This window comes from Zingiber officinale, chromosome 2B, assembly GCF_018446385.1.
Source record: "Zingiber officinale cultivar Zhangliang chromosome 2B, Zo_v1.1, whole genome shotgun sequence".
Lineage (NCBI taxonomy): Eukaryota > Viridiplantae > Streptophyta > Magnoliopsida > Zingiberales > Zingiberaceae > Zingiber > Zingiber officinale.
In genome coordinates, this window is record NC_055989.1 from 147,058,509 (window position 1) to 147,202,687 (window position 144,179).

General features: G+C 40.2%; 7 protein-coding genes and 1 pseudogene across 9 annotated transcripts; 3 read left to right on the forward strand and 5 right to left on the reverse strand.

Moving 5' to 3' along the window:
* The first annotated feature begins 13,303 nt into the window (after positions 1 to 13,303).
* Positions 13,304 to 38,096, forward strand: LOC122047696 (annotated as a pseudogene).
* Positions 38,097 to 38,877: 781 nt separating this feature from the next.
* Positions 38,878 to 44,227, forward strand: LOC122047698 (uncharacterized protein At1g32220, chloroplastic-like). Its single transcript, XM_042609132.1, has 10 exons — positions 38,878 to 39,221; positions 39,642 to 39,759; positions 39,855 to 39,943; positions 40,451 to 40,506; positions 40,582 to 40,637; positions 41,191 to 41,284; positions 42,160 to 42,239; positions 43,411 to 43,453; positions 43,576 to 43,667; positions 43,749 to 44,227. Exons 1-10 carry the CDS (start codon positions 39,166 to 39,168, stop codon positions 43,920 to 43,922), a joined length of 858 nt encoding a protein of 285 aa, XP_042465066.1. The 5' UTR covers positions 38,878 to 39,165; the 3' UTR covers positions 43,923 to 44,227.
* A 6,611-nt stretch (positions 44,228 to 50,838) lies between these two features.
* On the reverse strand, positions 50,839 to 55,615 carry LOC122047699 (cleavage and polyadenylation specificity factor subunit 6-like). The gene is made up of 2 exons (XM_042609133.1): positions 53,521 to 55,615; positions 50,839 to 51,485 (listed from the first exon to the last, which is right to left on the reverse strand). The coding sequence occupies exon 1, from the start codon at positions 55,535 to 55,537 to the stop codon at positions 53,642 to 53,644; it is 1,896 nt and encodes a 631-aa protein (XP_042465067.1). The 5' UTR covers positions 55,538 to 55,615; the 3' UTR covers positions 50,839 to 51,485; positions 53,521 to 53,641.
* Positions 55,616 to 56,407: 792 nt separating this feature from the next.
* LOC122047700 (nudix hydrolase 2-like) lies at positions 56,408 to 63,574 on the reverse strand. The gene is made up of 9 exons (XM_042609134.1): positions 63,386 to 63,574; positions 61,089 to 61,306; positions 59,743 to 59,808; positions 59,251 to 59,388; positions 58,987 to 59,064; positions 58,839 to 58,889; positions 58,678 to 58,712; positions 56,970 to 57,078; positions 56,408 to 56,876 (listed from the first exon to the last, which is right to left on the reverse strand). The coding sequence occupies exons 2-9, from the start codon at positions 61,275 to 61,277 to the stop codon at positions 56,682 to 56,684; spliced, it is 861 nt and encodes a 286-aa protein (XP_042465068.1). The 5' UTR covers positions 61,278 to 61,306; positions 63,386 to 63,574; the 3' UTR covers positions 56,408 to 56,681.
* A 13,413-nt stretch (positions 63,575 to 76,987) lies between these two features.
* LOC122047701 (uncharacterized protein At4g37920-like) lies at positions 76,988 to 80,732 on the reverse strand. Its single transcript, XM_042609136.1, has 6 exons — positions 80,421 to 80,732; positions 79,220 to 79,497; positions 78,834 to 78,999; positions 77,978 to 78,222; positions 77,593 to 77,780; positions 76,988 to 77,463 (listed from the first exon to the last, which is right to left on the reverse strand). Exons 1-6 carry the CDS (start codon positions 80,665 to 80,667, stop codon positions 77,268 to 77,270), a joined length of 1,320 nt encoding a protein of 439 aa, XP_042465070.1. The 5' UTR covers positions 80,668 to 80,732; the 3' UTR covers positions 76,988 to 77,267.
* Positions 80,733 to 96,503: 15,771 nt separating this feature from the next.
* Positions 96,504 to 104,204, reverse strand: LOC122047702 (phosphatidylinositol/phosphatidylcholine transfer protein SFH2-like). 2 transcript variants are annotated; one of them, XM_042609137.1, is made up of 11 exons: positions 104,004 to 104,204; positions 103,893 to 103,921; positions 102,742 to 102,825; positions 102,584 to 102,637; positions 102,322 to 102,399; positions 101,236 to 101,289; positions 98,527 to 98,586; positions 98,354 to 98,449; positions 97,319 to 97,420; positions 97,116 to 97,196; positions 96,504 to 97,029 (listed from the first exon to the last, which is right to left on the reverse strand). In XM_042609137.1, exons 1-11 carry the CDS (start codon positions 104,056 to 104,058, stop codon positions 96,709 to 96,711), a joined length of 1,014 nt encoding a protein of 337 aa, XP_042465071.1. In that variant the 5' UTR covers positions 104,059 to 104,204; the 3' UTR covers positions 96,504 to 96,708. The 2 variants fall into 2 exon arrangements, with proteins under 2 accessions (XP_042465071.1, XP_042465072.1); XM_042609138.1 differs by lacking the exon at positions 104,004 to 104,204 and having other exon boundaries at positions 103,889 to 103,912.
* A 21,222-nt stretch (positions 104,205 to 125,426) lies between these two features.
* LOC122047703 (protein YELLOW LEAF 1, choloroplastic-like) lies at positions 125,427 to 128,098 on the forward strand. Of its 2 annotated transcripts, none has more exons than XM_042609139.1 (5): positions 125,427 to 125,532; positions 125,965 to 126,048; positions 126,965 to 127,101; positions 127,631 to 127,706; positions 127,798 to 128,098. In XM_042609139.1, the coding sequence occupies exons 2-5, from the start codon at positions 125,991 to 125,993 to the stop codon at positions 127,995 to 127,997; spliced, it is 471 nt and encodes a 156-aa protein (XP_042465073.1). In that variant the 5' UTR covers positions 125,427 to 125,532; positions 125,965 to 125,990; the 3' UTR covers positions 127,998 to 128,098. The 2 variants fall into 2 exon arrangements, with proteins under 2 accessions (XP_042465073.1, XP_042465074.1); XM_042609140.1 differs by having other exon boundaries at positions 125,437 to 125,532; positions 125,975 to 126,048.
* A 902-nt stretch (positions 128,099 to 129,000) lies between these two features.
* On the reverse strand, positions 129,001 to 131,617 carry LOC122049641 (glucose-1-phosphate adenylyltransferase small subunit, chloroplastic/amyloplastic-like). Its single transcript, XM_042611000.1, has 9 exons — positions 131,339 to 131,617; positions 130,723 to 131,019; positions 130,348 to 130,617; positions 130,084 to 130,263; positions 129,870 to 129,973; positions 129,679 to 129,790; positions 129,493 to 129,591; positions 129,222 to 129,341; positions 129,001 to 129,117 (listed from the first exon to the last, which is right to left on the reverse strand). Exons 1-9 carry the CDS (start codon positions 131,609 to 131,611, stop codon positions 129,001 to 129,003), a joined length of 1,572 nt encoding a protein of 523 aa, XP_042466934.1. The 5' UTR covers positions 131,612 to 131,617.
* Positions 131,618 to 144,179: the final 12,562 nt, after the last annotated feature.

A 144,179-nucleotide genomic window follows, 5' to 3' on the forward strand; every position in this document is an offset into this window, starting at 1 on the left:
TGAAATAAAAGAATCACATTGATCAATATCTACATTTATTTGTTAAATGTAATTGTTCAATTAATTTATATAAGTAGTTAACATGGTGTGTGGTGTCACACTCAGAAGATCATGTTGTCGGTTCTTTATAAATTATAAACAGTTGCTCATGACTAAGATGGAAAGGAACAAACCATCGGAATAGTCGTAGTGTAATTAAGTATTAGTTTATCTTGATTAATAAATTACACTAGTACACTCCAAGTGTATTAAGTAGGACCATTTAGGTAAGTTCTTTTTATACTGACTTAATAAAAGAACTAGACCTTAGTTATTATGGAAGTGTGTGCTCTTAATCATAATATAATAACAAGCACATATATTTAATATTTATTTCTTTGACTTATCAAAGGGTGAGGTTTAGCTCGATAAATCAATATGTCCGATAAGTTAGAAAATGATATTACTTATAGTGTGTGTTGTTGAATCTGTGTCCTAGTTATCTAGGTTGAGAATGTCCCCAAGAGGAGCTCATAAGGATTGTCATGTTAAACCCTGCAGGTGGACTTAGTCCGGCATGACAATGAAGTTGAGTGGTACTACTCTCGGAGATAGATATTAATTTAGTGAGTTGTCAGTAACTTACTTAATTAAAAGATATTTGTTATCTTAAACACAGGGAGGCTAACACACTTATGATAAGAAGAAGCTCATAATGTAATTTGGGATTGGTGTGGTAGTGCGGTAATAACTCTCTAGTGGAATGAGTTATTATCGATGAACTTGAGTTGTGTGTTCGGGGCGAACACGGGATACTCAAGCTCATCGGAAGGCCAAAACCAATTAAGGTCCCTGTCGTAGCCTCATTATAGCCTCAAGTCCATCCAAATGTAAGGCTCTTCTTGGTGTCCAAGAAGGGGGCCGGTCCAATGCTTGGTAACCAAGCAAGGGCCGGTCACATCCTCTTCCAAGGGGCCGACCCTTTGCTTGGTGACCAAGCATGAAGGGGTCGGCCACAATAATTCAAAAAGGGAGGGTTGTTTTGAATTTTTAAAATCTTCTCTTTGTATAAAACTATAAGTTTTAAAAGAGAGATTTTAATTTTTAAAAACTTTCCTTATTTGAATTAGGCCACATGTTTAAATAGAGAGTTTTAAAAGTTTTAAAACTTTCCTTTTTTAACCATCCTCATGGTTTAGGAAAAAAGGAAGATAAGTTTTAAAATTAAAATTTTCTATCATCATGTTAAAAAAGAAAATTTTATAAGAGAAGTTTTAAATTTTAGAACATGGTTTTAATTTTTAGAAACTTTCTTTTTTTAACTCACACTTTAAGAAATTAGGAGAGAGCTTGTAAAATTTTATAATGGCTTATAAAATTTTATTTTTCCTTTTTTCTCTTGATGAGGTTGTCGGCTACCTTGCTTGGTGCCCAAGCAAGGGGCCATAATTAAAATAAAATCATCATCAATTAATTTTGGTGATTTGATTCAATCAAGAGGAAGGAAAAGGAAAAATTAAAAGAGAAAAGGAAAAACTCTTGGAAGATTTTAATTTTTGTAAAAAAGTTTTTCTTATTTGCCTTGGGCAAGTAATATAAAAGAAAGAGTGAGGAGGCCTCATGAGACACAATTCTTATTCTCTTGCTTGGAGAACCTCAAGTGGTCGACCCTCCCTCTCCCTTCTCTTTTCCCTTTTGCTCTCTTCTCCTTGGTGGTGGTGGTGGCCGGATTTTAGAAGAAGAGGAAGAAGCTTTTGGGTGATGTTCATCTTGGAGGATATTCGCCCACACGACTTCCAAGGCGAGGCGAGGAATACGGCAGAAGATCTTGAGGTCATTAGCTTACAAAGAGAAGGTATAACTAGTAATTTTCTTCCGCATCATACTAGTTATTTTCTTTGTAAGAATTCTAAATACAAGAGGCAATTAGATCTAGTTTTTCGAATTAGTTTTTTGAGTTTGTGTTTTCTTCTTTTTCAAATTTGTGATTCGATTGTTTTTTTTTGTCAACCTAGAGTTATTTAAGGAAATTAAATATTAGCTTTCCTTAAAAGGCTTTGTCTAGTCGGTGGTGGTTGCTCCCATATCCAAGAAGGCCATGTGCCTCGCCATGCAGTCCTGGAAGTCAATTTTGAAAATTAATATTTAATGGAATTAATAACATAGGTGGATTTGAATCAATAGTGTTAAGTTCCGCTTGCGATTCAAATCTAAACTATTAAGAATAGATAAGTTAAATTTGGAATCAATGATGTTAAGTTCCGTCTGCGATTCCTAATTTAACTTCTAAAAAACACAATAGGTTATTTAAGGAAAGGTTCGACTCTTGTACAAAATTTTTTTGTACAGTGGAACCGGTACATTTTCCTAGGACTAACCAACAAATAGTTTCAAAAGGAAAAAAATATATTAAATTGATCATTATATCCTTCAGTAAAACCCTTACAAAATTCATATATGCACTTACATGAATAACAGAAAAGTAACAATTTTAATAAGGATAACTGATCAGGTGGTAAGGTAGGGCCTGGCCGGCAGGAGGTCAAAGTGGTCAACGTTAGGCGGGCGTGCAATCAGGTGAATCCGTGGTCAGCAGGAAGGGTAGACAGTCCGACACTTCGACAGCTCGGTTAGACACTGAGCTTCCGACGCTCACGAAGCTCAACCAGGGAGGCACGAAGGTCGAGCGGCCATCCCGTTCGGCCAAATAGTGGATGCTGCCTCGACCTAATAGACAGGGCTCCCTTGCCCGATGGGGGGAGTCAACCAGCAGAGCACTGGCCGAGCGGACGCTCGGCCCGGCTGTTGCATCACTCGGACGACAGACTGGCCGAGCAGCTCTCCTGCTCGGTCCAATAACAGACAAAGGAGCAGCTTGCAATATCTTTCTAGAGATCAGTGCCATTGGCAGGCGACATGGCCGACGACGTGGTCAGATAGAGGATCGTACGGTGGAAGCTTCCACTGTCGCGTTAGGGATATGCTCAGGCTGTTAAGGTATGACATCAGACACACTTTTTTGACATGACATTTCCAGGCATGCTTTGGGAAGCATACACGATTCGGGAAGCGTGCACGCGCCTCTTGGGAGCTCTATATAAGAAGCCTCAAAGCTTCATCGGAGGTATGGTTTTTCATCACTGTAGCTACAGTTGCGCTGCTCCTTTCTTCTCTACTTCATTTGCTTGCCGTCGGTAGCTGATTTGAGCGTCAGAGGGCCATCGCCGGGGAACCCCTCCTCGGCTCGGTACTAACAACTTTGTGGCTGTAGGCTTAGCTCATTGGAGATCCGTATCCCCTTCAGTCAACGTTAACGCCATCTTCCCAACGTCCTTTTACTTACACTCGGACAGGATCAAATTTGGCGCCGTCTGTGGGAACGCACTTGAATCCAAGCCGAGGAGATGGAAGAAGCTGGACGTCTCCAAACCGTGGCGCTCACTCCGGAGGAGCTCGATGCACTCATTCAAGTGCGAGTGGCAAAGATAGTCGAACAGCAGCAACAGAAGGCACTAGCTGATCGGTTGGCGTAGCAAGCGACGTCGACCTCGGGCGGTCGGGCGGCACACGAGGACCGGCCAGAGCAACTCTCCATATGGGGACAGAATAAAATGTCGACCGAGACTCCATGAGAGGTTCCACCAGCGCCGATTCCATTTCACTGGGCGTTATTCCAAACACCCTCAGAGATTACTCAGGCCAACCAAGACAGGGACTCTTCTTCAGACGAGGCTCCTGTGCAGGATGCAAGAAAAGACAAAGCGCCCCGAGCTGATTCGTCGCCCGAGTGGATCAACCGGTAGTTTTTCGAGGCCATTTTGCAAGATCCGCTGCCGAGGCACTACGCTCCCTTGGCGATTGGGGAGTATAACAGGTCGACTGACCCGGACGACCGCCTCGGTAAGTTTGATAACGCCGCCACTCTTCATCAGTATACAGATGGAGTCACGTGTCGAGTGTTCCTTACTACTTTCTCTGGCTAGGCCCAATGGTGGTTTCGGAGGTTGTCGGACGGGTCAATCAGAAGCTTCAAGGACTTCCGAACGACTTTCCTCCACCACTTCGCGAGTAGCAAACGCTATCAGAAAACAAGCGTCAGCCTATTCTCCATGAAGCAGGGCCAGAGGGAGATCCTCCGAGCCTACATCCAGCGCTTCAACTAGGTGGCAATGGATATCCCCTCGGTCTCGTCCAAGACCATGATGAACACGTTCACACAAGGACTCGTGGACGGAGACTTCTTCCGATCGCTCGTCCGAAAGCCACCCCACGACTACGACCACATGTTGAAGAAGTCCAATGAGTACATAAACGTGGAGGAAGCCCAGGCGGCTAGAAGGAAGGAGGCTCCATCCGAACCATCGGCGCCAACCGAGTGACGGTCGCCGTCCAGCCATCAGCCGCCAAGAGGACCACTGGCCGAAGGAGTGCGGTCACACCAGGAAGCAAGGCCACACGCCGTCTAGCATGTTGCCACAGAGCGGCTGAGACCTAAGGCGAAGGTATGGACCCATTTGTTCTGCTTGTTCCATCAGTCTGCAACTCATAACACTTGCGACTGCCACGGGTTCAATCCGATCGCCTAAACGAAACCTAGGAGTTATCATCATCGATCCCCCTCTCCCGACCGGCGACACGAGTATCATCATTCCGAGTGGCGAGAAGAAGCAAGGCGATCCCCGAGGTTGCCTCATCGGAGGAGCGCAGGGTCGGCGAGAGCCGGGTAGGAGCGAAACAGGTCGTTCGCTCGAGAAGAGGAGAACAGGAGCAATGCTGCCTGAGGGGAGATCAACATCATAGTTGGCGGGCCGACCGGCGGAGATTCCAACTGAGCTAGGAAGTCACACGCTCGACGGTTAGAAATCCATGCGGTGGGATGCAGTCGGGAGCAAGCCAGCGGACCCGAGATCAGCTTCGGTCTCCGTGATCTCGAGGGAGTTGAAGTGCCGCACGACGACACGCTCATTATTCGAGTGGTAATCGCCAATTACACTATTCACCATATATTCGTTGACACAGGAAGCTCAACATCATTTTCAAGAAAGCGTTCAACCAGCTTCAAATTGACAGAGGCGAACTGTTGCAAATGACGACCCCTCTATACGGGTTCACCGGCAATGAAGTCTTACCGATCAGTCAGATCAAGATGGCCATCTCGCTCGGGTAGGAACCACTCCGGAGGACAAGGGCCACCAACTTCATCGTAGTAGATGACTCCTCAGCCTACAATGTCATTTTGGGTCGTCCAACCCTCAATGAATTCCGAGCAGTCGTTTCAACCTTCTGCCAGAAGATTAAGTTCCCGGTAGAAGATCGAGTTGGAGAAGTAAAGGGCGATCAGCTGGCTGCTCGGAGATGCTATGTCGAGATGGTCAAGACCGAGGCTAAGACCGCTCGAAAGACACCCCGGATGGAGGTAAACCCCATAACCGAGAAGCCCCCTACTTTAATTTATGAAGAAAAGGAGGAAGTACAGATACATCCGAGTCTAGCAGAGGCGACGACTTTCGTAGCATCCGACTTGGAGGCCGAACAGAAGGTCGAATAGATTAGATGCCTTCAGTAAAATCATGATGTATTTGCGTGGTCAACGCATGAGCTGCCCGGCATTTCCCCGAGCATCGCGCAGCATGAGCTCCACGTCCGACCAGACGCTCGGCCGGTGAAGCAAAGAAAGAGAGACTTCAGCGCTGAACAGAATCTGATCATCTGGGCGGAGATTGAGAAACTGTTGAAGGCCGGCCACATACGCGAGGTTCAGTTTACGAGCTGGATCACCAATGTGGTGTTGGTCTCCAAGTCAGACAATAAATGGAGGGTCTTGCATCGACTTCTGGGATCTTAACAAGGCATGCCCAAAGGACTTCTATCCCTTTCCCAGGATCGATCAGATGGTAGACTCCACGACGGGGTGCAAGCTGATATGCATGCTGGACGCATATCAAGGGTATCATCAAGTGCCGCTCACCCGTGAAGACCAAGAGAAAGTCAGCTTCATCATCGCCGACGGTACGTGCTGCTACAACGTAATGTCGTTCAGCTTGAAGAATACAGGAGCCACCTACCAGCGGCTAATGAACAAAGTCTTCCGGCGGCAGATCAACTACAACATTGAGGTGTTTGTCGACGACATATTAATTAAATCCCTCCGAGCCGTCGATCTCTGTGCAGACATCAAGGAGACTTGCTAGATCCTTCGAACGTATGAAATAAAGTTAAATCCTCAGAAGTGGTTGTTCGGCGCTAAAAGCGAGCGCTTCCTAGGGTATATCGTCACTGAGCGGGGCATTGAGGCAACCCTAGCAAGATAAAAGACTCCAATATATGCCACCACCAAGAAACTTGAAGGAAGCGCAATGCCTTAGCGGGCGGATAACAGCATTGTCACGATTTATCTCCAAGTCATCCGATCGAAGTCTTTCCTTCTTCAAAATTCTGCGCCGAGCCACCAAGTTTCAGTGGGACAAGGAGTGTGATCGTGCCTTCGAGGAACTCAAGGTATATCTGAACTCACTACCTATACTAGCTAAGCCTACTGTCGGTGAACCACTTCGGATCTATCTGTCTTCGACCGAGCACACTATCGGCTCGGTGCTGGTTCGGCAAAACGGCAAAGAACAGCCAGTGTACTTCTTGAGTCATATATTAAAAGATGTTGAATCTCGCTACATCGGTCTTGAGAAGCTTGCATTTGCTTTGGTACTCACTGCTCGGAGGCTTCACCCTTATTTCCTCGCGCACACTATCATGGTGATGACCAACAGTCCTCTGGGAAGAGTCCTGCTTAACCCAGAGGCATTCAGTCGGTTGATCAAATGGATAACAGAACTCAGCGAGTTTGATATCCAATATCATCCCCGAACGACCATCAAAGCGTAGGCCTTAGCCGACTTTGTCACGGAGGTGTAAAACCTTGAGCCCGACTCAATATGGAAAATATATGTGGATGAGTCGTCCACCCGGCAGGGTAGTGGGATCGACATACTGCTTATCTCCCCACAAGAAGAGCGGGTGCAGTTGTCTGTTCGGCTAGAGTACCAGGCAACTAACAATGAAGCCGAGTATGAGGCTCTTATAACCGGCTTACAAGCCGCTCAGCGCGTCAAGATCAGTAGCCGAAGATTCTTATCCACTCTGATTCTCAATTAGCCGCTCAACAGCTAGTTGAAGCATTCGAGATCAGTAACACGCGACTCAAGTTGTACGCCGAAGATTTCGAAAAGTTAAAGGCAAACTTTCAGGAGATAATCATCCAGAAGTTCTCCCGAGCGGAGAACCATGCAGCGGACGAGCTGGCCAAATTTGCGAGCTCACTCTCGCCGATCATCATTACTCAACCGATCGAGCAAGTATCCTTGGTGGCACACGTCGATCGGATGGAGGGGCTCACTTTCCCCAGCGATTGGAGAACGACCATAATAGAGTTTCTACGATCGGGAGTTACACCTTCCAATCGGGAGGAAGCTCGTTTATTGAGAAGAAGGGCCGGTCGCTTCACCTTAGTCGGGGACCAGCTTTACAAAAGGCCTTCTCCAGGCCATTGCCTAAGTGCGTCGGATCGGAAGACGCCGACTATATACTGCAGGAAGTACACCAAGGCTCCTGTGGAGGGCATCCGGGTGGCCAGTCGCTAGCCAGGAAGATTCTGTTGGCCGGGTACTTCTGGCCGATTCTGCAGGAGGATGCCGCTTGGACAGTAGCTAACTGCCTGTCTTGCCAAAAGTACCACCAGGTCTCCCACCGGCCGACCGAAGATATGAAAGTTTCCATTGTGTCGTGCCCCGTTCGACCAGTGAAGCATGGATATTGTGGGACCCTTTCCCATGGCGACCGGACAATGAAAGTTTTTGTTCGTTGCAGTAGACTACTTCTCCAAGTGGGTTGAAGCCGAGCCGTTGGCAAAAATAATCGAGCGGATGGTCCAAAAGTTCATTTGATAGCATATCATCTGTCGGTTCGGCATTCCACGTCGGCTCGTCTCTGACAATAGTAGACAGTTCGCCAGATGGAGACTCAAAGAGTGGTGCAAGGAGTATGACATCCAGCAGGTCTTCACCTCCATAGCATACCCTCAGAGCAACGGACAGGCTGAAGTCGCCAATCGGGAGATCCTGAGGATTTTGCAAGTTCGCCTCGACCACATTGGGGGGAGTTGGGTTGACGAGCTCCCCGCCGTATTATGGGCTATCTGCACGACCCCCAAGGAAGGCACGGGGGGTGACCCCGTTCCATTTGGTGTACGGCGACGAAGTGGTCGTCCAGGTCGAGGTCGGAGTCGAATCCAATAGAATACAACACTACAGCGAAGACAACGCCGAACGTAGGCTTCTGGAACTGGACTTCGTGGATAAGACGCGTGACAAAGCAGTCGTTCGGCTGATGGCTTATAGGCAGAGAATGCGGCAGAATTACAATCGATGAGTGATCTTGAGGTCATTCTAGGTCGGCGACCTTGTGTGGAAGAAAGTGAAGCCAGTCGGCGACGTCACTAAATTAGAAGCTCCGTGGGCCGGACCATTTAAAGTTATGGAGAAGCTCCGCTCCAGCGCCCTACTATCTAAAGGATGAAGACGTGCGACAACTAGAACGTCCTTGGAGCGCGAATCATCTCCAGCCCTACCGAGCTGGATGAAAGGTGCACCAATGCAATTAAAGTGTATTCTCCATTTTGCCTGTTTCCTTTGAGTGCAGGGTTGGAATGAAAAAAGAAAGGTTACCAAAATTCTCGTCGAGCGGCAACGTTAAACCCATGTCTCCACCAACGGTCGAGCGGCGACTTTAAACCCCGATTTTCACTAAATTGTCGAGCGACGACGTTAAACCCATGTCTCTACCAATGGTTGAGCGGCGACCTTAAACCCCGGTCTTCACCAAATTATCGAGCGGCGACGCTAAACCCATGTCTCCACTGACAGTCGAGCGGCGACGTTAAACCCATGTCTCCACCAACGGTCGAGCGGCGACCTTAAACCACGGTCTTCACCAAATCGTTGAGCGACGACGTTAAACCCATGTCTCCACCGACGGTCGAGCGGCGACCTTAAACCCCGGTCTTCACCAAATCGTCGAGCGATGACGATTAACCCATGTCGCCACCGACGGTTGAGCGGCGACCTTAAACCCCGGTCTTCACCAAATCGTCGAGCGGCGATGTTAAACCCATGTCTCCACCGACGGTCAAGAGGCGACCTTAAACCCCAATCTTCACCAAATCGTCGAGCGACGACGTTAAACCCATGTCTCCACCAACGGTCGATCGGCGACCTTAAACCCTAGTCTTCACCAAATAGTCGAGCGCCGACGTTAAACTCATGTCTTCACCGACGGTAGAGCGGCGACTATAAACCCCGAAGGTGACTATCAGCCAGCGCGCCAGGGGGGCTTCACCGTTGATCATGCCCCTGCTTCCTCCCAAACAATGGCGAGCCGACCACGAATGTAGACTTGATGCTGAGGAGAGCTGGGCTGGTCGCCCGGCGCTAGAAGGTCCTCCGTCGGAAGGCGGAGCATGGTAGTAATAGATCAATCGTCTCCCGCTCGACGCCGATTGAGCGGAGGCCGACGGGCCGGAGGCTTGAGCAGGAAGGACCAGCAGGATAACGGACCGTGTCACCTTCCGCCTAGTTGGCGGGAAAGATGTGATCAGTTGAACGACGAGGGACTCCGATAGCTCAGCCAGGGTTGGAGTCCGCTCGGAGGAAGTGACCTCCACCGTTACAGGAGCGGCTGGAGACTAGATGCCTCCCCCTGGAGAAGCTTGGATGACCGAGGTGGCGGAACGGGAAGGCGCGTCTATTCGGCGTCTCTTGCAAGAGAGCGGTACTTCATCGCCCGAGGACCCCGAACCCTCAGCAGGGATGACGGGTGGCACTTCTCGGACCGATCCTGGGTGGGTCACCCCTCCTGCGTTGGGCGCTCGCTCGGTGGTCCTGTCGCCTGCAGTTGTTATTTCCCCAACGGTGCCCTCCTGTGAGCCGACAGGGGTCAGGCCGAGCCGTTCCATCTCCTTGGCCACGGCTGCTTCAATCTCGGCCTACTTGACCTTCATTATCCCGGCTACCCGAGTGCGCATCATGATGTCGACTGCAAAAGAAGAAAGGAATCAGTTAGACTTAAGGGAAGAGGATTGAGAAATTTCATACCTAGGCTGCTCGGGAGCTTCGTTCGGATCAGACTTAGCCCGAACCCGTACATCACACCCTCTGGCAATAGCTTGTGAATGTCAAACTTCAGGCCGACCAACATATTAGTAGCGTGGAGGTAATTCGGCCGGGTCTTGTATTTCTTCAGATCAGGTTGAGTAGGGAGCTTGACCTGCCACTTGGTCCAGAAGCAGGGTCGCTCGGGAAGCCTCAAATAGAAGAAGTAATCCTTCCAATGTTTGTTGGAGGAGGGCATCTTGTCGAAATAAATCAGACCGATGCGAGATTGGAACAGGTAAGTGCCCAGCTCGGACTATTTGGGGTAGTAAAAGTAGTGGAAGACTTGAAGGGTCAGTGAAATGTTGTGCACTCGGAATAACACTACCACACCGCACAACAGACAGAAAGAGTTAGGGACGAGCTAGGCGAGCGGGACACAAAAATAGTTGCAAACCTCGGTTATGAAAGGGTGGATGGGAAACCGAAGACCGACCATAAATTGATCTCGGAAGAAACAGACTATGCCGACCGGCGGGTCATTGGGCCGATTGGACGGAGAGGCTAGGACTATTTCATGATCGGAAGGAAGGTCAAAGGTGTTTATCAAACTCGCGGCGTCGTCCACGTCGAACTGGATCTCCATGGTAGTATACCAGAGGCCGGGAGCGGGGTCGGGTAGCTGCGAAGAGCTTGCCATGACCGAGAAACGAAAAGGCAGAAGACTTGAGGGGAAAGATGGCCGGAGAACACAGAAAGCTGGAAAATACGGTGATAGAAAAAAAGCAACGGGAAAGCGACAATGGAGAGGGAAAACTTACAAGAGGGAGAAGACCACCGCAGGGAACAAGGAATCACCACAGCAAAGAGCCGAGGATTGCCGGAGCACTGGACACATAAGAACCGCTGGATCAAAAATCATCGGAGAGCACGAAGAAAACACAGGGGAAGAAATGGCGACGTAGAGGCTTTATAAAGATAGGCGCGGCCGACCGGAGCTGTCCGATCTAGCGCACGGGACTCGGAGGGCACATCCGACCGTTGAATTTGAACCGCCAAATGTCACATCAGCAACTGTCACTTCGGACGTGCAGCGACTGCGCCGGCGACACGTGGCATCCTTCCACAGGGCAGCATTTAATGGGTGTGGCGCATGCTCGCCCTTAATGAGAGTGATTTGTGCGTAATCCGAGGAGATTTGGGCGACGTCAGCATTGACCGCCCAGCTCGCGCCCCTCCGGGGGCGGTGAGAAAAAAATCCAAGTACAAAGGCTCAAAGTGTCGATCGGCCGAGAAAAATTAGTCCTGCACGGGTTGATCGGGATCCAACCAACTCATTGGGTGATCGACCAATCGGTTACCATACCACTTGTCCAGTCAGTCGGACTTGCAGCCTCCTTCGACTAGACTTGAGGGGGAGGCACGTGATCCGTGGTAAGGTAGGGCTTGGCCGGCAGGAGGTCAAAGTGGTCAACGTTAGGCGGGCGTCCGATCAGGCAAATTAGCTCCGTGGTCAACAGGAAGGGTAGACAGTCCGACACTTCGACAGCTCGATCAAACACCGAGCTTCTGACGCTCATGAAGCTCAACCAGGGAGGCACGAAGGCCGAGCGGCCATCCCGTTCGGCTAAACAGTGGATGTTGCCTTGACCTAGTAGACAGGGCTCCCTTGCCTGATGGGGGGAGTCAACCAGCAAAGCACTGGTCGAGCGGACGCTCGGCCCGGCTGTTGCATCACCCGGACGGCAGACTAGCTGAGCGGCTCTCCCGCTCGGCTCAATAACAGACAAAGGAGCAGCTGGCAATATCTTCCTAGAGATCAGTGCCATCATCAGGCGACATGGTCGGTGACGTGGTCAGACAGAGGATCGTACGGTGGAAGCTTTTACTGTCGCGTTAGGGATATGCTCGGGATGTTAAGGTATCGCGTCAAACACGCTTTTCTGACACGACATTTCCAGGCATGCTTCGGGAAGCGTGCGCGCGCCTCTTGGGAGCTCTATATAAGAAGCCCCAAAGTTTTATCGGAGGTATGGTTTTTCATCACTGTAGCTACAGTTGTGCTGTTCCTTTTTTCTCTACTTCATTTGCTTGTCATCGGTAGCTGATTTGAGCGCCCATATCTCTCCCCGGCTCGACACTAAAGACTTTGTGGTTGCAGACTTAACTCGTTGGAGATCCACATCTCCTTCAGTCAACATCCAGTCAACATTAGCGCCATCTTCCCTGCGTCCGTCTAGTCACACTCGAACAAGATCAAACTAAAAATTCATTCCACCACTCTCACCAAATTAAAAAAAAGACATAATTCTAAATTGATAAACCAAAATCATTCCTACTTCATTGTATGCTACAATAATGAGGAGGAGGTTTTTAATGATGAACTTTGTTCCATTTTTATTTGATTTTTTTTCATCAATTTAGAATTTGGATTATTTTTTTATTTGGTGAGGATAATGAAATAAATTTTTAATTTATTATCCTCTCATAATTTTATTTTTATATTGTTTGTACTGATATATGTATGAATTTTATGAGTATTTTTTATTGAATAATATAATAGTTAATTTAATATTTTTTTATTATTAAAAAATAATTAAAAAATATAAAGATATAATTATCTTTTTAAAGATTTTTTATATCTGTTTTTTTTTTTTTGGTAAAGGAGGGATTAAATGTTTTTTTTAAATAGAGCTGGTAAAATACTGAAAACACAGAGGGATTAGATATATTTTGCCTTTAAAAAAATAATAAAATGCGCTTTTGACGATGGGATCAGATAAGACACGCAGCATAAATCGATTTAATCTCAACCGCTAAATCTTCTAGATGTGCCTTCGATTTCGACACGTATACATTTTAATTCGAATTATAAAATATCCAGTAACACCTAATCTCCCGCTCGTACCTGACCGGGCCGTTGCTTCGGTCACATGTAACCCGCATGCCGCGGTGAAAACGCTTGCCCATCCCCTGCCTCCTGCAAGACACCGACCATCAAATATTCCTCGCTTTGACTTCTTCCACGCGTCACATCTTTCCTTCCGTATCGTATCGTACCTGGGCGCTCTGATGACGTGGCTCTCATTCCTAAACCTGATTGGATGGGTATGCGATCGTAACAACTTTCGTGACTCAAGTGCTTTACCCGCTTTCCCCATCCGCCGCACCTGACAGCGACTGTCTTGTCTCGCCCGCTCGCCCGCTCGCTCTCGGTTAGAAACCCTAAGCAGGAATGGAGCTAATGGCTTCGATTCGTTGAAGGATCGCAGGGAATCTTCGCCTCTGATGGATCCCTCCGCAGCCCTCGGGAATGTTCCCGAGCCGCGCCCCGCTCCACTCTTCATCGACCTCAACGAGGCCCCGCCGCCGCCGTGCGACACCCCGACGGCGGACCCCCATGCATCTTTCTTTGCCCTCGACGCCCGAGCTGTCGCCTGCCGTTTTCATGGCGTCCTCACGCCCGCCCCTGGATCCGCCGCGGATTTCCCCGGCGAGGCGGGAGTCGGGCCTGTCGTACTGCCTTGCGGTGTCTGCGGCCTCCTGGAGACCCGCGGTGGGACGGTGGTCTGCGACGGCTGCGAAAGAGGTTTCCACGTGAGCTGCGTGAGGAATCGGCTGCGGCAACCGATGGCTGCTGTGGACGACTGGCTCTGCTATGAATGCAGCGCGAACGGGAGGCCCATCAAGAGATGGAGTCTTGGCGCAGCCAGGTTGCTTGACATCAATGCCTTGCCTCCTAGTGATGGAGATTTAGAAGAGCTGCATAATAACGGAATTGGTGGATGCAGGTAATTTTTCCTTTCTGTCTCCCTCTCTGCTCTTACAGTTTTCCTCTCCAATTCTTTTTTTCTTGTTTTTTTGCTTGTCGCTATGTATTTGGTCAGATTGCAGTTAATTACCTTGTTTTATAAATGCTTCAAATGTCATTTTTCATTTTTTCTAGATGAAAATTGGCCCTTTTATTCTATGTAGTTTTTTTTATTCGGTTATAGAAAAGGGAAGTTGTGCTGCCATGATATTTCATCCTCAAAATATGGTTAGAAATAGGTTCCATTAGTTCCATGTAGTCGCATATAACATTTGACATCATAATTAAATTTGCTAACATGCAGATTACCAATAGGTCAGCTTTTATCCAGGCCTACCTAGGGCAAAGAGAAAACACAACTTAACTTTATCATTGCAGGAAAAGAAAGGCACCTCATTTGTAGTCAAATTTATTCGCATTTGTTATAAAAGAATGAATTATGACTGATTGTCTTATTTGTTACTAGTTTATTTCTAAAATATAACATTTGAATCCATCTTTGCTTATCTCCATCACATGTATTGTTAATCCCCTGAAATGCCTTCATGTTGATAGTCAACATCACATTGTCATCTCTTTTGGTTCTCTACTATCGAACAATTCTTCATAGGACTCTTAGCTTCCTTATAGATCACCCAAATCACATACCAATGCAAGACAACAACCAGCAAATTTGATCAAAGTTGGATTTTGAGATACTAGCTAGACTTATTTAATTTTCTCTCACGTGATCTGATTTTGATTGAATTCAATTGGATTTAGATCTCTGTGTTGTTGTGATAATTTGCTGAAGGATTTATTGTGGGAATCTGATTTCTAGACCAAAATCAGTTTGTCAGATTAGACTTTGTCATTCTTGGTCAACTTCCATCCGATCTGGTCTAGTTTGGTTCATTTATTTTTGAAAATCTTGGTTATCTTGTATCTTTTGAATTGGGAAAAGGTTGGTGGTAGAGGAAGAACTCAGAAAATAAATATTATACCAGAATGTGAAAGAACCATATAGTAGTCTTTTAAGTGTGTTAATAATGCAACCATATATATATTTGATGCTTCCCCAATGGTTTAGTTATTTATATTGGATAATATTCAAGTGGTCTGAATCAAATTTAACATCGAAACTGGGATTGGCCCTAAGACGAGGGCTTTTAAGAAGTCAACCATCGAAACTGGGGCCTCTCAGAAGTCGGTGACTGAGACAGAAATCGTGAAGAAAAAGAAATTGGTCAGACTCTTGGGAGAGGCTGTTCTAGCGCCCTTGCCTGTGAGAAGTTGCTTGCTGAAGCAAGTATGAAGGAGAAAGCTAAGGCGTTGGGGGCAAAGGCAAGGCTTTAGCAGCTCCTCCTGCCACTGGTGAGGTTGCTATCCTCGTTTTTGGTCTAGTGCAATTGACTTATAGCGCCACAAGACCCATCTCTAGTTCGACTCGACCATTCCAAGGACCTAGGACCGAAGATAGGCCAAAGGGGGACAACCCCTCCCAATCTAAGCAATTCCGCGCTTACGAGGACATCATGCCGTGGATGAAATTCCTGGAATTGGGTGAGAGTTTGGTCCGGTCTATTCGGAGGGTATGTTTTTCTTTTCTATTTAATGCTTATGGAATATCTGTAGATTACCATTTTGATTGCGCAGTCTGAAGTGGAAGCAAAAAGAATATAGTATACTACTAAAAAAAATACCGCCAAATGAAAGACCATTTCAGTGTTGTTCTCTTGTGTGATGACTGCAACTCTGCCATGGCTTCTCTCTCCTACATAGTCATGGTTGTTAGCAGTCTAGTTCCCACACGACGCTAATTTGTTCCGGCCAAATACTGTTGATGATCAAACCACCCGTCAACGAACTTGCTGGAGATCATCAGTGAAAGAGATAAAGAGACCTAGATGCACTCAAAGAGATGGTTAGACTAGCCGGGGGACGGATCCTAGGGCACTCCGACGCTCAAGTTAGGGTTTGAGGTGGTATGTAGAACGGAGATGGAGAAGAAGAGTAAAAATCCTCATGAGTGTCTATATAGTTGTCCGGAGAGCATCTCCACGTGGATCAGAATATCATCATTATGGGAGGGGACCAGATCTGACAATCGATGGTTACCTCTCTATTTGTCCAATGCCACGTGTTAGTAGGGGGCATCTAGGAGACCGGATCCTTGTACTACTCCTCCATTCTCAAGAAATCATGGATCCTGGAATACTCGTAGTCACCCGTATAGGGCGTAGACCCTGTCTTAAGGATGAAAAGTGTGACATCAATATGGGGTGACCTTGGGAATATACAAAGTTAGGATCTAAGACCGAGACTGAGGTGATGTCGGGATCTGCCTTTGAGGGAGAGTGTTGACAACTGAGGCTGAGACAGAGATGATGTTATTGATTGTAGTAGAGGCTAATAGGGAATGTATTATCGAGACTAAGAGGGAGTCTGTTGCTGAAGGTGTCATCGAGACTGAGAGGGAGTTTGTTGCCGAGAGTGTCACCAAGACTATCACCGAGATTGAGAGGGAGTCTGTCGCCTAGACCGAGAGGGAGTCTATAGCATAGATGGGAAAGGAGTCTGGTGTCGAGACTGAGAGGAAGTACGTTGCCGAGGTTGTCATCGAGATTGAGGAGTTTGTCGTCAAAATTGGGAGCAAGTTCGTCGTTTAGACAGGAAGGGAATTTGCCGTTAAGACTAATAGGGAGTTTGCTACCTAGACTGATATGTGTCGGGGTCGGGAACTGAGATGGAAATATGATTGGTGGTTTGTCCTTTAATCAGACTTGAATGGCGGGGATGAGTGCACTAAGTTAGTTCGATTAGGTCTGAGTCTCGTCTGAGTGGAGTTAACCTTCCCTTGGGTCAGGTTTAACCTGTCAGCACAACTCTTGACCTACGGAACATGTAGGGGATGAAGGAAACCGCCGCATGAGTACCCATAGCATGAGGTAAACAATGCCAGTGTTTGAAAATTCCCAATTCAGTGCTAAAGGAATAATTAAGCATGCTAAACGTGTGTATGTGACAGTTGAACAGAAATAAAAAAAATATTTAACTCAATCAAAAGTGATTTAAGGGAAATGAATGTTACTAGTGATATACCTTTTCATGCACAGTTCAAGGACAGGATAAGATCCATGAATACAACTTGAAATAGTTGGAACTAATGTTTTTTGTTTATGTGATACTGACAGCCTGATACATGAAGCTCCCTTCAATGTGGGGACTTGGGAAAAGGTCGGAGCGTATTAGGTCTATTATACACAACCTTACCCTGCATTGCAAGAGGTTGTTTCTGCAACTTGAACCCGTGACCTCCATGTCACATGGCAACAACTTTATTGTTGAGCCAAGGCTGATTATGTGATACAGTAAAGAATAAAAGTCTCCTATTAATTTGAGTTACTCAACATGTTGGGCTTGACCATTGCACTCCACTTGTCCACACTTAGGGATGAGTCTCAAGTGTGTTGACCTATACATTGAGCCATTTCCTAACAGCTTAAGCTATTGAGTTAAAGAGGTCAAATTTAACTGAGTTTTATCCTATGTTTTGCAATCTTCTCAGTTTGTCATTGAAACTTGCTCTCATCTTTCTATTTTCCTCTTCTTGATATGCATCAATATATATTATTGCCACTAGTTAAGCTGAGTCAGTCCTTGCGCTCTGCTTGGGCTAGAACCATTCAGTTAACTTGCTAAGACATAAGGAACTCTTAGAATATAAATGCATATATCTGTGTCTTTCTCACATCCTTGTGTTAGGACTTAAAATTCTTGTCAATCCTCTATTACTTTAGTAGTTTGGATCACTTAGATAATTATTGTTACTACATTGGCTAGAGCCATACATGTGTAAAAGAAAGTTCATCTTATTTAGTTGTGAAAATTATAAGTTGATGTTATATTTATTCAAGACCTATTTTCAGAATATATTTAGCTATTTACTGCCTTTTTTGTAGTTCAAGGACCATGCTATATACGTTATCTTATTCTTTGTTTGTACGACATTGCTACATCATTTTATTCCTTGAACTTTCCTTAGAAAATAGCAATCATATACACTATTTTTTTTTGCATATTCATGTGAAGTACTAATGCAGTATTTATGAGCAGATTGAACAACTCGGATAGAGCTGATATCAATGGCACCTACCAATTGTTTCAACATCATAATGTGGGACACATAATAAATGACTTTGATTATGTGAATGGCATTGGAAGCATTAATGATTCTACAAGAACCATTACTGAAGGTACACAAGATTCTGAAACAAGTGATGCCATGGTTTTACTGCTATTCTAGTTTTTTTGTTTATCCTGTTGGTGTTTCCTGCAAAAATTATTGCATTCTAATTGAAAAGTTTTCTATTTGTTTAGATTAACCAGCTATCTGAAATATTTTTGTCTTTCATACATCAGATGGAAAGAGGTTGAGTCAGGTGCATGATTTATCTCAGTATTTTGGCATGAAATCAAACTTCACTTGCTCTGAGGTTGCTGAAAAAAGTGATGTTTCTGGGTTAGTACATAGATCTTTGCTTCGTCGAAGAAAAAGAGATCTTGCAAGAACCTGGACTCTTACGAGTTCATCTGAGAACCAAGATAGCATGAGAGCTAGCTGTGGCGGGGAGCCCTCTTCTGATACTGAAGTCATGGACTCTCAATTCATTGATTTTAGGAGATCCTTAAGAGCTTCAAATGCTTACGCAGAGGAAAATAATGGCCATGGCTCCAGAAATTTAATCGTATGTATTTACTTCCTCTTCAGATGTTACCTGTGTTGCTACTATGGAACATTTTTCCCTACTTAAGTTTGGCAGTTTATTCAGTGGCTATTAATACTTTGCACATGGATGAGATATTTATGCCTATATTTGATGTATGAATTACTTCTCCATATGCTATGCAAGGGCTTACGGATTGTGTTATGACTGTTTTAATTTATGTTGGATTATATCAGTAGTTCGACGGATGTCATTCTGCCAATAATCGTGTGAGATGGACAAAGAGCTCTCTTTCTGATTGGGAAATAGGTTATTTACTTTTCATTATGGACTGATAGTTAGTGGCTAGTTTTTGATGTAACTGAAATGGGTATGCAAATTAACTCTGGAATGTGCTCCTAGTTCTTGAAATATTGTCATTATCAAATAGAGATGGAGCTTTACACAAACATTATAGTCCTTGATGTCAATACATTCTTCTAGCATTAATATTATTTTTTCACGATTAATTTGTGTTATTGATAAATAGGTGCATAACTATTGGGATTCAATCAAAGTTTCACATTGGAAAGATTTGGAAAAGATCATGGATTTAAAAGGATGTAAGATATCTTCATTGACATAAGACCTTTTGGGTAGAACCTAAGAGCAAAACCACGAGGGTCTAAGCCCAAAGTGGACAATATCATGCCATTGTGGAGATATGTAAATATCCTTCATTCGCAACAAATGGTATCGGAATCATGTTCTAAACAAATGTCATGTGGGGTGATGTTGAACGAAGTTGCGAGGAGGCCCGAAGCATGTCAGGTTGACCAGATGCTTGCGGGGAGGCATCGGATCAGGATGACCGAATACTCGTGGGGAGGTCCGAGTAGGTTAAGGTGACCGAGTGTTCACGAAGAGGCTCGAAGCAGGTTAAGAGTGACCGGATGTAGATGCTTGCGGGGAGGCCTGAAGGAGGTAAGAGTGATCGGATGCAGGTCAAGAGTGACCGGATGCAGGTCAAAAGTGACTAGATGCTTGCGAGGGGCCCAGAAGAGTAATAGTGATCCTCCGTTTGAGGGGAGGATTGTTGGGATTCAATCAAAGTCCCACATTGGAAATATTTGGGAAAAATTATGGATTTAAAAGGATGTAAGATATTTTCATTGACATGAAGTTTTTTGGGTAGAGCTCAAGAGCAAAATCATGAGGGTCTAGGCTCAAAGTGGACAATATCATGTCATTGTGGAGATATGTGAACATCCTTCGGTCGCAAGAATAACTATATCAAGTAGTCATGGTTTGTTGACAAAGTTTTGTTCGATATCTGCATCTCAGCTTTGAGTAGTGTTGCATTCACGGACCATGCTCCTGATATATATTTCTGCATAAACATCACTAAATGCATGGCTTGTGTCTGTTATGTTGCTATTTGATTCATGTTTTTAGTGAGTTCCTAAATATTCTTTTTTATTTTTTTTGCTATACTGTTCCAGTGTTGGCTCCCAGTTCAGTATGAGGACTTCTATGTCATTTCTTTTGGAAGAATTGATTTGAGAACGACATACCATGATAGCAGTCAGATCTGGCCTGTAGGATATAGGTCGGTTTGGCATGATGAGATTACTGGATCACTTTTTGAATGTGAAGTATCAGATGGTGGAAATGCTGGACCTGTTTTCAAGGTACGAAGGCATCCATGTTCAGCATCACCACTTCCAGTTGGCGAAACTGTTCTTTATAACAATTCTAGAAAATCTGATGCACCAGAAACAACGGAAAGTAGCATGAATTTTGAGTCTACCCTGGAGCAAGATGATGATATTTTAATGCTTCTATCAGATCCAACATATGCTGATCAGGAAATGATATCGTGCTTCAGTAGTAACTTTCATGGAATTTCACATGAATCCTCCATGCACATTGATGCACACGAACAACATGCTATACATCATGCGGACAATTGATCGGAAGAGTTTGAAGATTCTTCAAAAAGAACTGCTCCAAGGGATGACATTGGAGATTTCTATGTGGAAGGAAGATCACCATTGTCAGTATGGAGGATGGTGTCTCAAACTCTTGTTGATTCATGCCAGGAAACCTATAGGCAGTCAGGTTCTTTGAAGTTCTTCTGCAGACACAGTTGTCAAATACCAAAATATTTTGCAGATGGAAAACAAAAATCTCTAGATTATTCTTCTTCCTTAGCTAAGTTTTGCAGTTCTGCCGGTCCCATGAATATACCGGAAGTTATTCAGAGTGCCATAGAGCTTGATTCTTCATGCAAATCACTTGCAGAATGGTTAAATCAAGACAGATTTGGATTAGATATGGGATTTGTACAGGAAGTGATTGAAACTTTTCCTGAATCACATGCATGTGCTGGTTACCAGTTTCTGATTAACAAGATCGATGTTTTAACGTCAATGACTGTTGCTAGTGGGGCACTCCTAGCTGTACAAAGGAATGGTGGTAGAGGTAAAGATAAAGTTCCTCCATATGGTTTATATAGAAGGCCAACATTATCTCAGCTGCAGGATTTCACTGCTGAACACCAACTAAGTGAGCGCCAACCACCACCAGGAAAACCTTGTAGCAGAAGGCTTCCTCCAGAGCTGGTTGGAGATGTTTATCAGGTATCCTTACTCTACTTGCAAATAAAAATGCCTGCCATCTGAGAAATAATTTTATTGTTCTTATTTTTTCTGATATGCACTAATGTCTTCCTCCTCTATGAACAGATATGGGATTTTTTTTGGCGCTTTTATGAAATTTTGGGTCTAAATGAACCTCCATTGCTTGAGGAACTTATGGAAGAACTTATTGATCCCTGGCCCATTGATTCAAAGTACATGGAAAGGGAGAAGCTGGAAAGAGAAATTAAAGATCACAGAGAGTTGGTTGCAAAGCCATGTAATACTTTAAATAGTCAAAATTCACTACCAACATCTGGGGCTGACACATCAGCACAAGATGTAAGTCCATTTATGTTTGTCCCAAATGAAACGGCATCAGCAAGGGAAGCTGTCCAAGCTAAATTGGCATCACGTACTTATGGTAGATGTACTGGTGTAAAATTGACTGAGGTTCACACTTCACTGCTGAAAATTTTGATTGGAGAGATCCTTGGGAAAGTTGCTTTTTATGTGGATCCAAATTCTGATGCTAGAGAATCAAGATCTAGACGTGGAAGAAAGAAGGATCTAGAGAGCATGGTTACTGCAAAAGACTCCAAGACTGATGTATTACTTGCCAATCAATTAACATGGCCTGATCTGGCTAGGAGATATATCTTAGCTGTTTTATCCATGAACTTTGTTATAGATTCTCCTGATATCTTTGCTCGTGAAGGACAGAAGTTGATCCGCTGCTTACAGGGTGATGGTGGTGTTCTTTGTGGTTCCCTATCTGGTGTTGCTGGTATGGAAGCTGATGCAGTGGTAAGAAATCTAAACTTTTTTGTTTTTTTCCTTTTTTCTATAGATGTTCATGGAAGAACTGTTTGAACTTGCTCCATAAAAAAGGTTATAAGACATTTATGTTGATTTCAGAATCTGATCAAGGATTCCTGTGTGAAAAATTGTTACTTGATGTTTGGACTTGCAGGCAATCCAAATTTGAGTCCCTATGCAATTTAAGCCCCCAAAATGTATAATTGTTTGTATATCATTTTTTTAAGGTTTTGAAAGGTGGCTTTAGATGGCTGGCTTGTTACATAGTGTTTAAGCAGTGGGAGGGGGCTAGGTAATCAATATTAAATTAATATTAAAATTTAAAATTTCTAACATATATATACTGATCCTGTCCGAATGCTGAACCAACGGACGCTGGGCACGTGGCGCTCCCCTGCTGCTGATGTGGGTCTCCGACTAACTGCACGATGCTCCGGCGATCCTGCAACAAAACCGAGCCGGGGGGGGGTGTCCCGGCAACGGGGCATCCATAAGACCATACTGCTACTGTATCAACCTTTCCGTGACGTGATGGTGGGGCCTTTAATAGTGCCATCTTGCGTACAGTCTAATCATCATGCCTTTGCTGACATATCATATCCCGAGCCGAGCGAATAGGCCGCTCGGCTAACCACTGTTCCCTCGCCACGATTCCGGCCGAGCGGACACCTCCGCTCGGCCATTCTGTCCTCGTCCGAGCGGACACCTCTGCTCGGCCACTCGGCTCCGGTTCTTCTGCTTTGGCGTCTGAAACCCAAACCTTTGGCTGGGTAATCTCTGGTTCCGCTCGGACGGGACCCCATCTGTGGGTCCCCCATTCTTACCGCCGGATCATATACATATAAAGTATGCAAAATAAATTTACAATAAAAAACAATTAAGATAATTGATAAGTAAAAACACTGGAATTATATATTTATTACTGCTTTGTATTTGTTTGGTTCTTGGGATTCCTTATACTAGCATGTCTAGGCAATGTTCTGTATCATTGCTACTGAGTTTACATTTGAATTTTACACTGTACAGCTCCATGTTTCATCAATTACTTACCAACCTATTGTGAATTGAGAATCAAGTGGCAATGAAATCGGAATTCATAAATCTTGTTAAAACTGCCTTTGTTTGATTTTGAGATAATGAGGGATTCTGAAGAAGGGTCGAACCACATTATATGCAGTCTTATCCTGCATTTTAAGAGGTTGTTTTTGTGATTCGAACATGTGACCTCCAACAATTTTACCGTTGCCTAAGTCTCCCTTCTGATATTTAGATATAGCATATGAATTTTCAGATATTCACTATATTGCCAAGACATTGTTGTAGTTAAATAGTTAGCAAATAATAAATTACTTATTTGACTAAATTAGTCCATTCTCAGCTGCTTGCAGAGGCTGAAATGCAGATAACTGATTCTAGAAAGCAAGAACATAAAATCTTGACAGTTGAGCACAAGGATTCTGTTGCAGATGGCACCTCTGAGCCTGTTGTACATGGGAAGAATCTTCCTGAATGGGCATTACCTCTAGAACCAGTGAAAAAGTTGCCAACTAATGTTGGTACAAGGATTAGAAAGTGCATTTATGATGCTCTAGAACGAAATCCTCCTGAATGGGCAAAGAAAGTTTTGGAGCATTCTATAAGTAAAGAGGTTTATAAGGGGAATGCGTCAGGGCCAACTAAGGTAATGCTTCTTCTTTAGTGTGTTTGATTCTATTACATGACTAATCAATGTGAATCATCTTTTCTTAACAAGTATATATATTCTGTAGTGTCAAATCTTGCCATATGACAATTCTTGTTTGCTTGGTACAGAAAGCTGTTCTATCTGTCCTAGCTGAGGCCTCTGGTGGAAAGTATTTGCACAGACCAGAGAAGATAAGCAAAGAGAAAAATCCTATATCATTGTCTGACGCTGTTATGAAAAGATGTCGTATGGTACTCCGTCATGCCCTTTCTGCAGATGAAGGGAAGGTTTTCTGCAATTTGCTTGGATCCCCAATGGCAAATGTTAATGATAATGAAGATGAAGGTATTCTTGGATTTCCTGCTATGGTTTCTCGTCCTTTAGATTTCCGCACCATTGACTTAAGGTTAGCTTTTGGGGCTTATGGTACTTCACATGAAGCTTTTCTGGAGGATGTTCGAGAGGTATGACCACTCTACTTGCTTTATTTTAGTTCAATAGTAAAAATTATGCCCAGTACAATTATTTTTTACTGTAGGTTGACTGAATGACGTTCAGTTAGGTATCTTTTACCAGGAGTTTGCCATGTGAATGGAATTCTTTTGCATTATGTTGTAATTGGTGCCTTTAACTTGAAACCATAGTCCATTCACCATTGAACCATAATTTGAAATCTCGTTCTGAGCTGGATTCCGGTCCCTGTCCAAAATAAGATCGTGTTGGCTTGCCAGTGGTGGTCAGTGTGTCAAGCACCAACCTAGGCAGGACGTAGGCAGTTGTCGCATACACACAAATGCGGCAAACCTTGCAGGAAGCCTGTGTGAAGTTGTCCAACTTAGTGTTTCTGCAATTGATGAAAAATCACAACACCTTGACTCGAGTTCCATGTAAAGCCAATTGCCCTCTCAAGCAAATAAATCGTGAGCAGAGAAGTCACGAGGAACTTCTGCCTCTGGTTCCACATGAATCTGATTATCTTGTAGGTGAAGTTTCGTTTAGAGAAGACACTAGCAGAGAAGTTGTGAGGAAGTTTTGTAGAGTTCCGCGTGCCGATCAGCATGCTGACCAAGATGTTTCACGATTGTCTACTAGCACGGAACAAAATTATAAACCTTGCATTGAACTTTTTTTTCTTTAAATTCATAAATATATTGCATTAGAAAATGTTGTATGTTATTAATAATAAGTACTGATGCTAAGGAACTGATTCCAGGTATAATATAGATTATTATGGGACGTAAAATTTCAGAGGGATTAACGAGAAAACAAGAAAGAAATTACAATATAAGAAGCAACCCAAGCTAAGATTAAAAACCTTCTTGAGAAAATAAGAGCAGGAATAGAAGAAAAAAGAAATGTAGCTGTAATATGGCTTAAGCGAAGCAAATTGATTCAATATCCAAAAAAAACTTGTCCTAAACATCCTCTAAGTATAGGTTTATATAGCTCTCAAAGCCCTCAAAAAAATCTAAACAGAAAATTAACCAACCAGACTTAGTTCCCTAAGATTTAGGACAAATTAACCAACAAGACTTAGTTTTCTAAGATTTAGGACAATATTAAATATAATTAAGGAAAAAATAAACTAAATTTAATAAACGGATAACCAATTAAAAAAAACCTAGAAGATGCAAATCTGAATATTTTGGATCTCCTCCTACATCAGGAAGGCATGACATTTGAGCCATACTTTCGGTGGCTGGTGTGGTTATTACAATTCATGCTAGTTCAGAAATATTCTACTGCTACATACATGCATTTTAGAATTCTCGTGCACTGTGCAACTTCCTATTCTATTTTCAGTTTTTTTTTTCCTTTCATATTTGATCTTCTTAATGACCCTTCAAAATAATATAGCCTATATGCTTGTTGGTTTTATTTTGTCTAGTTAACATTGTTGTACAAATGATGGCCATTGTTGCATTGCAAATTGTGGAAAAAATAAAAAATAAGTGGTTTTCAGATTTTAGTTTATGAACCTCTACCTTGTTAATTAACGTCTGTGCAGTTCTTGCATAGTATCTGTTTCCTTGTAATATGTCACAATTAAAAATTCATCTTTGTTAGATTGAGTTTTGGAAATTAATGTGCTAGATGAATACTTGATGTAGTTTATAGAAAGTTTCATCACTGAAATCACAAGCCAATACCTCATTGCGAGCTTAGTCTTTTATATAATTTTTCAATAAAAATTAATCAGGTAAGTTTGAAAAACACTGATTTTTCTTTTTTGCTTCCTGCAAAATGTCTCACAAGTTGGATTTGTACTTCGTATTAGGTGGAAAATTTAAAGTTAATTTAATTATGATGATATGTTTGTGACTTTGTGTATCGTGTAAAAATCACTTGTACAACACTTTCCCAGATTTTTAATTTTATTTGAAGCATGCAGCTAAGTATCTTGATGATTAAGCATCTAGTAAGTGATAATTGCTTTCTTTTGGCAGGTGTGGCATAATATTTCTATTGCGTATAAGGACTGTTCTGATATGATGCAGTTAGTTGAGGAATTGTCAGATAATTTTGAATCAGTGTACGAGAAAGAGGTCTGTTAGTTGAACTTTTTTACTCTGTTTTCTTGATTGTTACTCATGTAATCATGGTGCCATATCAATACTTTAGTATAACTTCTCAGTTCTCACATAGAAATCTGTCAACCGGCTAATGTGTCAGTGATCATATGTTGTTTTAGGAAAACCCATTGAGTTTCAAATGTAATAATTTTAGAACTATGAAGATCTCATTGGCATTGCCAATGCAGTTTTAAATTTTTTAGTGTCTGAATTTTTGTGGACTACAAAAATATTCCCTTAATGGTTGACATAGAAATTATCCTATGCAACACTGTTGTTGACATTGTTTAGGCACCCATAGTTTGAAAATTGTGTCAGGTTGGGTGACAAGGCCAACACTTACCGTGCTAGTAAATAGCTGAAACCAAATATTAGTTGGCAATGGTGATTAATCTTTGGCAACTCATGCTAGCCATGCTATTGTATCAGGTTAACACTTGACACACTCCGCCTTGTCAAAAGCTTATTGAGATGTGTAAATAATGCACCGAAAGAAAATGAAGGAGAAAGACTGAAATCTACTTTTTATTTATATATAATTCAGATCTCAATACATTGTTAAATAGATGAAACTGTACAAGTCCAAATCTCACAAAATAAGAAAATATTCTAATTCTAATAATTACCTTCTTAAATTTATTTCAATCAAATAAAATCATAACATTTAATCTAATCAAATCCGGCCATGACATATTTAATCTAATCAAATCATGCCTAATTTATCGACACTCCCCCTTAAGTTGGTGCAAAAATGTTTATCTTGCACAACTTGCTAACTTGTGTTTCAAAGAGTTGTCTTGAAAGACCCTTGGTCAAAACATCTACAATTTGTAGCGTGGTTGGAACAAATGGAGTACAAATTGTTCCGTCTTCCAGCTTCTCTTTTATAAAGTGTTTATCAATTTCAATGTGTTTCGTTCTATCATGTAGAACTGTATTATGAATAATACTGATTGCTATCACACTATAGCTTCATAGGAAGGTTTATTGCTCTCTTTAGTTCATCCAAAACTCTCTTTAGCCAAAGAATCTCACATGCTCCTTGAGTCATTACTCTAAACTCAACCTTTGCACTACTTCTGGCTATAACACTTTGCTTCTTACTTCTCCAAGTTACCACATTGCCTCCACTCAAATGTGCAGTACCCTGAAGTTGACCTTCGATCAGTAACAAAGCCAACCGAGTCTACATCTATATATACTTCAATGTCTCTTTTCTCATCATTTCGGAAGAAAAGTCCCTTTTCAAGTGTTCCTTTTAAATACCTTAGGATTCAGTACACTGTATCTAGATGTTCTTCGTATGAATTGACTGACTATGCTCACTGTGAAAGCAATGTCTAGGTGAGTATGAGACAAGTAAATCAGTCTCCCAATAAGTCTTTGATATCTTACTGAGGAGTGCCATTTTTTATATCTCTCAGCTTTACGTTTACTTCAATTAGAGTATCTGCTGTCCTGCACCCATTCATCCCAGTTTCCTTTAAGAGGTCAAGAATATACTTTCTCTGAGACACCATAATACATTTCCTTGATCTTGCTATCTCCATTCCAAGAAAGTACCTTAGCTAACCAAGTCTTATATCTCAAATTCCTTGGCTAGGTTTGCTTTCAATCTGCTCATCTCTTCTATAATTGTCATCGACATACACGATCAGCACAGAGATCTTATCTTTCTTAAATGTCTTTGTGAATAAAATATGATCAGATTGTCCTTGGGTGTAGCCTTGATTTTTTACAAAATTTGTGAACGTCTCGAACCATGCTATTGCTTTAGTCCATAGAGAGATTTTTTCAGCTTACACACTTTTGATCTAAAGTGATCAGAAAATCCTGGTTGCGCCTCCTTGTAGACCTCTGCTTTTAAATCATCATATTAGAACACATTCTTTACATCTAATTGATTTAGTGTCCAATCGAAATTTGCAGCAACTGATAACAAGACTTGAACTGGGTTCAATTTAGCCACTAGAGAGAATGTTTCATAATAGTTTACTCTGTAAGTTTGCGTAAAGCCTTTAGCAACCAAACGAGCCTTATATCATTCTAGGGAGCTGTCTAAGTTGTACTTTATGGTGAATACCCACTTACATCCAACAATCGATTTACCGTGAGGTAGATCAACCTTCTTCCAAGTAGAATTCTTCTATAGAGCTCTCATTCCCTCAAAAATTGCTTCTTTCTACTCAGGTATCTTTAGAGCATCCTGAATATTATTTGGAATACTAACATTGTCGAGTTGTGAAACGAAAGCACAATAGGAAGGAGACAAATATTTATAAGATACAAAATTTGAAAGTGGGTATTGTGTGCATGACCGAACCCCTTTCCTTAGGGCAATAGAAAGATCAATTTGACTTGAGGAATTTAACTCAGACATACCTTGTGTTCTATTGTCAGGGATCTTTCAGTAATCATTGCTAATCTCATGATTTTGTCTCTGATCAGATTCTTAGCTTTGTAGATGGACAATGTCTTCTTTTCTTTGAGCCTAATCTTCCCTTATGTAAACAAGACCTTTGAATTGATTGTTACTCTTTTCTATCATGTCATTGTTTTGAAATGGCACAAGTTTAGGTTCTTCCTCGAAATAACAGGTTAAGTCCGACTCATTTAAACATTCATCCCTATTATGCTACCCCTGAAGATGAGAATCGTAGTAAGATAGATTGTCCTTGAAAATATATGACATCCATGGATATCAATTTTTTTTTTTTGAAATTGGATCAAAACATTTGTATCCTCTTTGATTTGTAGGGTACCCAACAAAGATGCATTAATAAGATTTTGGATCAAGTTTAGAATGTCTTGGGTCATGATTGTGAATGAAGACAATGCTACCAAAATTTTTTAAGGAAATATATGTGAAGAGCCGAGAATTAGGGAAACAATTTTGAAAGGTTTTTATCGGAGTTTGAAGATTCAATATCCTTGTTGGTAATATTTATTAAATAAGTAGTTATTAGAATCGCATCACCCCAAAGATACTTTGGAACTTTTGTATGAAAACTTAGAGCTCTTGCAACTTCGAGGAGATGCTTATTTTTTTCAGCCATTCCATTTTATTGAGGAGCATGAATACATGAACTTTGATGAACAATTTCCTTCTTAGTAAAAAGGTTCCCTAACAATTGATTGAAATATTCTTTCCCATTATCACTACTAAAAATTTTAATTTGTATTTGAAATTGTGTTTGAACCATATTATAAAAATTTATGAACACATTTCCAACATTAAATTTATTTTTCAAAAGAAATACCTAATTCATTTTAGTATGATCATCTATAAATGTGATAAACCACCATTTTTCAGACAATGTTACTATCCTAGAGGGACCATCACTATGTATCAAAGTAAATGGTGTTGATTTTTTATATGATTGTAATGGAAACATCGAGCGATGATGTTTGGCTAATTCACAAGATTCACGTCTAAATGATGAAAGACTTTTATTTAAAAATAACTTAGGTAACAATTGTCTTAGATATTGAAAGTTTGGATGTCCTAAATGATAATACCATAACATAATCTCAAGAAGCATAAATCGAGTTGAAACATATCTTAAGGTCCTGTTTGACGAAGGTTGATCCAGCATTGAAGATGTAGAGGTCATTGTCTTGTCTAGTATTACCAATCATCTTCTCCGAGGCTAAATCCCGAAATTTACAATGAGAGGACAACAAAATGGCACGACAGTTAAGATCAAAGGTAAGTTTGTTGACGGATAATAGATTATATGATAAATGAGGCACATGCAAAGCATCTCTAAGGACAAGGAAAGGAGAAACAACAATGTTTCCTTTCCCTGCGATAGTAGCAAAGGATCCATCAACAATTTTAACCTTTTTTATTCCCTGTGTACGGTGTATATGAAGAGAAAAATTGTGATATGCCTGTCATATGGTTGGTGGCACTTGAATCTAATATCCAGGAACCATTTGAGTTTGTGCTAGCAATAAAAGCTATAGGGGATATATCTGTCTAAGCTAAAGAGCAAGAAGAGTTAGAATTTTGTGAGATTGAAGCATTTTATAGAGGTGCTCTAATTGATCCTTTGTGAAAGGAAGATATTCAGAGGTTGATGATTGCCGTCCAGAATCAATACCACTTGTTTGAAGGGCTCGAACACCACCATTAGTAGCTTTAGAGTTGCTACTTGACTTCCTTTTATAATTTGCTGGTTTGCCATGGATTTTCGAGCATGTCTCCATAGTGTGCCTTGACTTATGGCACCTTTCACACTAGATTTTTGGCTTATCGCCTTCAAAACTGGTCCCTTTGGTGACAAGGGCAGATCTCTCACTATCCACTATCTTTGGTTCTTCAATTCCTTTCAGCATCTCTTGGCGTTGAGCCTCCTCTCGACGGACCTATGAGAAAATTTCTCTAATGGCAGGTAGAGGTTTTCTCACAAGTATCCGTCCCCGAACTTTATCAAGCTCCTCATTTAAACCTGCTAAAAACACAAATACTCTGCTTCTCTCTACCTTCTTTTTATATCGCATACCATCATTGGTGTTTTCCCATTCCTCTTCTTCAAATAAATCTAGTTCCTGTCATACAGTCATAATTTCATTGTAATAGGCAGTAACATCTCAGTTTCCATGCTGCATTCTCTACATTTGAATATTTAATTCGAACAGTTGAGAATGATTCTCCATATGAGAGTAGGTTTCACGTACAACTTCTCATGCATCACAGGCTATTGGTAAGAACATGAAAGGTTTGCCAATGATCGGGTCCATCGAGTTAATAAGTCAGGCAGTCACCAAAGAATTTTCCTAGTGCCGTTGTTTGTATTTCGGATCATTTGAAGCTGGTGGTTTTATTTCTCCATTCAAATGTCTGAGTTTAGGGTTTAGGGTTTTTTTTTGAACTTTGTACTTATGATAATATTTTAAAATTGATTCACTAACCACTTATCTCATAAGCTTTGGTTGTTATGAAAGTGACAAATTTATCTAATGAATCACCACACTTTATTCATGTGGGATTAATGAGCATGAAGCATCCTAGCTTCAATTATGTATGTAGGATTATGCACTCTACTCTAAAGAACATTGGAAATTGAGGTTTAAGTTGTTATCACCACAACCTCTTCCTTTCCTTCTTTTGCATGTATTCCTACAAGAATGATGTATTTCAATGTATATTCTGTATGCGACTATGCACATGAAGGTAATCTTATGTCTTTGGATCTGCATGTCAAATGAACAGGTCTCAAAACTGTAAATATTGGATTTTTTTTTATTCTTCAAAATGTGTATTGTTTTTTCTGACCTTGTTTTGCTCTCAAGACAACTCATATTCTCATGCAAATTCAAAATTTTTGTCAGTTTGTGCATGGATTTAATTTTTGCATCTTTTACCAGCTTGTGTCCAAAATAAAGAGTTGGTACTTGTAACCTTTTCCTTGTATACATGTTCAGAAGAGGTTAAAGAATTTGAATCATGTTCTGCATCTTTACAGGTACTTACTCTCCTGGAGAAAATTGATGATCTTGCAGGTGCTGATTCTCTAGATCCCGTAAAGCAGAAAGAACTGTATGATATCCTTGCAACAAGTGAAATGCTCAAGGCTCCTTGGGAAGAGGGAGTTTGTAAAGTCTGTGGCATTGATAAGGATGATGACAGCGTTTTGCTTTGTGATACTTGTGACTCAGAATACCATACTTATTGTTTAAATCCCCCTCTTGCTCGGATTCCAGAAGGCAATTGGTATTGTCCATCATGCATCAAGATTCAGTCCAAGAAACAAGATTGGAACCATCATACTCAGGTTAGCAAGAACTGTGAGAGGAGATATTTGGGAGAGGGTAATCGTAATTTTCAAGAGGCTTTGAATCAACTAACATGCACAATGGAAGAAAGAGAGTATTGGGACTACAGTATTGAAGAGGTTAGTTGCATCTCTTTCATATTTGAATGCATGTTTTTTTAGCACTCTGGACTCTGCCATGTTCATAATACTATTTCTTAAACTTCCAGAAGCATGTTCAGGAATAAGGGATGCCCACTTATTTGTTTCTTTCCATGTTTTATGCTTTCAGTTATTAATTATTTTTTATTTGGTTATTAAAGTTAAATTTACACCAAGCTTAAGTGTACTTTTCCATGTTCAAGAACACAACTTTAGGTTCGTTTTTCATTATTTTGGTCTGAAGTTATATTTTCTTGATTTCAAAGAATAATATGCTCACTTCAAAAATTGCTTTATTTTGATATTCTTGGTTCAAGTTAAATGTTTAACCAACTTACATTAGCTTTCTATTTATCCTGCTGATGTTTCTTGAACATCCTTGAAGTAAATTGAATAAGATATCTTGCTTTATTTGTTTTCCTTTTCTGATCATTATATCTTTATCTGAAAATTCATCATATCCTTCAATCACTGTAAATCACAGTTATAAATGAGATTCTTTTGAATAATGTGATATTCATGCATATAACTTTTTTGCTTTTGAATTATGTTTCTCTATGCTCATTCAGCTGTAGGAGTTGCATAAATATTTCAGGACCTTGAGTTATCTACAGTTTGTGGACATATTAAATAAGAATTACTATTTGAGCCAATTACACAAATAATCTCTAATACTTGGACTTTACACCTATGTTGGATACTTGTACCCGGTCGAAGTAACATAGCACATAAAATCACATTGAAATTAAACAAAATCTTAGTAAGTTCAGTTAGGTCCTCTCTTCATATTCCATACGGGCTGTGCGCCTGCACATGTGTGGTTAATGTTTCACATAATATATTGATGTTCATATGTTTTCGCTCCGCTATTAGTATGTAATCTGATCCCGAGTAAATTAAAGTCAAATGTAAGTGAGGTAATGTGACATCAACTATCATACTAGATCATCTTATTTCTTTCAACCCTTTGTATACCTTCATATTTGAAATTAGCCATTTGTTGGCATCCTTCGTTTTTGTGCTTATCTAATTAGGTTTGGTATTCTCCTCCCTTTTGACCTGAAATTTACCCTTTTGAGTTGTTGATATGGAGAATCTTACATTAATGCATGGGAACAGTAATTTGATATTAGTTTGTTTAGAATCTGTGTCAAAGATTACATTTTTTAATGTATTGTGCTAATCTTCATTAATGGATGACAGAGAATATTGTTGCTGAAGTTTCTGTGTGATGAGGTGTTGAACACTGTACTTATTAGGGAACACCTAGATCAGTGTAATGAAAAGTCAAATGATTTGCAGCAAAAATTACGAGCAATAGTTATGGACTGGAAAAGCTTGAAAGTCAAGGAAGAAATTTTGTCCTTGAACATTGCTAGAGAAAGTGCTAATAAATCCAACAAACCTGGTGATGGTGCAAGGGAAGAGGAAGAAGGAAATGCATCTGCTAGGTTAGCTGAGTGTCAGCATATTGTCAGTGACACTCCTATAAATGCTGATCCTGGAAATGTTCCTGAAACTTCAACTATTGAATCCGTCCTTGGACAGGATGGACGAAATGATTTCAGCGAGAATGTGGACCAGTTTTCAAAGAGTATGATTGATGCTCATTCTGATCATAATAGGAAAATTGAGATACAGTCTGGTGATCAACATACTTCAGACAAATGTGCAGTTGCTGGTAATGTACTCCCCAATGCTACACTCGACAAAGCAAACCAAATAAAACAAGATAAAGGGTTACCATTAGCTTCTTCTGACCAAGAAAGTAAGAAAGCAAGGGAAGAATCTATCGTTGGTTTTGATAATGGAACTGCACAGAGGGGTTTGCTGGCCGATGAAAGCAGCAACCTTGAAAGACCTCATGTAACTCAAAACATGGAAACAACTGCAGTAGTGTTTACCCATGTTGACACATGTCGTGGTTCTATTATGGGCACTCATGGAGGTACAACACAGGATAATAATATTTCAAAAACTAAGTGGGTAATGAGTGCATCAACTGAATTACTCTCCTCCAACCAAGGTGATGTGAATCAAGGAAACACCAATGAGGTCCATGCCACCTCTATCAACGATCTTGAACTGGATGCTTTAAAGAATCAAATTTCAGATGTAGAGTCGTCAATTTCTAGTATTGAATCTCAGCTTATGATGACATCTTTAAGAAGGGATTTCCTTGGAAGGGATTCTTTTGGTCGATTGTATTGGGTTATTTGCAGACCTGGTATGCATCCTTGGCTGGTTGCTGATGGAAGCATGATGGTACCACAAGAGAAGAACAGAATGGAAGAATTAAGCCAACGCAAGGGTAGTGACCTTGTGGATATGGTCTCTCCTTGTTTGGCGCCAACTTCTGGGCCAGGTGGATCTGATGCATGTAGCACATCTGCTTGTGATTCACAGAAGTTTAGCTATTGCTCATTTTCTTTGTATGAAACTGACAATGATATTCAGGAAATTGTTAGCTGGCTGAGCAATGCTGACCAAAAAGAAAAAGAATTGAAGGAAAATATCTTGCAATGGCAAAGGCTTCTACACCAAGTTTCTAGAATTCTTCCTAATGATTCTCATCCTACTATAAAATCTTCCAATAGCAAGGATTGCATGGCGTATCGAGATTTAACTACAAAGGCTTCAATGATCCTTGAAGCCAAGTATGGTCCTTTCTTGGAGCTAGAAACAATAGATCTAAAGAAAAAAGGTAAGAAGGGAAAACCAAGTCATGAGGAGAGGATGTTCAGATGTGAATGCTTGGAACCTGTATGGCCTTCTCGACACCATTGTTTGTCTTGTCACCAAACATTTTCAACTTCTGTGGAACTTGATGGACACAATGAGGGAAGGTGTACCCGGAATAGTGCTGGATCTGATGAAAGCAAAGAAAACATTGATCAATCAAAAGTGAAGGGAACAAGGCCTGAGAACATCAGAGGAAAAGAAAATCATGATGAAGTTGATCTCAGAGATGCATCAAAGAAAAATTTGGAAATCAACTCCAGTTGTATTAGATTTTCAAGGACAACATGCCCTTATGATATTGACATTATCAGCAAAAGGTTCATAGTAAAGAACTCTAACAAGGAGTTAGTGCAAGAAATAGGTCTTATTGGGTCAAACGGAGTTCCATCCTTTGTCCCTTCACCTACTTTTTCAGTAGAAGTGCTAAACCAAAGTTTGAAGTCTGATATTAGTGTGAGTGCTGGTTTGCCCTTTTCTTCAGGAGGGCAGTCCTTACCATCTATGGGGATGGGCGGAACAAGGTTGAATGTATCTGAGGATGAAGTTAAAAGAGGAAATGGACAAGCCAGCACTTCTCAGAATTCTCTTGGTAATGCTAATGATGAACAATCTCAGAGAATCAAAAGATCTGGTCGAGGTATTGGTAATGAGGAAGAAGCATCCTCTATGTCTATTAGCATTCAACATTCTGTAATTAGCAGTGGCTACATAGTTCCGGAATCATCATTGAGACCTGTAGTTGGGAAGACCTCTGAAATTCTTAAGCGGCTCAAGATTAACTTACTTGATATGGAAGCTGCACTTCCAGTTGAAGCACTGAGACCATCAAAAACAATGTTGCAAAAAAGATGTGAATGGCGTGCCTTTGTTAAATTGTTGGAGTCAATTTTTGAGGTGAGTTCAATTAAGAAATTTGTTCCTTTTGAAGTTCCACTTGCTTGTCATTTGATTGTTTGAAGTACATGCCCATTCAAGAGCAAATCCTTTGGTTATAGGGATGTTCTCAGATACCTTTGCATAGGTTTTACACAACTTCCTTAGTTACTTTTAAACGAAGAGCTGCTAAATATTTAATTCACTTGTGATTAGCTTTTAGATGATACAGAGCAATCATGGTATTTATATTTTTGCTTATGCTAGTTGGAGATCTTTTGCTAAAATTACAGTTTCTATGTGCTCAACCCTATCACAAGTTTGCAGGAATATTTCATGTTATTATCAGTTGGACTTTTCCTAGTTCACTTTAATGTTTTCTTGTAGGATTATCAAAATTGGATCAGTGTGTATCCTTGTTTTCTGAAACTATTGCCACTACCTGATGTCCCAACTTCCAAAAACCATATTTGAGCAAATTGTTCATTGTCGACGATGGTGTGTGTGAGTGGATAGTTGATCAGTTACTAGGCCTCCACACGATATGGGTAATGTCCTGTAATGGTTTTATTTTATTTTATTTTATTTTTCTGGAGACATCTACAAAACCAGATTTTTGCAAATTGATCATCATCCACTATGCTGTGTGCAAGATATACAGTTCCTTGGTAGGACTTACAAAACTTTGTAAAATGTGTTTGTAGTGGTGTCTCTTCTTTGTCTCATTTGAGTTTCCACAGAAATCATTTTTTTATTCATACAGATTAATATACGATTTTGTAGAATATTGCATTTATTTTCTCAAGTGCTTATCAATGTTATTTAGCTTTAGAAAGTGTGATTCATTCGTTGTCTTTGCATATGTTGATTCGGACAAGGACATTCTACATGGTCATACATCTATTTGTTGATTTGTTAGTTAGTTTTTCTCCTTGGAGGGATTGCTTAACTAGGTTATTAGTAACCTGGAAGAGTTTGTAATTGTATTGAAGGTAACCAAAGTGTCTCAGAGGCTCCTGGAGAACTTAAAAATCTTAAAGGATTTCATGGTGATAGTTGTCACTCTCTTGCTTCTTGTGGTCCTTTTTTGGGGCTCCTGGTTCTTGAACAAACTTCAACTCTTGCTAATTTACTTTATTGGTCATTTAACTCTTAGTATTCAATTTTTTATGTGTGTTTTCTTTCATAGGCCAATACTCACAATCACATGCAACTTCATTTTTTTGGGTGGTCTTTCCAGATGGTTCAAGCAACAACCCTGCTTGAAGGTATGATCAAAATGGAGTACCTAAAAAATGGGTGGTGGTACTGGTCCTCTCAGACAGCTGCTGCAAGGACATCTACAATTTCATCGCTCGCTCTCCGTATTTACACTCTCGATGATTGTCTTATCTACATTAAGAACCAGGATTCTGGTTCAAATACCATAGAGAGTGATCCAAAGCCGACAATCAAGGCAGGAAGGAAGAGGAAAGATATGGATGTATAATGAATACTTGTGAAAGAACTCGAATGTGGCAGATTTTAACTTATCAAGGCTGTCTTCAGATTTAGTCATGCTTTATGATTCACAAATGTTATGAACTGGAAGAGGACAAGGCCATAATAGCTTGGATGTTAGCTCGGACCTTTTTCCTGATGCAAAATTGCAATCACTCACTTGATGTTTGTCTGGTTCAAAAACAGTGGCTGAGACAAGTTTTTGTTTCAAGAATACAAATAACAAAGTTGGAATCATTTTGAGAAGGAGATCCAATGTCAGCGGTTATACAACATACAAATTTCAGCAAACAATAGAGCCATCGTCATTGGTTCAATTCTAATGATCTATGAAATTAACCCATTGTTTGCCTCTCGGCAATATGCCCTTGCACAACCTTATCTATTTTATGCGCATTGTGTTTATTGTTTAGACATCAAGTCACTAATCATCCTCAGATCACTTCTTGCCGCCAGCCCTCTGCCATCTTTTTGTTTATGCCGGTGTAGCTAGCTGCTTTTCAGGGATTAATTGAAACCGTCTTCAGTTGCAGTGACCTGTGTACAGAAAAAGTAGTTTTTTATATTTTCAGTAACCTTGTATCATAAGAATCGAGAAAGTAAAACAGGTTGTTGTTTAAGTTCCTCTGAGTTCAAGCTTCAGCTGCCTTGTACTGTAACAAATTTTAGATGCTGATAAGGACTGGAACAAGACTAATTGCATTTATAATCGCTATGTCTAAAAGTTTTTAACATGTGTAAATGCTCAGTCACAGGAAAATTATTTTGCTATTATTAGGCATGGGACAAGGTTTCTGTTGGATGGATCATACAAAAGCTATCAAAATGTGGCAATTTCAGGTAACACACTTGTTCACTTTTATGAAAATTTTGATTTTGTTTCGTAAATGTTGGCGTGCTTATGCTCATTCGAGTGATGTGCTTCCATTGCATTGCAGGCTTCCTTTCTCCTAAACAATGCTTTTGGCTAATTTATACAAACACTGTTGAGTTTACTTTCTCCTAAATAAGATCACTTGTGCTACGATGCCATATACAATTAGTAATTATAGTGCTTTATTCTTATTCTCTAATGACATTCCTCTTTGTTGTTGCTGTGTTTATCTTATAGGGATGGTAATATATCAGGTATCTGCAATCATTTTGCTATTTGAATGTTCGACAGACAGAAGATCATTAAACAAAAAAAAAACTCATGTGAAATTTTCTTAGAAAATGTTTCACATATGTAGTTTGTAGAGAAATGAACTCTGGTCAAAGTTATATAATAAGATAGGTGTTCGGTGGTCTGACAAATTGTCAATTTCTCATTCCCGATAATCCTTTTAAAGTGTATTAATATCAAATAGCTGATTTTAATAATATTAAAAAAATTGAGATAGAATATTTGTTTGTTTGATTGTGGATATATTTGGTGCTAAGTTTTGGTCGGGCCAATGTTGGCTTCTTCGATTTTGGCAATCGCAGCCGGTTCGACCCATGGAGCCATCGTATTAATCCGACCCGACCCGATCCGATCCGGTTTGGCAGCATCGAAGTTCGCAAGCCCGTCGCAGGTACCACCCATTGTCGGTCAGAGGGACTTTGAGCGAGTGAGTGAATCGCGAGGCTGCTACGTTCGCCGGTCGATCACTGGGCAGTCCGCGCTTTGACAACGCAACCGACGGGAGGGAGCAAGTCGGCCTGCAACCAGGCAAAAGGGGCATTTCAGAGTTCCGAACGAACCCACCCCTGCATCTGGCGCCGCCTTTGCCTCGCTGACAGAAGGAAGACGAAGAAGAATTGGGGGCGCCGAGGAGGATGAGATCGATTGTCTCGAGTTTGATCCTCAAGCACTCTTCCGCTTCCCGCTCGCTGTGAGCGTCTCTTGCGATTCTACCTTCTCGATCGTTTGATTTTCCTTCCTTTCTTTTCTAAATACATGGTCGCGTCAATTTTTCGTTCCCGATCGAAACAAGCCGTCCTTTACGATAGATCTTTGTTGTAGCAACTTAGTTTCTGCGGCAAGTGACGTTTTTTTTTATTTTTTTATTTTTTTTTGTGGGGGGGGGGGGTTCAAAATACTCTTTTGATGTCTAAATTTTGATCCTTCATTTGCAGTAAGAACGGTTGCAACATATCTATGACTTTTCTCCTCTTTGCACACACTGTTGAAACATATCGTTCAATTAGATAATGTTAATGGATAACACACACATAAGAATTCGTATTCAAAGTATCTATTAGCTAGTCAGATGTGCCTTTCCCTTATTTATAGTATGAATTTCCGGAAACAGTTCTGCCCGTCTTTTGAGATGTGGAAGATCCTTTTCGACCGAGTCCAATCGTGCAGATGCGCCTCCTAAAGTGGATGAAGCAGAAACCATAAGAGCATCGCCTCCACCGTCAGAAAAGGTGATGTTTCTTTATTGCCTATTGATGTTGCAAGCTTTTTGCTAATTTCTCTCTCACTCTTTTTCTTTTTCTAATTCTTATTCTTCTTATAACAGTTACTTGTACTGGGTGGCAATGGATTCATTGGTTCACACGTTTGCAAAGAGGCTTTGGAGCAAGGAGTATTTGTTTCTAGTCTCAGCAGGTGCATACGTGCTCTATCTGCTCATATTGTAGCCTTGGCATCCTGGCAGTTTGTCTTTAATTGAATAAAAATCAATCTGATTTTTTTAATAGAATTGCAACCTTATCTATAATGAGTTTGGGGGTTTATTAATTTTTTTTTGGTTTTTAGGAACTTTCCTATCTTATTCTTGGTATATTCCGTCTCTCCACTAGATTGGCTGGCATAGTAAACCATTAGATTGGTGTAATGATTTTTTGCTGGTGCTGAGGATTCTGTTTGTGAGAAAACAAGGAAATTTCATCGAATAATCAGTTACATTGAAAAATTAAGATGTTATTGTGATGCAGCTCCATTCTAAATGCATCCTGTTCTAACTCCAATGGGTCAAACAAAAGACTTGGAACCTTTCGACTTATTTTCAGATCCTTCTTGCTTTTAGCTCACAAATTGTGATTTTTTAGCACCTTGATTTTGATTGAACTTGCATAGGATGTGCTTAGCTTTGACGCTTTATTTGTTACCTAGGTCTGGAAGGACATCAATACATGAGCCATGGGTTGATCAAGTTGAGTGGCACCAAGGTTGGAGAAAAAGGATCTTTTCCCTTTCAAAAAAAATTGAGTTCATTATCTAAGTCTAACCTTTCTATTTGACAGGAAACCTTCTCGCACCTGAATCTTGGAAAGATGTTTTGAATAATGTGTCTTCTGTGGTGCGCATTGCTTTCAACTTCTTAGTCATGCATATTGGCCACCTACCCATTTTTGCCTGGAGGCAAACAATTTTATGGATTATTTTGCCTATGCAAAATGATTGAACTTTTACACCATTATAGTAAGAATATGAATATCACGTGATTTGGGATCAACAAATGTTTGAAGAAATCCACATTTCATATGGCATACAGTGTTGATATGTCATGCATCTGGAGGATTTATTATTATTATTATTATTATTATTATTATTATTATTATTATTATTTCAATTTTGAATGTGTCATGCTGCATTTTTGAAGTTTTTAGGATATGCGACTATCACATTAGTTTTTCTAATTATTCAAGTGGAAAATGTTTACCCTCTTGTCATGGCACAGTTGCCTAACATAGCACAATTTAATAGCTATTCATATTGCCATCAAACAGTGAAGATGATAAAACAACAATTTGTTCATGTTCACTTGTTATTCTATTGGAGTAATGACAATGTCATTAGCTATTATAGTATTCAGTTTATGGTTTTGGTAACTTGAATATAAATTTTAACAGATCTCTTGTGTTGGAGGCTTTGGATCCCAGTCCCACATGTACAAGATCAATGGGACTGCAAACATCAATGCCATAAGAGCAGCTGCTGAAAAAGGCACGCCATCTTTTGTTGGTCTTATTCTTCAATAACTAAACTTGCTTTTATTTTGTTTATAGTTTAAATAGACATATGTTTCCTGAATTAATTGTCTGAAAGAAGAAAATAGGAATTGATTTTGGAAATTTAATGTTCATACTTTAGAGATGCAGCCACTTGAAAATGAACTAAATGCTTGGCTTGAAAATGGATATTACGTAATATATCCCTGTGGAAGACTGAACAATGCATTTACTTCTTAAGCTGGTAATCAGATTTTTTTTAATCTGTATAATAGATACTTTTTTTTTCCTACTCCTATCTACCAGAAGTCAGACTTAAATTTCTATATTGATATTATGTATCTAGGTAGTATTTATTAGTGATTTCTGTTTCTTATTGGATGCTAGTTAGTTCTTTCAATTACCTAATACTTACTCCTCATATTCTGTTTTTCATTCTAGTTGCTAAAGTTCCTTATATCCACTTGATGATCCTTTCTGATTCCTAGTTCTTGTACGCATGTGAAAAGTGAAAAATACTGAATCCTGTTGGTATAAGAAACATGGTCATGACAGATTTCACTGCTCTTTACCTGAATTTTTCTTGTTTTTTTTACAGAAAAAATTTACTTCAGTGTTTCAATTTGATTTCTTGAGTTGTGATATTAAAATGTTATTATCACACTCCATGACAAACTGTGAAGTAAAGATTGCATGCCAGACTCGGATTATGATTTGCAACTTAAGAATAGATTGAAATCATTCAAGTATTTATAGTCTCATTTCAGGATGCTATTGTGAAGGGTGTAAGACTTAGAATTTCTTCTTGTAAAGATAAATGATGTGTATACCAAAATATCTATTAGCTAGCCTTTTTGTTCTTGTGGGCAGGTGTAAAAAGATTTGTATATGTATCAGCTGCTGATTTTGGTCCAGTGAATTATCTTTTGCAAGGGTATTTTGAGGGAAAGGTATAATATTTTATTTCTTTTTTATACTTCCGTTTTCCTACAAATTATAGAAAATAATGACTTGTTTCTCGGGACTCAATGATCAATCAATGCCTTTGTTGAATATTCTAGTTTATCTCAGGCTTATGTATAATCTCTGTTTGATTTTTTTTTTAGTTGACACTGTTTGATAGTTGGTATTGCATGTTGTAAGTCAAATCAATTTGCATCCCAGATTATGGATTGTGTTAGCATCTGTTTTAACTGGATAGTGTTAGAATTTTCTGCTTTATCAGGAGTATTAAAGTGCTTTAAATGTTGACGCTTGTCTTATCTCAAATTTTCCTAGATCTTTTGGTTCCACCAGTTATTCCTGTTACATTTAATTTAGGTAATGCAATTGACAAGAATATTTTTTCTTAGGCAGTAGAATATAGTAAGCATTGAATATGAATAAGCATTCTTCTTTTGAATTCCTCTACCTAGACTCATGCCGATTGACACTGAATGGCCTTCCTCTCCTCCTACAGAGCAGCTTAATCTACCTGTCTTTGATCATCTGTTGCAAACTCCGTGCAGCAGCTAATGTCCCCTTCATTAGTAATATGGTGGTTTGATTGAAGAACATAAGAAATCAACCTACATTAGTCCCTTTCCTTGTAAATTTAGGTGCCACCAATGTCCAGGTTTGATCAGCAAGACAATTAAGCCCCATAGGAAAGGAAAGCTGAAGAATGAATCTGTCAGTGCTAATTCACAATTTCCTAGTTTTCTTAGAGTAAGCATTTAGGTTTTGACTGAGTGTATAGTTTTAATTCATTGATTTTCATTTAATGTAAGATTAACTTTATACTGTACTGCAACCCTTATAGGTGATGATGTAGGCCAGATTAACACTTCTTTATCATATGATGTCCTTTTAGCATTTTGCTTACTATTTTCTATGTACTTTGACTGTTGCTTTTGCTCCATTACCTTATCAAATTCAATGTTTGATGCATAAACTTGTCTTCTTTCTCTTACATGATAAATGAAGTTGGATTGCTCCACAAATTAAGAGATAGATGGAGGAAAATATACACTGCTATATTACGTCACTTTAACTTCTCTTTAAAAGGACATCTGATCATGAATGCATTTGATTCTATATTCTATATTTCTGATATCATGTAATTTGCTATTTATGGTTCAGAGAGCTGCTGAAGCAGAACTGTTATCAAAGTTCACATATGGAGGTTATTCTTCCTATCCTGTTTATTAATATAGAATTGATCTTTTGGTAGTCCCATTGATGGAGAAATTTCTTAACACCATCATGTAGCAATTTTTTTTCTTTTAAAAAATTACTTTTTTGCAGGAGTGATTCTCAGACCAGGTTTTGTACACGGAACACGCCGAGTTGGGAATATGAAGATACCTCTAGGCCTAATAGGATCACCGTTAGAGAAGGTACAGCCCATCATCTCTACATTTGTGACAGCGAGAGAAATTGAAACTTGAACTCACCTTGTTTCTTGTGTCGAGCCACAGGTTCTCCAGCATGTAAAGCCACTTAGTAGCATCCCAGTGGTTGGTCCTCTCTTCACGCCTCCAGTTAATGTCACCTCTGTTGCAAAAGTTGCAGTACGGGCTGCTACTGATCCGGTGTTTCCTCCCGGCATCGTCGACGTATATGGCATTCTTCATTACGGCGAACAAAAGTGACAATCTTTTCCTTCGTCAAATTCATCGGAAGCAGACAAACTGTAACTCAGGCTTTAGGTTTACTTTTCTTCCAACATAAAATGGATTATAGGTTTACCGTGCAGTTGTCAATAATTTGAGCTTTGCTTGGCTCGTTCATAAAAAGTTCACATGCTCTTGAGTTCTTTATGAGAACAACTTTCTTCCAGAACCGTCTTTCCATTTTTTTTTCACATCGTCTGTCTGTGTTACGGGTAGTATTTCTTTCCTAAGGTCTTCAGCTTTTGGAACAACATGGTATCATATCAATGTTCTTTAATGTGCTATTTCTGCATTCTCGTTCGTTTCAGTTATGACAAATGTTTATATTCTTTTTCTGATTCAGTTATTGCTAGTAGCAGTATAATCTACCTTCATTTGAAACATTTATCTCGCAAATATTTCTTCAACGCACTGTTTCCTATTTCTAATTCAATCTCCTTTGTAAGCAAAGCTGCCTTTTTTTTTTCTGATTTATATTCTTCTTTGAAGCCATTGGAGAATTGTTCGGCGCAAAGATTTATCACACAAATATTCTTTCACGCTCGGTTTCTTAATATCCTTTTTGAAAGGTGATCACAAAGAATAAAAAATAATAATAATCATAACACAAATGGCATAAGCATCATATAGTTGTGATACATCAACCTTTTCATTGAAAGCTACTCTTTCTGTTGGTAGTTTACTCATTTTACTCTCTGCCTGACTTTACTTATTCTTCAAGTTGTAAGAATCAAATGCATTATCCTCAAATTGTTCCGACACTTTTTCTTTATTTGTGATTAAAATTGTTCTTCATCTGGAAGAACTGCTAAAGTTTTTATTATCTCTCATTTGGAAGCTAAATCTGATGCTTAATCTGTGTGACCATGAGTTCTTGTTACATCTGCAAAATAGTTTCTCTGTTTATCAAATTCCTTGATGAAATATTGTTGCTCGAGCAGCCTAAAGATGATTCTTAACGAAAAGAACTCATCTTTTCGTTGAACTATGAAAATCACAGCCCAGAAAAGGAGACTAGTAAGAACAGTTTCCGAGTATGGGCGGCGGATCGATCAGCTTCGTGTATTTGATGTGTCAAAATGCAAGCTTCCGAGTATTTTTTTATCTGAATCTTCATTTCATGTCTTTTTTTTTATATAAGAGGTATTTGATGGTAGTAAAAGGTGGAATTCATCAATTTAGCGGTCTCACATGGTCAATTTCATGATCATTTATGAAGAGATAAATCAAGAAGCTATAGTTGATCAGTATCAAAAAGGATAAGAGTTACTAATCAACTCAATCTTGTTCGAAGAGCGCTCCGAGGACGAGGATAAGAGTTACTCAAACATTCAAAGCTCGGGTGTGATTGACAAACGCATAATGACCTTTTCTAAGGTTCTTTTGTCAAGCAATAGTCGGAGTTGGCTCACCGACAACCTGGTTGTCGGTTACAACACTAGTCGAACGGTTTCCTTAAGCCAACATGGAACAAGGTCCTCTTAGCCATCCAAACCTTAAAATAATTCTGTCTTGGTTAACCATGGCCCACGCCCTAACTTCTTTTACCATCTATAAATAGATCCTCTTCCCTTATGGCACTTCATCAACTCTTCTTACACACTAAATACATACAACACCATGATCCCTTCGAGCTCATTGCAGTCATGGAGCTCTCCGCTTCCCTATCTCTTCGGAGCTCTTGCAGCCATGGTGGGCCTCATCACCATTGCACTCATCGTGCTTGCTTGTACACGGTCTAAGTCGCCTGACCGCGACCCCGAATCAGCGTGCCCGCAACAAGTTGTGATCCTTCCCTTAGACATGGAGCCCAAGATTGTGGTCATCATGGCTGGGGATGCCTTCCCCAAGTTCATCGCGAAGCCCCTTGTTGGTTTGAAGATTTAAGACTTCTCGAGCGATCAATTTTGTTCCATCCTTTTTTGTTTTTTTTGTTGTTCCGAAGACAATTTTGTTTCGAACCTGTACTGAGTTTATGAGCTTGTAGAAGCTTGATGAAATGTCTTCAAGCACGCTTACTTTTCCTCCTCTAAGGAAGTTGAGTAAACATACTCCTTTCGATAAACTCTGCCGACTATATAAATTTATCCGTCATCAAACTCGATATAAAACCATATTGTTACGATTACTATAATCTATCTACTGAACTCATGTTTATTTGAACACAATATTTTTTTAAACAAAAATAATATCGAAACAAAAAACCTTGAGAATATATAATTTGAAATATATTTAAACTTTTCCGATATGTTCTTGCCTTGAAATTTGATTTGTTTTACGCTTTTGCTTTTCTAGTTTTTATTAAAAAAGGAAAAAAAATAAAATATTTATCAAATGGAAAAAAAAAAGAGATAAAGGGAGCCATGTGCAAAGATAATGATAAGTTTACATACAATAGGTGGTCCAATCCTTTCTCAAGATAAGTTTATATATAATAGATGGTCCAATCCTTTCCAATCTTTATCAAATGAAAAAAGATACTATTTTTTTATTTTATTTCCATCAATCATATTAATCCATAGCAAATTTAGAATGATGAATCTATTCTTCCTTCAAGTGCCTCTCATAAACAAAAGAAAAATGCTTCCTTTCATATAGTTGCTTCTTACATTAATTTTATTTCTTTCGTTTCATTTCATGGAATTGTTCTCCTTCCAATTGTTAACCATTGGAAAGAACCATGAAACACTCTCCCACTTCAATATATCTATTCAAAAACAAACTTCTCCATCAAGTGTTTGCCCACTAGATGACACTTTTTCTCACCCAATCATTATATTCCATTGCGAGGATGATGAGTGATTTTCACTATTTTGTCGAACAAGGCCCTTGATTATTAGAAATATCCAAAAACAGCTAGTCGGAAATATTAGACACAACTAGATCCAAATTTTAAAAAGATACAACAAGATGTGTTTCAAAAAAAAAAAAAAACTTATCATAAACACCATTCTAAATCATACAAGAAGCTGATTTTAAAGATAGTTTATAGCCATGAAATACAAGTCCAAAGGCACATTTTGGTAAAAACAAATAGATTTATAGAACACAAATTGATCTTTTCTAAAAGTTATCGTAAATTTTGATACACCCTACATACCATATAGATATATACCATTCATATCGAAAAATCTGATATACCAAAAATTTTGAAACAATATTATACGAGATCAAATTTTTCAGTATCAATATCGATATAAAATTTACTATTTTTTAATATTTTGATATATACCGAATAAATTCTTTGATACCCCTAAAAATTCAGCATAAATCATAGTGGTATTGAATTTTAAAATTCACCATTATTTGGGTTATGAATTTCGAAATTCATCACCAATATGGTAGTAGATTTTGAAAATGCAGATGGTGTTGATTTTTGAAATTAAGTACCATTGTGATTCATGATATTTTTTTTCCTTTTATGAAAAGAATAATTTAGAATTGGTGAAAAAATAAGTTTCAAAAAATATATCGATCATTGTGTTAATAATAATTTTATTTATATGATTTAATAATTTATAATTTACAAATGATATGGACGATATAAAATTTATTTCATATTAAAAAATCTGATATACTAAAGTTTATGTATAATATTAGTATAATTTTTCTTATATCTAAATTTTCAATATAGTATATGATATCATATATAAAATTCAGTATACTATCTCTAATTCTTTCTAATTTTTAAGGGGTTCTTTGGTAAAATATTTTCTTTTTGCTTTTAATTTTTAAGCCTCAAAAATAAATAAAATACCAATATTAAAATTTGGTGTTAGATTGTGTTTGTTTAGGAAGCGGCGCATTGCAGGCGTTTTTGCATGGTGGTGAGATAAAGAAGTTAAGGAGATGCTTAAAGTTGTTGTAGCTTTTGCTTTTTACATCTTTAAACGCCAGTGGGGAGCATTTCATATCCATCATCATACTTTCCACTTTGCTCACAACTACATTTTCCAAAAAGTATTTTGTTTTGACTTTTAAAAATAATAATACTTTAAACATTTATCCAATATCCAAAATATTACTTTTAAATAAAGAGTTTTAAATAAAGGAGAAAAGGGATTTATAGACAAAGAACTACTACACTTTACCATCCAAATGTATTTCATTTTGGATTTCATCATCAAAATGTATTCCTAATTTTATTTATCATTTCTCAATTTAAAAATGAGCAAGCTTAGTTGAGCCCACAAATTTTATAATAAGATGGCAAGGAACAAACAAAAGCAAGTGGGGGTTTTAAAACCTATGTGAAGTGACTATCCACCTCATCATCACAACTAAGGATGCTTCCTTCATCTTATATAAACAAAAAAATATATGTAAATAAACAAACAATTCCATTGTTAGATTTGATTTTTTTTTTATTTCATAAATATTTTAGAGTAGATATAGAAACACAACTAGGAGTATAAACGAACTAAGCCACTCGCGAGCTATTCAGGTTCGGCGCAAAAAAAAAAAAATCGTTCGAGTTCATTTGATTAAGTTAACGAGCCGAGCTCAACACTAATCTCGAGCTCGAAAACATTATCAAATCGAGCTCGAACTTAACAGTATTTGGTTCGTGAGCTTGTAAACATGTTTGTTTAGAGGCTCACGAACATGTTTATTAAGAGGCTCATGAACATATTCGTTATATATATACATATTGATGCGGTGATTAGGCGGGGCCCCACCCTACTGTCGCGTGGAGGTCATAGTCAAGATAGTCAATAGGTGGATGTTGTTAGTCGATCGGGCGAGTTATATGCCGATTGGGGGTTGAACACCGACCCATCGTGTTGGCACAGGGAGTAATCAAACCGACGCTCAAGGGACGCGTAGAAGCCGAGCCTAACAGCTCCCCCGCTCGGCTTAACAACAGACTCCACATCAGTCGAGCATGCGGACAGTGAGCTTCCGGCTGAGCGGCCTTCCCGCTCGGCCCAGCAATAGATCAGGACAGCGGATTTCCGACCGAGCGGCTCTCCCGCTCGGCGCGACAGCGGACTTTTAGCCGAGCGACTATTCAGCTCAGCGTGGCAGCAGATAGCACATGGATAACATAATTTTAGCTGAGCGGTCATTCCGTTCGACCAAGCAATAGACACAGCGGGATATCCTTCGATATCTTTTTGGGAGCTAGTGTCGCTGACAGGAGGCATGGCCAGACAGAGGATAGTACGACGGAAGCTTCCACTGTCACTTCAGAGATATGCTCGATTTGTTAAGGTACTGTATCAGGGACACTTGACTGACATATCTTCTCATGAAAAACTTGGGAAAGTGTGTCCGCTTTAAGAAGCATGCACACATGCTACAGGAGTCCTATATAAAAGGGGGTCCAGGCATTGGCGGAGGTATGTTTTTTTCTCGCGATTTCTACTGTTGCGCTACAACTCTCTTTGCTTCTTCTTGTTTCGTCGGAGACTGACTTGAGCGTCGGAGAGCCATCGCCGGGGACTCCTTCCCTGGCTCGGCACTGACGCTGCTTGTGTTGCAGGCGAGAGCGAAGTTCACCGGAAGTTAGCAAGAGCATCACGTCCCCAGCATCCGTCTCCCCGACTTTCGGGCAGAATCATAAACGAACTCGAATTAATCTCGTTTAATTTTTAAACGAGCTTTTTCCGAACTAAGCTTGAGTCGAACTTGAGCTATTTAATTTTATTACGAGCCGAGCTCAAGCTTAAGAACTAAAGCTCGAATCGAATTCGAGCCGAGCTCAAATTTAAGGATAACAAGCTGAGCTCGAACTCAAGCCTCTTTATGTTCACTCATCTCGACTCGTTTACCTCCCTAAACACAGCAATATTTGCTATCAGGACAGTTGAAAAAAAAGCGACCACATCAATTTTGTGCTAGACTGAACTAGAAAGAATCAAATTCTTCTTCTTTATCAAACAGTGACATCTTGGTGTTTATTTTTTTTTTTTCAATAGAAAAAAAAATCATAATGATCTTATCTCCATCATCATTAATTGAAACAAGAATCTTGGTGTGTCATTGCACAAAGATTTACTTTTTGTAAATGGAATATGATATTTGTCTCCTATTTTATTTGAGAATATTTTTTTAGATAATAATAATAATAAATTTGTCGTTACGTACAATTCCATTTTTGTGTTATCTCCTCCTAACATTTTGTTTATATAATGTAGATGACAGTTTATAGTACTAATAAATCAGAAAAAATTATTTTTAAAAATTCAAAATATCAATAAGTAATCAAATTCAAAAGTTCTTGATGGGTTTAAAAGTGAAGGATTATATTCGCAATTAATTATTTTTATTACAATACTGCTACAACTATTAAAAGGCATACTCGGTACTCTGATCGCTAGTTCTACACTTCTGGGGTTACTTCGCAAGTTATAATTAGAGATCATGCATATGCAGATGAATGCAACAGCTGTGAGCTCAAGTGAACTATGTTTCATCTCGTAACCCTAGCAAAGTATAATGCTGATGACGAAGACATGAGTCTCATTGAGGGCTTCTGATGTTTGGATCAGTAAATTTGAGGATTTCAGGAGACTCAGTGCATAGAGGCTAGCACTGGGTGCTCAAGGATATAGTTGACAGCAAAAAATGAAAGAACTTACAAACTCATCCACATGACTGTATTGGATCCAACCTCTACACTCGATGACACAGAGCTTCATGGCACTCCAATAGTGTACAGCTTCCATGTGCCGGGAGAACTCAGCTAACGATGTTTTACAGATATGGTAGTTGTCCTCAAGCCAGTAAGAGGGAGGATATAGGAGATAACTCATAAGCTGGCCTCCTCTCAGCCAAGTCAGCAATAAGATCTCACTGCTCTAGGATCATTTCAGAAGCTGAAGGGTTTACTACTATAGTTCCAAAGACTCTTGTTACCAAGAACAATGTGATAAATGAATGAGGGTTCCAATTCAAAAAAGAATAATTTTCATTACTATGGCAAGTATTTACATGGAGGAGAATGTAACAAAAAATATTCCCCATTATTGCCACATTTAGGCATGCCTATAATATTAGGCACTACAAACAAATAAATAGAAGAAAAAACAACATAATCAACAATGTAAGCAGAACCTAGGGAACACATTTCATGGGTTGACCATTTACAAAAAATAAATAAAAAAAAAAGGAACTAAATTTGGCTAGGATATCTTAGTGTTACAGCAAGGAAAAGTCGAACAGTCATTAAGAACAATTTAATTAAACATATCAATAACAGGGTGTCATGGTCAGCTAAAACCCATCATAATGCCCTTGAAGGACCACACATCATTTATCTGATTCACTAATCTTGCATCATTTATCTTAAAAAGCTGCATAAAAGTACCATGACTGATTGCATATCATAACTGATGTAGTATCTTAGCAAAATGTGTCTCAGCGGAATAATCACACTAGAAAAGTCCCAAAATAGCATTTATAAGATCACCAGCAGCAAGTTCATTTTAACTTAAGCATCGAGTACCAAAGATGTGTATGACTAGGTCAATCCTGAAGACCAGTAACAGGCCAGCGAGTCGCCCGATAGAGAGGTGAAGGCACCAAAGTATTTTCTAGCTGCAATTATAAAGTGCACGGTCAATGCCAATGAAAACAACTGTATCCAAAAGAAAGCTCAGATTAAAGAAGCTACGATACAGCAAATATTTGAGGAATAAATTGTATACCATATAAAAAGTTACCAAAACATGATCCAATTGAAGTAATTGCTCTATCAATGGTCCAAGAAGAATTGAGGATACCATGCCCACATAATTGCATACCATTACAGGGTTGCATATCAAGAATACATTTGTTTGTATACATCTTAATTTGCTTAGGTATTCTAGCTTTGGATTGTATATCAACGAAAGATAACACAAGTAGTCAGTCTCATAATTGGAATCCACATTGATGTTTATGGGAATTACATATTTGTGTTATTGGCTATATCAAAGTATGACAGGTGTATTTATTAGATCATGTAGTCATGAAAACTCAGAAATTAAAGTACATGTTAGAAAAATTGTCAACAATCAAGGTCACCTAACAAATATCAGCAATGTCTTTCCCTCTATGAGCTCTATTAAATGCTACATCACTAATGATATTAAAATCAATTGAAATAATTTGTTATTACATTGATGCCAAATTCCCTCTACCCCTTTCATCTTCGTCTCCGGTAGATTCAACTAATCCAGCTATAAAATCTATTGGTATCTTTAAAAATGTTAATATATCATTTCAACCTATTTTCTAAAAGTTTATCTATTGGAGCTATCAGTTAATACCTAATTGGTTGTGAATATTAGCATTATTTTACTTTATAATTTCTAGTAACTACGGTATCCATCTTAGAATTCGTTACTTCCTACAATATCAATACTTTGATCAACAAGCCATGTTGGATTGCTAAATGTTATAATATTTTCATTTTAACTAATATGAACATGCCAGTCACATTAAGACTAAGAATACCTTTCAATCATCCATTCCTTATTCTGTTGATACTCATTCTTTATCCTGTCAATGATATCTTCATCGACATCACCTCTTTTTTAATAATAATTAGCAAATTCAGTATTTCATTTCAAGTTACAAGAACAACAACAACAATCAAGCCTTATCCTACTAGGTGGAGTTGATTATATGGATCCTTCTATGCCTTATGCTCAATCCCCTATTATATCATCATCAATATTTAAATAAATTTTATCTTGTATTATTGTCGCTAACCAAGTCTTTTTTAGCATTCCTCTCTCTCGTTTGATGTGCATATTTGTCATAGTTTTACAGCCTAACTGGGGCATTTATTGGCTGTCAATTCATTTCATGTTACTTAAACAACATTTCATATCTACAACATAATGAAATCTGGGGGGACACACACGCCCCTAAGTTGTCTACAAAATATGGCCATAACAAAACAATAAACATTAGAAGTTTGATGAGAGTAACAAACTTTGAAGTGAGAATGCAGTATGCATGATTCAACATTATAGTGGTGGTAAACATTTCTTGATGGACTTGTTAATAACGTGGACTAATAAGTATTTCATCACATGATAACCACAATATATATACTTCACATGTTCATTAGCCAAATCTAATGACTTGCATATGGGATCATATTATCCACAAACTATAAGCCATCAAATCATCAGCATCAGTTTGTTCTTATTGTGACAATCAAGATGTATTAAAAATCTAATATCTCATAAAAGATGCTGAGTTTAAGGTAGTAACCAACAGAAAGGAAATTATTTTAACCTAATAACATTTGTAAACCGGACTCTGCCTAAAAGTTTAAGAACTTACACCCTATAAGTGTGCAATGCTACACATAATCATGTAGGATCAATTTGACAATTATGATACAACAATAAAACGGGGAATGCATTAAGACCATTCATATGCTTATTTTAAAATAATTACTAAACCTAATCACAATTATGGGAAGCTGATTTTTTATTCTTGAAAACCTCTAGCAAAGAGAAACTATTGAAACATTGATTAGTGATGTGCTTTTTGTTATTCTTATGGAGGACTTACCAAGAGATCACATGACTATCATTAGCATATATAAATAGATAGGAGAAAAAAAAATGCTTACTTCTTCAATCTGGTGACTGAGCCAGGCCCTTACAAGAATTCTCAGGTATCTAGGACTAGCAGCGAAAGCAACTACTAAAACTTCTGATCTTTTGAGTAGAGAAAGTTGCAAAGGGCCTGAATCATTCAGGTGTCTGGCGGCGCCTTTTTGAATGTTCAACCTCCCGTGACTTACTGCGAGGCCTAGACGATCTTCCTCTAGCCCAGTCCTCATCACGCTCTGGTTCACGATCCCTGTGCCTATAGCGATCCCCATGCCTATCTCTGTCATCTCGATGCCTATCACGTTCACGATCAAACTCTCGCTCCCTTTCCCTATCTCTATCCCTATCTCTCTCCCTGTCTCTGTCCCTTTCTCTTTCCCTCTCCCTCTCTCGATCCCTCTCCCGATTCATTTCCTTTTCTCTCCCTGAATCTCTTTCCCTCTCATCACGGTGTTTCCTCTCCTGCCAATCTTGTCCAGAACCCATTTCTTTCTCCTTTTCGTGTCTTCTTTCTGGAGCACCATATCGATCTCTTTCAGCTATCCTCTCTTTCCCATGGCTCCCTTCTCCATACTGTTGATCAGATGCAGCATCCTCCCCATAGCTTGATTGCTCTTCACCACCCCAACCACCCAAGTTGGGATCAGACCACATCCCAACACCACCAGGCGCCAAACCCCGTCCAAAGAAAGCAGGATTGACATGCGGTGCCACAACAGGAGGGAATGAAGGCATCATTCCAGGAAAAGGAGCTCCAGCTGCACCTCCAGGGAAACCGCCAAAGCCAGCACCCATTCTCCCCATAGCTGCACCATAGCCCATAGGGTCGAATCCTTGACCAATCATAGCTCCAGGATGTAGAACTGGTGGCGGTGGGGCAACCATACCGCCGTTGCCCATAATTCCTCTTCCACCAACTGGACCCATTCTGTTCCTCATGTTACCCATTGGCCCACGGTTCCCCATTCCACCACCTCTTCCCCAATTTCCACCACCGCCTCCACCACCACCTCCACCGCGCCCAAAGTTGTTGTTGCCAACTGAAGGCCCGCCACCTCCTCTGCCCTTCTGAGGAGGTGCTGGCGGTTGCGTCTGAGACATCACCTGTTGATTCTTGTTCACTTGGTTCTCACCCATTTTCCGGACAGTGAATGGCGATGCTTGGGCAACAACGCAAGGCCTGCCATTGAAAATGTGACCATTCATACCCTCCTTACAGGCGGCCGCCGCCATTGGATCGTAGAAGTCAACCTGGCAGTATCCCTTTGATTTTCCGCTTGCCCTCTCGTCAAAAAATTTCACTTCTTTAACCTGCCCATACTTGCACAGCTCAGCCTCAATCTCTGCGTCAGTAGTCCACCAATGGAGATCCCCAACGAACAGAGTAGTCCCACCAACTCCTCCACTGCCACCTGCGTCACCTCCATTAGCATTCCCAACAGTTATCACGCTGCCTCCACCACTCCCTTGCTTCTGAAAGCCCTCGTTTCCGAAGCCACCTCCTTGCCTCTGAAAACTCTCATTTTGGAAGCTATTGTTTCCATTCTGACTCTGGATCTGCGCAAATCCACCAGAAGGCTGGCCCATGTCAGGCCTACCAGCGGGTACAGGCGGTGGAGGGAGCGGAGGTGCCGCTTGTCTAGCCGCAACAGCCGGCTCGACGCCTCCCCTAAAACCCTGGTCATGGAAACCCCCAGATCTATCAAGGGACCGCTCGATCTTAGGTTCCGCCACGATACCCGGGATCTGGACCCTCTCCGAAGCCTCCTCCACAGGCTGCTGCACCTGCGGAGGCATAGGTCGTGGCGGCTGCGGCGGTTGTAGCGGCGGCGGAGCGTCGCTCCGCTGCTCCTCCACCGGTTGAAAACCCCCCGCGCCATCTCTATTGTCGAACGTCTGATGAAACCCCTCGCCGACGTTGACATCGCTGTAGAGGTCATCATAGTCGTCGTCTTCACCGTAGAACTGCTCCTCGTCCTGGATCGCCGAGATCGCCTCGTTACGGTGGAACCCACCGCCACCGCCGTGATCCATCTCGTCAAATGGGGATCGATCTCCGGCTCGGAAAGCAACGAAAGAAAACCCTAATCTTCGATGCGGGCACCGCAAAACGAGAAGACTCGTTAAATACGATAATGTTTCTATTATACCCTCGGATTATGATAACTTAAGCTTTCCATGATTACTACCTCTTAATCTCCGTCCATCCTGTGGTGATATGCTCCAAGATTCGGGAATCCACCGATGCAATAAAATAGTTACAGTAACATTGCGAGTCTACCGGACTGGATTGACCGCCGCTGTTCCCCGCGACTGAATGATTGGACAGACGACGCGACTCCGGGAGATCTTGGCCGTTATTTTTGAGCACGTGATTTTACTTGACGGTCAAGATATGAAGCACCCACGACCTAATTAAACTAAATAAATATATTTAATATCTGGTTTTGTTTACTCCAATAAAATATTTACATTTCATATTAAAATTTAATTTGTAACTAATCGGTCATTTTCTATTAAATAATAATTATCATTTTCTATTAAAATAATAATAAAATGGATAAAATTCTTTTTTACAATTATAAGTGTGTACCTAGTTCATCCACACTTTAGTTAAAGTTCTACATTGTTCCTATTAGTGACAGAGCAATGCCAACAAGCATCACAAAGGAACGATCTCTCCTACCAAAGTATGTGGAGCCATCCAAAGACGCTGTCTTAAGCCATTTTGGAGGGACCGTTAAAGTGACAATTTCATCTTTTACTAGAACAAAAGAATTTGAATCCTCTCTTCGTGTTCCTCTAACATTGCAAGCTCGATCGAGCATTGAGAATGTCAATGAGGTCGCTTAGCGCTCATACGAAAGATCACTCAGACTCCTCCCTCGTGCCTACATTTCAAAATTAACATGAATTGTATCCCTAATAATAAAGATTTCACAGAACAACTTGTGCTAAATGGACACCTAAGTGTCTCAAAGTAATCGATCAAAATGAGACATTACAAAGAGCATTAACAGTAGAAAACAGCATCGACGCAAAACAGTGGATCGAGGGGGATTCGAGAACACAAATTCTATAGAGGAGTCGGCCATAGGCCTCTATTTGATCATCTGATCCGGCCGAGATCTCATCCTGGTTCTTGATGATTAATTAGTGTACGAGATCAAACAGGTCTCTAATGGTTGAAGTCCCTGCTGTTCAAAAAGAGGCATTCCTCTCTTTGTTGCCCGAAGAAAGTTGATCTTATTTGAATAGGTGAGAATCCAGAGTAGCCTTTGTCGATCTTTGCCAAGCTAACTTCAAGAATATACTTCAGCAGTTCGTGTTTCTGGACAAAAGGTTGATTTGCGTATTCCTCAATCGGCATCCACTGCGAGATGAAATCGATCAGATGATTTCATTATGCTTATGAATTAGTCAAATGTACCAAGTTAAAGAAGAGACGAAGTAAGAAGATCTTTACCTGGGCAGCTTCGATCTCTAGTTCTTGTATGTGAATGTCGAATGAGAGAGGGCGCAACAAGCATAGAAAGAATAAATCTGATTTCTCGAAGAATGCCTTGTGGGTCTGCCTGTTTATGTTGTGAAAATTAGATGCATTTGTTGTCTCTAGTAATGTAAGAAACAGATGCACAAAGATAATGCATCGAACACAAAAAGAGAATGTGCATGGATTGATATCGTAAATTCGTAATGTAATGAGAATGTTAATGATGACATAGACGTCGTCAATATGACTGCCTCATGCAAGCAACTGTGAATCTAGAGTGCAGTACCACTATGAACTAGTATGCAACAGTTGTTTGTTTATGTGAATTGTCAATCTTTGCACATAAAGGTAATACTGCCCTAAATGTTATAGTATTTGAAGCACTGATATAGCTTTCACGTGTTTGTAGTTTCTCAAGTTTAAAATGGACCTTCCAGAGGAGAATTATAACACATGAAGATCATCAGTATTCCTGTGATATAAGCGCACTTGAGTTATGTTGTTTTGTGAAAAGAGACAAGATTAACCTTTTTGACATGAGTTACACTTGTTAACACCTCACATGGTCCCAACAATTGGCACGCATTGAGATCAACTCAAGTAAGTTTTATGTAGCTTACTTGTCTTCAAATATAAGTTTATAGTAATTAGAAAATGAAGTGAATTAGTTTGGAACAATAAATCATAAAGGTATGATAAGAATCTCAACTAATGATCCAAATAAATGTCTTTTGGATGAGAATATTTTGTTCCTGTAGCATCCTAACAAGACATTTAGTATTGGAATGATTTTTTGCATGCCCATAAATATGTCTTGTTTATTTACTAGGAGTTGCATTTGCAATGACTAAACAAGAACTAAAAAGACGCATACTAGATATAGATACATCTCAATTTGTGCGACACCAACATCACTCATGTTTGTTGTTGGTGCTCCAATAGGAGCTTCAACTCCCCTCTCTTTTATAGTATTACATCTCCTCGTAATCTATGGATGAGTTGTGAAAGAGAACTTTCTTCCCTCATCAGTTCTGAATGGTATCAACCGAAACAAACCTTGTTCTCCCCGTAATCGGCAAATGTAAATATGTAATCTATGGATAAGTCATAGAAGAGAATCTTCCTCTCTTGTCAATTCTAATGGTGCCAATCAAAAGAGACCCTCTCTCAATTAGTACCATCAAAATTATAGGTAAGACAGTAACATTGACATCAGTATGTGGCCAGAATAATACTTTTTGATCATGTAGATAGATACCAATGGACACTTGAAATCATGGCCCTAGCCATATGTTAGGGAAACTTGGGCACACTTGTGAATTGGGTGGGACAACCAAAATTTACTGCATATTTTCGCCACTAAGTTTAGTAGGCCTAATTCTTGTTGACACCTTTTAGCATCACAAATTCCTAAAAAAAAAAGGGAAATACTTCAATGTAGCAATATGGTCATCAAAGGATCTACAGTTAGATTTAAGAGGATTGAATTAATTTTAAAAGATGTTCCTAAAATAATCTATCAACGTAACTTTCACTTGGCCCATTAGGTTGCATAAGTAATGACATGCACACGCACACCCAAAAATATTGTAGCACTAAGGCAAAGGAATTTGTTCAAAAAATAAATGTCAGGACAATGATTATATGCAATCATCACATAAGTATGAGTATATAACAATACCTGAATGCCAGAACTTCAACAAATTCAGTATCAATCTGAAACAAAAATAAAATTCATTTAGACAGACTGAATGTGACATTAACAATCTCAAAAGTTATACTAGTTTTCCCCCCTCTTTTGTGTAGTGAAAATCAAAGCAAAGGATCATAGTTGTCACATACTCCTGTCTCTTCTTTTACTTCCCTTATTGTTCCGACATGTATGTCTTCGCCCTACAAGGAAAAACAAGGTTCTTGTATTAGACAGAAACGAACACTTGAGTCCAGAAACACTAGCATTCAGCCATATATTTGAGGTTGGAATATTAACTTGTTCAACAACTCCTGTAGGAAACTTCCAAAATCCTGATCCTTTAAGTATGCCATTCTTTTCTTGGACTACCAAAATCTACCAATACATTAAAGAATCCAAAAACAATGGTGAATAAAACCAGGCAAAAAAAAAACAATAGTGATTCATAAAGTAGATAGGCAAGGTAAATGAACTTGAAGCAAGTGAGCTTGATGGCCCATGCCAGGTTTTAGATGTCATCTACAATTGAAAAGCAAAGCATACGTTTTTCATTTGAGATACCTCTCTGTTATCATTCATCACAAAAGCCCCAATTCCAACTCTATGTGAAGCATTTGCAGGTATTGTGTGTTGAGTATTGGGAAGCCAACGAACCAGCATTAAATAAGTTGGTTCTGCATGGTGGTATAAAAAGCCCTCCTACATCAATAAAAATTCCACAGGGTGATTGAAGTGATGCTAATAATAAAATTATGCGAGGAGACGTAGGAACACCGTGTTTATCCACAGATGAGGAAATGCTATTTTTATGAAAATATGAGCTTCTAAATATTTTAGCATTTAATTAGGGCATCTGCATCTATAAATAGTCTAACTACAAATGGATACGAAATTTTGTTAACAGAAAATATACCCCCATGATTATGGTAGGACAGGTAAGATTTGAATATTGTTTGGAATTATTTTGAGAGCTCTTTCATTTTGAATGATGCAACACATTTATGAAAAACAGGTAATAGCTTTGTATAGCAATTGTCTTGAGAGATTAATTACCTGAACAACAGCTTCAATAAGATTTGCAAGATTTATAGGAAGTTTAATCCAAACACCTTTTTTACCCTGAAAAAGGAATTGGAAAAGTAATGCCAACCATCAACTTCCAGGAAAATTGATCATGTGTACAAGAACTTACTAAAACTGAGATGAAAGAAGGTATAAATATTTACCAATAAAGGTGGTGTAGTTAACAAAACCCAAGACTTTTCTTTTCTTTTCTTTTTTTTGTGATTTCATCTAGCTAATCATGATTGGCATATAAGCAAAAAGATATTTCATTTCCTTTTCTATGAATAAATAATTTGTATAATTCATATATTCAATTTACATCATCGATTCAAGAATAACCTTATTATAATCTTCTGAAAATTTTGCATTTTCATTTGGTTCATGTACCTTCACTTTCTTCAATTCAATTAGCTTTACCTTTTCAAACCTTGTTATACTTCAAAATAGACACTTAATAAATTTTATTATGAGAGCTTTCTAAACATAAGCAAGTTTCTTCAATGTATAAGATAATTAGTAAAGAGATTCCATTTCCTTCAAGCTAGATATATTTATTGTCATGTGAATTTCAAGTTTTGAAAGAATATATTTTCTTTTTCTGTTTACTCAAAAGACCAAATCTGTGTAAAGTTGTTCCAAGTGAAGGCATAAAAATTGAGATAATGCATAGTTAAAGTTTTTGAAACAACCTATGGATACAGAGGTGATAATAGTAACACAGGGAAGAAGTCTAGGCAACCAAGACTGTGCCTAAATTGAAGTGTCTTTCAACTCAAATTTAGGTTTCCATACTATATACTCAGAACTTTATCTTCCAATTTAGTACTTTCACATTCTCAGTTTTCTGAGAAAAAAGGAGGGACAGATTTAAATTTTGAATCGTAGCTTCTGTTCTGGTGCATTCTATGTACTCAGCTATTATCTTCAGATAGAGTGCTTGTCACATTTTCTAGTTCTAAAATGTGAGACAAATTTAATGTATTGGTTTAAGTTATTATTTATTGTACAATTAGTGCAAATCATATGGCAAGGTCAAATGGATAGTGATTTACATGAAATCATGCAGGAATTGTGCTAGTTCTTGTCTATAAACTTATGCACTCAAAACTAGCATACATTATTAAACGAGGAGAAAAGTTTGAGTTTTGATAATTATTAGTGACCATGTATCTACTACACATTTTACAGCCATATTCAATTATTAATAAACTTGGGATATGAACCACTTGTTATCACAAAGTACAACTATCTGGTGGTTTAAATACTAGAAATGTTTTCTAAGCATTAGGGAATTGAAGTATTTAGCCAAACAAATAAGTGATAGAGATAAATACCTGTTTCTTCCAATTTATTAAAGAAGATCTTAATGAAGTACTGAAATCTGTAGAATCCATGGGGTCCTTAATTTCAACAATAACACCCCCATGCTCATCATTGACAGCAGTGAGCAAAGCAACATCTTCATCACTATCAAAGTGCAATTTTGGAGCCAAAACAGATGATGAACTGGTTGATATCGACATTGTTCTCTCTTGAATGGATTGTTGCTTCCCTTTAAGATAAAGTAAGAAAATTTCCAACCAAGGGTCATAATGTTATTTAAATCTATAGAATGATTTCTACTGTTGCATCAACAACTAAAGATATTCAGATTAGCAGAACAGTGTTAAATATTTGAAAAATAATTTCTTTATGATACAGTGGGTTTACATGCTTGTCATGCCTAGAAGCATAATATACCCCAGTGTGACTCAAGTTAACACCAAGAGATGGTATCACCTATGCTCAATCTTTTGCGTCAATATTCAATCTATAAAGAAATAAAGTGGGTAAAATATCCACTAGTGCAACCAACCGTCAGATAGAAGGCACATGTCTGACAAAAGAGACATGTGAACATGAACCAATCCGAGGAATAATAGTAAAGCCAATTTCAGGAGTTACATGTGTTGAAAATAGTTGATTCAACCCAGAGCCATAAGAACCACTAATGGTTAAGGAACACAAGGAATGGGATTGTTAGAGTAGCTCACTTCCAAGGGCAATAAAAGGGAAGAGGTCCCAATTATTAGGGTTATAAAAGGGAAGAGCTCACTTCCAACCCCATTTCAGTAGACAAAGATCAAGCCATTAATTAATCCAAGCTTCACTGTGCATCATGATTCGCCCAATAAGCATATTTTATCATCCTAAAACTGAACTTAACCAACTTCACTGAACCTCCAAACAACTCGGGCTAGTTGGCATTCACTTCATCCCTTCCTTTTTGACTTTAGCCAAATTGGTTCTAGTTCTAGCAAACCATATTTGACCTAACCTAAACTTGGTCAAACTCCACCTAGCTTGACCTCTTTTGGCCTTATTCCCAATTGAGGTCTGAGACACTTCTTAATAACTGACGTCTAAGCCACTTCTTATTAACTGGCTAACTTACTGATGTCTGTTGTAAAAATACCACAAAATCAACCAGATTCTCCGTAAAAATATACAAATTTAAAGAAACTTAATAATAAGAAGGGGCATATTGAAAGATGACGGGATCCATATTGAAGGGGATGAATAAAGACCTACATATATAGATCTTTTAGTTGATGGCATGGGAAAGAGAATTAAAAATAATGTATTGATTGCAAAAAAGTTGGTAGTCCATCGAGAAGATGATAGTTAGGGGGAAAAAAATCAAAGATGACAAAAATCTACCAGGGTAGGGACTTGACTTTTGTGTCAGCTAAAATCAAAATAATTTCCCAATTATAATAAAGTTTCCATAACATGTACAATTGAAACTTGAAAGTAAAGAGACGGCATGAACTTCCAAACACACCCGATTTCAAAGAGAAGAGTTTCACTCAACCAGTTTCCATCCTTATCCTATTTTTTGACCTTCAGATGGTTTGTGTTAGTAAGATCAACATTCAACAGTAGGGAGGGATAAGAGAAAAGATAGAGTGATAGACAGTGATAGTTCCAATCTACTAAAAAAGTAACTTTTACCATCTTTAATACATACCGTGGTCCTTCCTTAAATAATAATCTTGTAGAGAAAAGTATACACCTTTAGACTCCTTTTACTCGAAAGGAGAGATAAGGAACGGATTAGAGATACTTGCCTTCTTTTACTATTTGCGAAGGATACCCAAAATCAGACAGAATGAACCTAATCTCATAAAATATCGATTCCACAGTCCCCGGAGCACGCCCTCCACTGCCGACAAGCCCAACGGCGAGTTCGAAGCCTACTGACGAGCTTGGTGGGCTCATAGGCTACTCGCGAGCTCTCCACCGACCGCAAGCTTTCCGACCGCCGCGAGTGCCGGGAGTCCATCGGTTTCCACTTTTTTCCCCCATCCTTCACACAGGTAAAAGATTGATCTTTTCTTCTCCCTCTTTTTATTTCCGAAGCAAATCCTTATCCCTAATCCATCCCTCTGACCATTAATGAAAATTTTGATCTTTCAGATCTTGTACCAAAAACTAGCAGAACAGCAAGAGCAACGGCGACGACAAGCAAATCAGCAGAGAACAATATCCAGCGAGGAGACAGACAAAAAACACTAATCGAAGATCTTAACCAAATATAAACCATCTATACAAGAAATCTCCGCGATTCGAAAAAATTAAAGGAACTCACCTTTTCCCGGACAGTAAAGGAGCTGGAACTCGTAGCGGAATGCTCTTGGGCGAAGGCGACTCTGGATGTCCAAAGGCTAAGCCAACGCACGCTGGAGCGTCTCCATTTTCAGCTTCGTAGGAAGGGTATCAACGCCGGCAAAGGGCGAAGAAAAAGGCAATCGGTGGAGGGAAGTGGAAAACCATGGACAGTTGCCCAAAAGGATCTCTATTTATGGATTTTAAAAATTCAAATAAACCTCTCTTTATATGGCAAAATTCAAAAGGGGTCCAAATTATGAAAAGGACGCCCATCAAATATTTTCAGCTTCGTAGGAAGGGTATCACAATATTCCTATTTCCAACGTTATTATAACCATTATGATTATCAAAATTACACGGTAGTTATTAATTATTATAATGTATAATATTATTATATGATCCGACGGTAAGAATGGGGGACCTACTTCCTGAAAGGTCTCAGCCTGAGGACAGATGGAGGGCTGATTAAGTGGGTAATGGCCGCGCCGAGCAGTTGAGCAGGGCCGAGCGGAGCCAGAGATAACCCAGCCATGAGCTTGGGTTTCCGACGGGTGGTCCGCTCGGCCAGGATAAGGGCGAGGATACAAAGATTAGCCGAGCGGCCTATTCGTTCGGCTCGGGATATGGGATGTCAGCAAAGACATGTCTGATGATTATGTCGTACACAAGATTGCACAATGAAGGATCTCGCCGTCACATCATGGAGAGGTTGATACAGTAGCGGTATGGCCTTATGGATGCCCTTCTGACAAACTCATACCTGGGCATGGTCGAAAGCAGGTGATTGCTTTGATTGGCGCGCCCAGGCTCCTTCGAGAGGTCTATATAAGGCCTCCATTTCTTCACCGGAGGTACGTTGGTCTGAATCTCTGAAGCCACCTCTTTATTATTCCTCGCCTGACTTGAGCGTTGGAGGGCCGTCGCCGGGACACCCCTCCCGACTCGGTTTTGTTGCAGGTTCACCGGAGCACTCGAGGATCCAACAGAAAGTGTCACGTCCCCAGCGTCCTTTGACTTCTGATTCAGACAGAATCATTATAATTTAATAATAGAAGAGGAGAGGTATCGAATTATCTTATATTTTATTTCTATCAAACCCTCCTATTTATAAATAGGTAGAGTGGTATAAAAATTAAAGAATTAAATGATTCATCAATGAATAATTAAATTAATTATTTATTATAATACTCTCCCTCATATGATTGATAGTCAATTCAACGTTATCTCATTAAAATTTTGTTAGTAAAATCTAATGGAAAAAAGTCTGAACAAAAGAAAAAGAGTATAATAATAGATACTCTCTCTGATTTTAATCATTAAATATTTTTTAATTGATACATCCCTATTTTATGCATCAATTTCTTGAATGCTGACGATGGCAATACTTTTGTGAATAAATCAGCTATATTACATTATCACTAAAATGAATTTGATGGATATCAATATTCCCTTTAATATAACCTCTCTTTAGTTGTGCAATGCAAATAACATTATTTTCAAATATAGACGTTGGACTATCTTTAGTTGTTGTTAGTCCGCATGATTCTTGAATATGTAGCATCATGGATCTTAACTACATATGCATTCTTAACTTGCTTCATGCATTTCAATAATTTCAGAGTGATTTGACGTTGTCACTGTTAAAGTTTATTTTGTCGACTTCCATAATATAGCAGTGTCTCCTCATGTAAACACATAACCTATTTGGGATCTAGCTTTATGTGGATCTGAAAGATAATTTGTCTACATATCCTACTAAAGACGAATTTATTCTTATCAATAAAATAACCTCATGTATATTGTACCATGAAGGTCACGAAATATGTGTTTTATATCATTCCAATGTCTTTGGGTTGGAGAAGAGCTATATCTTACTAGAAAGTTAATAGAAAATATAATATTTGGGCAAGTACAATTGGTGAGGTATGATATATAATGCACCAATTGCACTAAGATATGGTACTTCTTGACCAAGGATGTTTTCTCTATCTTCAAGTGGACAAAAAAAATCTTTCTTAGTATCAAATGATCAAACAACCATTAGTGAAGGTAATGAATGTACTTTATCTATATAGAAGTGTTTTAATAATCTTTTTGTGTATGAGGACTGATGAACAAATATTCCTTCTAGTAAATGTTCAATTTACAATCCAAGATTAAATTTTGTCTTTCTTAAGTCTTTTATCTCAAATTCACTTTTTAAATAATAAGCAATCTTGTTGAATTCTTCGGGAGTCCCTATAAGATTTACATCATCGGCATATACTGCCACATTGCAAAACCTTCTTTCATCTTTTTTTTGTAAAAATGCACGGACAAATAACATTATTTGTATAACCTTCTTATAATAAGTATTCACTTAGATGATTGTACCATATGTGTCATGATTGCTTTAATCCATATAATAATTTTTACAACTTTATTGAGAATATGGTCTTGGGGGTTACATCATTTTCTTCTAGTGGTTTGAATCCTTCAGAGATTTTTATATATTTATCACTATCGAGTGAACCATTAGATATACAATGCTCACATCTATATAGTCAAACTAATCAAAAATCAGACAGTAGTGGCATTCATCACAGGTGAATATGTTTCCTCATAATTGATTTTAGGTCTCTATGAGAAACCTTAAGCTACAAGTTTGGCTTTGTATCTCATAATTTCACTTTTTTCATACAAACACCCATTTATATCTTATTGAGATTATATCTTTTGTTCGTGTAAGTACTCCAGGTAAGTTTTGATGTGATCAACTAGGTTAAGTTAGACTATGCATTTTTGATGTCTTATATCGCCCGATGTAGGTGCTAGAACATGTTTCGTAAACATATGCAGTAAAAAAATAAAATAATAATAATTCTTAATTATTACATCATATACATCACGCACATACAAGGATATAACATGTCAAACATGATCGCATGATTAAAATTTTATGAGAAATAAATTTACGCTAGATATACCTTATGGATGACCTGTAACGAGAAAGACATCAACTGTAGTGACATTGTCAAACCTTGCCTCTATTCATATCCACACTGAACTCCTCAAGACAACTCCTTGAGTACAAGTCTCTCCTTCAGAAATTACTAGCCACGAGTGAAGAAGAGGGATCAAGAAGAAGAAGAAGAGAAGCACACAAGGGAGAGTTTTTCTCCCTTGTGATGGTCACGACAACAAGGAGGGGATCCTCCTTGTTGTTGGCGGCGGGAGAGAGAGGAGAGGTAGATTTGACTTCCCAAAACCTAATCAACCAAATAATGAAACTTTTTTTTCTCTCACAATTATATATATATATATATATATATATATATATATATATAATCCTCTTTAATGAGTTGGATTATAAAACCTAAATCCAACCTATTATTCCTTAACTAAAAATTAGCTCATTAACCCCTTGGTTTAGTTGTCAACTAAACCAAGTTGGTTCATGACTAATTCATGCTTAAATTAAATATGGTCCAACTCTACCATAAGAGATGTAACTCATCCGTACTTCCATTATGACAAATATTTCCATATTTATCTTATGTATGGTCTAACCAAACATTTATCTCTTAATCTAAGAATCCTATTCTTTAACTTATTTTATGTCTTTTAGAGACTCGTAGTGTGTGTGACCCAATAAATTCCTGATTGATTTTGGTCGTCCATAATTAACTATTTAATTATAAAATGATCGTGAGTGACACCTAGTAGTATATCATGATTCCCAATTAGCTGAAAAATCATAGTTGATCTTCGAACTAATTCTAAACTCTTTGGCAGCTACAGTGAGTCATGCCTTGTTCCTTTCACTCATCTTATACCCACTTGGTTCAGGACATGGTTTATGTGTCTATCTCCACTAAACTGACTATGTCACACCTGGCCCAAGTAATACTTCCTTGTTCTACATATTCAAGTTATTTGTACATGTATACAAGAGTCTCGTACTCTTAACATGTGATGCATTGGCCAAAGACTTTGAGTAATAATCCTAATGAGTGGCTATAGGGTATACGTCTCCTCGCAAGGAACGATGAATCCTCTATGGGTATCCAAACATCTTCATGTATTACGACTTATATCCAATCATCCCAGGTCCACACCTTAATGAGGTGCTTGTTTAAGATGTCAAAGTATAAGTTTTTATGACCAAGATGACTTGTATACCTCAAGTCAAAGGAAACTTGCACTCGAGCTGCAGTAAGAGCTTCACAGACATATCTATATATATATATAACCATATGAGGTATTATAGCGAGTCACTCCAATGAACTAGTTACCATAACTAGCATCCACGTTTAACTCTCGACATCCCAATATCTCCAGCCAGTGAGAAAATAGCTGCTTGGCGAACCAAGGAGTATAACCCGTGCTAGTCTTACTGAAGTAATGATGTCCGAATGCATTAATTCGACGACTAGGGAAATTCTAATACGTTTATAATTACACATGTAAAGATAATCACTAGTTGTGATTCAATCACAATTTCTCTCATGTTATGAATTATATTACATATATTTAGTAAATGAGTTTAAAACAATCAAACCTATAACATGCACTCAAATATTGAATTTATATTTAGTAAAAATTGTAAGGCGATTGCTTTAGGACATCCTCAAAATCACATAAGTGTGCAAGGACTTAGGAACATAAAAAGTCGAACAGAAACTGCAGCGGATGAAAAGGATGACACAAGAAGTAAATCAACGAGTTCGATGCAACTGAGGGATGAGAAGCTGCGGAAGAGTACGTCAGTGAGTGAGAAGGATGTGCACCGTGCTTCCAAGGGATGAGAAGTCGAATCGGAAGACTACCTGAGGAGAGAAGGCCGAAGTTGAATTCGGGTGAGCTCAACTTTGGATGGCCAAAGAAATCACCCAAAGTAACCGAAGCAGAAGCCGAACAAGTCAACACAAAGATGACTTATCCAAGTGTCTGGACATGATCAGAGCACCTCACCAAGCCGTTGCAGCATGGATAGGTCTTGGGTTCACATTAGTGACACTCCAGGCGCTCAGACCAAGTCCAAATGCCCAAGCAAGGATAAAACTGTTGGTTGCTACTCGGAAAACCTATAGGTTCCACTGTACAAAAATTTTGTACAAAGGTCTGAACCTTTTCCTAGCTACCATGTGTTCTTTTAAATTAAATTTTGGATCGCCTGCGGAACTTAACACGTTTGATCCAAAACTTAATCTATTTGTTCTTTTAGGTTTTGACTTGGATCTCCTGCGAAACTTAACACGTTCGACCCAAGTCTCCTTAAGTTATTAATTCCATTAAATATTAATTTCCATAATTGGTTCCCAGTACTGACGTGGCGAGGCACATGGCCTTCTTGGATATGGGAGCAACCACCACCGACTAGACAAAACCTTTTATAGAAATCTAATATTTAATTTCCTAAAATAACTTTAGGTTAACCGAAGAGAACAATCAAATCACAAGGAAAAGAAAAACCAAAAGAACACAACATCGAAAAACATATTCGAAATTCTAGAACGTAAGCCTCTTGTATTTGGTATTATTTCCATAAATAACTAGCATGATGCGGAAAGAAAAATTACTAGTTATACCTTGTAGAAAAACCTCTTGATCTTCTACCGTATTCCTCTTCTAACCTCGGACGTTGTGTGGGCAACGATCTTCCGAGATGAGAAACCACCAACCACCTTCTTCTCCTCCTAGCTAGGTTCGGCCACAAAGGAAAAAGCTTCACCAAGGAAGAAAACCAAAACACCAACCAAGCTAAGAGATGCTAGCTTCCTCTCATTCTTCTTCTTCTTCTCCAAGTAGTATCCGGCCACCACAAGAGCTCCAAGGGAAGAGAGGGGTTTGGCCACCACAAGAGGAAGAGAAGGAAAGGATGGCCGGCCACACCAAGGAACAAAAGAGGGAGAGAAAATAATAGAAGTTGTGTCTCTTGAAGGCACCCTCACCCCTTCTTTTATATTCCTTGGCCTAGGCAAATTAGGAAATTTAATTACAATAAAATTTCCTTAATTTCCTTGACATGATTTAATTGAGAAAAATAAAATAAAATTTCCCCAATTGAATTCAAGTGGTCGGCCACATCATGAAGAACAAATTGGACAAGTTTCAATCAACAATTAAAACTTCCTAATTTGTTTCCGGAAATTTTTAAAAAATAAAATTTCTCTTCAAAAAACTCTTCATGGTTGATAAAAGGAAATTTCTATAATTTTAATTTTATCAACATGTGAATAATTTTAAAGAGAAAATAAAATATCTCACCAATCTACAAATAAGGAAAGAGATCTAATCTCTTTCTTTAATCTTTTGTAGATCTTTTATAAGAGAGATATTTTAATTTAAATTCTCTTTAATAAATTATTTCTTCCACATAATAAAAATTAAAATTAAAATTCCTTTTTAATTTAATTTGGTCGGCCCCCACTAGTTTGGGTTCAAGCTAGGGCCGGCCACCCAATTTTATACCTAGGCCGGCCCTAGCTTGGTTCCCAAGCTAGCTTGGCCGGCCCCCTATTGGTGGGTATAGAAGGTGGGTATAGGTGGGTATAGTACTCTATAAATAAGAGGCTACGATAGGGACCGAGAGGAGGAATTGGTTTTGGTCTCCCGATAAAATTAAGCATCCCGTGTTCGCCCCGAACACACAACTTAATTTTATCAATAATAATTCATTCCACTAGAGAACTATTATTGAACTACCGCACCAATCCCAAATTACATTTTTGGGCTCCTTCTTATTATGAGGGTGTGAGTCTCCCTGGGTTTAAGATATTGAATGTCCACTAATTAAGTAAGTTACTGACGACTCATTTAATTAATATCTAAGTCCAAGAGTAGTACCACTCAACCTTATCATCATGTCGGACTAAGTCCACCTGCAGGGTTTAACATGACAATCCTTATGAGCTCCTCTTGAGGACATTATCAACCTAGTATCTCTAGGACACAGTTTCCTTCTATAATCAACAACACACACTATAAGTGATATCATTTCCCAACTTATCGGGCTTATTGATTCATCGAACTAAATCTCACCCATTGATAAATTAAAGAAATAAATATCAAATATATATGCTTGTTATTATATTAGGATTAAGAGTACACACTTCCATAATAACCGAGGTCTTTGTTCCTTTATAAAGTCAGTATAAAAGAAACGACCTCAAATGGTCATACTCAATACACTCTGAGTGTACTAGTGTAATTATATAGTCAAGATAAACTAATACCTAATTACACTACGACCTTCTAATGGTTTGTTCCTTTCCATTTTGGTCGTGAGCTACTGTTTATAATTTATAAGGTACTGATAACATCATCTTCTGCATGTGACACCACATACTATGTTATCTACAATATAAATTAAATGAACAACTACAAAATGTAGACAATTTGACCAAATGTGATTCTTTATTCATAATGAATGTTTACAAAGCTTAGGCTTTCAGTATACACTCCAACAAAAACTTTATCCCTGAGCCATTGTGAAACGGATAGATTTGCACCGCTAGGGATACCCAGATCGAGTCCAGGCGCCCGAGAGTGCCACATCATTAAAACGGTTGTTTCGATTAGTGGGCTATAAATAGAGTCATGATCCTCTTCATTCAATACAACACTTATTTACGAACTCTGTACTTCCATCTCGTTAATTCTGCTTTGTAATTATGTGTTATCATCATCTGTAAGAGGCTATTCTGCCTTCATCGAAGGAGAACTACTAGTGAGTTAATTCTTGTCTTAGATTAACAACTTTTCCGGTTACAACAAAGTAAAAATTCTGTGCCTCTTTCTTATTTTATTTTATGTTTAATTATTTATTGTTCAGTTAACTTGTGTTTGTCTTTGCTAAGATAGAAAGCCAAAGAATTGTCTAATCTAACTTGCAAGCTATTCACCCCCTAGTCGGTCGCACCAGGACCAACAATTCTAACTACAAACCGTAAGACTTTATGTTTCTCTAGAGATTCTAGTTCAGTTTGTATAGTCACATTCCATTTTTTCCAATCATTTCTTTCTTTACAATCTTTGACAATTGTGGTTCAGGATCTTCATAACCTTGCATGATGTCAAGAGTTATATTTAGAGCGAAAATATCATCCATGGCTGTACTGTTTCAATTCTATATTTTATGAGACATCAAATAATTTATTTGAATATCATTATTTTCATATAATTATGATTCTTCAAGAACAATAGTACCCACATTTGGTTCAATGATTTTTCTTACTGTATCATCTAGAATTGCTTCTTCTAGAACTTTTAATTATTCTTTTTCTTGTACTTTTCTTTTCCGAGGTACAGTGTCTTTGGATCAAATTGGTCGATCACGCTTCTAACGTATTCTAAATATATTTGTAGGTAGAGTAATTGATGGTTCTACAGGAACATCAATTTTTACTAGAGTATTTTCTACTTGTATATATGACTTTGTCACATTTTTTGTATTAATAAAAGCATTAGGCAATTGATTTGCAATTCTTTGCAAGTGAATGATGCTTTTCACTTTTTGCTCATATTGATTGTTGTGGGGATCAAAATGAGATAATGTCTTTTCATTCTAATAAATTTTCGTTGTTCTTCAGGATACAACTTTCTTCCCCCATCACTGGAAAATTTGTTTCATCGAAGTGGCAATCTACAAATCTTGCAATAAATAAGTCACATGTCAAAGACTCTAAATATCTAATAATGGATGGTGAATCATGTCCCACATAAATCCTAAATCTATGCTGTGGATTCATTTTGGTTCTTTGTGTAGATGGAATAGGGACCTGTACTACACAACCAAATACTCGAATGTGAGAAACATCAAGTTTTTGACCATAGGCAAGTTGTAACAGTGAATATTTGTGATAACTAGTTGATGTTACACGAATCAATAATGCAGCGTGTATTGCGTAACCCCAAATAAAAGATGGAAGTTTTGTTTTCATGAGTAGTGGTCTAGTAATTAGTTGCAACCGTTTAATAAATGATTCTGCTAGTTCATTTTGTCTATGAACATGGGTAATTGAATGCTTAACTGAAATTATGATTGACATATAATAGTCATCAAATGCTTGTGACTTAAATTCAACATCATTATTAAGACGAATTGCCTTGATTGAGTAATCAAGTAATTAAGCTTATAGTTTAATAATTTGTCTAAGTAGTTTAGCGGAGGCTATATTTCAAGATGAAAGCAAACTAACAATGTGACCATCTAGTTGAAGCATCAACCAATACTATAAAATATCGAAATGGTTCACATGGTGGGTGTATAGGTCCACAGATATCCCCATGAATCCTCTCCAGAAAGGTTGAAGATTCAACATCAACCTTTGTGGGGAAGATTTTATAATTAGTTTGCCTTGTGAACAAGTCACACATGAAAAATTGTTATGCAAAATAATCTTCTGGTTCTTTAAAGGATGTCCATGTGAATTATTTATTATTCTTCGCATGATTGTTGTCTCAGGATGACCTAATCAGTTGTGCTATAATATGAAATTGTATTTATCAATAAACTTCTGGTTTGTTATTATATTTGTCTCAATTACTTTCATCAATGTATTCCAAAAGGGAGTGCACACAACATTTCTTTTATCGGCTCCTAATTAGATATAATTGATATAATGCAAAGATATTCAATATTATTTTCATTTAATGTTTCAATATGATATCCATTTTGATGGATATCTTTAAAACTAAGCAAATTTCTACTAGATTTACTAGCATAAAGTACATTTTCAATATATAGAATTGTATCATTTTGTAAAATGATATTTACTTTTCCATGACCTTCAATAATTTTTTATGCACTCAGATATTGTTATAACATTATTTTTCAGCTAATGTTAATTAACTCCAAAAAATACCTTGCACTCCAAAACATTGTTATAACAGTCGTCTTGACATTTCATTATTAATCTTAAAAAATGTATAAGTAAAGAGTTAAATTCCAATATAATTTTTTGCAAGATTTATAAATAAAACATTTTATTAAATGAAGATCCAAAGTAATAACTCACATTGACAATTTAAAGGAAAATGAAATTTTAAAATAGAAAATACATTATAACTCAACTGAAAACCAATCATTCTATACTTTCTAGAGATTTCACCTATAACTTAAATCAAAAGTAAACTTGAAAAGTAAAAAAAAAATACTAAAATGGAAATACAATTATTTCACCAATAAAATGATCAATATTATCTTCTAGCTAGACAAAGAAATCAGAGATATTCAAATGAGTTATGTCAACTAGATTATAATCATCAGCAAAATTTATCTCTATTTTTTCTTGTTCTTTGATTGAATTTTGGTATCGATCCATAAGATATCTTACTATATGATAGGAACGAGACCAATGCTCCTCCACCCCGCATTTAAAACATTTATCTTTATATTCTTTTAGTTTTTCCCTTTTACTTCTTCATTGTTAGATTTCCACTACTGGTTGTTTGTTAAGTATTTTACCATTGTGTTACTAATAATTTTTCCTTTGGCCATGCCCATGACTTATCCTAATTTTATAGTTTTGAGATGAGTTAGCATTCACTTTGGGGAATGATGTTCCATTTTCTTCATGAAAGGATGTAGATCCAGTTAGACATAATTGATGATTTTTCATGAGTAGCACATTATTTTATTTAGCAACTAGTAGACAAGGGATAAGCTCAGAATATTTTTTAAATCCACCCACACAATATTGATGCTATGGGAGCACATTCGATGAATTAAAAGTGAAGATTTTTTTTTTTCTAAAAAATCTTGATCAATAATTTTTTCTCTATAAAATGTGAGTTTGGAACATAAGTTTTGTCATGATATTTCAGGAGAATCAACATAGAATTAAAAGTTATACTTTTTAAGGAGTATCAATATATATAGAATTAAAATTGTGCTTCTTTAGAAGCATCAATATAAATTTAGAATTTATGTTAGTTCAAGAGTATCAATAGTAAATCTAAATAGTGTGCTACTTTAGGAGCATTAATGTCTCCGGGGTCATGGTGTCACGGTAGAACATCTAGTTAAATTACTTCATAGTTAAATTTAAATCTTAAACCTTAAAATTTTGAAACATAAATATTAATTTATAAATAATTGTATTAAAATAATCTTTACTAATTATATCGGAATTATTTAAACTTCATCTAAATTATTTTAAATTAATTAAAATTATTTTAAAATAATCACAGCAACTAATCGTAGTTGTTATAATAATATTGAAAGTACCTTAGGAGGCAGCCGAATTGATAATCATATGATAGATTTATAAAATTAAGTAATGATATAATCTCGACAAAAGCTATGGAAATATCCTCTTACATGAGAGCTTAACTCGATATCTGATTTACTCTCTTTTAATATATGAAGTAGTCATGAAAGATCATCACATGATAAATTTTATCTTTTTTTGTAAATTATTTATATAATACAATAATGTTGGACGTAAGAAAGAGGAGTATTCTGGAGATAAAATAGTTGATTGAGTGTTTTTTTTTAAAAAAAAAACAAATGTCATGATTTATATAATTTGGAGTATCATTTAATTTTTATTTTTAGTTTTAACATGTTTGTGGTAGCTATAATACTGTAATAAAGATATTTTTGATATTAGAATATTGCTTTAACTTTTATAAAATAATACTCATCTAAGTTTCATCCTATTTTTCATTTAAAAATAAATATTTTAACTAAAATTATTAAATATTTAACAGTTTTAGCTAAATAATTCTAATAAAAATGGTACAAATAATTTTAGTTTAGGCATTTTAAATCAATTTTAATTAAATTAAAATAAGAATATTTAATATGATAATGGTTTATCAAAATTAGTATAATATACTATAAAAATATTTTTGAAATGAAAAAACATTAATAAATGCTCTTTTAACCTCAATGGTACAATTTGTTTTTTAAAAATCTAAGTATTTAAGTTTCTGATGCAACTAGTCCAGTGGTGAATAATATCATAAGTGGACTATCAAGTCAATTTGAACCAAGCAATTCCCCGTTTAACAGTCAACATAATAGATTTTTCATTCTGGAATATTTATTTAAACTTTGACTAAATTTTTGAAAAAAAAAATAATAATACGCAAATCTTTAATAAGGGCATCTCCAATCCACCATCAAAATACAAATTTAATATAAAATTAATATAAAAAATACTCCAATCCATATACTAAATATCACACCAAACATGATGTGATGAATAGTACAATACAATTTTTGATGTTGCACTATTCACATCACGAGAAAAATTTAATTTTATTATATAATTAATAAAATCAAATATAATTAAATTATAATAAGACAAATAGAATATTTTAAAGAATATTTTTTTTTTGAGCGTGATATGGTATGAGTGAATTAGAGCTGAAATACTAATAGTATTTGATGTTAAAATTATATTATTTTGATGTGAAATTTATATTAAATATAGTGTTATGGGTTGGAAAGAATTTAAAGAATCCTAAATAAATAATTATAATGAAATATTAATAATGTTAAATATATAATATTGAAAAAAAAAATTAATAAAGGGCCATGGACAACGCAGTAATCCACAGCATGTCCCACGCGCTTCCATTTCTCAATGCCGACGAACTAACAATTATTTTGATGTGATCGTGTTTGGTGTTGACGAGGCACATTCAATCATAAGTTTCTTCTTTTAAGTTCTTCCTAAATTAAAATATAAATTAATTTGTAATTTAAAATCTAAAATATAATATAATATAAATAATTATATTGTAAGTTACTCTTGTTAATTACAATTACTGGTAGTTTAAATACTTATATGAATAAAGTAAATCGATAAATACTCATAATTGTTCCAAAATTCAAATACCATCAAAATAACTTATAACTCTGAAATCTAACAAAAAGAAAATATCAGGTGGACGGCATTATCTGGTCAACGCCCACTGATTGTTGATGGGAACAAGTCAGAACTTGGATTCACAAGTAAACGTCACTTGGTGCTTTAATTCAACAACAATGTTAATTAGCACCTAAAACTCTCATTAATGGAAAAAAAAACTTGAAGAAATCAAATCAAAGACTTGGAAGAAAATGAATCAAAACACCTAAAACTTGTTTAGAATCAGTCTTTATTTATTAGTTTAGCCATTTAAAATGATTTATGCCATTATTAAGTTTTTTTTAATCTTATTAAAAATAGAATTCATGTGGGAATTGGAGATCAGTTTCACATTTCAACTAGATTTGGAACTCAAAATAATAAATATAAACGTTCTAAAAAGAACAAGTCAAACAGTTCAGATTGACCAGAATTGGTCTACTATCATCAGCTTCTATTATTTTTTTTTCTAAAATTTCTAGAGTCAAATAAGGCGAGTAAGATATTCCTGTGGATTGAATCCATTGAATCGGTCAGTTTGTCTTTAACTATCATACATATCTTTTTCAAAACATTGCAAGCTAATAGAAATCAATTTCATCAATTTTCATTATTTTCCTTCAAATATTCAGAGTTAAATAAGATTAACTAGGCATTCCTTTAGCCGGTCAGTCAAATGGTCGGTTAGGATCTTAAAAAACTACAATTAGCATTCTTAAAGATCTTGCAAGAAAAAGGAGAAAAAGAGTATAAGCATGCTTCACAAGAACCACCTCTAAGGATCTCACAAAGTCAACAGCAAAAGGGATACACACAATCATCTTTTAAATCGTATTGCACGTGCTCGAAAATCTGAAACTGCTAAGCATTCTAACCTTCCAATCCAATGTCAATGATGATCTTTAGTCAGCATTATGATTGGACACCATCCCTGTTGTTTTGATTCAGGGAAGTTCATATTCTAAACATGTAAGATCATATTGGGACTCACTCGCTGTCTTGATATGTACGCGTGTTTTAGTCGGATTCTTGGTCTTGCTTATCAGAAGGTTGCCCCAAGTATTCTACCTCAATTGTTTCCTTCAGAACGAAAAGTCGTTGGATTACCACTGGATCACTCATTTTCCTTGCTTCCATCAAGTCTGTTTCCTCTTTATTTAAATGATAGGCATCGAGCATTATCTTAATCCATTTGTGCAGCTCCTTGGGAGTTCTGAGAAACAAAGAAGACATCAAGGAAAGTTGAATTTCAGGTTATATGACAAATTAAATTAAGGATCTGACTACAAGCTAATCGTGTGAGATTTTACATCGGGTGGGAAGCAAGAAGACAATTACTTACGTGTATATAACATCAGTATCTTTGACATCGCGTTCATCTCCAGGAGAGAAAGCAGTGGCAAGTACCAAAAATCGCTCTTCAGGATCAGTAATGTTCAACAAATACTTCAATAACTTAATCTCATGGGGCGCAATACTTTTGATGCTTTTTTTTGTTGCCATATATATGTGATGCATAATGTCTTTAACCTGCAATGATGAACAAATACTCTCATCCCGATATCATCTACAACCAAATAACAAAGATGAAAGGATAATAAGCTTATCTTTAGCATTTTTTTTTCCTGTTTCTTTGGCTGTTACCAGACAGCAAAATAAATTCATAGTGTTTTTTTTGGCTATATATGCGAATAACACCTAAACCTCGCAAAATTTCCTAGTCTCACCTCGTTCCTGATTGTGGGAGAGTTTTTTGCTGCTGCCCAAGTTCTATTTATCAGAAGAATCAAGGATGAGTCCAGTTCATTTGCCTTAGCAAGGCTCTTAATCTTTTCACATGCTTCGTCCAAGGAAGGGGAATTTAGAATATCATTGAACCTTGATTGTGCTGTTTCCAGTATCTCTGAGTTTTCAATTGTGTTGTCGTATGCACTTACAGCAGACAAGCATTTAGCTCCAAGTCTAGCTATTCCTGCATAAGAAACATTCGTAATAGGCATTTCTTAAGATCCAATTTCAGAAGGAAAACAACATACATCACAAAAGGTCATTGACAGTAATTGCAAGATGATATACCAAAGTCTAGTTGAAATCAATTAGATGTCAAACATACAAACAATATCAGGCTATCAGTTTTATAATACATCCACCAACTCACCTAGAAGTCACTGAATCGATGCAATGAGACTGCTTACAAAACCTCAATAATAAAGTATCCCCTTGACACACCCATTAGAATTGCAAGAATTATGAACTGCTTGATGCAATATGGAGACAACGGAATAGAGATGGGTTCTATTACCTTGAAAGCTAATAATCAACAGAATACGAGAGAACACTGTCTGTGAAAGTTATCAATCTCATCTCCTACATGGGATTCATAATACCACTCCATATGGGAATTTAAGTTTCATCAACCCATCAAACAAGAGAACCAATCATGGTGCATCCCATTAAATCCCATAGTACCAGGGAAAAACTTCCATTTAACAGTAGATAAGGTACCAAAAACCACATTTATGGAGCCTTTTGGAGGTTGACTAACTAGATGTGAAACATTATTTAGCATGTAAATCTAATTACCATCCCGATCCTCCAGGCTGTCAAGGGATTCTTGTAGTATATTGAGATGATGAAAGAAGTCACTGGTGAATTCGTTTCTCCTCTGTGCAACAATAGCATTAATGTCCAGAGGATTTTCTTGAATCTCCTTGAGAAGTTCCATATGATTATCTACTTCGTGATCTATCTGTGGTCAATGTGAAAATCAATCAGAAGGAAATCAAACATCTTCGAAGAACACAAACACATTAAATTAATTTACCAATAGTTGCAACTTAATTTCATTCTTGCACAGTTATTTTAAACTGACTCATTTAGCATCATGACTGAAAAAAGTGCAACATTTGCATAGAGCTTAATAGCAAACAATAAAAATATCAAGTAGAGAGGACAAGAGGGGTGTTTACCTTCTTCATTTTCCTGGCAAATGATATCAACTTCTGCTTCATTACTGGGTCATTTTCAGTATCTACACGTACTTGACATCGGTCAAAGAAGTTCACCCTGTACTTCTTCCAATCATCCCTAAACACCAAGATTTTCCTCCAATCCTTTGTTTGTGGTTTCTCGTGCATAAAGAACTCGATCATTTTGTCACAGAACTGTGTCATAGTGTACCCATTTGCAACTTCAACTTCACTTTGCTTCTCCAAATTGTCAGTGACTGAATTAGTTGCCACACAATCTGTGGTTTCAGATTTTGGTTCAACATTCCACATTAACTAGCTAATCCATCATACATGACAAACTTTAAAGCACTATTCATGATAATCATAATTGAAAAAACAACGAAACAATATACAGAATAATGGACATGTTGGGGTTTTCATTTTAAAAACTCAAGATTAAAAACATAGTTCAGATTTTAATTTTATTTAAATTTTGAATAAAGGATACTACTTTTAAGCAGGATACAACTCTATCCTTCCTTCTTCCATATCTTCATGATTATATTATTTGGTTGTTCAACATTGCAAGGATCTATAGCAGACTTCCATACCAACGAGTCAGGAATAGAGGTAACACTTCCATACTATGTGGATTTGAGATTCCTTGCCTTAGAACTGTTAATTTAGGCTTGCCACTGGATACATTTTCTCTAATTTTACTTACTTCCTCCAATTATATATGTTAATTGTTTCATCGTATCTCTATTTCAAATAAGACCAAATGCAACTTTATCTTTCATTAAATGAAATTGAAATTGTTTCAATATGATACCAACAAGAAACAGGTAGCCACCGTGGGGAAGGAAAATGTGATCAAAAGAATTATAATCCCTACACATAATTGTCAAAAAGCTACCATCTTAACTTAGAACAAAGAGAAAATTTTACATTCGAGGATAAGGAAAATCGAGATACAAAATTAAAAAAGAATACGAACGGTCACCAACAGAACCATAGCAAAAGTTCATCATCCATAAATTATAAAATTTGAGAGGAAAAAAACGAAAGAAAAAACAAAAGGAACAGACATGTCACAAGGCGGCATTTTCAAGTACAAACTAGCTAGGCATTTTGGCAAACACAGGATAAGCAACAACACGACAATCAACAAAGCACCTCAATCTAAAGTGTACAGAGTACAAGGGTAGCGAAATCTTACTTCGAAGAAGTATACGGCGGTATCTCCGCCGTAGTTTCCTTCTGCTGCTGCTGCTGCCGAGGCCGTCGCCATCAGTGTGCGGTGTGGTGGTGGAGGGGAAGAGGGCACCAGAGCAAGAACAGGTAGCGAGAGGAGCAAGGCGCACGGCGGCATGCTTACAAGAAGCGAACGATGGACGAGGGAGGAGGCGAAATGCATCGCGCTGGGGGCTGGGAATTCCCAAAGCGAGCATCTTCGTGGCGCTCATATTCTCTCTGTTTCACTCTGTTCTCTGCTGCTTCTATCTGGGCCATACGAAGGCTGAATCGAAAGACTATCCACTCAAAAAGCCTGTTTAGGTTTGGTAATTATAAAATAAAACAGGGGGCGATGTGCAAAACCGGCCAATCTTCCATCTCTCTCCACTGCACGTGAAGCAGCGAAGCTGTCCTACTGACGTTAGCCCTATCAACTTTTCTAAAAATTTTATATTTTATTTAAATTTTTTTTACATGTCTATTTCTGAATTTAGACTTTATAAATAATATTTTTTAAAATTTATAGAATACAATTATTTTTTAAAATATTAAAATATTATTTAATTTAGGAGAAAGAAAAAATAAAAAAAATAAATTAGATAATGAAAAATAGATATTAAAAAGGAGAGAAAAAAATATTTTAAAAAAGTAAAGATGAGGTAAATTATAGAAAAGTTGATGTATACAATGAAAAATAGATATTTCTTGTAACCTAAATTTTAAAGGATGTTCTTCCTCATCTTGCGATGTGGTTCCTCAATGGATCTTCAATTTTTTCCTCCTTTTATTATTATTATTATTAAAAATATTCAATATGAGTCACCTAATAATTATATTAAGAGAAATGATTTAACTAAAACTATGTAATAGATATAATTTTAAAATAAATCTTAAAAATAGAGTAATAGAGTCATTTTATGATAGCAGTTTATACAAATCATAGTTAAGAGTATTCAAAAGTCGTTTGTAAATTGTTCCTACAAATTAAAATAATAAAAATATTTTACAATAGTATTTTACACATAACCACCGTTAAATTATTTAATATGAGTAGTTTCAAAATTATTCTTTATAGTTATATTAACAGGACCGGTTTATATAAATCGACAATAAAATCAATCCTAGAACAATGAGCCATTGACGTTTTGTAGCAACCATTTACACTATATGTTGATAAAAGTATTCAATATGAGCGGTTTAAAAATTGTTCCTACAAATTAGAGCAATATAAATGATTAGTAGTCATATTTGATAATACAAATTTTAAGATTTCTTTTAATAGTTGTATTATTAAGAGTGATTTATATAATTCAACACTAAAACTAGATAATAAATGTAGTTTAAATATCAATTCTAAAATATTAGAGTAATAGAAAGTTAGAATAATAAAAACGGTTAATAATAGCATTTGATACAAAATCATTGCTAAAAATATTCAATTTCAACCTGATCCGGCAGTAAGAAGGGTCTCAGCCTGAGAACCGATGAAAGGCTGTGCGGTGGATGGCCGAGCCGAGCGGATGGGTAGGTCCGAACGGAGCTATAGATAAACCCATCCATGGGCTCATGTTTTCGACGCCCAGGCAGGAAGACCGAAGGGCCGAGCGGGAGTCCGATCGGCAGGGGCCAAGGGCCGAGGGGGTTGTCCGTTCGGCCAAAATAGGGGCGAGGGTATAAAGGGGGTCGAGCGGCCTATGCGCTCGACTCAGGATATGAGATGTCAGCCGAAGCATGTCTAATGATTAGGCCGTACACAAGATCGCACGATCTTGCCGTCACATCATGGAGAGGCTGATACAGTAGCAGTATGGTCTCATGGACGTCTCCCTGATAGATCCATATTTAGACATGGCCCTTCTGACAGACCCATACCTGGGCATGGTCAAAGGCAGGTGGTTGCTTTGATTGGCACGCCCAGGCTTCTTTGAGAGATCTATATAAGGCTTCCATTTCTCCACTGGAGGTATGAAAAATCTTCATCTTGAAGCCACCTTTTTGTTATTCCTCGCCTGACTTGAGCATCGGAGGGCCGTCGCCGGGACACCCCTCCCGGATCGGTTTCGTTGCAGGTTCACCGGAGCATTCAAGGATCTAGCAGGAAGCGCCACGTGCCCAGCGTCCACTGATTCCCGGTTCGGACAGGATCAAATTGGCGCCGTCTGTGGGAACACTCCTGCATCCGATCGGTAACAATGGACGAGGCTGGACGACAAAACACGGTGACGCTTTCGAGGGAAGAGCTCGACGCTCTGGTCGAGATAAGGGCCGCCAAACTTGTTGAACAAAAACAGAAAACAGCGGCCGAACGACAGGAGCAACAAGCGACATCTGCGTCTGGTGGCCGAGCGGAAGCACCTCCAGCTACCGTCGCATTTCACCGGGCCTTATTTCGCACCCCTGAAGCCGCACCAGCTCGAAGAGATAGAGGTTCTTCTTCGGACGAAATACCAAGGCGGGATGACAGAAAAGGTAAGGCTCCCCGGGCGGACTCATCTCCCGAGCGGGCCAACCGTCAATTTTCGGAGGCTATTCTATGAGACCCTCTGCCCAAGCACTACGTGCCTCCGACGATCGGCGAGTACAACGGAACAACGGACCCGGATGATCATCTGGGTAAGTTTGATAACACGGCCACGCTCCATCAATACACCGATGGAGTGAAATGCCGCGTCTTTCTTACCACACTCTCGGGATCGGCTCAACGGTGGTTCCGGAGGTTGCCGGACGGATCTATCACAAGCTTCAAGGATTTCCGAACGACCTTCCTCCACCACTTTGCTAGCAGTCGGCGTTATCAGAAGACAAGTGTCAGCCTGTTCGCCATCAAGCAAGATCCAAAGGAATCGCTTCGGGCTTACATCCAACGATTCAACCAAGTGGCAATGGACATCCCAACGGCCACATCGGAGACGATGATGAACGCCTTCACACAAGGCCTGGTAGATGGTGACTTCTTCCGGTCGCTCATCCGAAAGCCGCCCCGAGATTATGATCACATGTTGCATCGGGCCAACGAATACATAAACGTGGAAGAAGCGCAAGCCGCTCGGAAAAAGGAAACTCTAGCCGAGCGTGCACCTGTTCAGGCCGAGCGGAAACAGCACGCCGCTCAGCAGCCACCTAGAGGACCGAGGGCCGAAGCAATTCGATCCCCCCACGCCAGATCACATGTACAAGAGGTGGCTGCCGCTCGGCCCAAACCGAAGAAGAAGTGGACCCCTCTGTTCTGCTCCTTCCACCAGTCGGATACGCACAACACGAGGGATTGTCAAGTCTTCCCTTCGTGACTAATCTCATTCCCAGAGAGCCGAACGACGGTCTCCTCCCATCGACGAAGACAAAGGACCTATGAAGTGGCCGGACCCGCACCGGCGACATCACCGACGCCCGATCGCGCATCGATCCCAAGGACGGGAGAATCGCGGGCGTCAGAGAACGATCCCGACCGTCCGCTCGGGAGGAGGAAAACAAGCAATACTTCCCGGGAGATCAGCGTTATTGCTGGAGGGCCGACCGGAGGAGACTCCAACCGAGCCGTATGCTAGACGACTGCAGTCGGCTGCAGCCAAGAGCGGGCAAGTGGACCGGAAATTACTTTCGGGCCCAAGATTTTGAAGGAGTAGAAGTGCCCCATGACGACGCTGCTCATTAAAGCGGTAATAGCAAATTACACCATTCACGCATATTTGTTGACACAGGAGCTCGGTCAACATCATATTCAGAAGGCGTTCGATCGGTCGCAAATTGATCGAGCTGTTGCCCATGACGACCCCGCTCTACGGGTTTACGGGCAACGAAGTTCAGCCGGTCGGGCAGATCCGGCTAGCCACCTCGCTGGGAGAAGAGCCGCTCAGGAGGACCAGGACAATAAACTTCGTGGTGGTCGACTCTCCGTCATCCTACAACGTCATTTTGGGACGACCGGCGCTCGGCGAATTCCGAGCGGTTGTCTCAACCTTCCACCAGAAGATAAAGTTCCCGGTGGAGGACCAAGTAGGAGAAGTGCCTGGAGATCAGCTAGCAGCTCGGCGGTGCTATATAGAGATGATTCGGGCAGAAGCTTGCTCCGCTCGGAAGGCGCCCCGAATCGAGGTACACGTCATAACCGAGAAACCTCCTGCTTTAATTTATGATGAAAAGGAGGAAGTTCAGATCCATCCAACCCGATCGGAGGCCACGACTTTTATCGCCTCGGATCTGGAGGAAGAACAGAAGGAGAAGCTGATCCAATGCCTCCAACGAAATCACGATGTCTTCGTCTGGTCAACACATGAATTGCCCAGAATTTCGCATAGCGCAGCATGAGTTACATGTCCGACCGGACGCTCTACCGATAAAGCAGAGAAAAGAGATTTCAGTGCCGAGCAGAATGACATCATCCGGCGGAGTAGAAAAACTTGAAGGGCCACGTCGCGAGGTGCGGTTCCGGTGGGCCAACGTAGTATTGGTCTCAAGCCGGCGGCAAGTGGAGAGTTTGCATCGACTTTTGGGACTTGAACAAAGCATGTCCCAAGGATTTTATCTGCCCCGGATAGATCAGGTGGTGGACTCTACGGTCGGCTGTTGCATGCTTGACGCCTACCAAGGATATCATCAAGTGCCGCGCCTGAAGATCAAGAAAAGTAAGCTTAATGACACTTATTGCTACAAAGTGATGCCGTTCGGATTGAAGAATGTCGGCCACCTATCAACGCTTGATAAACAAAGTATTTAGGGAGCAGATCGGAAGGAAGTTTATGTAGACGATATTCTTATTAAATCCGTCCGAGCGGTAGATCTCTGCAAGGACATGGAAGAAACCTTCCGAACGCTGCGCAGATATGGAGTCAAGCTGAATCCCCAGAAGTGCATGTTCGGAGCAAAAGGAGGGCATTTCTTGGGATATATAGTGACCGAGCGGGGAATTGAAGCCAACCCCAGCAAGGTGAAAGCTCTGCAAAACATGCTTCCTCCTAGAAACACAAGGGAGGTACAACGGTTGACGGCATTGTCAGATTCATCTCCCAATCGACTAACCGAGCTCTCCATTCTTCAAGATCCATGAGGCTACTAAGTTCCAGTGGGATGAAGAGTGTGACCGAGCATTTGAAGAGTTGAAAACATATCTAAATTCTCCGCCTATGCTGGCGGGGGTGAGTCACTTTATATGTATCTATCGTCAGGCTCAGCACTTGTGAGGGCGAACGCGAAGAGCAGCCGGTGTATTTTCTGAGCCACATTTTAAAAGATGCTGAGTCTCGTTACACCGGGCTCGAGAAGTTGGCCTTTGCTTTGGTTCTAGCCGCTCGTCGCTTCGACCATATTTCTTGGCTCACACCATCATTGTCCGGACGAGCAGTCCACTCGGAAGAGTGCTATTGAATCGAGCGTCCGGACGGACATAATTAAGTGAGTTTGACATCCAATATCAGACCCGCTCGGCGATTAAAGCCCAATCCTTGGCTGATTTTGTGACCGAAGTGCAAAGGCCTGAGCGGAAGCTATGTGGAGAATATATGTGGATGGATCCTCCACTCGGCTCGGAAGTGGGATCGGAATAGTACTACTCTCACCTCAGGAAGAAAAGATGCACCTATCCGTCCGGCTGGATTACAAAGCTACTAACAATGAGGCAGAGTATGAGGCCCTTATAGCCGGACTGCGGCACGACATGTGGGAGCCGGTCGGGTGACACTATTCGGATTCACGGTTGGCGCTCGGCTCTCGGCACCTTTGAAATCAAGCTTTGGCTCAAACTCTATGCTGAGGCCTTTGAAAAACTCAAAGCTGCTTTCCGAGAAGTGCTTATTCAGAAGATTCCCCGAACGGAGAACCAGGCGGCCGATGAGTTAGCCAAGCTCGCGAGCTCGATAACGCCAGTCGCCCTTCAGCAACCAATTGAAAAAATACTGCTGGTAGCGCATGTCGACCGGATGCAAGGCCTCACGTTTCCAAGTGACTGGAGGACACCTATTATAGAATTCCTCCGTTCGGGCACCACACCATCTGAGGAATATGCAGCCCGGCTCCTCAGAAGAAGAGCCGATCGGTTTACACTCATCGGGGATCAGCTTTACAAGAAAGCTTTTTCGCGTCCTTTGCTGAAATGTGTAAGCTCGGAAGACTCCGCTTACATCCTCCAGGAAGTACATCAAGGATCATGCGGGGGACATCCGGGCGGGCGCTCGCTGGCCAAAAAGATCCTCTTGGCCGGATACTTTTGGCCAACTTTACAAGCAGATGCCGCTCGGACAGTATCTACATGCCTTTCATGCCAGAAGTATCATAACTTCATCCACCGACCGGCAGAGGAGATGAAGGCATCAACCATCTCATGTCCGTTTGATCAATGGGGAATGGATATTGTGGGTCCATTTCCGATGGCGACCGGGCAGAGGAAATTCTTACTAGTGGCGGTAGACTACTTCTCCAAGTGGGTGGAGGCCGAGCCGCTCGCAAAGATTACTGAACAAATGGTTAAAAAATTCATCTGGCAACACATCATTTGTCGGTTCGGCATCCCCCGCCGACTAGTGTCCGACAACGGGCGGCAGTTCACAGGGAAAATGTTAGAAGAGTGGTGCAGGAGCTACGGCATTGAGCAACATTTCACGTCTGTGGCCTATCCTCAGAGCAACGGTCAGGCTGAAGTCGCCAACAGGGAAATTCTCCGTATTCTGCATGCTCGGCTCGACCATTTGGGGGGAAGCTGGCCAGATGAAGTGCCGAGCGTCTTGTGGGCCATCCGAACGACGCCAAAAGAAGGGACAGGAGTCACACCGTTCCATTTGGTATATGGCGGTGAGGCCGTCATTCCAGTCGAAGTCGGCGTTGATTCAATCCGGATCCAGAGCTACGATGATGACAACGCCGAACGAAGAAACATGAAGCTGGAGTTGGTAGAAGAGGAGAGGGCGAAGGCAGCCGTTCGGCTGATGGCATACCGCCAGCGGATGAAGCAAACTTACAACCGGCGCGTCATTCCCAGATCATTCCGAAGAAAGTCAAACCGGTCGGCGACGTCGGCAAGCTTGAAGCTCCATGGGCCGGTCCCTTCAGAGTCATCGAAAAGCTCCGCTCGGGCGCGTATTATTTGGAAGACAAGGACGGTCGGCAGCTAGATAGACCGTGGAGCGCGAACCACCTCCAGCCTTACCGGGCGGGATGAAAGGTGTATCACTGTAAATCACTCGGTGTACTTCATTTTTCGACTGAATGCTTGAAATGCAGAAATGAAGAGTCAAAAAAGCGAAAATGAGACGTTATCGTGGGTCGAAGGCCCTGTACCGTTCGGACGGCGGTAAATTATCTTAGCAAAAATGCTCGACGAAGCAGACCCTGAGCCGTTCGGCCAAGAATACGTTCTCCACACTGGGTGAAAGGTGCGCTAAATGTAACTGTATATGCTCCTCGGTCGCCTATGCACTTGCGATGCAGGAAGTAGAAGGATGATAGCACAGGGTGTCCTCTGCGAAACGGAAGGCCAAGGTCGCTCGACACAGTAAGGAGTTAGCCCTAAAGCCGTCTAGCCCAGACATTACGCCGACCGGCTATAAATATCCGTGCCGACGAGGCCCGTCGTTAAAAATCGAGAGGCGGGCCGGCAAATAATCCGAGCGGAAAGCCGGCGAGCACCGTCGTTAAAATCGAGAGCCGTGCGACCGGCTATAAATATCCGCCCCGTCGTTAAAAATCGAGAGACGGGCAGGCGTCTATAAATAATCCGAGCGGAGGCGAGCACCGTCGTTAAAATCGAGAGCCGCGCCATAAATATCCGGCGAGCCGTCGTTAAAAATCGAGAGGCGGCGTCTATAAATAATCCGGCGGAAAGCACCGGGTTAAAATCGAGCGGCCGGCTATAAATATCGACGAGCCGTCGTTAAAAATCGAGAGGCGGGCGTCTATAAATAATCCGAGCGGAAAGTCGGCGAGCACCGTCGTTAAAAATCGAGAGCCGCCGACCGGCTATAAATATCCGCGCGAAAAATCGGCGAGCATCGAGCCGTCGGCTATAAATATCCGAGCCAGCCCGTCGTTAAAAATCGAGGCGGGCGTTATAATCTCACTGGGAAGCCGACGAGCCCCGTCGTTAAAAATCGAGAGACGGGCCGACGTCTATAAATAATCCGAGCGGAAAGCCGACGAGCCCCGTCGTTAAAAATCGAGAGACGGGCCGGCGTCTATAAATAATCCGAGCGGAAAGCCGACGAGCACCGTCGTTAAAAATCGAGAGCCGCGCCGATCGGCTATAAATATACCAAGCGGAAGAACGAATATCGGAGTAAGAAATTGCGGAAACTATAAATATTAAAGCATTCAGGCCCGAAGGGGGGTTGGTCCTTCGACACTCGGCGTTTGTTGACTTCACGCAAGCAGGATACGTGCAGAACGAGTAGGTCTGCTCACTCGCACTTTATGCAATGAGCCAAGCCGATCGGACGCGTGAAGGAGAAAGTTTAAGAGCACGACTGGCGAAAATTTTACAAGCATTAATGTTAAGCAAACAGAAGAATATTATGGACAATGAGTAGGAAGACAGGAAAAGGGGCATCGTTTCATTAGAAGAAAAATTATGCCGAACGGCACGTACAAAAATCTCACATCCGCCGAGCGGAGGAAGTACAAAAAGTGCTTGAAATAACCCACATCACTCCGGATCCTCAAAATTAAAAAAGGTGTCCGGGATGTCGTCGATCATGGCCGCCAGTTCGGGAGGAGGAATGCTCAGGTCAGCAGGAAGATGCCCCCCCTTCTTGAAGTACGCCGTGGTGACCTTGACCGCCTCGAGGAAGGTTGAGGAGACGTTGCCACCAAACTTTTCACCAAATCGCTCTGAGTGGATGTATTCTTGGCGCGCTACGGCTAGGCGACTCGGCTCCTTATATTTTGAGCGCCTGGAAGTTAAGGAATCTTGGAGGGCCTTCAAGTTTGCTTCAGCCTTTGTGCATTCAGCCGAACGGACCTCCCGTTCGGCGTTCAGCTGGGCCTCCAGATCCTTAGTTCGCTGATTTAGCGCATGGACATCTACTTTCATTCTGTCCAGGTCAGCGATCGCCTGCCTCTTCCGGCTACCGGCGCGCTTCACATCTTTGTCACGCTTCTTCACCAAGTCCTCTAGCCGAGCTACCTCAGCAGCCAGGTCGGCAGCCTTCTTCTGTTCGGCCTCAAGAGCTTGTTTCTCCCGCTCGGCCGTGGGACCGTCCGACACTTGGAGTTTTTCCAGAAGACCCTCCAACTCGGCTAGCCGATGGCTAGTGGCAATTTGCTCAGCCCAGCGCTGTAAGGGAAATAATAATGTCAGGAATCAAACAATAGCATAACACGGGAATGAAGAGGGGTTTACCTGAGTGGCCTGCTGCATATTGTTATCGCCGAGCTGCTTGGGTGTCATAAGGGCCACCTGAATCTGGGCGTCCTCGAAGAGTTTGGCGAGCGGACCAGTCAGGGTTATTTCGTGAACGGGGCTCGATGGCCGGTCGGCAGACAGTAAATATTCCTCCGATGGGAATCGGAGGGTAGTCTTGATGGTAGGGTGGTCGGACGGCGCTTCTTCAGTCGCGGCCGCCTGATGCGAGGACTCCCCTATGGTGGAAGTTTCGCCCAACCGACGTAAGCGGCGGCGAGGTCGGGGAGGAGAGCCAGAAGACTGTGCGGCAGGCGAAGCCATAGGGGTCCCGATCCGGGATGGCGTGCGGTCGGGCGAAGTTACGCCGATCGGCGCCTGTGGTTCCCCCTCTTGGGCTGACGGAAGGCGGGGGTCTCTTCGACGTTTCCGCCGAACCTCCAAAGGTGGATCTCCAACCTGGGGAACACCCAGCTCGGCGGGAGCCGAGGAAACAGGATCAATTTCCGCCTCAACCTAAGCTGAAGCGGATGAGGCAGCTTCTGTTTCAGGAGCGGACTGTGCCCCTCCCTCTCCTGCATCTGTCGGGCGGCTAGGGATTAAACCCCGCTCGGCGAGCTCCTTTTTGGTGGCCGCTTCAATTTCTACAGACTTCAATTTCAAGTGAGCGGTAGCCTTGGATCGCCACATGACATCAGCTGCAGTGAAAGAAATTAAAATCAGTTAGACAAAAAAGACTAAGAGAGTAAAGAGTCCTTACTCATGCGGAAGGGGAGATTCGCCCGAATGGGAGATAATCCGAAAATATATAGCACCCCCTTCAAGAGCAACTGGTGGATCTTGTATCGCTGGCCGGACAACCAGTTCGCCGCATGAAGATAGGCTGGATTACTTCTGAACTTGCCAAGCTCCGGTTGGGTCGGCACGGCGGTCTGCCATTGGGTGCGGAAGGCTGGCCGATCGGGAAGTCGGATGAAGAAGAAAAACTCCTTCCAGTGTTTGTTGGAGGTCGGCATGTTATCAAAAAATTTAAAGCCTATTCTACTTTGGAAGATAAAAGTGCCCGGCTCGGATTGTTTGGGGTAGAAGAAGAAATGGAATATCTTAGGGTCAAGAGGAATACTGTGCAACTTAAAGAGGACGACCATCCCGCTCAGCAACCTAAAGGAATTCGGCACAAGCTGGCCGAGCGGGATGCGGAAGTAATTACAAACCTCCAGAATAAATGGATGGGTAGGAAATCTAAGGCCGCCCTGGAATTGGTCTAAAAAGAAACAAATGGAGCCGATCGGCGGGTCATTTGGACGGTCGGTCGGGCCGGCTATAATTATTTCGTGGTCATCAGGAAGCCCGTATGTCCGAATAAGGCGCTGGGCATGCTCCTCATCGAATCGGCTCTCCATGGTCAGGTACCAGGGGCCCGAAATGTTAACAGCGGGTTCGGAGGAACTCGCCATCTCAGAAAGAAATCAAAGGAAGGGAAACGAAAGGAGCGAAATGAGCAGGGAAGACCTATTAAGTGAAGGCAGAAGACTCACTGGGAAGGAAACGGGGGAAAAAATCACCGAGGAGGTGATCGCCGCTTAAGAACAGACACTGGGTCGCCGAAGGCCGCAGCAACAGGACGAAGCAGGAGGTTATACTGCCGAGGCTGGGTAGCCTCCGCCGTCGGATGCAGGTCACGAAGGACGAGGCCGTCATCCGACCGTCTATTTCAAAGCAATCGCGTCCCATCGTATTAAGCATCGACGCCACACGAGAAGAGCCACGTGGCGTCTTGCCACTAGGCACAATTAATGCGCGTCATACCGCGCATGCTGCGACTTAATGGAAGGGATTTGCACGATTTTCGAGAAGATTTAGACAAGCCAACATCCACTTTGAGCGAGGCATCCGAAACGAAGAGCCGAGCGGCTAAATCCGGCATAAGGGCCGAACGACTAAAGAAAGAATATAAGCTACGGAAAGGAGGCGACAGCCCGCTCGAATACATATAGTCCAGTCAGTCGGACTCGCTGCCTCCTTCGACTAGACTTGAAGGGAAGGCAAGTGATCCGGCAGTAAGAAGGGTCTCAGCCTGAGAACCGATGAAAGGCTGTGCGGTGGATGGCTGAGCCGAGCGGATGGGTAGGTCCGAACGGAGCTATAGATAAACCCATCCATGGGCTCATGTTTCCGACGCCCAGGCAGGAAGACCGAAGGGCCGAGCGGGAGTCCGATCGGCAGGGGCCAAGGGCCGAGGGGGTTGTCCGTTCGGCCAAAATAGGGGCGAGGGTATAAAGGGGGTCGAGCGGCCTATGCGCTCGACTCAGGATATGAGATGTCAGCCGAAGCATGTCTAATGATTAGGCCGTACACAAGATCGCACGATCTTGCCGTCACATCATGGAGAGGCTGATACAGTAGCAGTATGGTCTCATGGACGTCTCCTTGACAGATCCATATTTAGACATGGCCCTTCTGACAGACCCATACCTGGGCATGGTCAAAGGCAGGTGGTTGCTTTGATTGGCACGCCCAGGCTTCTTTGAGAGATCTATATAAGGCTTCCATTTCTCCACTGGAGGTATGAAAAATCTTCATCTTGAAGCCACCTTTTTGTTATTCCTCGCCTGACTTGAGCATCGGAGGGCCGTCGCCGGGACACCCCTCCCGGCTCGGTTTCGTTGCAGGTTCACCGGAGCATTCAAGGATCTAGCAGGAAGCGCCACGTGCCCAGCGTCCACTGATTCCCAGTTCGGACAGGATCACAACCATTTCAAAATTACTTCTGATGGTCTATTGGCGACCAACTAGAGGGAGGATGAATAACTTATACAATAAAATGAAAAGATCTTCCTTGACTTATAGCTTTATCAAAATAAACACTAGCATAAAAAGTATTAAAAGACTGAAAAATGAAGAGGCTCAGAATTACTTAGTTACAACTGGGGAAGTTGTTAATTTAAGGAAGATGAAAAGCTTAGTAAAAATCTCCTTTGGCGGAGAAACCTCTTACAACAATTAAATCTCACAACTAGAAAACTAAACTCAAAAGTAATCGATTACAAGTATTGTCTATAGCTTCTAGGATCAGGGTTGTATTTATAGCCCTGGTCAGAGCGCCTGGAAGGGTTCCAGATGCCTGAAGAGAGATAAAACTTTATCCCTGTCACAACGGATCGTATTTGACGTGTTTCGGATAAAAATCCTAATCCGGGCGCCCAGACAAAAAAAGTCAACATCTTGTTGACTTTCAGTCCCAGTCTTCCGCTTCGATTCCGCTCGCCTTGGTCCGGGTCTTCCTCTCCGACTCTACTCGCTTAGGTGATCTCGGCCATCCGAAATAGGGCTCACCCGAACCCAACTTTCGACCTTCGAGCAATCTTCTGCTCTGGCTTCTTATCCCTTGGAAACGTCGCATACCTCCTTCTCGTTCGCCCGCGTACTCTTCTGCAGCACCTCATCCCTCAGACGCATTGAGCCCGTCATTTCTCTTTCGTGTCGTCCTTCTCACTAGCTGAGTCTTTTGCTCAACTCCTAAGTTCCTGCACACTTAGACATAGGAGTTAAAAACCAACAAGACATAACCTGACTTGGTTGATCACATCAAAACTACCTTGGGTTCTAACAATCTCCCCCTTTTTGATGTGATCAAACCCAAGTTAAGTTAGGGCAAACAAACATAAAGAAATAAGAAGGTAATAAATTTGTAACTTAAGAATTTTCAAAAAAATTAAATTACCCTCTCACTAGACTTAATATTCTCTTCTCCCTCTTTGATCACATTAAATAGGGTACTTTAAAAATGATTTTGGAAAATCTAAGTTTAAAGTCTAAGAGAAATAAAAAACCCTTAAGCAAAATTGGAAGTTTTAGTAAAATTTCAAGAATTTTACATTTTGAAAAAAAAAATTCTAATGGAAAAATTTTAAAAGAAAAAAAAAATATTTAGATAAGATTAAAAAAATTAAATTTGCTAAATAAAGTAACTCTAACAAATATGATTTTTATTAAGTAAATTTTTGATGATAAAAAATTTTGACATACAATTTAAAGTATTTTTATAACTACTAAATATTTAACAGTTAGTTGATTAAATATTTATTTCAATAATCGATTTTCAAGTTGTGGCGAGGCACTAGACATTCTTGAATATTGGAATAACAACCACTTTCTAGACAAAGTCTTTTAAAGAAATTGGATATTTAATTTACTTTCTGAAGCCCTAAGTTCAAAAATAATCAACTTAAGCACGTTTTTGGCACTCAATATAGGTTCCTTCCTACTGGGTTAATTAAAAATTTTCGAGGATTATACTTTTTAGATAATTTTATAATTTGAACTTTATGATTTTTGAGATATCAATTAAGTCTTGAATAATTTCTAAAATTAGAAGGAATAAACTTTGAGCATGTATAACTTTTCAAATTTTCTATTTATACTTTTTAAAATTTTCATTTTCTAGGTTTACTTTGTCAAAATCTTCTAATCGACAAGAACCAGCTAAGGTTATTTTTAAATCCTTATTTTCTTTCTCTAATTTACAGTAATTTTTCGATAATAGTTTTATAAATACAAATATTTTATCCGGAGGTAGAGATCGTACTTGACTTACCTTGTTGATTCCATAATCTGAAGCTCCCCCTGAAATACTGCTTTCTTCCGATGTTGCTCCCCCTTCATCGATGCTCTCGATGCTTATTTCAGACGAGCTTGCTTCGTCTTCATCTTCTTGGTGACTTGCTACTAGTGCAAGTCCGACGAGAACTTCTATCTCCGATTCGGATGATGTGTCGTCCCACGTCGCCTTTAGATTAAACTTGGGTCAGACTGGCTTCTTGTTCTTTTCCAAGTCCTTGTCCTTACTCTTCAACTTTAGACAGTTATCTTTTTTTTATGCCCTTCTTCATTGCAGTAGTAGCATCTTACTTTCCTTTTTATTTTTGTACCCTGCACTTGATTAAATTTATTAGATTTAAATAATTTTTAAATTTTCTTACCATGAGCGTTGTTTCATCGTCATCGAGAGACGATTCAAAATCTCGTTCATCCATCTTTACCTTTAAGGTAATGTTCTACTTTGGCTCTTTCTTCAGATCTACACATCTTGTTTCATGGACTTCAAATGTTAAAAATAATTCTTCTAAAGTAGTTAATTCTAGATCCTTAGATGTATAATAAGCATCTACTAATGATGCACATTCAATATTTCTAAGGAATGCATTAAGTGCGTACCTTAGCGAATCTTGGTTGTTTACCTTTTCTCCGAGATTCGTGAGTCTGGTGATGAGCTCCTTGATCCTTGAGTGAAGGTGTGCAACGATTTCGTCTTCTTCTAGTTTGATGTTGCTGATATGGTTTCTAAGTAGATCTCATCTCGCGAGTTTCGCCTTCGAGGTTCCTTCATGTTGTTCCAAGAATTTCTCCCAAAGCTCTTTGGCAGACTCATAGGCTCTGATCCGGTTGACTTCTTGTAGCGGTAAAATGCTTAACAGATGGAACTCTGCTTTGTCGTTTGCCACGAAGTCGGTTTACTCCTTCTTAGACCATTGATATTTTTCTTTGCCTTCAGGTGGTACAAAATCAAATTCCATTATTAAGAGTAAATCAAAATCTGTCTTGAAGAATACCTCCATCCTTTTCTTTCAACTCATGAATTTCCCCTCGAACTTTGGTGGGAAGATGCTCGGACCGGCCATCTCGAGTGCTTCGTTCGGCGGTTAGTTTTCCTGAAGCTGTTGGTCTCTGATACCACTTGATGGTCCCTTGACGACTGACTAGAGGGAGGGTGAATAGCCTGCACAATAAAATGAAAAGATCTTTCTCGACTTATAATTTTATCAAAATAAACACTCGCATAAAAAGTATTAAAAGACTAAAAAGGGAAGAGACTCAGAAAGAATTACTTGATTACAACCGGAGAGGTTGTTAATCCAAGGGACATGAAAAAGCTCAGTAAAAATCTCCTCGGGTAGAGAAGCCTCTTACAGCAATTAAATCTCACAACTAAAAAGTTAAATTCAAAAGAAATCGTTTACAAGTTTTGTCTATAGCTTCTAGGATCAGGGCTGTATTTATAGCCCTGGTCGGAGAGCCTGAAAGGGTTTCAGGCACCTGGGGGGAATAAAACTTTATCCTTGTCACAACGGATCGCGTTTGACGTGTTCCGGATAAAAATCCTGGTCCGGGCACCCGGACCAAGAAAGTCAACATCCTATTGACTTTTAGTCCCGATCTTCGGCTCCGGTTCCTCTCGACTTGGTCCGAGTCTTCCGTTCCGGCTTCACTCGCTTGGGTGATCTCGGCCATCCGAAATAAGCCTCATCCGAACCTAACTTTCGGCCTTCGAACAATCTTCCGCTCCGACTTCTCGTCCCTCGAAAACCCCGCGCGCCTCCTTCTCGTCCGCCCGCATACTCTTTCGCAACACCTTGTCTCTCAAACACACCGAGCTCGTCAGCTCTTTTCCGTGTCGTTCTTTTCGCTAGCTGCATCTTTTGCTCGACTTCCTATGCTCCTAAATTTCTGCACACTTAGACACAGATTAAAAACCAACAAGACCTAACATGACTCAGTTGATCATATTAAAACTATCTTATACTACCGTTAAGAGCAATTTATTAAAATCGATGCAAATCGATGCTAAATTCATTCTGAAAAGATATGGCAATAGAAATAATTTAGGTCAGATGAATTCTTTTCAAGAAGTTAAAACTGCTCCTAATAAATCCCTTCTAAAATCACCTGTTGTTTTTAGTGATATGATCGAACGAAACAAGACAGGCTCGATTAAGAAGAGAAGTTACAAGATCATTTCCGACTTGCTCCCTCTTTACATGGCTAGAACTTTAGAGACTCGTTATGGAGGGAACGCATGAGCTTGTGCTTTATCTATACCCAAACAATAACCTGGGTCATAAACGAGCTATGAACATACAAATCGAGATACTCTTCGCCGTGGGCAAATTCATGCACTGTCAATCTCGAGGCCGCTCAGCGAGTGACTGAGCCCATTCCGGCGGTCACCGATCTTGTGCAGCTCCGTCTCGATGGTCTTGACAATCTGGATCCCTTCTGGGTCTGGCTCAGGCACGTCTACATGAAAAGACCCTTGCTTTGACGGTGGGACTAGGTTGCCCGTCGCGGCTTGCTGCTTGATGTAGTCGTAGAGTTGTTGGTGGAAGGGATGGCCCAGGGAGAAGCAGTCGTCAGGACCGGAAGATGAACGACGCGATGAGCCGGAACCCTCTCTCGTGCAGAAATGGGGTAGAGATGCATAGTCCATTATCTGCATTGACAGAAAAAAATGGACTTTCTAATCTGAAATCTGACCAAATCCAAGCCATCATTCAACATAATAGAACCTTCTCTTACCTTGAGCAACTCATCTCTGCCACAGCCTTGCAACACTTTCACTTTCCTTCTGGTTCTTTCTTGCAATAGAGGCTTCACCACCTGACAATTCAAAAGAATTCAAATATGCAGTCAAGGTATAGGAGGTAAATAAAAATGTCTTTTTGTTATAAAGAAGAGATGAAGATATATAGTATTCTGAAAAGAAGTCTTTGATCTTTTACCTTCCAACACGCCGAGAATATATATGGAGCGTTAACGATGTAATAAGTCTCCGTCTTCTCCGGATAATTTAGGTCGTCAATAGTGAATACGGTGGTTAGTAACTGGAAACAAATACACAAACAATGTAAGGTGAAAGATTGTGTGTTAATTAGTAACAAAAATACCTACTTAGAGAAGCACTAAGCAGTTAATATACCGTTTACAGTTTTGACATATTTACACTTGGAAGAGTTACCATAATCCAATTGACTGTGTCTTATAAACTCATGACTCCATAATTTCTCAAGCCTATATAAATGTATAAGTGTAACGCATCTACAATGTTTGATTTGTGAAATATAATTAAGAAAGAATAATAACAAATTATTTTTTAAATATGATTTAAGAAATAAATAAAACATAATTATTTTCTTAACTTGCTCAACTTCGACCAGTTGGTTCACCTGACTTGGCCAATCAAAACACCTGACACCCATTGGCTGCCTCGATTGATCAGCCCAACTGAAACATTTGATCCAACTGATTTAACCAGATTGTTTGACCCAACTGACACATCCAAACTGATCGACCAATCGAGTATGTCTATACTGATCAGCTAAGCAGGCCTATTCAAAATCTAGCTCGTCCAACTGATAAGCAAATCTGGTACGCCCGAACTGATCAGCAGCCAATTTGACCCGTGCAAACCAAACGACATGTCTAGACAATCTGACATGACTACTCTATTAAGGGCAATCGAAATGTTGTCTAAAGGATGAAATAGTTGAGAAATAATTATTTTATGAAAATTTATAGAGAACATAGCAGTTATTTTTATTTAAGGAGTTTAACCCTAAGTATTCCCCATGTTCCCTAGCATAATTGTATTTCACATTTAGTTAAGGATTTGCACACCACTCGCCAGTGTTTGTGAAGCAACCGTGAGTGGAAGATTCAACTGTATTAACTCACGGCAACTAGAATAATTGTCATAAAAAACCCAGATTTGACCTGAAACAAATAAACATAAATAATGCAAGAGAAGAGAACAATACCTTTATTTGACTCAAAGCTGAAAGTTTTAAACCAGTCATATCCAAAACTTTCACACACGTCCCAATATGCCGCCCGTACTTCTTACTTGCAAGAGGCTATAAGAGAAAAAAAGTAAGTGAACTCAAGTAGGATAGAGGGTTTTTTAAACAGTCAGAATAAAATAACAGCTCACCAAGATGACGCGATCCCGATACTCATTCATTTGAAGGTGTGATTGCACATAGTAATGAACCTACATGGAAATGACATGAATAATAAGCGATTGTATTTGTAATCTAGAATTGGAACTTTTTTGGGTAAAATATTATGTTAGTGTAAAATATATTTTTAGGAAAACATTCACAAGAACACCAAGTATTTTTTTACTGTTTGGTATCATACAAGAAAAATAATTTTTTATTACTCATTCTTCTCCAATATTGATCTTGGTATAGGCAGCAGTGTGCTCAAATAGCAACCATTGGCTCCATTGTCTAAAATCACCACCGCCCACGTACTAATGTCATACAATCCAACACACCTATCTAAGAGCATCCACAATGATTGGAGCTCTCGAAGAGTTCCTTCGTTGCCACATTCGTATCACGTCAGAAGTAAAAAACCTTACACATCTCTCCACTATCAAAAAAAAAAAAAAAAATCTCTCAACTCCTTCATGAGTCCCACACTTTTTATTATATATATTTCTTATCTCTCCTTCATATTTACATTTTATATAATTAAATTTTATAAAATTTAAATTCATAAATTGCTAACATGAAATAACATTAATAATTAAAAAAAATACATAAATATTATAGTACATCAAATAAAAAGACATAAATTATAATAATATATAAAAATAAACTTAAACACATCTACACCAGGCTATGTCTCTGTTTAATTTTTAACCATTTTCTCATGTATATGAGATTGTTCTGGTGTTATCTGACTAGTATCGTTCATAAGAATTTCATAATCCTTATGAAAGATCTCAACTTCCCGTAAAGCCATTTTTTGCATTTGATATTCTTTAATATCTTGTCATTCTTTGTTGATATTATGTTCCATTGTGTCGCCCTCTCTGACTTTGGATTTGTCCTTCCTCTTCGTTGCCTTGTGCCCTATCGAACGAATGTGAATTTCAAAGTCATTCAAATCAACAGTCAAATCTAGATTTGATGTTGAAGTGTTTCCCCTTGATTTGGATGTCCTTGCCTTCTTGTTAGAGTAATGAGCAATTATTGTAGAGTATATTTCTCATACTCTCTGAAAACACTCCACACATGCATATACTTGAAATTCTTGTTATTATTGTTGACTTTTCACATATTTAGTACATTCTCAAACACATTCTCGTCACTCCAACCGTTTTGACGATGAGCATAAAAATTATTATAGGTTGTAGAAAATTCATTTACCATCGGCACAAACCTATAATAATGTGATTCCAGTCATTGATGGCTTCTTATCATAGATCCAGTGGGTTGATGCTTGTTGTAGTAATCAGCTATACGTTTTTAAAAAACTTGATCCTTCTAGTCATTACCAATGATTGCATCAGTCCTAATAATTGCCCATGACTTCACAAGGACCACGTCAGAGACCAAAATCTTCGTTTCGATTCATCTTTCTCCTGTTCAACTTCACGCTCTTCTTGTGATGAGTGTGGTGGCCACTGAGTTGCTTGAATAAATGATGGCGTTAAAGATTCTTTGTCGTTGATAGATGGATCAATAGTAGCCCTTCCTGATTCATTCGAAAGTATGACCGGTGGTTGAGTAAAAGAAAATACGTAAGAATAAGGCATCCTAAGTTGGCTACTCATGGCTGACCAATTTTGGGATAGATACATACCAAATGGAGCTGGAGCGACATTACTTGGATTCGTCAAAAAATTTCAAGAACTTTGGGAATTTTGGAAATTTGGAGGATATTTGGAACATATGAAATATTTTGAAAATTTAGAGGAAATTGTGTGTGAGAAAAAAAAAATGAGGATATTGGACATTTGGAGGAATACGAGTATTTTGAGAAGATGTATTTTCTACCATATTTAAAGAATTGTATTGAAATTTTCATTCATCTCGAATACAAATTGGGAATAAAAGGAAGAAATAAGAAGTAGAGAGCGAAGATAACGATGGGCTGAATGAAAAAAATGAAATCGATGATATATTTATAGATTTTTTTAAAAAATTAAAAAATTTAATTTAATCATTGAACAACGGCTAATTTTATTAGCCATTGTCTGTTTTTTTAACAAATATTAAAAAATATATATTTTAATATTAAAAAAAAAAACAGAAGAAGCGGCTCTATAAACATGGAGCCGCTTCTTCAATTAAACCGAAAAAGCTCCCTCCCACTACAGGAGGGAGCTTTTTCGGCATTGCCAGCTCACAATGGAAACTTCGGATGCCCTAATTTTCCATAGACCCGGCATGGCTACAGAGTCAACACAGCCAACAACTCCTACCATCGAGTGATAGCATCAGAGGCCAATAAGAGCAAAGTGCACATAATTAAATCTCTTGATTCCTGTGTTACTTCCAATTCCAAGCTAAAGAAAGCTACGGAATTCCCAGAATTCACCCCTTTTTCTGCATTTTGAGGTCCACTCTTATAGGGAGTAAATATACAATTGTGTTTCTTCCAAATAATATATATGTCGAAATAGGAAAATAAACAATAGCTGGATTTATTTTCTTTATCTGCCTGCTAATTCTACACTTCGGTTAGTATGTTGGGTTGATGTTGCCATTTTAGATTCAAAACAGAAGTATCAGTGGAGAATGATCATCTTTAACAATTCATGTTCGTCATTCATTTAATTTTAGAGCTAAAATTAACAGATATCCATCAAAAATTGATTGCAACAAAAACAGTTTACAGAACTTACTGATGCTTTATCGTATGTGCTAAGGCCAACTCCTATTGCAAAAACAGGATGACCCTGTTCAACAGGAAGGTAATAATAAAATTAGGAAAGCATCATTATACAAACAAGTTAACTAAAGCAAAACCACTTTTCCTCAGTTTAAGACAATGCAATTACCAAGTAGCTAATGAATGAAGCAACAGAAGACAAGGAAGAAGGAACGTAGCACATTCAAAGGAAAAAATATATTAGATGGATTTTAACTTATTCTTTATACTCTGAATAGAACACACTTACAATATTGTAGTGACTCTTAATTAATACTACTCAATGTGCAAATAAATATTCAGTTTTTAGCATTGACTTGTAATCCAAAACTAAACCTATTTGATAAAGTTCCCCCTTTTATAAAAAAATAAAGACAAAAAAAAGTGATCTTCTATCCACTCGCAGACATTGAAACTAAGGAAACAAAATGGAGAGAAAAAAAATGTAATGCATCTACAGATTTTATTCCTTCATTATCCTTTCGAATAGCATTAGTCTCCCTAAGTAGACACCTCTTGATGAAGGAGCTGCCTCTAATTTGCAATGACACATGTTACAAACTAAAGATAGACAACTCATCCAAAAAAAATAACCACCAAAATATTTTTTTCAGACTCTGTTTCGTTAAATACAGATGCTTACCCTTTTACAAAATGACTACAAAAATGCAGGAAAACATTTGGCTTGACTCTTTCTATTACAGATATTCTTCATGTGCCGGACTTGCATTCTTGCAATTATTTGATATACAGAAACAATTAACCTTAAATAAAAATGCCTAAGAAACTAAAGAATGACATTAAACAAGGTTTTCAATTATTGAAAGAAAAAGATAAACAAACATGAGTGCTTGCCAAAAATCATTAATAGGTGGGTACTTAGTCCAGCATCTGATAGTAAAAGGATTAATCACTAGGAAGGCACTACGTGTGCCAGGAGAGATGGATCTGTAACTGACTTTGGCAGAGACGAACAACAATTAACTAAAATAGCAGTATTTAGTGTGGATAAATGAAACCAATAATAAAAAAATATGTAGTAACAGAAAATGAGCATTACCTCCTTAGTGTATCCTGGCATCCCTATAAGCTGTGAATCACGAATCTCTCTGTACAAATCAACTGGAGTTATAGGTTTCTGCACAGTAAAAAAATCATCAGAGAATGGGATCATATTCGCAGCAGCATATTTAATTTAGTGCAGTTGGCATTTGAATGCTTTCTTATATGAACCTTCCAGCTCATAAAGGCTCTTGTTGTTCTCCTAGAAACTATTTATTTCATCCTGTAAGAATCATGAGTGTGGCATGTGAGAAACTTACAGACAGAATGTCATCAATATGATTCTGGATTCTCCAGCTTAAAGAATCTACCAGCTGCAATAGAAGTGGACAACTTGAAATTCAAAACTGACAAGAGGGTGTTTTTACTTGTGCAGATAAAAGAGAATAAATATGCATGCAGTCATTATACTGAATACCATCTTCTGTGCTTTAGGAACACTCCACTCTCTGGCTTTAAGAAAGCGTACCAGGGTTTCATTTGGATACCCTTGATGCACATTCTGCAAATTGAAAAATGCAAGAGTCATGATCTTATGGAAGAAAAATTTTAAAATTGTACCACTGCCAAATAAAAACACTACCAAAGGAAGAAAAGGCTGAAGAATTTATGAAAAGGGGCATCAAGAAATATGGATTTCCATCCTTAAGAGAAACAATTAAAGGATAATTCATCTTGCTCTTGATGTCGTTGATCATGGTTTGGAACTGAATTGTGGAACAATATTAACCATTTCTCTGGAATTTCTTCTCGCATTGTAGGATCTGATGGTTTTGTATTATGAATTAAATGTAGCACATGTCAAGAAGTTACTTATTCTCAGTTGAGAAAAGGAACTTTGTCATCCATACATCTGAGAAAATAGAGAACTTGCACGACACATACAAGTGGTTTAACTTTTTTTTAAAGAAAAATGCAAACATCCTACTCAGAGCCTCTTTAAAGAACATACAAAATTGTCCGACACGTTCATTAGTAAGCACAGCTAGAGACTTTGAAATATAATAGTATGAACATACATGACAATTTCATGCAAAACTCCTTTTCTCCATAAGCAGGAATTTTATAACTTAATAGAAATACCCCCTTGGAAGTAACACTACAAAAAAGAACATGTTCACTTTAGAACTTCACAAGCAATTAGACTCGTTTCTAGACTAGGAGAAAACTCGCAAGAAAAATATCTAACACGAGTGCCATTTCAATCCATCACCTTTGAGGATACAATAGAAGCTACAAAACCAGAATATCCAAAAATTTGATTTCTTTTTTATCATATGAAAGATCTAAATAAACCGCAAGTCATTCGATATCAACTGATAAAAATCCAAATTACTTTGCAGATTATTCTAGTAAGAAAAAATATCAGAATGAAAAGCGCAATTCCCTCTCATGTCCATTACCGTTCATTTTTAAAATAAAGACTCGTATATTTATTCTTAGCCAAACTGTTAGTTTCGTTGAAGAGGCTTAAGATGAAGTAAAACTACACATAGATCAAACGCAGACAGTAAAATTCCATTGAAACTAACAAAGGATCTACGCAGATCTAGCGAGACACGTTCAAACCTGAAATGTAACCTTCAACGGCTCCTCCGCTGCCAAATCCCAACCAGTTCAAGTATCAAAACCAGATCAGAACGAGACGATTAAGGAAGCAAGAAAGGGAAAGACACAGACCTCCGTCTACCACCCGGGATAGCTGCGTGATCGCGTCCTGGGAGACGATCCCCATTGTGATGGCTACGGATCTGATGGAGGAGGAAGAGCTAAATCTAGGGTTAGGGTTCAAATCGGCGACGGAGTGAGCGATTTCGAAGTTAGTAGAAGTAGAATTCTTCGTCTTCTCCTCGTTTCTTCTCAAATTTCGGCAGTGTATTTATAATGGAAAATGAGAAAGAAAATAGGATTTGTTTAATTTAGAAAAATATCATATTTACTTATATATTTTTAATATTATTCCATAACAAGCTTTATAAATATATTATAAAAAATATCTACTTTATCAGCCGTTGGCGGTGCGCAATACGAAAATAGAAAAATGTGATTATTACCTTAGTATAAGAGCATGCCACCATGAAATAATATTTAAATAAAAAAATATTCAAAATAATCAAGAAATATAAATAATTTATATGATAGTTGATTTGTAATAGTAATGATTAAATTTGTACGGATATGTATTTTAATTTATCAGTAAATGTATAAAAATTTATGAGTTAATTATAAACACTCAAGCTAATACGATATTATATTATTTAACTTTTTTATATATATAATTTGTCATTATCATACAGTGACAAAACGAGTGTGCATTAATTCTTAAGGAAAAAAAAGAGGGAAGGTGTAAATATATAGAATATTTAGCTAAAAAATTTGTGATGATTAAACTTTGCAGAGTGGCCCCCATATTTTTTTAAATTTGGGTGACGTATAATTGAGTCAACTACCACTTATGATGGGAAATGGGAATATTCTTCCAGCTTGGAAGTGGATACCTAACTTTGAGGGAGATTACTTAAGATTTAATAAGAACTAAAACCCTAAACTAGAGTGGTGATTTTGAGATTAAGTGGGTGTTAATATGATTAATTAAAATTATAATTAATTTAATGCTATGACTTTTAATAAGCATCGAAGACATTTTGTCAAACAACTCTGAGGCATATTTCCGTATGAGCATTATCATTATTATTATTTAGTAAATAATTAAGATATAGGCGATAGAAGATATAGATTCCATTACGTAAGATCCGGAAGCTTTCGGCCGAGAGAATGGTTGACATCAGCTCAGCGTGGATATATTCTTATTCACCATCTACTAAAGTGAGCCATATCTGTCTCTGTATCTTCTTATTTTCAATGGAAAAAAAAACTTAAGATTTAAAATTCAAGATTTAAAAATATACATTATATATATTTCAAGGGCACTATACAAAATGTGAAATTATCTCTATCTGGAATGCCTCTGATTCGGTAATAAAGAGGAGTCTATCTAATATGGATTAATTACTATGATATAGGTTAAAATCATGATGGTCAATTCCATGACTTAAGTTAAGCCGACCTGAGCGGAAAGTGACTACAACATTCGATTGGAGAAACCATTGTCTGATCGACCGTCTGAATGAATCAGTGTCCAATCAGTCCAGTCGACAGGAGAATGGGTCGAGCGGGTCATCCGTCCAACTCGAGGTATGGTGTTGGCATTGTACATATTAATAATGAACCGATAAAATAATAAAAGAGTAAAAAACAGATACTTAATAAGAGGAAGAAAAAATAAAAAAGAACACTCCATCTAACATTGAATGCGAAAAAGTCAAGACAAAGATATCTTCTGTCGATAATTAATATCATTAAACAGAGGAAGATGGAGGATTACTAAAAAAGGTATAAAAGAGTATGTTAGGTATAAAGAAAGACAATATTCATCTCTATTTCTATTATTTTTAATTTCTCTTCCTACTATTGTTTCAAACTTGAGCGTCAGAGGTCCAACGCAAGGGACCTCTTCCCTGGTTTGGTTTGTTTTGCAGAGAGGAACAAGATCTTCATCCAGTCAGTGAGCCGCCACATCCCCAGCTTTCCATCTTCATGCTTGCTGACAAGATCATTTTGCCAACGCCAGGGACCTCTTCCCTAGTTTGGTTTGTTTCGCAAAGAGGAGCAAGATCTTCATCCAGTCAGCGAGCTACCACACCCTCGGCTTTCCAGCTTCACGCTTTTGGACAAGATCATTTTGGCGCCGTTTGTGAGAATCGTAACCTGCATCCAAACGCAAAGATGGAAGACATTGGACGATTTACAATGGTGACGCTGACGCAAGAGGAGCTTGACACGTTGCTACTGGCCCGAGTGGCGAAGATAATGGAATAACAGCAACAACAGGCGCTAGTCGAATGCCAACAGGCACTGGCCGAACACCAAGCACAGGACCCTACAGCCTCAACGGCAGGTCTCCATAATGAGCGAGGAGATCGAGCGAAACAAATTTCCACTCGGGAACTGAACAAAAAGCCGATCAGCACCAATGGAGAAGTCCCTAATTCGCTGGTCCCATACCACCGATCACTGTTATGGACTCCAGCAGAAGAAAGGGGTCGAGCAGATATAGATCGGTATCTTCCTCGGATGAGGCACCCGCTTGAGATGCAAGGAAAAGGAAGACACCGAGAGAGGATGATTCGCCCGAGCGGGTAAATCAGCAATTTTCGGAGGGGATTCTAAATAATCCTCTGCCGAAGCATTACACCCCACTAACGATCGGAGAATATAATGGAGCAACCGACCTTGACGACCACTTGGCCAAGTTTGATAACACAGCCACACTTCAATAGTACACGGATGGGGTGAAATGCTGAGTTTTCCTCACTACGCTAGCTGGATCAGCACACCGTTGGTTTAAACGATTACCTAGCAACTCGATCCATAGCTTCAAAGACTTCCGAGCGGCCTTCCTGCATCACTTCGCTAACAATCGCCGCCACCAGAAGATGAACGTGAATGTATTCTCGCTGAAGCAGGGGCCCCGAGAGGCATTGAGGGCTTATATCCAGCGCTTCAATCAAGTGGTGATGGACATCCCGACGGTCTCCTCAGATGTATTGGTGAATGCTTTCACCCAAAGACTCACCGAAGGAGAGTTCTTCCGATCGCACATTCAGAGGCCGCCAAGGGACTTTGGCCACCTACAAAAGAAGGTCAACGAATACATTAACGTGGAAGAAACCCAAGCATCAAGGAAGAAGGAGACGCTCGCCAAGCCCGCAGGATCGTCTGAACGGCGGTAGCCAAGTAGTCATCAACCCCCCCCCCCCCAAGGGGTCTCGATCAGGAGGAGCCCTGCCACACGAACCCATGACACATATCGTGCAGCATGTGGCGGCCGCTCGTCTAAAGACTGCAAAAGACAAGATGTGGGCGTCGATGTTCTGCTCCTTTCACCAGTCAACGACGCACAACACCCGAGACTGTTGTGACCTGGCAACTAGCAGGCCGGCCCCGCAAGGATATCGTCGTCGATCTCCATCACCTGATCAGTGACAAAGGCGTTGATCAACTGTCCGAAGAGAAGAAGAAAGGGCAATAGCCGAACCACGCTACCATCGACCTCAATATGGGAGCAATCAAAGTCCCGCCCGAGTCTTTGCCGAGTGGAACAAACCATCAACACGGGAGGAAGAGAACCAGAGTAACACCACTCGAGGAAAGATAGGAATGATCGTCGGCGGGCCGATCGACGAAGATTCTAACCGAACAAGAAAGTCGCATGCTCGACGACTCGATATCCACACTGTTGGCTGCAGCAGGGAGAAAGCTGAAGGACCTGAGATCAATTTCGGCCCTAGAGATTTAAAGGGAGAGGAAATTTCTTACGACGATGCACTGATCATTCCAATGGTAATTGCTAATTATACAATCCATCGAACTTTTATTGATACAGAGAGCTCAATGAACATCATATACAAGAAGGCATTCGATCAGTTGCAAATCAATTAGAGTGAACTGCTGCTAATGGCAACTCCACTCTATAATTTCACGGGCAATGAAGTGTTGTCGATCGGCCAAACCAAGCTGGCCATCTCACTTGGCGAAGAGCCTTTGAAGAGGACAAGGACCACAAACTTCATTGTGGTAGACGCACCGTCGTCCTACAATGTTATATTAGGCCGACTGGCCCTCAACGAGTTCCGAACAGTAGTGTCCACCTACTGCCAGAAGATTAAATTCTCGGTGGATGACAAGGTGGGAGAAGTCAAAGGTGATCAATTGGCTACTCAACGATGCTACGTCGAGATGGTCAGATCAGAGGCAAGGACCGCTTTGAAAAATCTGCGCTTGGAGGTTAACGTCATCATTGAGAAGCCCCAGAGATGATTTATAAAGAAAAGGAAGAGGTCCAAATTCACCCGAGTCGGTCCGAAGCGACCACCTTCATTACAGCTGATCTGAAGAGCGAGAGAAAGGCAGAACTGTCTGCTTGTCTTAGGCAAAATCATGACGTGTTCTCCTGGTTAACTCACGAGCTCCTCGAAATCTTGCCGAGCGTCTCCTAGCACGAGCTTCATATCTGATCAGATGCTCGGTCCGTGAAGCAGAAGAAAAGGGATTTCAGTGTGGAGTAGAACCTAATAATCCGAGCAAAAATAGAGAAATTACTGGAGGTCTGCCACATCCGGGAAGTCCAGTTCCCTAGCTGACCAGCTAATGTCGTGTTAGTCTCTAAACTGGGCAACAAATGACAGATGTGCATTGACTTCAGCAACTAAAATAAGACGTGCTCGAAGAATTTCAATCCGCTACCTCGGATAGACCAAATGGTGGACTTTACGGCGGGTTGCGAGCTGATCTGCATGCTCGATGCATATCAAGACTACCACCAAGTGTCGCTCGCCAAAGAAGATCAGGAAAAGGTTAGCTTTATCACGGTCGATGGAACGTTTTGCTACAACATTATGTCGTTCGGACTGAAGAACGTTGGTGCCACCTACCAGAGGCTAATGAATAAGGTATTTCGCAAGCAGATCGGCTACAACTTGGAGGTATACGTCGATGACATATTAATAAAGTTAGTCCAAGCTGTTGATCTGTGTGCAGATATCGAAGAACACATGCCGAACCTTGAAGACATACGGGATGAAGCTAAACTCGAGCAAGTGTTTGTTCGGCGCTATGAGTAGACGCTTCCTCGGATGTATCGTCACCAAACGGAATATTGAGGTGAATCCAAGCAAATTGAAGGTGCTATAAGACATGCCCCCACTTCGCAGCTTGAAAGGAGATCCAACAGCTGACCGGACAGATCACCGCACTATCTAGATACATATCCAGGTCATCCGATCGGAGCCTATCATTCATCAAAGTGTTGCGCCGAGTGACAAAATTCTAGTGGGACGCGGAGTGCAATTGAGTGTTGGAAGAGCTCAAGGAGTATCTTAACTCCTTTCCTATGTTAGCTAGGTCAAGCGTTGGGGAGCCGCTTTGGATCTATCTATCAGCCACCGAGTATGTGGTCAGCTTGGCATTAGTAAAGCAGAATGACCCTGAACAGTAGCCTGTGTATTTTCTAAGCCATATATTGAAAGATGCAGAGTCCCGCTACACCTGTCTTGAAAAATTGGCTTATGCGCTGGTGTCAGCCGCTCGAAGACTCTGCCCGTACTTCCTCGCCCATCCAATCATCATGTTGACCAACAATACCCTGGGAAGAGTCCTCCTAAACCTAGAGGTGTCCGAACGGCTAATTAAATAAACAATCGAGCTAAGCGAGTTTGATATTCAATATCAACCCCGAAACGGCTATCAAAGTTCAGGCCTTGGCTGATTTCATCACAGAGGTCCAAAACGCCGAGTCAGCAGCAACTTGGAGAATATATGTCTATAGTTCGCCCACTCTACAAGATAGCGGGATCGACATCCTACTCATCTCACCACGAGAAGACCAATACAACTTTCTGTTCGACTGAATTATTAGTCCACCAACAACGAAGCTGAGTATGAAGTCTTGATAGTCGGCTTACAGGCAGCACAGCATGTCGGAGCCACAAAAGTCCTTATTCACTCAAGCTCTCAGTTGGCTGCCCAACAACTATCAGGATGTTTGAGATTAACAACTCCCGACTCAAGTCATATGCAGAAGCCTTTGAGAAGCTGAAGGTAAATTTTTAAGAGTTCACTGTCCAAAAGATCTCCCGATTGGACAATCAAACAACGGACAGACTAGCTAAGTTAGCTAGTTCATTATCACCGATCTTGATTAGCCAACCGATCAAACAAGTTTCGTTGGTTGCGTACATCAACCAGATGGAGGGAGTGGTCTTCCCAAATGCTTGGAGAACGTCGCTGATTGAATTCCTCCGATCGAATAGCACGTCGATCGACTAGGAGGCATAACGACTATTAAAGAAGAGGGTCGGGTGATTCACCCTGATCGGAGAGTAACTTTATAAGAGATCTTTCTCAAGGTCACTGCTCAAATGTGTGGGCCTGAAGGACATGAAGTATATACTCCAAGAAGTACATCTTGGCTCCTGTGGAAGCCATCCGGGCGGCTGTTCACTAGCTCGAAAGCTTCTCCTAGCCGGATATTTTGGCTAACTCTCCAAAAGAATGTCACTCGAGTAGTAGCTGCATGTCTGTCTTGCTAAAGGTATCACAACATCTCGTACCGACCGACTGAGGAAATGAAGATATCCACGGTATCTTGCCCGTTCAACCAATGAGGCATGGGCATTGTGGGATCGTTTCCTATGGCGACTAGTCAGCGTAGCTTCCTGCTCGTCATGGTGGAGTACTTCTTAAAGTGGATGGAAACCGAGCCACTGTCAAAGGTAAGTGAACATATGGTCATCAAATTCATCTGGCAAAATATCTTGTGTCGGTTTGGCATCCCTCACCGGATCATCTCGGATAACGGGAGGCAGTTCATAGGTCAGAAGCTCAGGGAGTGGTGCGAAGGCTATGACATCCAGTAGACCTTCACCTCAATGGCCTAACCCCAAGTAACGACCAAATGGAACTCACAAACCGAGAGATCGTTAGATGCTTACGAGCTCGACTCGATCACTTTAGGGGCAGCTGGGTTGACGAGCTCCCGAGTGTCTTGTGGGCACTTCGTACGACACCAAAAGAAGCGACCGACGTAACACCATTCCAACTGGTGTATGGAGGAGAAGCGGTGATCCCCGTGGAGGTTGGGGTAGAATCCGACCGAGTGCAACTTTACAATGAGGGAAACGCCGAGCGAAGGTTAATAGAGCTCGACTTGGTGGATGAAGTACAGGATAAAACTATCGTTCGACTAATGTCATATCGACAGTGGATGAGGTAGAACTACAATCGAAGGGCGATCCTGAGGTCTTTCCAGGTCGGCGATCTGGTCTGGAAGATAATCAAGCCGGTTGGGGACGTCACCAAGCTCGAGGCACCATGGGTGGAATCTTACAAGGTCATACAGAAACTCCGCTCGAGGGCCTACTACTTGTAGGACGAAGATGAAAGATGGCTCAAGCAGCCATGGAGCGTGAATCATCTCCAATCCTACATGCCCAGGTGAGAGGTGGATGAGCAAATATAGATATATTTGTATATATGTCTTCTGGATGCATGACAGACATGAATAAAATGCAAACTGTTTCAGACTCTTGAACCGATCGACCAAGTTAAAAGTCTAGCAGCGACTATAAACCATTGTCGTCATCAACGATCGAGCGGCGCCCTTAAACCCTTATCGTCATCAACGATCGAGCGACGAGCTTAAACCCTTATCGTCATTAACGGTCGAGTGACGACCTTAAACCCTTGTCGTCATCAACAGTCGAGCGATGACCTTAAACCCTTGTCATCATTAATAGTTGAGTGACAACCTTAAACCCATATCTTCCACCTATCAACGGTCGAGTGATGACCTTAAACCCTTGTCTACATCAACAGTTGAGCGGCGGCTATAAACCCGAGATCGATGGAAAAAGGTTTGTCTTCATAGACTAGCTTAATCTTGAGCGATGGCGCATTGAAACAAAGCGGAAAATATGAAAAGGAAAAGTCGATTAGCACAGAATCGATATTAAATAAAAGGTACGACGAACGGACGACCATTTATTGATGCTCGCATAAAATTACAAAGCACATGAAAGGCAATACAAAATAACTCAACATTCGCTCAAGCAAGCTCACTCCAAATAATCCAAAGTATCATCGGGCAGCGACTCAGTCAGCTTATCCCAACTGATGACTTTGCTTGTTAGGTCAGTGGGGATGTAGCCACATTCCTTCAGTTGGCCGAGCATCCCGTCAATAGCAAGGTTGAATAGACGGAGTGTCCGATCTGCGACCTTGTCATTAAAGTCATCCAAGCGGATATAGGCCCGCTTTATGAGCTTGAACCTACTAGACTCGACCCCTTGATACGTCACTAGGGCCGATCGGGAGGCTTCTAGCTCTGCCTTCAACGTCGTCAGCTCCTCATCTTTCGAGGCGAGCTCTCTATCTTTCGAGGCGAGCTCTCTATCTTTCGCCGCGAGCTGGGTCTTCAGGTGGTCTGCTCGGCCTTCAGTGCGACCTTAGCCTCCTTCAGTTTTTGAGCCAACACCCGAAAATTCTTATTTTTGATCTCTAAGTCCTCGATGGCCCGGAGCTTCCTGGTGTTGGCCAAGTTAAGCTTGGACTCGAAGGAGCTAACCTGTTTATCTAGCCAAGCCAATTGTGTAGTCTGCTCGGCACCCCTACTCTTCTCTGCCTCCAACTGCTCGAAGCTCTTACTCAGATCAGCTCTTAATTGAGCCATCTCAGCACTCATTTGCTCCAATTGCGCTTGATAAGTCGCTTCCTGGCGCTCGGAGTGCGCAGCTATTTAACTTTTGCTCCAAAAATGTGAGCCTTTGACACATGGCCAAACTCTCTACCCAATACTATGAGGAAGTAAAAGTTTATTAGGGTTGAGCAGCTATAAATAGGAATATACAAGTAAAATACTTACCCCAGTGGACATTTGGGTATGATTGTAGGTGAGCGCTCCTGGAGGCATGACCATCGCGTGGGCTCGGGCGTTGACATATATCTGTTCGAGCGGCTCCTGGATAATTATTTGGTGCTCTGGGGCTCGGGATTCAGCGTTGTCAGAGTTGCGCCACTTGTCCATAGGCAGATGAATGACTGTCATTATGTGGTGCTAGCCACTCGGAGCGGACGGGGCTGAGGTTTCTCTGTTAGGTGACTGGGACACCGACGCTGTTCGGATTCGAGACTTCTGAACCTTCGACAGTGGAGGCGACATGAAAGCAACCGACAACGTGAAGATTGTTCTTTGTGGCAGCCCGGACAAAGAAGGCGTCCGATTGGATGAAAGCGAAGTATACGGGACTGTCGTCGCTTGTTTGGGCGCAGGTGTGGAGTGTTGGTTGGTCCTAGGAAGATCGTACTGGTTCTATTGTACAAAAATTTTGTACAAGTGTCAAACATTTCCTAAACAATCTATTGTGTTCTTTAGAAATTAAATTAGGAATCGCAAACGGAACTTAACATTATTGATTCCAAATTTAACTTATCTGTTCTTAATGATTTACATTTGGATCGTAAGCAAAACTTAACACTATTGATTCATATCAACCTATGTTACAAATTCAATTAAATATTTATTTCGAAAATCAGTTCCCAGGACAAATATGGCGAGGCACATGGTCTTCTTGGGTATGGGAGCATCCACCACTGCCTCGACAAAACCTCTTAACGAAATTAAATATTTAATTTCCTAAAATAACATTAGGTTTAACCAAAAGGAACAATCGAATCACAAATTCGAAAAACAAACAAAAAACACAACTTCAAAACAAATTCGAAACTCTAGAATCATATGCCTCTTGTGTTTGGAATTCTAACAAAGAAGAACTAGTATGATGCGGAAAATAATTACTAGTTATACCTCTTCTTTGTATGCTAATAACCTCGAGATCTTCTGTCGTATTCCTCGCCTCCTCTTGGGCGTCGTGTGGGCAACAATCCTCCAAGATGAACACCACCCAAAGCTCCTCCTCCTTCTCTAGTATTTGGCCACCACCACCACCAAGGAACAAAAGAGAGCAAGGGGAAAAGAAAGAAGAGAGGGACCGGCCACAATAAAGAGCTCCAACAAGAGAATAAGAATTGATGTATATTGAGACCTCCCCTCCCCTTCTTTTATATTACTTACCCAAGGCAAATAAGAAAAAGATTTTTACAATAATTAAAATCTTCCTCTTGTTTTTTCCTTTTCCCCTTTTATTTTTCCTTTTCCTTCCTCTTGATTGATTCAATCATTGATTGGATCAATCATTGATTGGCCGGCCCCTTAAAAGGAAGAAAATAATTTTTGTAAAAAATTTATAAGCAATGAAGAAAAGCTCTTATAAAATTTTATAACCTCTCTTTTAAGTCCCTAAAGTGGATGTTAAAAAAGGAAAGTTTTAAAAATTAAAACTAAGTTTTAAATTTTAAAACTTCTCTTCTAAAATTTCCTTTTTTAACATGGTTACAAAAATAGAAAGTTTCAAATTTAAAACTTCTCTTCCTTTTTCCTAAAACCATGAGGATGGTTAAAAAATGAAAGTTTTAAAACGTTTAAACTTTCTTTTAAATCATGTGACCTAATTTAAATAAGGAAAGGTTTATATTTTAAAATCTCTCTTTTAAAACTTGTAGATATCTACAAAGAGAAGATTTTAAAAATTCAAAACACCCCCTATAATTTGAATATTGTGGCCGACCCCTTCTTGCTTGGGCACCAAGCAAGGGACCGACCCCCATTGAGGAGGAAGTGACCGGCCCCATGACTTGGTCACCAAGTCATGGGCTGACCCTCTCTTGGACACCAAGATGGGTTTTTTTATGAGTGGATTTAAGGCATTTAATGAGGCTACGACAAAGACCTAGAGGAGAAATTGGTTTTGGCCTTCCGACGAGCTTGAGTATCCCGTGTTCGCCCCGAACACACAACTCAAGTTCATTAAAAATAAATCATTCCATTAGAGAGTTATTATTGCACTACCGCACCAATCCTAAATTACATTATGGGTTCCTTCTTATCATGAGTGTGTTAGTCTCCCTGTGTTTAAGATATCGAATGTCCATTAATTTAATGAGTTACTGACAACTCATTTGATTAACATCTAGCTCCGAGAGTAGTACCACTCAACTTTATCGTCATGTCAGGGACTAAGTCCACCTGCAGGGTTTAACATGACAATCCTTATGAGCTCTTCTTGGGGACATTCTCAACCTAGATTACTAGGACACAGTTTCCTTCTATAATCAACAACACACACTATAAGTAATATCATTTCCCAACTTATCAGATCTTTTGATTTATCGAGCTAAATCTCACCCTTTGATAAATCAAAGAAATAAATACTAAATATATGTGCTTGTTATTATATTAGGATTAAGAGCACACACTTCCATAATAACTAAGGTCTTGTTCTTTTATTAAGTCAGTATAAAAGGAACTTACCTTAAAAGATCCTACTCAATACACTCAGAGTGTACTAGTGTAATTTATTAGTCAAAATAAACTAATACCTAATTATACTACGACTATTTCAATGGTTTGTTTCTTTCCATCTTAGTCGTGAGCTACTGTTTATAATTTATAAGGAATTGATAACATGATTTTCTGTGTATGACACCACACACCATGTTATCTACAATATAAATCAATTGAACAACTACACTTAGCATATAAATGTAGATATTGACCAATGTGATTTTTTTATTTCAAATATAAATGTTTACAAAAAACTAAGCTTTTAGTATACACTCTAACATTGAGGTCTCGCCCTGATCAGATGGAAGGAATAGGCTGGTCATGGTTGGAGTCTGCGTAGCGGAGGTGGCGAATCGGGCAGTAATCTCCACGCGACACCTCTTTCGGATTATCAAAGGCTCCCTAGAAGAAGCCAACTCAGAGGCCGAGTCGACCGGCAGTGCTGGAGACCACTCTGACGAAAGTTCTATCGGCGAGCGCTCTTGTGCTCCATGGCCATCTATCCGGCTTGCTCCCCCTTCACTCCCCTTTGCCGGCGCTCTTTCGCTCTCTCCGAGCAGATCTTCTTGCGAGCTGACTGACTGTGACTCTTGACTCTCCAACTCAGCTACGGTCGCCGCATTGATCTCTGCATCCCAAGTTTGGATTTGTCGGCCAGACGTGTGCGCAACATAACTCAAGTTGCAAAAGAAAGAGAGAAATCAGTTAGATTCAAAAGTTAGACTGAGAAAGAGCATACCTAGGCTGGATGGAAGCTTCATACGGATCGGACTCAGGCCAAATACGTAGAGGACACCCTCCAGCAACAACTTATGAATGTGATACTTCTGTCTAGCTAAGCTTGAGGTTACTTGGAGATATTCCGCTCGACCTTTATATTTATCGAGCGATGGCAAATTCGTAATCTCTAGCTGCCAACCGGTCAATAAATCTGGCCGCTCGGGAACCGTACGAAGAAAAAGTAATCCTTCCAATGCTTATTAGAGGACGACATCTTATCGAAGAAGACCGAGCCCACTCGGGCTTGGAATAGGAAGGTTCTTGACTCCGATAGTTTAGAATAATAGAAGTAGTGAAAGAGCCGAGGGGGTCAAAGGAATGTAGTGCAGGAGGAAATGGACAACGACATCATACAGCAGCCTAAAAGAGTTCGGGACTAATTGGTGGAAAGAGAGACAAAAGTATTTACAAACTGGGGAAAAAATGGGTGGACCGGGAAACACAGACCGGTAGTGAATTGATCTCTAAAAAAGTATAAACAACTAGGCGGTGTTTCACTCGACCGATCAAAAGAAGAAGGGAGAATAATTTCATAGTCAGGGGAAGCTCATAAGCAGCTTGTAAACCCTCAGCATCGCCCCCGTCGAACCTAGACTCGATGGAAGTGTACCATAGTCCAAGGACAGGGGCAAGGGGTCACGAGGTACTTGCCATCAAAAACTAAGAAATCGAAGAGAAACGAAAGGATTCGATTGAAAGGAGGAGGGAGCTTACAAGGAAGATCGTTGGAAAGGAAGAAGGACGCAACGTCGCTAAGAAGCTCGAAGACGAAGACGTGAAGTGAGGAAGACGACGACGCACACGAGGTTTATAAACCTCGTGGCCGATCGACCTCAGCCGTCCAATCCAGAGTTATCGAAACTTAGAAGCAGATCCAATCATTGAATTTGAAAAGGCGCACGTCACGTCGCGAGTGGATATCCGCCTGTCACATCAAGCGTGCGGCAGCAGTGTGGGGCACGCGCCCTTAAGTCACTGGATAACATTTAATGAACTTGATTATAAAAGTATGGCCACGTGCTCGGCCATAATTATTAGGGATTTGCATAGTTTTCGAGAAATTTAGTTGACATCAGCCAAGACTATGCCCACCCAAGGACACACAAGGAAAGGAAGTTTATGTTGGTGCAGAGGAGACCGACAAGAGGGGGGTGAATTGCCTGCAAATTGTTGGTTGCTACTCGGAAAACCTAATGGTTCCACTGTACAAAAATTTTGTACAAAGGTCTGAACATTTTCCTAGCTACCATGTGTTCTTTTAAATTAAACTTGGATCGCCTGCGAAACTTAACACGTTTGATCCAAAGTTTAATTTATTTGTTCTTTTAGGTTTAGACTTGGATCTCCTGCAGAACTTAACACGTTCGATCCAAATCACCTAGGTTATTAATTTCATTAAATATTAATTTCCAGAATTGACTTCCAGGACTGCATAGCGAGGCACATGGCCTTCTTGGATATGGGAACAACCACCACCGCCTAGACAAAGCCTTTTAAGGAAAGCTAATATTTAATTTCCTTAAATAACTTTAGGTCAACCGAAAAGAACAATCAAATCACAAGGAAAAGAAAAACAAAAGAACACAACATCGAAAATAAATTCGAAATACTAGAATCGCATGCCTCTTGTATTTGGTATTTTTACATGAAGATAAAACTAGTATGATGCGGAAATTAAATACTAGTATACCTTTTCTTTTGCAAGCAAAAACCTCTAGGTCTTCTACCGTATTCCTCTTCTAACCTTGGACGTTGTGTGGGCAACGATCTTCCGAGATGAGAAACCACCAAAGCACCTTCTTCTCCTTTCTTCAAGTTTCGGCCAAGCACTATGCTTCCAAAAGATGAAGATCTTTTTCCACCAACCAAGCTCCAAGGGATGTAAGCTTTCTCTCCTTCTTCTCCAAGCTAAAATCCGGCCACCACTTGATCTCCAAGGAGGAAGAGAGGTTCGGCCACAAGATGGAGAGAAGAGAAAGGAAGGAGGTCGGCCACACCAAGGAAGAAAAGAGGGAGAAAATAATAGAGGTTGTCCACCATTAAGGCACCTCTACCCCCTCTTTTATAATCCTTGGTCTTGGCAAATAAGGAAATTTTAATAAAAACTTCCTTAATTCTTTTGCCAAGAAAAAGAAAAATTAATTAATTAAAATCAATTTCCTTTTTCCAATTTTCTTGGCCGGTCACTTTTCTCCCCAAAACAAGGGAAGTTTTAATTAAACAAGAATTAAAACTTCCTAATTTGTTTCCGGAAATTTATAAAAATTTCTCCAATAATTTTTATCCCTTCATGATTGGTTAATAAAAAGGAAATTTTATAAATTAAAATCTTTCTTTTAAACATGTGGATAATTTCCAAAAAGGAAAGTTATCTCTAAAAATTAAAATCTCCTTTCAATCTACAAATAAGGAAAGATATTAAATCTTTTCTTAATCTTTTGTAGAAACTAATAAAAAAGAATTTTTAATTTTTAAACTTTCTTTTAAATCATGAACATGATTAAAAGGAAAGTTTTTACCAAAATTAAAATCAACCTTTTAATCTACAAATAAGGAAAGAGATTTAGCTCTTCTCTTAATCTTTTGTAGAATCTTATAAAAGGAAAGATTTAAATTTTTAAACTCTCTTTTAAATCATGTTATCCACATAAGAAAAAATTTTAAAATTAAAATTCCTTTTTATTTTAATAGGACCGGCCACCTAAGCTTGAGTTCAAGCTAGGGCCGGCCACATGAATTCACCCATGAACCAAGCCATGGCCGGCCCTAGCTTGGTCGGCCCCTATAGGATGGGTAAGAAGGTGGGTATAGTACTCTATAATTAAGAGGCTACGATAGGGACCGAGAGGAGAAATTGGTTTTGGTCTCCCGATAAAATTAAGCATCCCGTGTTCGCCCCGAACACACAACTTAATTTTATCAATAATAATTCATTCCACTAGAGAACTATTATTGTACTACCGCACCATTCCCAAATTACATTTTGGCCTCCTTCTTATTATGAGTGTGTTAGTCTCCCTGTGTTTAAGATGTCGAATGTCCACTAATTAAGTGAGTTACTGACAACTCATTTAATTAATATCTTAGTCCAAGAGTAGTACCACTCAACCTTATCGTCATGTCGGACTAAGTCCACCTGCAGGGTTTAACATGACAATCCTTATGAGCTCCTCTTGGGGACATTCTCAACCTAGATTACTAGGACACAGTTTCCTTCTATAATCAACAACACATACTATAAGTGATATCATTTCCCAACTTATCGGGCTTATTGATTTATCGAACTAAATCTCACCCATTGATAAATTAAAGAAATAAATATCAAATATATGTGCTTGTTATTATATTAGGATTAAGAGCACACACTTCCATAATAACTGAGGTCTTTGTTCCTTTATAAAGTCAGTATAAAAGAAACGACCTCTAATAGTCATACTCAATACACTCTAAGTATACTAGTGTAATTATATAGTTAAGATAAACTAATACCTAATTACACTACGACCTTCCAATGGTTTGTTCCTTTCCATCTTGGTCGTGAGCTACTGTTTATAATTTATAAGGTACTGATAACATGATCCTCTGTGTGTGACACCACACACTATGTTATCTACAATATAAATTAATTGAACAACTACATTTATCATAAATGTAGACATTTGACCAATGTGATTCTTATTTCTAGATAAATGTTTATACCAAAAGCTAGGCTTTTAGTATACATCCTAACACAAATAAAAACTATACCCTCCTCAACCAATTTAAACTCAAGTAAATGCAATAGTTATAAATTTAAACAAAACTAAACTATGAACAGAAAAGGAAGACTTAGCTATTTACTTGGTTACAACCAAGAAGGTTATTAATCCAAGGCAGTAATAAAGCGCTATGAACAATCTCCTTCTCTGAAGGCAGAGAAGCCTTTTACATACTTGGAAGCATAGAGCTATTGCTAGAATGTAAGTACAGGAGTTGTAGTTCGATTTCGTTATCTTCAATAGCTACTCGAGACCCCCTTTATATAGGGGGTTCTAAAGCTTATCAGCTAACCTGATCTTCGAGATCAGGTTTTGACTCGAGAGGGATCGGTCGACCGATCCCCAGGTTCGGTCGACCGAACCTGCTGTACCTGCCCAGCCTTCCATCCAGGTGCAGTCTCTCTGGATCGAGCTTGGGTTCGGTCGACCGATCCTTGTGTTCGGTCGTCCGATCAGCCAATGGTCTCCAGCTGAGTTGGCTCGATCAAAATGCTCGACTGAGTCTGTGGATTATCTTCGATTCGGTCGACCGATCAGAGTGTTCGGTTGACCGATCAGTCCGGCTGGCTGCTGACGTGTCTTCTGATGTGTCACCAACGGTTCTGATGAAAAGGGGTTCGGTCGACCGAACCGTTGACAAGTCAACTTCCTGTTGACTTGCTCTGGTTCGGCTTCTTTGGGTGATTTTGGTCAACCGGAATAGGGCTCACCCGAACCCAGTTCCCGGCCTTCTCCTCGAGCAGTCTTCCGTCCCGGCTTTACTTCCCTTGAACGCCGCACATGTTCTTCACGCCCATCGGTGTACTCTTCCGCAGCTCTCTCGTCCTTCGGACGCACCGAGCCCGTCGGCTCCCTTCCCGTGACGTCCTTTTCGCTAGCTGCGTCTTTCGCTCGACTTCCTGTGCTCCTAAGTTCCTGTATACTTAGACACAGGGATTAGATAAATAGGACCTAACCTAAACTTGGTTGATCACATCAAAACTACTACGGGGTCAAACAATCTCCCCCTTTTTGATGTGCATCAACCCAAGTTCAGGTTAAGGTAAAAACAAACACATAGTAATTTAAAGAAATTACTAAACTAACATTTTAGAAATAAATTTGCAATTTAAAGTAATTACAACAAAATTTAGTTAGTTAATTGTTTAAAAAAATTTTAAACTCCCCCTTAACTGAACTTACACTTATCCTCCCCCTTTGATCACAGCAAAAACGAGGTACAAAAATATTGTCAAAGTCTTTTGAAAATAAAAAATATTGTCAATGTGAAAAATTTTATTTAATTTTTCTAAGTAAAATTTTTTTTTTTGGAGAATTTCTAAGGAAATGTTAAAAAAAATTTCAAAGCATTATTTAATTTTAATTTTAATGCTTTTATCATAAAGTTAATTAAACATTTTATTTCGATATTTCGGCTTCCAGATCGTGGCGAGACACTAGGCCTTCTTGGTTATTAGAGCAACAACCACTTCCTTAGACAAAGCTTCATAAAGAAATTCATTGTTTAATTTACTCGCTGTTAAGCTCTAACTTATATAGTTTTAATTTAGTAAATATTTTGGAATCCAGTATAGATTCCTTCCTACTGGATTACTCAAAAATTTAGGGGGAACATAATTTCTGGGAACTTTCCTAAGTTGTCCCTGATATTTTCTAATATACCAGTTTAATTTTCCATAAATTCTTAATTTTGATTTTGGAGATTTATTTAAGCATGCATCATGATTTATCAATTTCTCAATTTCAACTTTTAATTTTTCATTTTCTAATTTTAAACTATCATACATTTCTAGTGGGCATGCTTTTGCTTAGTTCAATTTCAATTCAGTATTTTCTTTTTCTAATTTAGCTAAGTCTTTAGAGAGAGCTATAATAAATTGAAATGACTGTTTAGGTTTTAGTGCACGTACCTCACTTACCTTATTTGGTGAGACTCCCCCTTCATCGTAGCTTTCCTCTTCTGATGATCCTCCCCATTCATCTATGCTCATCTCTGAGCCCGAGTCATCTTCAAGGAGATGGTTGGCCACCAGTGCTAGTCCCGAGAAAGCTTCGGCTTCTGACTCGGAGGATGAAGAATCATCCCATGTAGCCTTCAGACTCTTGCGTGTAGAGGACGTCGATTTTTGAGGCTTTTCCTTGTTCTTTTTCTTCAGTTTGGGGCAGTTATCCTTGATGTGCCCTTCCTCATTGCAATTATAGCATCGGACTGTCCTTCTGTTGTATTGATGCTTCCTCGACTGCGATTTAGATTTATTAGTTTTAAGAAATTTACTGAAACATCTTACCAATAGTGCCGCTTTGGTTTCGTCGATCGATGCTTCGGAGTTGAGATCGTCCTTTTCGGCTTGTAGGGCAATGTTGAGGTTCGACTTCTCTACTGATTTCTCTGAAAGTCGAGACTCGTGAAGTTCAAAAGTAGAAAATAAGTTTTCTAAACTACTTACCTCAAAGTCCTTAGAGATGTAATATGCATCTACTAAGGATGCCCAGTCTGGAGTTCTGGGGAAGGCGTTGAGCGCGTATCGAATGAAATCCCGATTCGTTACTTCTTCTCCAAGATTGATTAGTTGAGTTATTAGCTCCTTAATCCTTGCTTGGAGTTGCTCTACCTTCTCGCCATTGTTCATCCGGAGGTTTGTTAGTTGTGTCCGAAGGATGTCGCGCCTCGCTAGCTTTGCTTCCGAGGTACCCTTGTGGAGCTCCAGGAATTTATCCCAGAGGTCTTTTGCGGAGTTGTAGCTTCCGATCCGATTTACCTCCTGGGGCAGAAGAACGCTGAGCAAGGGAAACTCAGCCTTTCCGTTAGCGATGAAATTAGCCTGCTCCTTCTTCGTCCATTGGTTTTCTTCATTGTCTTTTGGAGCTGCAAAATCATATTTCATTGTAATAAGAATGTCAAAATCCGTTTTAAAGAATACCTCCATTTTTCGCTTCCATGTAGCGAAATCTCCGTCGAACTTCGGGGGATGAATGTTCGCGCCGGCCATTGTTTTGATCTTTGTGCTTCAGACGACGATTAGTCCTTCTGAGGCTTTTGGGCTCTGGTACCATTTGTTGGTGCAGCGGAGACCGACAAGATGGGGGTGAATTGCCTGCAAATAAAAACTATACCCTCCTCAACCAATTTAAACTCAAGTAAATGCAATAATTATAAATTTAAACAAAACTAAACTGAACAGAAAAAGAAGACTCAGCTATTTATTTGGTTACAACTAAGAAGGTTGTTAATCCAAGGCAGTAATAAAGCGCTATGAACAATCTCCTTCTCTGAAGGCGGAGAAGCCTTTTACACACTTGGAAGCACAGAGCTATTGCTAGAATGTAAGTACAGGAGTTGTAGTTCGATTTCGTTGTCTTCAATAGCTACCCGAAACCCCCTTTATATAGGGGTTCTAAAGCTTATCAGCTAACCTGATCTTCGGGATCAGATTTTGACTCGAGAGGGATCGGTCGACCGATCCCCAGGTTCGGTCAACCGAACCTACTGTACCTGCCCAGTCTTCCATCCAGGTGCAGTCTCTCTGGATCGAGCTTGGGTTCGGTCGACCGATCCTTGGGTTCGGTCGACCGATCCTTGGGTTCGGTCGACCGATCCTTGTGTTCGGTCGACCGATCAACCAACGGTCTCCAGCTGAGTTGGCCCGATCAAAATGCTCGACTGAGTCTGTGGATTATCTTCGATTCGGTCGACCGATCAGAGTGTTCGGTCGACCGATCAGTCCGGCTGGCTACTGATGTGTCTTCTGATGTGTCACCAACGGTTCTGATGAAAAGGGGTTCGGTCGACCGATCATGGGGTTCGGTCGACCGAACCGTTGACAAGTCAACTTCCTGTTGACTTGCTCTGGTTCGGCTTCTTTGGGTGATTTCGACCAACCGTAATAGGGCTCACCCGAACCCAGTTCCAGCCTTCTCCTCGAGCAGTCTTCCGTCCCGGCTTTACGTCCCTCGAACGCTGCTCACGTTCTTCACGCCCACCGGTGTACTCTTCCGCAGCTCTCTCGTCCTTCGGACGCACCGAGCCCGTCGGCTCCCTTCCCGTACCATCCTTCTCGCTAGCTGCGTAAACAGGACCTAACCTAAACTTGGTTGATCACATCAAAACTACCACGGGGTCCAACAGTTTAGTCGCCAAGTGCTGCTACCCATCGTTCCGATCGGCACAGGGGACGGGTTAGTACTGCCTATCATCCCGATTGGTAAAGAGGACGGGTCACAGGGCCGAACGTCCTAGGCACCATCTACCCCAATCACGACCCAGAGATCTACAGGCACATGGCAAATGAAGCCGAATGACTTTGTCTTATACGTCGATAAGCAATTAAGGACCGAGCACTATTAGATCGGACATGGAAATCACCTAAGGCCCCAACTGTCCAGTCAGTCGGACTTGCAGTCTCTTTCGACTAGACTTGAGAGGGAGGCTTGTGATGTGGCGATAAAGAGGAGTTTACCTGACACGGGTCAATTGTCATATTATAGGTCAAAATCAAGGCGATCAACTCCATGACTTAAGCCAAGCCGACCTGAGCAGGAACTGGCTACAGTAGTCGATCAGAGGAACCATTGTCCAATCGACCGTCTGGATGAATCAGTATCCGGTTAGCCCGGTCGGTAGGAGAGTGGGCCGAGCGGGTCACCCGTACAGCTCAGGGTATGGTGTTGGCATTGTACATATTAATAATGAACCGATAAAATAATAAAAGAGGAAAAGACAGATACTTAATAAAAAGGAAAGAAAACAAAAGAGAATACTTCATCTAGCACTGAATACGAAGAAGTGAAAATAAAGATGTCTTCTGTCGATAATTAATATCATTAAATAGGAGAAGATGGAGGGTCACTAAGAAATGTATAAAAGAGTATGCTAGGTATAAAGAAATGCAAGATTCATCTCTATTTCTATTATTTTTAATTTCTCTTCCTACTATTATTTCTAACTTGAGCGTAGGAGGGTGTAAGGAACCCCTTCCCTAATTTGCCGCCACATCCCAGCTTTTCAGTTTCATGATTTCAGACATGATTATTTTGCCAACACTAAGTACCCTTTTCCTTATTTGATTTATTTTATAGAAAGAAATGAGATCTTCATCTAATCAATGGGCCGTCGCATTCTCGACTTTCCAACTTAACCCTTTCAGCCAAGATTAGCCTCCATATTTTCTTTATAAAAAAATAATAAATCTTGAGGAATTTTATCCCGCAACAGTAAGATAGCGGAAATAATTAGTTTATATAAGTTGAAAATTGACTCCAGATATAGCTGTGACAACCATCGGTGCTAATCCACAGGGCTATAAATCTATTTCCACGCGGCGCCGCGTGATGCCGCATGAAGTCCGCAACCAACACGATGAATTGAAGACGGTGCAATAATAGCGTTTGGCGGAGAAGAGGAGACAGGTGTCCAAAACTAATAATGAACGTGATCGAGAAGCACTCGTATCGGTGGAAGGCCATCGGGTGGGCTGAGCGGCCCATTAATAATTTCTTTTATAAAAAGAAACGTAGCTCTTGGAAGGCCCGGCCCATTTAAAGCATTGCCTTTATCACATTGCCCAATCCATCTGCTAACTCCTCTTCGCCTCGCGTTCTGGTCGTCTCATTTTCCCCGCGGCGCGTTTCTGAGGGCGTCCGTAAGGAATTGAAGGTATCCTCCTCGTTCCTTTCGATCTCGTGGTTCTTCCCCAATATCGATTTTGGAACAATCATTTATTGTCTGCAGCTTTAGTTCCTTTTGATAGATCGATTCAGTTTATCCTTTCCTTTTGGTTTTTTTTTCTTTTTCTAGGAAATTGGTTTTTATAGAAATTAGACAGGATTGTGATCTGAACTTGTATGCCCTAGTGCCCTATGAGCTGGGGCGGTGACTTAATTTTTCTGCAACCGTAGATTAGGGGATTTTGCGGTTTGGGGCAATATTAAACAGAAGGGGAAATAAACAAGTTACATAGGGATCAATTGTTTGAGATAGAGATTTTGGAGCCCGTGACTCTATTTTAATTCCATTATGGATTGTATCGAGTTACTTCTAATTGTGTCCCCTTGTTTTAATTTTGTACTGATGGTGCTCGCATGCTAGTCTTCTGCAGAGTTTCGAATCGCATCATGTCTCTAACAGGGGCAATTGCGCCTACTCTGGCGACTGCAGTTAAAAACTTTCAAGGTACAACCACACTAACATGAGCATATGATGATTTTGTGATAAGCATGATTGTCTATTTTCAGAGTGATATAATATTTTGACTTTGCCCATGGATCTTGGTTTTTTTTAATAAATTGTAAAGTAAATGGAAAACTGTTGATGTCATAAACTAGTTGTTTTTGATACTTGTGAGGTATTTAAACATTAAGGTAGGAGAAATTTGTGAATACATGTTTTAAGAATATATAGGTCTGAGAAGAATGCTGAGCTTTAAATTGTAGAGGTGTTACAGTTGGTTCACAACCAATTAAAGTACCAGATTCGATAATTAGGCTTGGATCATAATAACAGTATGTAGCCGAATGAGTACAAGTTAGGCCAAGATGGAAGCTTATTGGGGCTTATGTAACTTGTCCAAGGTGATAGCAGTTTGGCTTAGGCACTTTGTGAGATCATGAATTTGGCCAAGTTGAATGTAGTCTTGCGACCGAGGCAATGTAGCTTCAAGGTTCCACTTTGCTGGCAAAGACTGTGTTCATGGTTGCAACCCGATGCCTTTATAGCAAGTAGTGGAAGTGTCCCATATCAAGAGGAAATGGAAGTATAGCAGGAACTATGAAAATTTTAATAACACAGAAAGAATCTAAGGGAAGGCTTGGTGGTATACTCTCTAATTGTTTTTAGCAAAACATATACAATTACAGGAATGCCTCTCTAATTGACCAGTTGACCCACTAACCAGTCATCTGAAAATTTTTCAGTCCAATTTTTATGACTATGATGCCATCTAAGCTTCTAGGTAGTTATAAAATGAGGATTCTGTGTTTTTTACAATTTTATGACATGTCTTAGCATTGCTCTATTTGTTTGCCCTAATTTTTTGCTCTGTGCATGAGTTTTCTGATCATATATAGTGAAATGCTATATTTCGATGCAGGGATAGGAGAATCAAGATGGATCCACCTGCAAGGTTCTCCTCTCTTGATGCCAAGAACCACCAAATGCCATCCATTAAGACAAACATTGGATGCTCGGCGAATTGGCTCTGCTGCAGTGATTTGTGCTGCTGCCTTGGTATGTTTATTTATCTGAAAAATTTCTACTGTTCTATAAGGCTTGTTTGCCTGTATGGCATTGGAATGTTGACAGATAGAAGCCTTAGGACATTAGTTACTTAGGTACGGTTTCTTCTGTGTTTCCCGAACTTCTGATATTTCTTCTAGCACGAATCAGATTTTGATCTAACGTCAAGTCAGTAAATGGTTAAGTTTTGCCGCAGATCTTGTTTGCTGAGTTCTCTTTTAAGCCACACAATCAGTTATGTTTGGTTGCTTTGTCCAGAGCACAGGCACAACTAATGGCCTACATGAATACAAACTGTTGTGATGTTTGCTAAATCAGCTTCCTAAAACTCTCTTTTATCTTCGTCAGAGTGTCGACACAGATAATCTTTGCAGACATTTGATATTTCTATTGATCACGCGTACAAATTGACAAATAGTAATGCTGGGCACTTATCCATATCCACAACAAATATTAACATCCAAATCTAAGTTACACAGACATTTTCCTTCATTATGTTCTACCTTTGTCTCACTTGCAGAATGCAAGATGTGCAGCGGAGCAAACGCAGACAGTTACGCGCCAATCGTCCACGATAACAATTGCTCCTGTCCAAGGTAACCAACGAAGCTCTAAAGCCAAAATCTTCAAATCATGCCAAGTCAACAGTTTCTTTCATGGTTAAAACACCTTATCTTATTCTTTTAGGAAAGGAGAAATCACCAGAGCTTGACGATGGAGGAACAGGCTTCCCTCCTCGTGATGACGACGGTGGTGGGGGTGGGGGTGGAGGAGGGGGCGGCCACTGGGCTGGTGGTTTCTTCTTCTTCGGCTTGCTCGCTTTCTTAGGGCTAATGAAGGATCAAGAAGACGAGGGGTCCTACGGCAAACAGAAAGCAAGATACTGATCCTCGCCCATGTTTTAGTTTATTAAATACATAACCAGTTTGTTCTCCGACATCAAGATTTGTTTGTTTGCATGAATTCATATGACATCTTGTTTCCTTAACATCAACGCCCGACTAGATAAATATAATCAGGTTAAAGATCTAATAGAATTTCCTTACTTATAAATCACTAGTAAAGATCTAATAGAATTTCCTTATAAATCACTAGTAAAGATCTAATAGAATTTCCTTACTTATAAATCACTAGTAAGATGAAAACAAATGTGTATATCTAATCTCTTGTTTAATAGGAAATAATTTTCCAAATTTCTATGACAATTTTTTTTTCTCAATTTATAAATTAATTATGAAATTAAGATTAAAAATATTTTTATATTAATTTGGATAAATCAAATAGCTAAATCATATAAGCTTCTTTATTTTTCATGTTATATCCATTAAATTTGTTAATTTATTTATTGTTTTGTCAATTGAATCAGAGAAATTTATATAAATTAGTATTTTATCCGTGCATCAAATGTTATTTTAATATAGATAGATGTGGTTGTAATTTTTTTTTTTTTTGAATAATGATAAAGATTAATGTAGCCAGCAAAAAGGAGAATATTAATATAATTTAATTTTGGATTTTACTAAATCAATTAAAAGTTAGTTGTTAAAGGTCTAAATTATTAATTAAATAGTAAGATTTATTTATCATACTAAATTTATTTTAACATTTAATAAATTCTATGTCATAAAATTTTAATTTTTTTTAATCCAAAATTATGTTAATTTATTTTTAAAACATTTGTAGTAATGACAATATAGAACAAATATTCTTTTAAAGTCAACTTAATTTCTAAAATTCTCAAAACAATCAAAATAATCAACTTATTTATTGATAGAAACACAGACTGTTAAAAAAATTCAAATACATATCATCCAAAAAAAACTTTATCATTTACTCTACATAAAAACTAAAAAATAAAACTTGTAAATTTAAATGAAAGAGGAAAGACAATCAAATTATTGTTCCACTTGGGATTAAGGCATCTTTTATTATGGTGACAATACCGCTTTTGATAAAGTATCCATGAGCCTCCCTTGATGCTTCTTGCACATTTTCAATATTAATGATCTGCAAAAGCAAATCGATAAAGAGTGTGTTAGAATTTTTATATTTTATATTTTAAAGGGAATCACAATTCATAATTGTTTCAGGATCAATGAGTTTGACAACACCTTAACGTTCTCTCCCATTCGAACATTTTTATCAATGATGGCTTTTCTAATGTGAGAATCTTTTCCAATTCCGATTGGAAAACTACCTTTCGCGGCTAATAAAATCTTGTCAGCTTCGGTCTACATATAAGAAAACGATGAATTACATTCATAGACAATATTTTATGGATTTGTTTATAAGTAAAATGAAAACACAATATGAAATACTGAAAATGTTACTTCTAAGTATCAACTTATCGAATTCTGATCATCAACCATATGTAAGTTTTACCTCATAATAATCAGCTCCCATTAGTAAAGTATCTTCTACCACTGCACCTTCCGAAATACAAGATCGAAGGCCAATTACAGAATGGTGAATCTTGCATTTCTACAAATACAAAAATATACAACAAGTATTTAGCAAAGTTTGTAGGGAAGAAAAAGTGTTAAAATAAAAAATCTTAAAAGGTCTTACTTGAATCACACATCCCTCGCCGATGACACTATTGGTAACATCAGTATCAAGCATTATAGATGGAGGCAAATATCGAGCTTGAGTATATATTGGATATGAAAGGTCATAAAAACTGCAATTGAAGAGCACACTCTAGTGACTACAATGAAGAAAATTATAAGCAAAAAAATCCTTTAATTATCTTAATTCACCTGAAATCAGGTACGGGCTTCTTCGTTATCCCAAGGTTAGCATTGTAAAATGCTTCTATGGTACCAATATCTTCCCAGTAACCATCGTATAGATAAGCTTGTACCTTTGTTTACAAATTAATCGTAAATTAAATCTAACAAAGCAGAGTACTTAAACAGTATACTAATAACATCATTAATAGATCAAACAAACAATTAGAAGGGTGAGACATACTCTCAATCCAAGGTTGCAAGCCCCAGGAATTACTTCGCTACCAAAGTCATTTGCCGAAGGGAACTTATCGCGAAGCAACTTGAGCATTATGTCTTTGCTGATAACATAGATGCCCATGCTAGCAATAAAAGGCATCTTCTTTGCTCTTTCTACATCGAGGCCCAAAATAGTAGTATCCACCTGCAATTTGTGAACAATAAAATTACTTAAGATTAAAACAAACTAGTTCTTGATAATTTGTAAATTCAGATGAAATTATTTCACCTGCATTGCCTTCAATTGCTCGCCTTTTGGCTTTTCCGCAAACTCAATGATTCGTCCTTCTTCATCGATTTTCATGAGGCCAAAGGCAGTCGCACGCTTTTCATCCATTGGCAGTGCAGCCACAGTAATGTCGGCGCATGATTCTCTATGTGATTGAATGAATTTCTCATAGTCCATACGATACAAATGATCCCCGGCAAGAATCAAGAATTCCATCACGTTGTGCTCCTCAAAAAGCCACAAGTATTGTCTTACAGCATCAGCAGTGCCCTGAATATGATATTCAAATACAGTATTGAGCAAGCCAGTTATATCTAAACTTATACGAATACAAAATTTCCTTATTATAGACAATTGAATTATGTATTATAATACCTGAAACCAGTTGGGATTCTCGGGGCTTTGTTGGGCAGCAAGAACTTCGACAAATCCTTCATTTTGGTAACCACCAATGGTGCTTCCATAAGCCCGTGCGAGGTGGCGATTTAGCGAAGCTGAATTGAACTGTGTCAAAACATAGATCTTGGAGATGTTGCTGTTCAAGCAGTTGCTAACGGGGATATCGATGAGTCTGTAGTTGGCACCGAGAGGAACTGCTGGTTTAGCTCTCTTCTTTGTCAGTGGATACAGCCGCGTTCCTGCGCCACCACCTAAAATAATACCCAACACACTCTGTCCACGAAGGGAGATAATAAGTTTAGTTCTAAATGAGTTTTGATTAATCACATGCACCAATCTTGAAATATTGAAAAGAAAAATCCACGAAGGAACACCTTCTTTTTCCTCAATCTACTAGTAATTTCAGAAATTTGAAATCAGATAATTCACAAGAAGAATAAGAAAAAGGGATCTAACCACAACAGATCAGTTTGTGCATTGAGAACAAAAGCAATTCGTAAAAAAAATAAATGACTACAAAATCAAGGAAACCCGATCAGATTTCAAGTATTCAAAATTCCAGAACAACAAGTAAAAGGATCAATCGACTCACTCGACTCGCGTCGGGGAAGAGGCAGGTCTGCGAGTTCTTCGAATCGGTTACAGCCTTGGGGGAGACGACCAAGGGGCTCCTCGTCCTCGCCTCTCTTCTCGTCGCAGCCACCGGCCTCTGGCGGACTAATTTCGCGCCAGAGAGACTGTCGGAGAAGGAAAGGCGGCCATTGCGGACGCCGAGGAAGGTGCGGTCCTCTGCGAAAGGCGAGGGCTTGGAACGAACGGCGAGAACGTTAGGGGAAGAGAACAACACGCCGATCGAGGAAGCCATTGCGGTTTGGCCGATATTTCGAAGAAGAAAGGATGAAGTATCAATAGGCTTTCTCTCGAGTTTATATAGATCCGAGAAAAATTATAATTTTTTAAATTTATTTCCATCTTTCATATTTGTTTTATTTTAGAAAAAATAAAATAAAATAATTTAAAATTAAATTAAAATCCGGTAATTTAGATGACTTGGCATCCTTTGACCCTTATTTAAGTATCAATATTAAAAATCTAAATTGAGTTTTTCTTAATTTTAATTTAAGAAATTTTTTTATTGAAATTTAGTATTAGATTTGATAAATCCAATAACTTAATTATTGGTTTTTTTTGAAGATTTTTCACATAAATACATAAATTAATAATTTTTTTAAAAAAATATATTAATTAAAGTTATAAATTTACTAATACATGGATTAATGGAATTTTTTATTTTTTTCATAATAATCAATTAAAGTTTTTAATTTAATTTGGAGAAGTATAATTTAACTTTTCAATTATAATTGTCAAAATAAAAATTCAAATTATTAATTTTTATTTTTAAAAGGAATGTGTTTTAACAGATCAAGCTAATGGAGTTGAATTAAGAATAGCTTAAATTGTTTAGATTAAATATTAAAAATTTAATTTAAGAAAAAACATATTTTTTTATTAAATAATAGTTAATAATTTTTTTTTTTACCAAAGTTACTATATTATAATTTTGATATTATTTCCTTATATACTTTAGTATTATGATATTAGTACAAGGTCGTAATTTATTTCTAATTATAAAAGTTAATATAAAATTAATTTAGTATTCAGTTTTTTACAAACTGTCTCAAATACCTAAATCGAACTCTATTTTAAAATTATACACACTCAATATTTTTTTTAACTCTTCACATTTATATTCGGGTTAATATTCTTTTTTAAATGCACAAATTTTTATTAAAATATCTGATTTATTTTTAAAAAATACATTATTCTCAATATATTATATCAAATTAATATTTAGACGCATAGATATAATAAAAAATAAATAAATACATAAGATTTAGTTTTATATTATTCTGAGTTATTTAAGTTCATCAATTAATTTTAACCAAAATCGACTGATGTACATAAAGAGCACGGAATGACATATAACCAAGTTCTATGTTCGTCTAGTTCTCTTGATTATATTTATGTCCTCAAACATTAATTTAATATAATGTATTGAGAGCAATAATTTTTTTAAACATATATAAATATATCTAAAAAGTCTACTTCGTATTAAAAAAATTACTACACTCAATATATTTGGTCAAATTAAAATTTGAGACCATAGATATAATCAGGAATACTAGAAAAATATATATAATCTGATTTTATGTCATTTCAAACTCTCTAGGTTTATACTGATTTTATCTAAAATTGGTCAAATCGATTAATTGACCTAAAAATTTTGGAATGACATAAAAATATGTATTACATGTTCATCTAATAGGCCCCAAGATTTTTTCCGTCAAGTTATTAATCCCTCTTGCCAATGGCATGACATCAGTATGAATTAGATTTTTTAGATACATGTATATTTAAAAAATTATTGTTCTCAATATAATATATCAAATTAATGTGTGAGACATGAATATAATTAGGAAAACTAAAGAAACACATAAAACTTGATTCCATGTCATTTCAAGCTCTCTAGATCCGTCAGCCGATTTTGATCGGTTTTGGACAAAATTGATAAATAAATCTAGAGAACTCGGAATGATATAAAATCATGTTCTATGTGTTTCTCTAATTCTCGTGATTATTGGGATTCAATTAAAGTTCCACATGAAATATTTGAAAAATATCATGGGTTTAAAAGGATATATGATGATCCTGTCTGAACTAGGAGTCAACGGACGCTGGGGACGTGGCGCTCCCTGCTGGATCCTTGAGTGCTCCGGCGAACCTGCAACAGAACCGAGCCGAGGGGGTGTCCCGGTGACGGCCCTCCGACGCTCAAGTCAGGCGAGGAAATAGCAAAGAAGTGACTTCAGAGATCCAGACGCGCGTACCTCCGGTGAAGAAATGGAGGCCTTATATAGAACTATCGAAAGAGCCCAGGCACGTCAATCGAAGCAGTCATCTGCTTTAGACCATACCCAAGTATGGGCCTGTCAGAAGAGCATATATGAGACCATACTGCTACTGTATCCACCTCTCCCTGATGTGACGGCGGGATCTTCCATCGTGCAATCTCGTGTACGGCCTTATCATCAGACGTGCCTTCTCTGACATCACATATCTCGAGACAAGCGCATAGGCCGCTCGACTACCTTTATACCCTCGCCCTTATCTTGGCCGAGCGGACCACCCGCTCGGCCCTTAGGTCCCAGCCGAGCGGACTCCTGCTCGGCCCTTAGATCCTCCTGCCTTGGCGTCAGAAACCCAAGCCCATGGATGGGTTATCTATAGCTCCGCTCGGACCATTATCCGTTGGGCCAGCCCTCCATTCTTACCGCCGGATCACTTGCCTTCCCTTCAAGTCTAGTCGAAGGAGGCAGTGAGTCCGACTGACTGGACTATGTGTCCGAGCGGGCGGTCATCGCCTTTCCGTTGCTTATAGTATCCGTGGGGCCGTTCAGCCCTTCATCCAAATTCAGCCGTTCGGCTCTTCATTCCGGTTGTCTTGTCGCTCAACATGGGTGTTTGCTTGTCTAGATCTTCTCGAAAATCACGCAAATCCTTTTCATTAAGACGGAGCATGCGCGGTATGGGCGCATTAATTGCACTCGGTGACAGGGCGCCACGTGTCGACCCTTGTGTGGCGGCGGCGTCACTTACGATGGGACGCACTCGTTTGAAATGGACGACCCGATGGCGTCCTTGTTTCTCGTGACCTGGATCAGACGGCGGAGGCTGACCGGCCTCGGCCGTATAAAGCCTCCGTCCCCTTTTTTGGCCGTATATTCGCTCGCGCGTTGCCTTCTGCTTCGTTCTGTTGCTGCGGTCTCCGGCGATCTAGTGTCTGGTTTTTAGGCGGAGATCACCTCATCGGTGATTCTTTCCACCCGTTTCCTTCCCAGTGAGTCCTCTGCCTTCACTTAATAGGTTTTCCCTGCGCATTTCGCTCCTTTCGTTTCCCTTCCTTTGATTTTTTTCTGAGATGGCGAGTTCCTCCGAACCCGCTGTTAACATTTCGGGCCCCTGGTACCTGACCATGGAGAGCCGATTCGATGAGGAGCATGCCCAGCGCCTTGTTCGGACATACGGGCTTCCTGATGACCACGAAATAATTATAGCCGGCCCGTCCGACCGTCCACATGACCCGCCGATCGGCTCCATTTGTTTCTTTTTAGACCAATTCCAGGGCGGCCTTAGATTTCCTACCCATCCATTTATTCTGGAGGTTTGTAATTACTTCCGCATCCCGCTCGGCCAGCTTGTGCCGAATTCCTTTAGGTTGCTGAGCGGGATGGTCGTCCTCTTTAGGTTGCACAGTATTCCTCTTGACCCTAAGATATTCCATTTCTTCTTCTACCCCAAACAATCCGAGCCGGGCACTTTTATCTTCCAAAGTAGAATAGGCTTTAAATTTTTTGATAACATGCCGACCTCCAACAAACACTGGAAGGAGTTTTTCTTCTTCATCCGACTTCCCGATCGGCCAGCCTTCCGCACCCAATGGCAGACCGCCGTGCCGACCCAGCCGGAGCTTGGCAAGTTCAGAAGTAATCCAGCCTATCTTCATGCGGCGAACTGGTTGTCCGGCCAGCGATACAAGATCGACCAGTTGCTCTTGAAGGGGGTGCTATATATTTTCGGATTATCTCCCGTTCGGGCGAATCTCCCCTTCCGCATGAGTAAGGACTCTTTACTCTCTTAGTCTTTTTTGTCTAACTGATTTTAATTTCTTTCACTGCAGCTGACGTCATGTGGCGATCCAAGGCTACCGCTCACTTGAAATTGAAGTCTGTAGAAATTGAAGCGGCCACCAAAAAGGAGCTCGCCGAGCGGGGTTTAATCCCTAGCCGCCCGGCAGGTGCAGGAGAGGGAGGGGCACAGTCCGCTCCTGAAACAGAAGCTGCCTCATCCGCTTCGGCGGCGGTTGAGGCGGAAATCGATCCTGTTTCCTCGGCTCCCGCCGAGCTGGGCGTTCCCCAGGTTGGAGATCCGCCTTTGGAGGTTCGGCGGAAACGTCGAAGAGACCCCCGCCTTCACTCAGCCCAAGAGGGGGAACCACAGGCGCCGATCGGCGTAACTTCGCCCGACCGCACGCCGTCACGGATCGGGACCCCTATGGCTTCGCCTGCCGCACAGTCTTCTGGCTCTCCTCCTAGACCTCGCCGCCGCTTACGTCGGTTGGGCGAAACTTCCACCATAGGGGAGTCCTCGCATCAGGCGACCGCGACTGAAGAAGCGCCGTCCGGCCACCCTACTATCAAGACTACTCTCCGATTCCCATCGGAGGAATATTTGCTGTCTGCCGATCGGCCATCGAGCCCCGTTCACGAAATAACCCTGACTGGTCCGCTCGCCAAGCTCTTCGAGGACGCCCAGATTCAGGTGGCCCTTATGACACCCAAGCAGCTCGGCGATAACAATATGCAGCAGGCCACTCAGGTAAACCCATCTTCATTCCCGTGTCATGCTATTGTTTGATTCCTGACATTATTATTTCCCTTACAGCGCTGGGCTGAACAAATTGCCACTAGCCGTCGGCTAGCCGAGTTGGAGGGCCTTCTGGAAAAACTCCAAGTGTCGGAAGGTCCCTCGGCCGAGCGGGAGAAACAAGCTCTTGAGGCCGAACAGAAGAAGGCTGCCGACCTGGCTGTTGAGGTAGCTCGGCTAGAGGACTTGGTGAAGAAGCGTGACAAAGAGGTGAAGCGCGCCGGTAGCCGGAAGAGGCAGGCGATCGCTGACCTGGACAGAATGAAAGTAGATGTCCACGCGCTAAATCAGCGATCTAAGGATCTGGAGGCCCAGCTGAACGCCGAACGGGAGGTCCGCTCGGCTGAATGCACAAAGGCTGAAGCAAACTTGAAGGCCCTCCAAGATTCCTTAACTGCTTCCCGGGCGTTGCTCAAAAAATATAAGGAGGGAGAGCCGAGTCGCCTAGCTGTAGCGCGCCAAGAATACATCCACTCAGAGCGATTTGGTGAGAAGTTTGGTGGCAACGTCTCCTCAACCTTCCTCGAGGCGGTCAAGGTCACCACGGCGTACTTCAAGAAGGGGGGGCATCTTCCTGCTGACCTGAGCATTCCACCTCCCGAACTGGCGGCCATGATCGACGACATCCCGGACACCTTTTTTAATTTTGAGGATCCGGAGTGATGTGGGTTATTCAAGCACTTTTTGTACTTCCTCCGCTCGGCGGATGTGAAATTTTTGTACGTGCCGTTCGGCATAATTTTTCTTCAAATGAAACGATGTCCTTTTTCCTGTCTTCTTACTCATTGTCCATAATATTCTTCTGTTTGCTTAACATTAATGCTTGTAAAATTTTCGCCAGTCGTGCTCTTAAGCTTTCTCCCTCACGCGTCCGATCGGCTTGGCTCATTGCATAAAGTGCGAGTGAGCAGACCTACTCGCTCTGCACGTATCCTGCTTGCGTGGAGTCAACAGACGCCGAGTGTCGAAGGACCAACCCCCCTTCGGGCCTGAATGCTTTAATATTTATAGTTTCCGCAGTTTCTTACTCCAATATCCGTTCTTCCGCTTGGTATATTTATAGCCGATCGGCGCGGCTCTCGATTTTTAACGACGGTGCTCGTCGGCTTTCCGCTCGGATTATTTATAGACGCCGGCTCGTCTCTCGATTTTTAACGACGGTGCTCGTCGGCTCGGATATTTATAGCCGGTCGGCGCGGCTCTCGATTTTTAACGACGGTGCTCGTCGGCTTTCCGCTCGGATTATTTATAGACGCCGGCCCGTCTCTCGATTTTTAACGACGGTGCTCGTCGGCTTTCCGCTCGGATTATTTATAGACGCCGGCCCGTCTCTCGATTTTTAACGACGGTGCTCGTCGGCGCGGATATTTATAGCCGGTCGGCGCGTCTCTCGATTTTTAACGTCGGTGCTCGTCGGCGCGGTTATTTATAGCCGGTCGGCGCGGCTCTCGATTTTTAACGACGGTGCTCGTCGGCCTTCCGCTCGGGGATTTATAGACGCCGGCTCGTCTCTCGATTTTTAACGACGGTGCTCGTCGGCTTTCCGCTCGGATTATTTATAGACGCCGGCTCGTCTCTCGATTTTTAACGACGGTGCTCGTCGGCTTTCCGCTCGGATTATTTATAGACGCCGGCTCGTCTCTCGATTTTTAACGACGGTGCTCGTCGGCGCGGTTATTTATAGCCGGTCGGCGCGGCTCTCGATCTTTAACGACGGTGCTCGTCGGTCCGGATATTTATAGCCGGTCGGCGCGGCTCTCGATTTTTAACGACGGTGCTCGTCGGCCTTCCGCTCGGGGATTTATAGACGCCGGCTCGTCTCTCGATTTTTAACGACGGTGCTCGTCGGCTTTCCGCTCGGATTATTTATAGACGCCGGCTCGTCTCTCGATTTTTAACGTCGGTGCTCGACGGCGCGGTTATTTATAGCCGGTCGGCGCGGCTCTCGATCTTTAACGACGGTGCTCGTCGGCTTTCCGCTCGGATTATTTATAGACGCCGGCTCGTCTCTCGATTTTTAACGTCGGTGCTCGACGGCGCGGTTATTTATAGCCGGTCGGCGCGGCTCTCGATCTTTAACGACGGTGCTCGTCGGTCCGGATATTTATAGCCGGTCGGCGCGGCTCTCGATTTTTAACGACGGTGCTCGTCGGCCTTCCGCTCGGGGATTTATAGACGCCGGCTCGTCTCTCGATTTTTAACGACGGTGCTCGTCGGCTTTCCGCTCGGATTATTTATAGACGCCGGCTCGTCTCTCGATTTTTAACGTCGGTGCTCGACGGCGCGGTTATTTATAGCCGGTCGGCGCGGCTCTCGATCTTTAACGACGGTGCTCGTCGGTCCGGATATTTATAGCCGGTCGGCGCGGCTCTCGATTTTTAACGACGGTGCTTGTCGGCTTTCCGCTCGGATTATTTATAGACGCCGGCTCGTCTCTCGATTTTTAACGTCGGTGCTCGACGGCGCGGTTATTTATAGCCGGTCGGCGCGGCTCTCGATCTTTAACGACGGTGCTCGTCGGATTTCGAGGCTAGCTCCTTACCAGGTCAAGCGACCTTGGCCTTCATAACTTATCTCGCGCTTGGACAGTCTTTGTGCCCGTCCGAACAACACGGGTCATTTGCTTGCGAATATAATCGGCTGGGGGGCCTTCGCTATTCGGGCGCTCGACTCGGATAACCCATATGCCCCTTCCACCCAGCTCGGAGAACGTACTCCTAGCCGAACGGCTCAGGGTCTGCTGCGTCGAGCATTTTGGCTCGGATAATTTACCTCCGTCCGGAAGGTACCGGGTTTTCGATCCTTGAGCGCTTGGCTCGACCCATTTACCTCCAGCCGAGCGGCTCAGGCCTTTGCTCCAGGCAATAACGAACGCTGCTTGTTATACGCAGCCCGGCCGAACGGCCTGGGGTCTTCGGGCCTCGATGATAATGCCTTATATTCGCTCTTTCGACTCTTTCACCCCGCCCGGATAATGGCATTCTGCTCGGCGCTGAAGTCCCTTTTTCTCTGCTTCACTGGCCGAGCGTCCGGTCGGACATGCAATTCATGCTGCGCTAGGCTTGGGGAAATTCCAGGTAATTCATGTGTCGACCAGACGAAGACATCATGATTTCGTTGGAGGCATTGAATCAGCTTCTCCTTCTGTTCTTTCTCCAGATCAGAGGCGATAAAAGTCGTGGCTTCCGATCGGGTCGGATGGATCTGGACTTCCTCCTTTTCATCATAAATTAAAGCAGGAGGTTTCTCGGTTATGGCGTGTACCTCAATTCGGGGCGCCTTCCGAGCGGAACAAGCTTCTGCTCGGATCATCTCTATATAGCACCGCCGAGCTGCTAGCTGATCTCCCCGCACTTCTCCTACTTTGTCCTCCACGGGGAACTTTATCTTCTGGTGGAAGGTTGAGACAACCGCTCGGAATTCGCCGAGCGCCGGTCGTCCCAAAATGACGTTGTAGGATGAGGGAGAGTCGACCACCACGAAGTTTATTGTCCTTGTCCTTCTGAGCGGCTCTTCTCCCAGCGAGGTGGCTAGCCGGATTTGTCCGACCGGCTGAACTTCGTTGCCCGTAAACCCGTAGAGCGGGGTCGTCATGGGCAGCAGCTCGGCTCGATCTATTTGCAGCTGATCGAACGCCTTCTTGAATATGATGTTGACCGAGCTCCCTGTGTCAACAAATATGCGGTGAATGGTGTAATTTGCTATTACCGCTTTAATGAGCAGCGCGTCGTCATGGGGCACTTCTACTCCTTCTAAATCTCCGGGCCCGAAAGTAATTTCCGGTCCACTTGCCCGCTCTTGGCTACAGCCGACCGCGTGGATCTGCAGCTGCCGAACGCCCGCCTTTCTGGCTCGGTTGGAGTCTCCTCCGGTCGGCCCTCCAGCAATAACGCTGATCTCGCCCCGGGAAGTATTGCTCCTGTTTTCCTCCTCCCGAGCGGACGGTCGAGACCGTTCTCTGGACGCCCGGCGATTCTCCCGTCTTGGGGATCGGTGCCGATCGGGCGTCTGGTGATGTCGCCTCTCGGTGCGGGTCCGGTCAGCTTCATAGGTCCTTTGTCTTCTGTCGATGGGAGGAGACCGTCGTTCGGCTCTCCTGGGCATGGGATTAGTCACGAAGGGAAGACTTCGACAATCCCTCGTGTTGTGCGTATCCGACTGGTGGAAGGAGCAGAACAGAGGGGTCCACTTCTTCTTCGGTTTGGGCCGAGCGGCAGCCACTTCTTGTACGTGCGATCTGAGAATCGCCGCCCTCGGTCCTCGGGTGGTCACGAGCGATGTCTTTGTTCCGCTCGGATGAGCAGTGGCGCTACCGAGTTTTTCCGAAGCGGCTTGCGCTTCTTCCACATTTATATATTCGTTGGCCCGATGCAACATGTGATCATAATCTCGGGGCGGCTTTCGGATGAGCGATCGGAAGAAGTCACCATCTACCAGGCCTTGTGTGAAGGCGTTCATCATCGTCTCCGATGTGGCCGTTGGGATGTCCATTGCCACTTGGTTGAATCGTTGGATGTAAGCCCGAAGCGATTCCTTTGGATCTTGCTTGATGGCGAACAGGCTGACACTTGTCTTCTGATAACGCCGACTGCTAGCAAAGTGGTGGAGGAAGGCCGTTCGGAAATCCTTGAAGCTTGTGATAGATCCGTTCGGCAACCTCCGGAACCACCGTTGAGCCGATCCCGAGAGTGTGGTAAGAAAGACGCGGCATTTCACTCCATCGGTGTATTGATGGAGCGTGGCCGTGTTATCAAACTTACCCAGATGATCCTCCGGGTCCGTTGTTCCGTTGTACTCGCCGATCGTCGGAGGCACGTAGTGCTTGGGCAGAGGGTCTCGTAGAATAGCCTCCGAAAATTGGCGATTGGCCCGCTCGGGAGATGAATCCGCCCGGGGCGCCTTACCTTTTCTGTCATCCCGCCTTGGTATTTCGTCCGAAGAAGAACCTCTATCTCTTTGAGCTGGTGCGGCTTCAGGGGTGCGAAATAAGGCCCGGTGAAAGGCGACGGTAGCTGGAGGTGCTTCCGCTCGGCCACCAGACGCAGATGTCGCTTGTTGCTCCTGTCGTTCGGCTGCCTCTTTCTGTTTCTGCTCCACAAGTTTGGCGGCCCTCATCTCGACCAGAGCGTCCAACTCTTCTTGTGAGAGTGCCACATTGTGTATCCTTCCAGCCTCGTCCATTGTCTCTGCTCAGATGCAGGAGCGTTCCCACAGACGGCGCCAAATTGATCCTGTCTGAACTAGGAGTCAACGGACGCTGGGGACGTGGCGCTCCCTGCTGGATCCTTGAGTGCTCCGGCGAACCTGCAACAGAACCGAGCCGAGGGGGTGTCCCGGCGACGGCCCTCCGACGCTCAAGTCAGGCGAGGAAATAGCAAAGAAGTGGCTTCAGAGATCCAGACGCGCGTACCTCCGGTGAAGAAATGGAGGCCTTATATAGAACTATCGAAAGAGCCCAGGCACGTCAATCGAAGCAGTCATCTGCTTTAGACCATACCCAAGTATGGGCCTGTCAGAAGAGCATATATGAGACCATACTGCTACTGTATCCACCTCTCCCTGATGTGACGGCGGGATCTTCCATCGTGCAATCTCGTGTACGGCCTTATCATCAGACGTGCCTTCTCTGACATCACATATCTCGAGACAAGCGCATAGGCCGCTCGACTACCTTTATACCCTCGCCCTTATCTTGGCCGAGCGGACCACCCGCTCGGCCCTTAGGTCCCAGCCGAGCGGACTCCTGCTCGGCCCTTAGATCCTCCTGCCTTGGCGTCAGAAACCCAAGCCCATGGATGGGTTATCTATAGCTCCGCTCGGACCATTATCCGTTGGGCCAGCCCTCCATTCTTACCGCCGGATCATATGATATCTCTATTGATATGAAACCGTTTAAGTAAAACTCAAGAGCAAAATCATGAGAGCAGTGCTGGCTAAAGTCTATGCCTAGGGCACCAATAAATTTGGGGCCTCTAATTTTTTATATTTTAGTATTATATATATATATATATATATTACTATTTTATTAAAAATCTCGCCCCTTTACTAACTAATTTTGGTGAAGCCTAAAATATATTTACGTTAATGTTCTTTTTTCTATTTACACTAAAAATAATTCCAAGGTTTATTAGTAATTCCACAAACGAAACAATCAGTGATTTAGAGTTCGAGACTCAGCTACAGCGTATTATTATGAATTTTTCTCATCATTAATTTTCTCTGGTTGTTTTATATAAAAAAATATAGTTTTCTTTAATCCCATATCTTAGAATTGACAACACTATGATCAAAGAAGCTTCTATAAATATTTTTGACATGAAACTGTTACAATAGTTTGTTGCTGGGATCCTCTAGCGTCACTATTGTATGGGTCTAACGAATCTTATCTAGATAATTAATTCTTGGTTTATAAGAGTGACACTAGAAAATCTAAACAATTCGGATTTTCAAATACTCAAATATAAATGCAATGCGTGTGCACGATCACACTAGTATATATTAAAAATATTCACCCTTAAGTTTAGATCAATTTAAAAAATCAATTTTTAATTTAAAATTATTGTAATTTTGTTTTTTTATTGATTTTTTAATTGTATATTTTTTTTCAAAAACCTAATTGAATTTTTTTTAGATTGATCTCTAAACCTTCACCATTGTCGATAATTTTGTACTCTTTTCTTTTCTCATCTGCGTTTTCATATTTTTTTTCTCTCACTCGGTGATTCCATATCTTTCCTTTTCCTCATCAATGATACTCTCAAATAACATCATTTTCCTTCCTACTATCTCATTGATGGTCTATCTTTCACATTTTTTCTTTCTCTTTGAGAGGAAAATATAAACTAAGGGTTTTTATTCATTCAATTCGATGTAAAATAGTATATTAATTTTTTAAACATCGATTTTGGATATTAAAAATATATAAAAAAAATAAGAAGAATTTATTTAATTAAAAAATAAACTATATAGATTGCTTATTAATATTAAAAATAAAAAACTAAAAAATAATTAAAAATTTAAATGAAAAATCAATTAATTTTTTGTTAAAAGATACTACTTTAGAAAAAAATAATAAATCTAAATTAAAGTCATATATTATAAAAAATAATACATGGATAATTTATAGAATACTATTAATAATATTTGTTAATATAATGCTATAAAAAATTTAAATTAAAATCAATAAAATTTTATTTTGGTTTAAACTAATTTAACAATTTTATAAAAAAATTATTATCAAGCTTAAATATAAAATTTTAATTAATCTTTATATAACAAAATAAAAATATAAATTTTATATTTACTAGGGCCTCGAAACAGGTTGAGATGACCCTGCATAAGGACCTATGCCCAAAGTGGATAATATAATTTCATTGTAAATATATGTGAACATCTTTTAGGCACAACAAATTAAAGTCATGCTCCAGACTTGATGACATGTGAGACGACCTTGAACGAAGTTGAGAGTGGCATGGAATGGGTCAAGGTGACTAGATGCTCGCGGGGAGACCTAGAATAGGTCAGGTTAATAGGATGTCGGTGGTGACCGGATACTCATGGAGAGGCCCGGAGCAGGTCAAGGTGACCGGGTGTTCACGGAAAGGCTCGGACTAGGTCTGGTTGACCAGGTGCCTGTGAGGAGGCCCCAGAGCAGGTCAGAGTGATTAGATGCTTGTGGAGAGACCCGGAGCAGGTCAGGTGATCAGATGTTTGTGGAGAGCCTTGAAGCAGCTTATGAGTGACCGGACGCAGATGTTTTCGGGGAGGCTCGTAGCGGGTCAAGAGTGACCAGATGTTCACGGGGAGCCAGACCATGAGAGTAATGATGATCCTTCATTTGAGAAGAGGATTGTTGAGATTCAATCAAAGTCACACATTAGAAAAAATTGAAAAATATCATGGATTTAAAAGAATATATGATATTTCTATTGGCATGAGACCTTCTGGGT

Coding starts and splice junctions, on each gene's coding strand:
- LOC122047703 (XM_042609139.1), top strand. CDS start 125,991: ATGTCTCTAACAGGGGCAATTGCGCCTACTCTGGCGACTGCAGTTAAA. Junction 127,102..127,630: donor TGATTTGTGCTGCTGCCTTG/GTATGTTTATTT, acceptor TCTCACTTGCAG/AATGCAAGATGTGCAGCGGA. Junction 127,707..127,797: donor AACAATTGCTCCTGTCCAAG/GTAACCAACGAA, acceptor TTATTCTTTTAG/GAAAGGAGAAATCACCAGAG.
- LOC122047702 (XM_042609137.1), bottom strand. CDS start 104,058: ATGGGGATCGTCTCCCAGGACGCGATCACGCAGCTATCCCGGGTGGTA. Junction 98,450..98,526: donor ATCGGGATCGCGTCATCTTG/GTGAGCTGTTAT, acceptor TTTCTCTTATAG/CCTCTTGCAAGTAAGAAGTA. Junction 97,030..97,115: donor GCAGAGATGAGTTGCTCAAG/GTAAGAGAAGGT, acceptor CTGTCAATGCAG/ATAATGGACTATGCATCTCT.
- LOC122047701 (XM_042609136.1), bottom strand. CDS start 80,667: ATGAGCGCCACGAAGATGCTCGCTTTGGGAATTCCCAGCCCCCAGCGC. Junction 79,498..80,420: donor CCGCCGTATACTTCTTCGAA/GTAAGATTTCGC, acceptor CTGAAACCACAG/ATTGTGTGGCAACTAATTCA. Junction 77,464..77,592: donor GATACTGATGTTATATACAC/GTAAGTAATTGT, acceptor TTTGTTTCTCAG/AACTCCCAAGGAGCTGCACA.
- LOC122047699 (XM_042609133.1), bottom strand. CDS start 55,537: ATGGATCACGGCGGTGGCGGTGGGTTCCACCGTAACGAGGCGATCTCG.
- LOC122047698 (XM_042609132.1), top strand. CDS start 39,166: ATGAGATCGATTGTCTCGAGTTTGATCCTCAAGCACTCTTCCGCTTCC. Junction 41,285..42,159: donor AAGAGCAGCTGCTGAAAAAG/GCACGCCATCTT, acceptor TCTTGTGGGCAG/GTGTAAAAAGATTTGTATAT. Junction 43,454..43,575: donor ATCAAAGTTCACATATGGAG/GTTATTCTTCCT, acceptor ACTTTTTTGCAG/GAGTGATTCTCAGACCAGGT.
- LOC122047700 (XM_042609134.1), bottom strand. CDS start 61,277: ATGTCGATATCAACCAGTTCATCATCTGTTTTGGCTCCAAAATTGCAC. Junction 59,809..61,088: donor TAATAAATTGGAAGAAACAG/GTATTTATCTCT, acceptor TTCCTTTTTCAG/GGTAAAAAAGGTGTTTGGAT. Junction 59,389..59,742: donor TTATTGAAGCTGTTGTTCAG/GTAATTAATCTC, acceptor TTATTGATGTAG/GAGGGCTTTTTATACCACCA.
- LOC122049641 (XM_042611000.1), bottom strand. CDS start 131,611: ATGGCTTCCTCGATCGGCGTGTTGTTCTCTTCCCCTAACGTTCTCGCC. Junction 131,020..131,338: donor TCTTCCCCGACGCGAGTCGA/GTGAGTCGATTG, acceptor CTTCGTGGACAG/AGTGTGTTGGGTATTATTTT. Junction 129,342..129,492: donor TGGGAGCTGATTATTATGAG/GTAAAACTTACA, acceptor TCTTATATGTAG/ACCGAAGCTGACAAGATTTT.